Source organism: Balaenoptera acutorostrata, chromosome 1 (genome assembly GCF_949987535.1).
Source record: "Balaenoptera acutorostrata chromosome 1, mBalAcu1.1, whole genome shotgun sequence".
Taxonomy (NCBI): Eukaryota; Metazoa; Chordata; class Mammalia; order Artiodactyla; family Balaenopteridae; genus Balaenoptera; species Balaenoptera acutorostrata.
In genome coordinates, this window is record NC_080064.1 from 68,632,534 (window position 1) to 68,776,712 (window position 144,179).

The 144,179-nt window shown below is 40.0% G+C and overlaps 1 protein-coding gene and 1 non-coding gene across 3 annotated transcripts; one reads left to right on the plus strand and one right to left on the minus strand.

Moving 5' to 3' along the window:
* The first annotated feature begins 24,890 nt into the window (after positions 1 to 24,890).
* Positions 24,891 to 114,532, plus strand: GIPC2 (GIPC PDZ domain containing family member 2). Of its 2 annotated transcripts, XM_007191789.2 has the most exons (6): positions 24,891 to 25,193; positions 53,324 to 53,509; positions 62,893 to 63,073; positions 83,814 to 83,920; positions 90,088 to 90,169; positions 111,108 to 114,531. In XM_007191789.2, exons 1-6 carry the CDS (start codon positions 24,954 to 24,956, stop codon positions 111,251 to 111,253), a joined length of 942 nt encoding a protein of 313 aa, XP_007191851.2. In that variant the 5' UTR covers positions 24,891 to 24,953; the 3' UTR covers positions 111,254 to 114,531. The 2 variants fall into 2 exon arrangements, with proteins under 2 accessions (XP_007191851.2, XP_007191852.2); XM_007191790.3 differs by lacking the exon at positions 53,324 to 53,509 and having other exon boundaries at positions 111,108 to 114,532.
* Positions 57,847 to 57,953, minus strand: LOC114239098 (U6 spliceosomal RNA). Its single transcript, XR_003624286.1, has one exon. It is a non-coding gene; the product is annotated as a U6 spliceosomal RNA (small nuclear RNA).
* Positions 114,533 to 144,179: the final 29,647 nt, after the last annotated feature.

The window sequence follows — 144,179 nt, forward strand, 5'->3', positions numbered from 1 at the left end:
GTATGGTCACCTTATTTTTGATAAAGGATGCAAGAATATACAATGGAGAAAAGACAACTTCTTCAATAAGTCATGCTGGGAAAACTGGACAGCTACATGTAAAAGAATGAAATTAGAACACTCCCTAACACCATACACAAAAATAAACTCAAAATGGATTAAAGATCTAAATGTAAGGCCAGACGCTTTAAAACTCTTAGAGGAAAGCATAGGCAGAACATTCTATGACATAAATCACAGCAAGATCCTTTTTGACCCACCTCCTAGAGAAATGGAAATAAAAACAAAAATAAACAAATGGGACCTAATGAAACTTAGAAGGTTTTGCACAACAAAGGAAACCATAAACAAGATGAATAGACAACTCTCAGAATGGGAGAAAATATTTGCAAACGAAGCAACTGACAAAGGATTAATCTCCAAAGTATACAAGCAGCTCATGCAGTTCAATATCAAAAAATCAACCCAATCCAAAATTGGGCAGAAGACCTAAATAGAGATTTCTCCAAAGAAGATATACAGATAGCCAACAAACACATGCAAGGATGTTCAACATCACTAATCATTAGAGAAATGCAAATCAAAACTACAATGAGGGGGCTTCCCTGGTGGCGCAGTGGTTGAGAATCTGCCTGCCAATGCAGGGGACACGGGTTCGAGCCCTGGTCTGGGGGGATCCCACATGCTGTGGAGCAACTAGGCCCGTGAGCCACAATTGCTGAGCCTGCGCGTCTGGAGCCTGTGCTCCGCAACAAGAGAGGCCGCGATAATGAGAGGCCCGCGCACCGTGATGAAGAGTGGCCCCCACTTGCCACAACTAGAGAAAGCCCTCGCGCAGAAATGAAGACCCAACACAGCCATAAATAAATAAATAAATAAAGTACTTTAAAAAAAAAATTAAAAAAAAAAAAAAAACTACAATGAGGTATCACCTCACACCAGTCAGAATGGCCATCATCAAAAAATCTACAAACAATAAATGCTAGAGAGGGTGTGGAGAAAAGAGAACCCTCTTGCACTGTTGGTGTGAATGTAAATTGATACAGCCACTATGGAGAACACTATGGAGCTTCCTTAAAAAACTAAAAATAGAACTACCATACGACCCAGCAATCCCACTACTGGGCATATACCCAGAGAAAACCATAATTCATAAAGAGTCATGTACCACAATGTTCATTGCAGCTGTATTTACAATAGCCAGGACATGGAAGCAACCTAAGTGTCCATCGACAGATGAATGGATAAAGAAGATGTGGCACATATATACAATGGAATATTACTCAGCCATAAAAAGAAACGAAATTGAGTTATTGTAGTGAGGTGGATGGACCTAGAGTCTGTCATACAGAGTGAAGGAAGTCAGAAAGATAGAAACAAACACTGTATGCTAACACATATATATGGAATCTAAAAAAGAAAAAAAGTGGTCTGAAGAACCTAGGGGCAGGACAGGAATAAAGATGCAGATGTAGAGAATGGACTTGAGGACACGGGGAGGGGGACGGGTAAGTTGGGACAAAGTGAGAGAGTGGCATGGACATATATACACTACCAAATGTAAAATAGATAGCTAGTGGGAAGCAGCCGCCTAGCACAGGGAGATCAGCTCGGTGCTTTGTGACCACCTAGAGGGGTGGGATAGGGAGGGTGGGAGGGAGACTCAAGAGGGAGAAGATATGGGGATATATGTATATGTATAGCTGATTCACTTTGTTATAAAGCAGAAACTAACACACCATTGTAAAGCAATTATACTCCAATAAAGATGTCAAAGAAAAAAAGTTTTAAAGAACCTCAGTATATTATGGTAAAAACAATTTATTTCATAGTCTTGGTTTCAACCTTTCTGTACCAAATTGGCCTTTTATTATATTATTTCCCCCGTTAAATCTTTTCAAATATTTTTGTTCTGCTGAACAGATTGTATTTATTAATAATTTTTTTTGTATCAAACATAATACAGCTGCTGGTCACCTATGGATAAATAGGAAGTAAACAAATAGAAGCAAAAACTTGATTTTTAAAAATTGTCCTCAGTTACCTGTTTGAGGATGTGTGAGTCCCATTAAACGACCTGGGATATCAAACGTAAGTTGACTTACTCCTATTACTTCCAGTGTGATTTCCTTGGACCCTAGAGACCTCAGATTAGGAGTCATTAGCCTTTGTCTTTGATTGTAATTTTGGGGACTGCTTTTAGATGACAATGACGTTAGATGAGGTCTATCCTCCCATAGATGAAACTGCCGTTAGTGTTTGTACTATAAACTTAATTCACTAGTATGTATTTTTTTTAGAAATCATGGGCCAAAAGCTCATTTGTACAGTTAACAACTTTGGAAGGTCCTGCAAGTTTCTTAAAAAAAAAAAAAAAGAACAAATACCGTTAGGATATAAAAAAATAATGTATGCTCTTCACAATTATAATAAATCATACTAAATGATGCCTGGAATTTAAATTAGGTAATGTTACTGTTTAATAGCACTTTGAAATTTAAACTATTTAATAGAAATAATATGGTTTTGGAATATTGGTACGGGAACAATGTTAGAAAATCCGTTTGTCTACCTTTCTTGATTATTCTTCACTTAATCCCCAATTTTTTCCTCAAAGGTGTTACTAGAGATAATGAAAATTAGAGAAGCTTAGAAATTTTACAATATCTATATATATATATGAAGCTTGTTAAAGTTCATTGTCAAATATCAACCTACTTCATAGTAGAATAAAAAGTTAATAAACAACAAAAATTTAATAATTATGAGTAGAACTGCACTGTAATTTAATAGAAATAAAAATTCTTAAATATTAGTCTATTTTCTAAAGCTATGTAATGCATAGCAGTGTTTTGTTTTGTTATGTTTTTTACTCTTTGCAAGTATACATTTTGCAATTGCTTACATTTGTGTGTGAATGTTTGAGTTTGAACCCTAAGAAATTACAGATATTCAACTTTTTTTTTTAAAGAAATACTCTTTTAAAAAAATAAATTTATTTATTTATTTTTGGCTGCATTGGGTCTTTGTTGCTGTGTGCAGGCTTTCTCTAGTTGCAGTGAGCAGGGGCTACTCTTTGTTGCGGAGCACGGGCTCTAGGCCCACGGGCTTCAGTAGTTGTGGCTCACGGACTCTAGAGCACAGGCTCATCAGTTGTGCCACATGGGCTTAATTGCTCCACGGCGTGTGGGATCTTCCCGGACCAGGCCTCAAACCTGTGTCCCCTGCATCGGCAGGCGGATTCTTAACCACTGCGCCACCAGGGAAGCCCTCAACTTTTTTGACCTATAAAAATAGCAATAAGAAATTACCTGGGGGCTTCCCTGGTGGTGCGGTGGTTGAGAATCTGCCTGCCAATGCAGGGGACACGGGTTCAAGCCCTGGTCTGGGAAGATCCCACATGCCGTGGAGCAACTAGGCCCGTGAGCCACAACTACTGAGCCTGCGCGTCTGCAGCCTGTGCTCCGCCACAAGAGAGGCCACGATAGTGAGAGGCCCGCACACCACAATGAAGAGTGGCCCCTGCTTGCCGCAACTAGAGAAAGCCCTCGCACAGAAATGAAGACCCAACGCAGCCAAAAATAAATAAATAAATAATTAATTAATTTAAAAAAAAAGAAAGAAATTACCTGATTTTTTGACCTATGAAAATAATCTTATATACGTATATTTATATGAAATGAAGTTTCATATAATATTAAAGACCCAGAGATTTTCTATTTTACTCTAATTACTCCTTTTCTGATGATATCCCACTACATTTCTTTTATGATTTACATTTGTGGAATAGCTCTACAATTTGAAAAACACTCCTAGGTATTCTTTTTTTTTTTTTTTTTTGGCCACGCAGTGGGGCATGCAGGATATTCCCCAACCAGGGATCGACCCATGCCCCCAGCAGTGGAAGCTAGGAGTCTTAACCAATGGACCACCAGGGAAGTCCCTAGGTATTCTTGTAATGATATAAAAGTAGTAATTGACAAAAATTAAAACTTAACTGTTGTTTAAATTCACTTTTAAGTTATTGATTGGAAGATTTTAACTCATTTTTTAATTGTTGGAACAGCAATAGATATAGCTTTTTCTTGGTCATGAGACAAATTCTAATAAAAGACCATATTTACAGTTAATTTATAGACGGTGTTCATTCCTCTCCCTCCCCCAGAACTTAAGGTAATTATAGATAAGAACGTAAATTTGCATTAAATATACCCACATAAGGGCTCATAACTGTGACAATAACATTAAGATTTCCTTCAAATTCTGTTTATACATTATTTTAGCAAACCAATTAGTGACATTTTTAAAAGTTAAATTTACGCACCAAAAACTTTATGAAGATCCTAGTAAAGAGCTGGTGTTTTAGGGGCTTCCCTGGTGGCGCAGTGGTTGAGAATCTGCCTGCTAATGCAGGGGACACGGGTTCGAGCCCTGGTCTGGGAAGATCCCACATGCCGCAGAGCGGCTGGGCCCGTGAGCCACAATTACTGAGCCTGCGCGTCTGGAGCCTGTGCTCCGCAACAAGAGAGGCCGTGACAGTGAGAGGCCCGCGCACCGTGATGAAGAGTGGCCCCCGCTTGCCACAACTGGAGAAAGCCCTAGCACAGAAACGAAGACCCAACATAGCAATCAATCAATCAATTAATCAATAAAAAAAAATAAATCTTTAAAAAAAAAAAAAAAAAAAAAAGAGCTGGTGTTTTAGTAAGAAACAAAAATGTCTTAAATTTCTCATTAGATTTATTGTGTTTGGAATATTTGGAATGGACTTGAGTGAGCTTAATTCTGCTGTGTTGTTTTACCCCAATTGAGGGAAGATGATTTTTTTTAAATTATTTATTTATTTATTTATTTTTGGCTGCGTTGGGTCTTCGTTGCTGCACATGGACTTTCCCTAGTTGTGGCGAGCAGGGACTATTCTTCATTGCGGTGCGTGGGCTTCTCATTACAGTGGCTTCTCTTGTTGCAGAGCATGGGCTCTAGGCACGCAGGCTTCAGTAGTTGTGGCTTCCGGGCTCTAGAGCGCAGGCTCGGTAGTTGTGGCGCACGGGCTTAGTTGTTCCGCAGCATGTGGGATCTTCCCGGACAGGGATCGAACCCATGGCCCCTGCACTGGCAGCTGGATTCTTAACCACTGCACCACCAGGGAAATCCCAGGAAGATAATTTTTCAAAAAAGCACATTTTTACTTAAATTTTAAAAACTTACTTTAAATTTTAAAGTAAATATTTAAACTTTACTTAAAAAATTTCATTCTGTTTGTCAGCATCACAATAATTTCTCTCAGGATTACATATGAGAAAACAAAATACCATTAAAAGTGATTAAATTCTATTGTCACATTATTTTAAAATTTTATGGTTGTCATTGGTGACCACAAAAATAATGTAGGAAAAAGTATGTTTCCCAAGTTGTTATATTCAGTGGTTTTCATTTGTAAGGATTAAGTGTAATCTTGATGTTTTAAGAGACTGTACATAAAATTTCTGTGTAGCCTGTTGGAATTCATAGACCTTCACATAAGTGTCCTCTTTATTACCACTATTTCAGTATAAGGTGTGCTTCTGGGATAACAATAAATGGGCCACATACATATATCTCTAAGGCAGCAGCCAAGAAATCATCTGTAATAAGTGTTCTTATACAAAATTGGAAATTATTAGAAAATTAATTTGCATTAGGTGCTGTGTGTATATGCATAATTTACAAATTTAGGGACTTCCTTCGTGGTCCAGTGGGTAAGACTCCATGCTCCTAATGCAGGTGGCCTGGGTTTGATCCCTGATCAGGGAACTAGATCCTGTATCCATGCCACAACTACGAAACCACATGCCTCAACTAAGAAGTCCGCAGGCTGCAACTAAGAAGTCTGCATGCCGCAACGAAGAGCCTGCGTACTGCAACTAAGACCAGGTGCAGCCAAAATAAATAAATAATAAATAAATATATAATAAAACAAACAAACAAAAAGACAAAAAATACCACACACCAAATTCATGAAAATACATTTTCGGAAAAACTAAAGCTTCTTCTTTTTCCTAGGAAAAAAAATCAAAGTACTAGTTGGAAGATATTAGCTCTATTAGGTAAATCATAATGCCTAGTGTATGAGTTAGGATTCTCCAGAGAAACAGAACCAATAGGATATATATCTGTATTGGTATAGAGATATATATATATAAGAGGAGATTTATTGTAGGAATTGGCTCATGCAGTTATGGAGACTGAGAAGTCCCACAATCTGCCATACGCAAGCTGGAGAATTAGGAAAGCCAGTGGTATAATTCAGTCCAAGTCCAAAAGCCTGAGACTCAGGGGCCCCTGGAGTAGTCCGGAGTATGAAGGCCCTCGAATGAGGAGCTCCAACGTCCCAGGGTAGGAAAAGATGGATGTGCCAGTCCCAGAAGAGAGAGTGCGATTTGCCCTTCCTTCCCCTTTTAGTTCCCTTGCTGCCCTCAATGATTGGTTAAGATTGGATACGGATAATGCTTGCCCACATTGGTGAGGGCAGATCTCTTTACTCAGTCTATTGAATCAAATGTTAATCTCTTCCAGAAATTCCCTTACAGACACACCCAGGAATAATGTTTTATCAGCTATCTTGGCATCCCTTAGCCCAGTCAAGTGGACGCAAAGTTAACCATCACACATAGTGAACATTTAAGTTATACGTTATTATTGTAAAAAAAGTATAGCCCATGGGGGATTGGTTCCAGGATCCCCATGGATACCAAAATCCGGGGATGCTCAAGTCCCTTATATAAAATGGTGTAGTGTTTGCATATAACCTAAGCATATCCTCCGCTATGCTTTAAATCATCTCTAGATTACTTTTAATACCTAATACAATGTAAATGCTATGCAAATAGTTGTAAATACAATGTAAATGCTATGTAAATAGTTGCCAGAGCTTAGCAAATTCAAGTTTTGATCTTTGGAACTTTCTGGAATTTTTTTTTTGAATATTTTCCATTCGTGGGTGTGGAACCTGTGGGTGCAGAAGGCTTACTGTATGCTTCTTTTTCTTAGTTCCCTCTCAGAACACAAAAGGAAATCATAGTTATTTCATCTATTACATGCATTACTTCATTAAAGAAATAAGCACCTATAATCATGTTTGGTTCAATAATAAATATTAACTATTATTAATCATAGCATCTTTTCAACTGGAAATGAACTTAGAATTCTAGTTTCAGGCCTTAGTGCCAGGATTTATTCATTCAGTAGTAATTAAACATTTAAGAGCAAACTATATGCTAGGTATTGCATTCATGAGAATTTGAGAGTTTCTAGTTCCTGGCTAAGATAGGATAACAGCAGGAGCTGCAAGCTCCCTCTCTGATAATCAACCCTAAAGAAACTATAGAACTAGGTGGAAATAAGAGGAACCCTACAGAGTTTGAACTGTCTTGAACTAGGCTGTCAGGATTGACGGGTGGCAGGCTGGTGAGGCAGCAGTGAAAGGACTAGTTGGAGGAAAGCTTAAGTCTGCACTTATCTTTCTCCTGCATTACCTTGTAATAGATATTACTTGCAGCTTCACTTTTTTAAAAATCTTTTAATACATTTAATTATTTATTTATTTATTTTTTGGGCTGCGTTGGGTCTTCGTTGCTGTGCCTGGGCTTTCTCTAGTTGCGGCGAGCGGGGGCTACTCTTCGTAGCGGTGTGCGGGCTTCTCATTGCAGTGCCTTCTCTTGTTGCGAGCACAGGCTCTAGGCGCATGGGCTTCAGTAGCTGCGGCGCTGGGGCTCAGTAGTTGTGGCTCATGGGCTTAGTTGCTCCGCGGCATGTGGGATCTTCCCAGACCCGGCTCAAACCCGTGTCCCCTGCATTGGCAGGTGGATTCTTAACCACTGCGCCACCAGGGAAGTCCCAGCTTCACTTCTGAAAATGGATGCAACAGTCCAGGTTGCAGATGTAGAGTATTACCAGGGCAATGCAAAGCCTCGTTGTTGAGGTGGTGATGAAAATAAATGTAGACTGACTGGTAGGCCTATTCCTCCTCCACCTTTCCTTTAAAATCCTTGGACTGTTGAATTACTTCTCCCAGTGTGCTTCTCACTAAGGACTTAAAGGTAATACTCTGACAAAGAAGTTGCTTAATGGATAAGCAGCAAACCAGAATGATCAATAGTGCTTAGGCAGTGCCTGGAGTTCTGTGCCCTTGGGCTCCTCACATGACTTTAAACTCACCCATTCCCTTTGTTAATTTACACATCAGCTAGAGTACCTGGGGGAATGTGGCCAAAGTAAATAGATACCGGGGCATTTTTCTTTCCGTGCAAAGTGGACCATCAAGTGAACAGCCCAAAGTTCTGCATATTGGGGGGATTTCCCTTCACCATGTGTTTCAGGGCCACCCCAAGTGGGATGTCATGCAATAGCTTTCCATTCCTGGCTGGTGCCAGCAATACTGTGCAGATCCAGGCCTGTGTTTTTTCCTCCTTTCTAAGTGGTCTTTACTTGGCCCCAGTGTTGCCATATCATTTCTATTTAAGGGAATGCATTATTCTATTATTTCCATTAATAATGGAGTGCATGTTTCAACTGTATGATTTGGTTGACCAAGTAACATTCAATTCATGAGGAGCAGCTCAGCTCGTATAATCACTTGGTGTCCCTCCATCAGGTGATGAGTCTCTACCAGCACCCGTCAGCAAATCAGGAGCTGCTTTTCAAAGGGAGCATTAGAAAGTATGCCCTTACTGCAAAATCCTAGGGCTTTACATTCTAATTCTCTTATTGGGACTTATCAGAAGTTCCATATAACATCTATATCTGCTACAATACTTCAGATACCCTTCAGCAGAATTTTGAAAAGTGAGCAGGGGGCTATCAGGCTGCCATGTTGGGAAAATGCTTTCCAGGAGTACAGTGAGCAAAAGGAAGTATAATAGTATTTAAGGAATGGCCAGATAAAATAATGGCAAGGCTAAAATATAGGGTGTGATTTGGGAGAGAGGCCGGGGAATACCTGAGGAACTGGTGCTGGATGTATCCTAGACTAAGGTACTTTTATTTTATCCTACAAGCCAGTTATTCCCAAATTTAGGGTACATCAGAGTCACCTGGAGAGCTTGTTAAAACATGGACCATAGGTTTGGGGTGGGACCTGAGAACCTGCACTTATAAAAAGTTTGTGAGTGATGCTTATGGTGCTGGTCTGGGGACCACACTTTGAGAACTACTGCTGTAAGCAATTTTAAACAGGGAAGCAACACAATTAGATTTAAGTTTACAAAGATCACTCACAGAAGTATGGCAAATGTAGGAAAGATACAGCACAAGGCAAATGAGACCAATTGCAAGATGATCAAAATGATTGTGTTAAGAAATTTTGAGGTCTTGAGTTAAAGTTAACAATAGAAATAGGAAGGAAAGAGAAAATAATTTCACAGATATTTATTAAATGACAGATACCGTGCCTAAATATTTTGCCTTGAATTTTTATGGCAGTCTGTATTTTTTCAAAGCATTTGAGATCCTGGAAGAGAAGAAAGTGCTATAATGGCAGAAGATGAGATAAACTTTCTTTGGGGGAATTTATTTTATTTATGTATTTATGCCTTCATTTATTTAATTGAGGTATAGTTGATTTACAATGTTGTGTTAGTTTCAAGTGTATAGCAGAGTGATTCAGTTATACATATATATATATATATATATATTTTAAGCTTCTCTTCCCTTGTAGGTTATTACAAAATATTGAGTATAGTTCCCTGTGCTAGAATATATTTTATTTAATTTCCAGAAAGAAAATGTTTATTTGTTATAGATTTAGAACCAGATTTCAGCAAAATTGAATCATCTTTTAACAACCATGAAGATGATATGATTTAAATTTTTCTATTTTCTATTTAAATAGGAATAATCCATCTTCAGCTTGTAAATTATACAGAATGATAAAAAGTTAAAGTAGTCCCATAGTTTTATATTGAATCATAGAATTATATTACTTTTTTTTTTTTGGCTGTGCCTCACTGCTAACGGGATTTCAGTTCCCCAACCAGTGGCCCAGTTTCAGGCCCCATCAGTGAAAGCGCCAAATCCTAACCACTAGACCACCAGGGAACTCGCCAGAATTACATTACTTTTGTATTTAAAGGAATCTTAGATGATTCAGTTCAACTCTCAGTTTTGTTTTTTAACATGCAAGTGAGGTAACTGATGTCCAGAGCTGATGAATGACGTGCACACGAGCTAAGTGGCAGTAGAGCTTGGACCAGGTGTCCTTATTGCTGGTCTGGTGTTCTGCATTAATCACATCATTGGTTATCATCAATTGCTTACAAAATAAAATTCAAACTTCTTCCTAGTATTCACGATCATTTATCATCTAGTATTGACCTGCTTTTTCAGTTTTATATATTTATTCCAAACTTAGGCACATATATAGCATAAGCCATTCACATCTAATGTTTGGCCTGTGCAGAAAGAAATCCCCTCAGGTTTTCTCCTCATGTGGTTCTTATACCATTCTAATCCCATCTTCTGTCAAAATCGAGATCTACCTAAAATGTGAGATATTCCTGACCTCTTTGATCAGAATCAATCTTTCCCTCATTCTGCTTATTTCCTTGTAGAGCTCATTATAATCTGCCTTGTATAATTCACAATTATGTAACTCTCCCTCACTAGATTGGGTCTTCCTGAAAATAGACTTTTCTATCCCAACATTTAGGTCAGGCCTTATACAAAACAATTTCTCAATACATGTTGGACTGAATTTATGCTGAATAATTTAAATAGATATCTTGTGGAATTTATTTGTTAATATTTTTATTTAAGAAAAATGTCCAAGGAGGCAGATAATGCAACATGTCTTTGAAACACAATAAATTGAAATAATTTAGAAATAGACTCTTCTGAATTAAAGAAATATTAAATACAATGAATCATGAAAACAGATTGTTTGATAATTTTCCAGTTTATTTTATAACTCGCAATACTCATTTGCCAAATAAATGTACTTCAGGATTTGATTTAATGAGCAGATAAACATGTAATAATAAGCATAATTAAACTGTTGAAATTTCCTATTATATTTTAAAATGATTGGATTGCAAGTGTTTTCTCTTAAGATTTCTCTTATAATTTATATTCACTATTTAAACCAACTTTTATTCATCCAAAATGTTTGGAATAAAATAGTCTGATTCATTGTTTTGAATAATTAAATATATACCATGTTCAGATAGCCTATTTTCAAAGTTTGAGTACAATGAGATACTCCATATGAAAGCTTATCAAACATAGAACACATACTTGATTCAGAAAATACTATAGGACATTACAGCATGTCATTCACTTTCGTTATGATTATCTATTATGCAATAATAACTAATATTCCTTAATCACTTACTATGTGCTAGGTGTTATGCCACCTGATCTACATGTTATTTCATGTAACCTTCACAGTATCCATAAGAAGTAAATATCTTCAGAGACTTCCCTGGCAGTCCAGTGGTTAAGACTCCGTGCTTCCAATGCAGAGGGAGCGGGTGTGGCAGAACTAAGATCCTGTATGCTGTGAGGCCAAAAAAAAAAAAAAAGTAAATATCTTCAAGTATGAAAAATTAGCCAAGAGATTAAAAGATTTGTTCCAAATCATAGTCAATTACTATTAAATAATGTCTTGATGACTTGAATCAGGTCACTTAATCCAATACTCATGCACTTAATCAGTATCCTGAACAGTCTCCCTGATTTATAAGTTGTGGAAAGTATGGAAAATAATACCATCGCTGTGTAACATTCCCTTATGGCTGATTTTTTTCCTTTTTTAAAATATATAAACTCATCATTTCTATTTGTTTACTTGACTCTTGAAAGTGGAAAGCAGGATGCCCACTTAAAAATTCCATTTGGATTTTGAATTTATATGTATGTCATGTAAATCAACATTCTCAGCATTCTGCTTGGCAGATAAAAACTTCAGCCCTGTCTCTGCTAAAATTACAGCAAAACCTGAATTATGTTACTTTAAATGACGGAGGTTATGTTATACTGATTAGTTTTCAGATCAAATTCTTAGTTTTAAAACTTTCTGGGTAAGTTCAGTATTCTAATTTTAATTATCAAATATGGCAAAATATTTCTGGATAACATTTACTAGTGTAATTTTTCCAATAAAACCGAGGAACAAAATGAAAAATATTTGGCCCTGTTTCAGAACCTATTATTTGCATGTATTTGAAATTAAAAATGGAACAGTTGGAGACAATTATCTCATCACCACTAACGACTATCAGGTGCTGACAATCTGTCACCTTTTCTCCCAGCAAATGGAAGCAACCCCAGATTTCATACTTTTGATATGTAATATAGTTGCTCCAGTATTTCTACTCTTATGTGAGATATTTTTCCTTAGAGAAATTACATGTTTTTTGTCTTTGCTATATCCTGACCTTCAAATCACTATAATGGTTATCTTCAAAGTTTACTTAGTTATCAATTTCATCGAGAATATTTGTTTTACTCTAAATACTATTTTGGATTCTATACAAAGGCAATTATTTGCCCAACTCTGAAGAGTCATCAAGGGCTTATATGCCAACTAATTACTATTTTCAGTTCTGAATACAGTTCTCAAATGATTAAAATATGTGACTTTTGAATGAGACTGCTTTCTAAATCCCATGTAGCTTTTTAATATTTGTATTATTATAGAAGGACTTATGTTAAATTAGTTTACTGTTCACATCTATTATTGTTTCTTTACTGTTTTATTTACCATAACCTTAGAGATGCAGAGTAAGTTGGATTCCAAGCCAGAGGGTTTCCTCCAAGTAATGATGGATGAGACAATGCATGTAACATAGTGAACACTATGCCAGACACACAGTACGTGCTCAGCGAACAACTACATATTATTATCTTTATTGTTTCTACTATATCACTTCACCTCCTTTTCCTCTTCCCATTTTCCAGTTCTTTATTTCCAATTATTCCTAAAAGGATTTATCTGAATTTCAGCTAAATAAGGGTTATTTCCTTGCCTATTTGTCATCTTCAGTTGTTCATTGTTGCCATGCAACTATAAAACATGCTATCTTTAGTTCCAGGGAAAACTGCATATGGTTTAACAAATCCTGTGTTTATTTTCTCCCAAGTATTTGCTTACTGGATACATACATAACTGGTGTGGGGGAGGGAAAGGGTGCTGAGTGGGGTGGGCGGTGTGTGTTTCTTCAGAACTACTAATGTTACATGTAATTAGAGGCTATATTTGCTGGGAAAAACAAGTTAGTAAATTTGTCTTATGATTCATTTGATGACTACATGTTTTCTTACAAACAAGGTAATATTATTGCTTTTGACAGGCATATAAAGTTATATTAATTTAATCCTAGAATTTTTTTTTTATGACTCACTCATACTTGATTTTATAGTTGATACTTTTAGGCTGTAGAAACACAAAATGCTACGGAGTGGAAGTACTGCAGATTGATAACTGGGTTGAACTCTACGCCTAGATGTAAAGCAAAGACAATATATATATTTTTAAAATGATTTATTTATTTATTTATTTTTGGCTGCCTTGGGTCTTCATTGCTGTGTGCAGGCTTTCTCTGGTTGTGGCGAGCAGGGGCTACTCTTTGTTGCAGTGCGTGGGCTTCTCATTGCGGTGGCTTCTCTTGTTGCGGAGCACAGGCTCTAGGTGCGCGGGCTTCAGTAGTTGTGGCTCGCAGGCTCTAGAGCACAGGTTCAGTAGTTGTGGCGCACGGGCTTAGTTGCTCCATGGCATGTGGGATCTTCCCGGACCAGGGCTCGAACCCGTGTCCCCTGCATTGGCAGGCGGATTCTGAACCACTGTGCCACCAGGGAAGCCCCAGACAATATTTTTGATTAATTGTAGTTAATTCATTTGTCTTAGGTAGGAACAAAGATCAGTTTATTTTATCCAATGATACTTACTGATATATATTACATATATAACACTACTTGAGAATCTGGAGAGGGTACCAAAGAGGAATATGAAACATGTTCTCTAACTTCAAGGAACTTGAAGTGGTTGGGCAGACAATTTACCATATGTGAAAAAAGTCAGCATATATGCAAATTCAGAACTCTGTTGCAGAGAAATATTTCTGGTACAATAGATGGGATTAGGTGGGCTGGTATGCCAGCCTCTCTAGACCCAATTTTCATCTTTCCCAATTTTTCCTGGAGACATCTGCAGCCTGGACAATATCAACAGACACTCTCTTCCCTCTGGCATCTGGTTTGGTTCAAGGTTGCATTTGGGCAGGTGACCTGGGGAGGAGAATGAAGTCAGGGTAGGCACATGTGTGAGATGTGGGGCAAGAGTACACATGGAGGCCCAGTTATCATATCTTAACTACTGAAAACTAATTGCTTAAAAACAAACTGTCAAATAATATATGTTCTAGCCTCCTATTTTGACCAATATATTTTAATAATGATCTGAAAGGCCAGGTTCAAAATTTGAGGTCTCCAGATCATCAGAGTTACACAGAGGAATGTAGGGACATGGGGAGAAACAGGTCTCTGCCTGAAGCCTACCTCATTCTTTTCCCACCCAGCTCTGCTCTGTGCTCCCCCCCTTCCCCCCCTTCTTATTGTGGCAAAGAGCTGCTCCTGGGCCACCTGCCAGGCATACGGTTGTGCACATCAGGTGCTGACCTGCCTTGACCCTGGGAAAGCCTATGCAATTTTTGGAACCAGACTTGGGGCCACTTGAGCAGGGAAACTCAGGATCCTGTGTATCCAGAGCATGGTCTAGAAGGGAGGGCATGAGTTCTGGGTGACCATGCCCCTTGACCCTGTGGACTCCATATCTTGTAGGATTTTGTGCAGCTGAAGGAGGACTGGAGTAGGTGCTCCCTTTGCTCAGGTCTAAGGGTAGTATTAGGTCAGGCTATTCATTTCCCTAGCTTTCCTTCTAGATTGCCTTTGGCTACATGTTTCTTTCAAGCAAATGTCACAGCTCCTCTTAAGGTGATTCTCTCTACAGAATTTCCTAATTCCTCATTTCTTTGGACTTGGGAATAGCAAGGGCCTTGGGGTACTATACTCTATGTCATGAGTATACCCTGACCGCTACCTGTCCTTCCTTTTATTAAACCATCACCGTATATTCTTAATTTGAGTGTACCATCTATTTCCTTCTGTTACTATGGCTGATACAGCTGGTCCCTCAAGTGAGATTTTCTTTTCTTCCAGTTTTATTGAGATATAAACGACATATAGCACCCTTAAGTGAGATTTTACAGTAAAGGTGAACTTGATGTAGGCCTTAAGGGAAACTTCCACTCTCTAGGCAAAGAAAAATAGGATTTAGAAATTAAAGGGAATTGAAAGGCTACAGAGGGCTTCCCTGGTGGCACAGTGGTTAAGAATCTGCCTGCCAATGCAGGGGACATGGGTTTGAGCCCTGGTCCAGGAAGATCCCACATGCTGTGGAGCAACTAAGCCCGTGCGCCACAAGTACTGAAGCCGCGTGCGTAGTGCCCGTGCTCCGCAGCAAGAGAAGCCACCGCAATGAGAAGCCTGCGCACCGCAACAAAGAGTGGCCCCCGCTTGCCACAACTAGAGAAAGCCCAAGTGCAGCAACGAAGACCCAACACAGCCAAACTAAATGATAATAAAAAAAAGAAATTAAAAAAAAAAGAAAGAAGGGCTATAGAATTCAAACTTCCCGCCCTATGCCAATATTTTGCCCTGTTTATTTGATACAGCTTAAAGGGATTCTTATCTTTGAAGTTTTTCTTAATTTCACACCCTATTGTGTTCCCTTGTACTAATCCCTCATACATCACATGTAGATATTGATAATGTATCTGCCATATACCCTAAGATGACTCACTTCTCTTCTTACTTTTCTTTAATCAAATTTCAGTAAGCTTTTTACTCATGCAGTATATTGTGACATTATTTCACTTGACGGGAATACATTATTTATAGTACTTACTAGGTTTTCTCTAATCTTTTCTCATTAGCTCAAGACAAGATAATGCTATTTGGTGCTATAACAACCATAAGTACAAAGGTAAGTTCAAGCCTTGAGATCCTGTAGCTATTCCATTTTGAGGGAGTGTGAACCAGACTAGGAATCATAATATGTTTATATTAATTTCTTAAGTTATAGAAATATAAACACAAAAAATGTTAAGTTATCCTAAGGAATTAATAGACTCTCTTCGTCTCCCCCTGTAATTCTGCTAACCTTAATTAGAAAAACATGGATCTTCAGGACCGAATTGATATGAGAGGTGAGGGAAAATAAAAAAGCTTGGTATGATGACTCAAATATGTCTGGTCTGGGCCACTGAGTATGTGATCCTGTTTACTGAAATCAGGAGAAAAAAAAAAGATATTTTTCAGGAGAAAGGATGAACTTGTACAATCTCAATTTTAGCTTCCTACAGTACATTCCCTTTCTGGTAGATGGAGCTGTAGATACAAATTTGGAGGTCAACAACATCTGCTGAAACCAGAAGAATAGATGTGGTCATTCAGGGAGAGCATGTAGGGTAAGAAGACAAGATGGCCAAGGAAAAATGCCTTCCTTGCAGAACAAAGTTCCTGCAGAGTAGCAGTTAGCAAAGATGGGGAGAGTTAAGGAAGTGTCAACTAATGAAGGTTGATTGCCATTCGGCTCTACAAGGATTGAGTTATTAGCCACTGCAGCTGCTGGACTTTAGCATCCTGAAAGGAGGCCAGGGGAGAGATCAGGAGTGAGGTACTCTGTGCTCTGGGAAAACTGGCAGAATAGGCTTTCAGATAGTTAGATATTTTCAGGAGAATTTTCTATGAACCTGGATTCTTGCATCTTCCCATAGTTGGAAAAGCACCAAAACCGTTAATGAAGATATCTGTTCCTCATGACTAGCAGCAACCTTCTACTGAGATGTGTGCTTAATTGCATGTACCCCCTTTGCCAAAATCACATAGATACTGACCTTCCCCATTACCTTTTCTGAGCAGTTACTCAGAGCTTTCCAAGAGGCTGTCTCCTGGGCTGTAGTCCTCAGTAAGTCCCCCAGTAAAACTGAAACTCAGAGCTCTCATTTTGTGTGTTTTTATTTCAGTTGACAGTTTTGGTGACCACTAAGGGACTCAGAGCAGACTTCTCTCCTTTGCCTGAACTTTATGTGGATCTGGATCCTTGGTACCAGAAAGGCCCCTTGTGCTTGTCTGCCTCCTTGGTGAGCCCAGACGAATTTGAGTAAGCCTCTTCTGGTTCTCGGCTCTCCCAATTGTTGGCTGATGAGCCTAAGTTTTGTTTAGTGGTATATAACAGGTACCTGGCTCTCCAGTTGAAAGATACAGGGATTTGCTCAGTTGAAAGACACTGAGTGGTCTGGACTGGGTGATTAGGTGGGAGGCTGGCCTAACACCGTTCCTAAAAGAGGGACATTAGAAAGCCAGCCTCCAGCCAAAGCAATCTTGAGGGAAAAAAACGGAGCTGGAGGAATCAGACTCCCTGACTTCAGACTATGCTACAAAGCTACAGTAATCAAGACAATATGGTACTGGCACAAAAAACAGAAATATAGACCAATGGAACAGGATAGAAAGCCCAGAGATAAACCCACACACCTATGGTCAACTAATCTATGACAAAGGAGGCAAGGATATGGAGAAAAGACAGTCTCTTCAATAAGTGGTGCTGGGAAAACTGGACAGCTGCATGTAAAAGAATGAAATTAGAACACTCCCTAACACCATACACAAAAATAAACTCAAAATGGATTACAGACCTAAATGTAAGACCAGACACTATAAAACTCTTAGAGGAAAACATAGGAAGAACACTCTTTGACATAAATCACAGCAAGATCTTTTTTGACCCACCTCCTAGAGAAATGGAAATAAAAACAAAAATAAACAAATGGGACCTAATGAAACTTAAAAGCTTTTGCACAGCAAAGAAAACAATAAACAAAACAAAAAGACAACCCTCAGAATGGGGGAAAATATTTGCAAACGAATCAACGGACAAAGGATTAATCTCCAAAATATATAAACAGCTCATGCAGCTCAATATTAAAAAAGCAGACAACCCAATCCAAAAATGGGCAGAAGACCTAAATAGACATCTCTTTGAAGAAGACATACAGATGACCAAGAGGCAAATGAAAAGCTTCTCAATGTCACTAATTAATAGAGAAATGCAAATCAAAACTACAATGAGGTATCACCTCACACTGGTTTGAATGGGCATCATCAGAAAATTTACAAACAACAAATGCTAGAGAGGGTGTGGAGAAAAGGGAACCCTCTTGCACTGTTGGTGGGAATGTAAATTGATACAGCCACTATGGAGAACAGTATGGAGGTTCCTTAAAAAAACTAAAAATAGAATTATCATAAGACCCAGCAATCCCACTACTGGGCATATACCCTGAGAAAACCATAATTCAAAAAGACACATGCACTCCAATATTCATTGCAGCACTATTTACAATAGCCAGGTCATGGAAGCAACCTAAATGCCCATCTACAAACGAATGGATAAAGAAGATGTAGTACATATATACAATGGAATATTACTCAGCCTTAAAAAGGAACATAATTGGGTCATTTGTAGAGACGTGGATGGACCTAGAGACTGTCATACAGAGTGAAGTAAGTCAGAAAGAGAAAAACAAATATCATATATTAATGCATATATGTGGAATCTAGAAAAATGATACCGATGAACAGGTTTGCAAGGCAGAAATAGAGACACAGATGTAGAGAACAAACATATGGACACCAAGAGGGGAAAGCAGGGGCAGGGGTGGTGGTGGTGGGATGAACTGGGAGATTGGGATTGACATATATATACTAATATGTATAAAATAGATAACTAAGAAGAACCTGCTGTATAAAATAAATAAATAAAATAAAATTAAAAAAAAAAAAAAAGAAAGCCAGCCTCCAAATAACACCCAAGCCAGGTTATGTACATACAAAACTTATACTTACAAGCACCAACTTAATTGGGAATTAAAGGAAATCTTGCCTCCAAAATGGCCAAGATGGGGCTCTTTCATTGCATATGCAGTTAAGTTCAAGAAAGCCAACTTGATAAAATATCCTTTCAGAATTCTGATCCTAAGGGAAAGTCCTTCTAGGAGAAGCTTGCATTTCTCTCTCTGTGTCTTGAGATGTAAATGTTCTAATAGGGGGCTTAGAAATTCATGTCTTATCTAGACCATCTTCAATTCCTGAGACTGAGAAAAAAAAGGGGGAGAGGGAAAGGCCTTTTTAAACTCAAACGAGTAAACTTAACTTATTCCAGTTGTTACTTTTGAACTAGTGAGTTTTATATTGTAACACGTGATTCATGACTAAGTTTTAAAATCAAACTGTGAGATCTCTCTGTGTCTATACGGATATATGTATGGCTGTGTGTATGTTAGAGATATGATATGTCTCTACCTCCAGATGGTATTACCAAAATTAATTTGCAAATGAGTTCTATTTAATTGACTTAAAGGAACTTAAGTGCTTATATAAATTTTCAGAAATATAAAAGAAACTAACCCAAATGAATTTCAGGTTCATGTGAACTGGGAAATATTCAGTATTAAATTAATATTTGGTATTAAATTTAGTTTAATGAATACAGACATGTCTTTAGAGTCATCAACATTAAGTGTAATAGTATGATTGTACCTAGGTTTACTAGAAGTCAAATAAGATCTTACTATATCTGGTGAAAAGTTTGTCAGCTTTACCAAAGTTTGTCAGCTTTTTTATTTATTTACCAAGAAAAATAACTTGGTATGGTGAAGTTTTTTATAAGTAAATTAAATGTAAATGAGATAAGAACCTTTAGGTAAACTCTTTAGGAATAATTATGTTTTAGGAATGTCTACCTAAAAATAGTCTCTCCAGATTTTGCTAACTTGAAACTTTACAGTTTTGCTAAATTAAGTTAAATGATGGAAGTTTATTGACTATCTAGGTCATTTCCAAATAAAATAAGATACTGAAACATTAATTACTGAACACTGGCTTTCTTTTACAGAGAAACTAAAGATATTTAAGGACTATTAATAAATATGTTTGGTGCCACACTGAGACATTTTCTATAAGAAAGCATGTTTTTAGACATTATAAATAGTGTTTATAAGTTTGCCAATTTACAGAATGGTAATGTAAAATTTCCTAAGTGCTTACTTTGTTTTCACTAGAAATTAAGATTTTTAAGAGTTGAGAATTCTAATTAAATTATGTACTTAAAGCTAATAGAAATAATAAGGGAAACATTTCACTCTGCAAGGAAAGTAAGAGCTGTGTTTTCAGTAAAAGAAGATATGAGGAATGGAAATGCATTTTGTTAAGGGAAAATAAAGTAATTTTGTCTTAAAGCTGGTTATTTCTGAATAAGAAAGAAAATAAGGGACAAATTAATATGGATATAGCCAAGTTGTGGAAGGTTCCTGGGGAAGAAATAAAAACAGAATCCTTAGAAAGGAATCCTATGTGTGGTCAGGACTGACTTAGATTAGAATGAATTTAATTGAGTAGATACATTTTAAGATTAAAGGTAAAGTGGTGCAAAACTTGAATTTGGTTTTCTCTCTCTGTGAAGAAAACAAAGTTCTCTTAGAATGTTGATCTGCTTTCGATAACAGATTGTAAAGTTTCTTTCTCTTTTTATTTATTTATTTATTTTTGGCTGCATTGGGCCTTCGTTGCTGTGCATGAGCTTTCTCTAGTTGCAGCCAGTGGAGGGTACTCTTCGTTGCGGTGCATGGGCTTCTCATTGTGGTGGCTTCTCTTGTCGCGGAGCACAGGCTCTAGGCGTACAGGCTTCAGTAGTTGCAGCACATGGGCTCAGTAGGTGCAGCGCATGGGCTCAGTAGTTGTGGCACACGGGCTTAGCTGCTCTGCAGCATGTGGGATCTTCCTGGACCAGGGCTCGAACCCATGTCCCCGGCATTGGCAGGCAGATTCTTTTTTTTTTTTTAATTTTTTTTTTTTATAGCTACTTTATTTATTTATTTATTTATTTATTTATGGCTGTGTTGGGTCTTCGGTTCGTGCGAGGGCTTTCTCCGGTTACGGCAAGTGGGGGCCACTCTTCATCGCGGTGCGGGGACCGCTCTTCATCGCGGTGCGCGGGCCTCTCACCATCGCGGCCCCTCCCGTCGCGGGGCACAGGCTCCAGACGCGCAGGCTCAGCAGTTGTGGCTCACGGGCCCAGCCGCTCCGTGGCATGTGGGATCCTCCCAGACCAGGGCTCGAACCCGCGTCCCCTGCATTAGCAGGCAGATTCTCAACCACTGGCAGGCAGATTCTTAACCACTGTGCTTCCAGGGAAGTCCCTCTTTACCTTTTAAGTAATGTATTATAACTTTCTGAATTTGCCTTTGAAATCTTTCTTTCTTTCTTTAATTTCAATTTACTAATTAATTTTTTTGGCTGCGCTGCATGGCATGGCAATCTTAGGGATTGAGCCCATGCCCCCTGCAGTGGAAGTGTAGAGGCTTACTGGACTGCCAGGGAAAGCCTGCCTTTTTTTTTTAAAAAAATAATTTTATTTAATTAATTAATTAATTTATCTTTTGGCCTCACCACACAGCATGTGGTATCTTAGTTCCCCGATCAGGGATTGAACCCGTGCCCCCTGCATTGACACTGCAGAGTCTTAACCACTGGACCTCCATGGAAGTCCAAAAAGAGGTATTAAATTAATTAGGTTTATTTGGTATGTTAAATTACATGGGAAGCATTGTTAAATGAGTGATAAACCTTCCTATGTTATATTGTAGGGGTAAATATTATTAATATAGGTGTTCTAGAAATTATATGGAATTCCTAAAAATCTGGTGTGTCCTGGCAAAATGTTATCAGTCATAATTCTAGTTATCTTAAAATGTTGTATGTCACAGCAGTAACCAAGCTTCTTTGTCAATTGCATTGAAATAAGATCTTTAACTATGCCTTTTAAAATCTTTTGTCATTTATAGACAGTTATTGTTGTATTGATGTTTTTCCAAAAAAATAAAGCTTCATCTTCAAGATTCATAGAAAGGACTGTTTGACAAGTACAGGTTTCTGATAAATTTCAGATCATACAGCTGAACTGGGTAAGGAATTAAAGAATTTTAATGGAAACCCTGATGGCTTCATGAAACTGTTAACAAGAGATCAAGGATTAGTTACATAGGACTGAGTGAACTGCTGAATATGGTTATAATTTTTATGTTTTTAAACATTTTTTGTCTGAAATGTTACTGCCTTTTACTCTGTGTTTTCCAGATATAAGGAAACATTTCCCCTTAAGCTAATTATGGCTTACAGCAATTTGGTAAATTATATCCTTGTAAGCAGAATTGAAACTTTTATCTTTTCTCTCTACCTCATCCCTCCAGAAATTGGAAACTCTTAGGTTCCCAGCAGACTTATCAGGTGAATAATGAAGGCCACCTCCTGACAAGTGCAGGAATCTTAAGGTATCTTGGAAGCTTCAAGAAGAGAGGAATTCATTCAAATTTGTTGATATCACAGGTGGAATTGAGTTATTAGCCACTGCAGCTGCTGACATTGAACACACCCTGAAAGGAGTTCAGGACAGAGATTAGGAATAAGACTCTGGGAAAACTGGTAGAACAAAGCTTCAAATAGTTAAATATTTTCAGAAGAAATTTTTTATAAACCTGGATTCTTGTGCCTTCCCATACTTAGAAAAGCACCAAAACCATTTATGAAAATATCTGTTCCTCATGACTAGCAGCAACCTTCTACTGAGATGTGTGCTTGGGTGCATGTACCCCCTTTGCCAAAACCATGTAGATACTGACCTTCCTCTTACCTCTTCTGAGCAGTTCCTCAGAGCTATCTGAGATGTTGTCTCTTGGGCTATAGTCCTCAATAAATCTCCAAATAAAACTGAAACTCAGAACTCTCACGTTGTACGCTTTTATTTCAGTAGAAGCCAAAACAGAGGTGTGATTTAAGAATAAGATGGTCAATGAAGTCAGATATTCCAAAAGGTGAAGTAAGACTGAAAAATGTTAATCATATCTGATGATTAACTGCTGACCATAGTAAGAGCAACTTCAGTGAAGTGTGAGGGCAAAGTCTGATCACAGTGAGTCTAAGAGCAAAGGGGGAATTGAGGAAATGTAGTGAATTCAAGACTGTTTTGCTTTGTTGTGAAAATGCAGGGGTGACTGCAGGGGCCGAGGGGTGGAGGACTTGAAACCAATGTTGAAGATTTGGGCTTTTGACCATCAGTGGATGGTACCAGGTGGCGAGTTGAAAGACAAGAGTCAACAGGTAGCTTAAACATAGAGATCCTCAAGGAATGAAGAGATCAGCTCAAGTGTCAAATAAAAGAAGAGATTTCTTCAGAGTTTGGAGAAGGGAGGTGGGTTGGAATTACAGACAAGGGGTGGGGAATTGAGGGAGTTCAGGAGTCACACTGAGTGGCCTCAATTTCCTCTGTAGAGTAAGAGACAGGGTTTTCTACAGAGACCAAGGAGGGCAGAGGTGGAGCAAATCACCTTGGGGGAGTGCTGAACGTTTGGGAGAGAAAGATGCCCAGGAAAAAGTAAAAAGGATTACTGAGAGTTGCTGAGGGCTTGGCTGAGGGTGTTTAACTATGAATTCAATGTGGCACTAATCTCAAAACTTCTCCTTCCAATTCTGCCTTGCAGGGTGTAAGGTACAGAGAAGAAAGACGGAGATTGACTTCCACTTAAATTCCTATTCCCAATGGCCCAGACATACAGTTACGAAGGCATGTGGCCCAGTCGTCTGTGAGTACCTACCAAACGTTTATGACCATCACCAGAAGGGCCAGCATGTTTGTATTCTAAGATGTGTTGTTCTGTAGAATCAGAATCCTAAGGCTTTTATAGAAATTGAGTCATTTAAAAACAAAATTTATTTATTTAGTATTTATTTTTGGCTGTGTTGGGTCTTCGTTGCTGCGCGCAGGCTTTCTCTAGCGGGGGCCATGCTTCATTGCAGTGCAAAGGCCTCTCATTGTGGTGGCTTCTATAGTTGCAGAGCACAGGCTCCAGGGGTGCGGGCTTCAGTAGTCGTGGCACGTGGGTTCAGTAGTTGTGGCCTGCGAGCTCTAGAGCGCAGTCTCAGTAGTTGTGGCGCAAGGGCTTAGTTGCTCCACAGCATGTGGGATCCTCCCAGACCAGGGCTCGAACCCGTGTCCCCTGCATTGGCAGGCGGATTCCTAACCACCGCGCCGCCAGGGAAATCCTTAGAAACTGAGCCATTTTTAAAGGAGGGGAAAGAAGCCAGGAGATGAGAGGAGGGAGTGGGTTATCGACGGAAGAACATGCACAACCTAAAAGTTTTGAGTTAAGTTTCATTCGGGGACCTTACTGAGGACTGTAGCGGAGGAGAGCCTCTCAGATAGCTCCGAGGAACTGCTCAGAAGAGGTAAGGGAGAAGCCAGGATATATGAGTGTTTTTGTCGGATAAAAACGTGTTATGGAACATGAAAAGATGACTGCTAATCACAAAGGACAGACATCTCAAGTTAATGATTGTAGTGCTTTTCTATGTAGGGGAAGATGCAAGAGTCTGAGTTCACTGAAATGATTCCTTAGATATGCATCTTAACTATCTAGGGCCAGTATCCAAATCACAGAATGCTTTCTTGTTTTCTCCATCCTGAATTCCCCTCAGGGCACACCATCCGGGGCAGCTGCGATGGTTGATGGCTTGATCCTTGTAGAACTGGAATGGCAGGCAACATTCCCCTTCCTCAGGGTCCAACTTTTCTTCTCCCTGATCCATCCGGAGGGCAGGTGGCTGCTCGGCCGGTTGCAGGTGCGACTCCTCTCGGTGGAGGAGGGCCCTGAGCAGGCGGGGCCAGGCGGGAGCGCCTCTGCCATTGGTCCAGCCCAGGCTGCACCTGCCCGGAGCCGGCAGGCCCTTAGCACAAAGTCCGGGGGCCCAGGCCAAGGAGGCAGCAGTCCGTGGCAGCGCAGGTGGGTCCCCGCCCTCGGCCAGGCAAGATGCCCCTGGGGCTGCGGAGAAAAAAGAAATTCACTACCAAGGAGACCTCCCGGCTGGTGGAGGGCGAGCAGACGAATGCGGCAGGCGCCAGCCTCCCCAGCCTCCCGGCGCCCACCTGCAAGCTGGTTTTCCACACGCAGCTGGCCCACGGCAGCGCCACGGGCAGAGTGGAGAACTTCTCCAGCATCCAGGAGCTCTACGCCAAGATCGCGGGCGTGTTTGAGATTTCGCCGTCGGAGGTAAGCGCCGGGTGCTGGGGCTCAGCCTCTCGCTGCCTCTCGCCGCTTCTCCCACCGCCCCGCGCAGGCTTAAATTGGCTCCGGCTGGTTGAGCTGCGCTTCCCGGATCCCGACGTTCGAAGCGGGGTGGGGTCCGCGGCTGCGAGCGCCCCAGGGGGAGCGAGAGGGCCTTACAGGGAAGGGAAGAGGTAAGTCCCAGGACTGGGAAAAGGTTAGTCCCAGGACTGGAGAAAGTCACATTCTCCAGGCTCGATCTGGCCTCTGGGAAACCCGGGACGACCTTTCTTCCTCTTGCAAATGAGCATGCTCTAGTAACCCGAGATCCAGCAGCTTCTGCGCCTTCCCAGCGTCGAGATCTGGCTCGGCAAATTAACACCCTTCACTTTGTCTGGACTTTGCCCTCCTGCTTCCTCTGCAGGGGTGAGAGGGCCACGCTGAGCATCTCCGGGATTGGCGGGCTAGGGGGTGCCTTCCGGGTGATACCAAACCAAGCCCCATTTTGACCCGCATATGTCATGTCACATGTCATCAACACTTTGGTATTTCCGGGAAGCTTATTATTCCAAGGGCGGATAACTAAGACAGTTATACTAAACTACGCAGGACTAGTTGACAAAAATTTCAGAGGGGAAAGCCCCTCTAAATTTTACCCCATATCCTTGAAAAGGGACTGAAATTTGCTTTTATTAGATCGATAGCATGTGTGCCAGGAACTGGAGTTTGTTATGGGGTGATTTCCAAAGCCCTAGTTTAGGCGGACATTTATGTGACCACTTTTATTTATACTTACCCAAGCTAACTGCAAATGCAGGTGTGAGAAAACAGTCCAAGAAAGTATTTTGTCCATATTTCAAGGAAAAGCACAAGATCTTGTTGCCCTGGACTCCTGGGAGTGCAGAGAGCTGCCTTTGAGTGGCACAGAGCAGCATTTGGCTATCTATTCTTTCATGTTGTTTATCAGGTCAGTTCAAGCGAAATTGAGGTCAAGACAAAATTCCAAGAGGAGATGAAAGAGATCTTGAAGCTAACCTTTTGTTCTTTCAGGGTTTCCAGGCACTGAGGGGGCAAATCACAGACCCATTCTATGAATTATTTAGATTGATATAGAGTATTAACGATAGTACTTCATGTTTGTATAGGACGTTTCAATTCAAAAAGCGCTCTTGCAGGAAAAATGTTATTTGATCTTCTCTAAGAGAGGTAGGTGGCAGACAGTTCATTGGGTAGTTTAGGACAGGATTTGGAGACTGATAAACCTCACTGTGGATCCAGGCTCTACCACTTACTAGCTGGGTGGCCTTGAACAAGTTTAACTTCTCTCAGTTTCAGCCATTTGTAAAATAGAGATAAGGACATCTACCTTGAAGGGTTATCCTAAAGACTGGAGTGCATGTGTAAACTTATCAGATTGCACTGGTGTATGGTCAGTGCTTTACAAATTGTAACTAATATCATTAATACCTAATATCATTAATACCTAACAGTTAAATGAGTGGGCTGAGGTACAATGTGTCTGGCCTTTGGCCAAGGTCACATAGCTAGCAACAAAAAAGCTGGGCCATTATTTTAAACTTGGATCTTCTTGTTTCTAAGCTAAGTGAGCTTGTTAGCATTCTTAACTGACAACTTTAAATATCTGTCCTGTAACCAGGGACTCCAGATTTATTTACTTTGCATTAAGTCTTCCTCATCATAATGTGATACTATTTTGAGTTCTAGATGCATGACTTTACTCAATCCACTTAATCCCTGAGAAGTATTATTATTCCTACTTCACAGATAGGAAACTAATGCTTTGAGGTTCAGAAAATTTTCAAAATTACATATAGTAAGTGGCAGAGTCTGTGTTTATTTAATTAATTAATTTATTTGGCCACGCTGTGCGGCATGTGATATCTTAGTTCCCCGACCAGGGATCAAACCCATGCCCCCTGCATTGGAAGTGCAGAGTCTTAACCACTGGACTACTAGGGAAGTCCCAGAGCCTGGGTTTAAACCCAGGTTTTTTCTTTCTGGCTCCAAATTCCATGAAGTTATATTGCTTCCCAAGTTTTACAGGGTGTCTCAGCAATAACTTGGCAACCATGTTCAGCACTTTAAGTTTGCAATGCGCTGACTTGCATTAAAATTTCAAGATAAACATTAGGTATTTTGATGTGCTTTATCAAAGTTCATAAATTTTTATAACCCTAGATATATATATTAGTATGTTTATGCATATAATCAACATTAATGCAGGTTTTCCATCTAGACTAAAAAGAGTTAAGTATATTCAGGATAAAGTATTGATCATCATAGTATATGTCAAAGTATCTCAATAGTTAACTTTTTTAATGAATGAATTTATTTTTTGGCTGTGTTTGGTCTTCGTTGCTGCACGTGGGCTTTCTCTAGTTGTGGCGAGCGGGGGCTACTCTTCGTTGCAGGGCGCGGGCTTCTCATTGCAGTGGCTTCTCTTGTTGCAGAGCATGAGCTCTAGGCGCACGGGCTTCAGTAGTTGTGGCACGTGGGCTCAGTGGTTGTGGCTCGCGGGCTCTATAGCGCGGGCTCAGTATTTGTGGCGCACGGGCTCAGTTGCTCCGCTGCATGTGGGATCTTCCTGGACCAGGGATTGAACCTGTGTCCCCTGCATTGGCAGGTGGATTCTTAACCACTGTGCCACCAGGGAAGTCCTCCATAGTTACTTTTGAAACGAGTAATTTATTAAAATAAAATGCACACTAGTGAGATCCCATTTCTCATCTCATTCCCCCAGCAAGAGGAACAGTGGTATAAACTTTTGAGATGTCAGTGGAGAAAAAACAGAAAGTTTCCCCCCTTTATATGACTATATCAGAAGTCCTGCCTTTTCTCTAGAGAGGTGGCTATGAGGATACAAATGGCACTGTATGAAGAGCTGTACTCTCTCTGCTAAGGAAAAGAGGGAAGGAGTTGGCCTGACCCGATGGCCGGGAGTCTGTAATGTGCCCCTGGCTGTGCGAGGCGTTTAAGGCTACAGGGTGGTCATTCCATCCTCACCATAGCACTGAGGCAAAGAGTCTCTCATTTTGCAGTTGAGCTACATGAGGCTCTGAGAAGTCAAGTAGCTTGCCCAGAGTCGCTGGACTCGTGTGGGGCGGAGTTGGGATTCGAATCAAGGTTTCCTGGTTCCAAGTTCATTACGTAGCAGCTGTGGGATTCTTGGTAACTGTATTCAGATTCCAAATACAAACCCGGCAAAACTTCTTTTTTAAACAAATGATCTTTTCAAGTAAAGCCTCAGACTCAACCACCAAAATACTTACTACCTCAAAAAGATGCTGTAGTGAAACTGATAATTATGGATTTCACCTATTTCCTGGTTCCTGAAGGAGGAAGTTAATGAAACCTATGAATCACTTGCAGGGTGCAGTCTGTAATCATTACCTTGAAACAGATGGCCAATTATGCAAAAATCCCTTACAGCTGATATCATTTTTCTAAACAGCTAAATGAGCAATTCAGCAAAAAGAAAAAAAGTAAATCTCATCTAAAAGAACAGTTAAGTCATAAATGCTGGGACACTTTTACAAAACATTTGATACCATCTTTTAAAATATTCAGGATTCAGGGACTTCCCTGGCGGTCAAGTGGTTAGCACTCCGCCCTTCCACTGCAGGGGGCATGGGTTGGATCCCTGGTCAGGGAACTAAACTCCCGCATGCCGTGCGCAGCGAAAAGAAAAATTTCAGGATTCATGTATGAGTTGATTACTAAACTCTTGAGCTGTAGTCATAAAATTTGTTGAAGGGGCCTTTTGAATATTTGACTACTGTAATTGTTTGACAAGTAGTTTGTGTCGTGACATATTTTCTTAATTCTCTATTATGTGGAAAGATAGTGGGGAAAGAGTGAATTTGAAAGAGTTTATTAAGAAATCACTTTTGTAGTTAGATACTTGTCCAGAAGCTGAAAACTCTTTATAGATTTCAGAAATTATTAACTTTGATTTGGTTACATTAGTTTGTATATGATGTAATACTAAGTATTCATTGAATGAATGGATCAAGCAAATACAGCCCCTTCTCAATACATAGAGCAGTCAAATAAAGCAGTGTACTGGGGAAGCAGAAGAGTCAATAATTGTGATTTTAATTTCAATCCATATGTTCAACATGCAATTATGCTATTTTTCTTAAAAACAAAACAAAACAACAAACCGTCTCTTGTCACCTGCCCCCATCTCTTATGCTATTACCCCATTTCTCCTTTATAGCAAAACTCAAAAGTTTCTGTCTCCAATGAGATATATTCTGCATCTCATCTCTCTGCTCAAGACTGATAGCTCCTCACCTCACTTAGAGTAAAAGCCAAAGTCCAATGATGCTTATAGGCCCTGTGGCCTCTCTAACATGCTTCAGCTAATTTGGCCTCCAGGCTGTTCCTTGAACTCTGGAGCCTTAGGGCTTTTGCACTGGCTGTCGCCTCTACCAGAACCTCTCCTTGGCAAAACGCTCTTTTTTTTTTTTTTTGGTTACGCCTTGTGGCTTTCAGGATCCTAGTTCCACGACCAGGTATTGAGCCTGTGCCCTCAGCAGTGAAAGCGCGAGTCCTAACCACTGGACCGCCAGGGAATTCCCAGAATGCTCTTCCTGAAGTTTGGTCTAATGTCACCTTCTCAGCGAGGCTGGTACTGATCATCCCATTTAAAATTACAGCACCCCCTAAAAACAAAACAAACAAACAAACAAACAACGAAAAGAAAAAACAAAACCCCCCAAATTATAGCACTCCCTATTCCCTTTTTATAAAAAATAAATTGATTTATTTATTTATTTTTGGCTGTGTTGGGTCTTCGTTGCTGCTTGGGGCTTTTCTCTAGTTACAGTGAGCCAGGGCTACTCTTTGTTGCGGTGCGTGGGCTTCTTATTGTGGTGGCTTCTCTTGTTGCTGAGCATGGGCTCTAGGCACGTGGGCTTCAGTAGTTGTGGCACGCGGGCTCAGTAGTTGTGGCTTGTGGGCTCTAGAGCGCAGGCTCAGTAGCTGTGGTGCATGGGCTCAGTTGCTTTGCGGCGTGTGGGATCTTCCCGGCCCAGGGCTCGAACCCGTGTCCCCTGTATTGGCAGGCGGATTCTTAACCACTGTGCTACCAGGGAAGTTCTTATCTCCCTGTCTTGATATAAATGACTGCTGCTCCTTTTACCAACCACAGTTTTAGCTTTGACAGTTTTCCCCACCTTGTAGATAGTTTTATTAAGATACTGAGTCATAGACTTGTCCCCACGTCCTGATAGCAAACCTGTGCTGTCCTAACATCACCTAACGCAAGCCCAAATCTTTTCTAATGCCCTATTACTCAGACCCTCCCCCACGGTTCTCCATGGTGTGCTGCCTCCCTTGTTGCAAGGAGCAGTTAACTAGAAATGAGAATTCCTGGTGGTTTTTGGCTGGAAGGCATTGACAGTTGTCACTGCTGGATTTTTACAATGCAGATTCTAAATGGTACCCTGAATATGGTTTCCCTGATTCCACCCATCCTCTATTTTTAAAAATAATTAATTAATTTATTTATTTTTGGCTCTGTTGGGTCTTCATTGCTGTGCACAGGCTTTCTCTAGTTGCCGCGAGCAAGGGCTACTCTTCATTGTGGTGCATGGCCTTTTCATTGCAGTGGCTTCTTTTGTTGTGGAGCATGGGCTGTAGGCATGCAGGCTTCAGTAATTGTGGCACGCAGGCTCAGTAGTTGTGGCTCGCAGGCTCTAGGGCGTAGTCTCAGTAGTTGTGGCTCACGGGCTTAGTTGTTCTGCGGCATGTGGGATCTTCCCGGACCAGGGATCAAACCTGTGTCCCCTGCATCGGCAGGCGGATTCTTAACCACTGCGCCACCAGGGAAGTCCCGCATCCTCTATTTTAATATTGATTCCCTGATCATACCAATCTCAAAAACCTACAAGGCTCCCTGTTACTTACTGTCATATTCCTTTTGGGCTATTAAAAAAATACCACCAACTTGGTAGCTTATAAACAAGAAAAACTTATTACTCACAGTTCTGGAGGCTGGGAAGTCCAAGATCAATGTGTCAGCATGGTTACCTCTGGTGAAGGCTCATTTCCTAGTCCATAGCTGGCACTTCTTTCTCTGTCCTCACCTGGTGGAAGGGACTAATGGTCTTTCTGGAGCCTCTATGATAAGGCACTAATCCCGTTTATGAGGTCTCCACCCTCATAATTTGAGCAATTCCCAAAGGCCCCACCCATTAACACTAGCATTTCAACATTTGAATTTTGGGGGAGGGGACATAAACATTCAGACCATAGCACTTACAAATAACCCCCACCAGCCAGACAACGTCTCCTAGTCCTGCCTGCCTCTTTAGTCCTGCCCCGTGCCTACTACTCCAGTCTCATCTCCTAACAATCCCCTTTTTATTCCAGAATGTTTAACTGTTTCATTCCTCTATGCCTTTTCTCATGATGTTCTCACTTCTTTGTTCTGATAGCTCCTACCCACCTCTCCAGTCTCAACTGTCACCTCCTCCAAGAAGCCTTCCTTGTGAATCTGCCAATCTAGATATGTTTAATACCCAGTACTGCATGATCTTAACATAACATTAGCACACTGAATTGAATTTAGTTACTTATCTCTTGCTGAGGGCTGGGAGGGTTTTTTCCCTTAAAAATCTCATTTCCAGGCTTGCTAGATGGCTTAGTTGCACCATAAAATTTTAATAAATAAAAGTAGATGGTGGATCCGGTAGGAGATGAAGCTGAAGATGTACGCAGTAGTGAGAATACAAATGTCCTTGAAGCTATATGGGTTCTATTCTGTAGGCAGTAAGAGTAACCCAAGTATTTTTCAGCAGAGGAATGACCCCTGACTGGTGTTTTATAAAGTTGAAACACAATCGACCATTCATTTGCTATGCTTCCTTTATAAAGTTTAGTTTAAGTTAAATAGGATGGTATTTTCTGGAATTGCGCGGTACCATCTGAGAAGTTCTAAATATACTACGATCATTATGTGTGCTTACTATCCCTCATGAGCATCAGCCTCTGTTTTCTATGAAAAGCTCAAGTAAAAAACAAAACAAAACAGCAAAACATCCCCCCTAGAACCGTGACTCATTTTGAGAAGTGGGAGGATAGTCTCACCAGCTGCCTTATAGACCTCATTGCTCTCAGGAAGATAAGAAATGGGTAAGAATGTTGATTTGTGTGCTGGAGATCCCCCAAAGTAGGTGTGTGAACAACTCTAGAATCAAGTCTGAACCCCTCCCCAAGCCTCTGCTACCTCATAGACAGATGGTGGCCCCTTTGCCGTCCCTCACCTACTCCCACCCCTCCAGCCATCCTGAGTGGACATGGGAGGCTCTTGCAGGTTGTAAGAGATGGAGACACTCAGGTTACCTTGGACAACGTGTATGTATGTATTTGTTAGGATGTACGGGGAGGTGAGGAAGCCCAGGATCGCCTCTGTAGCTGGGCAGTCAGGTTCCGTGGGCAGCTGGAACATCACTCATGCTGTCTGGGTGAAAGCAGTAACTTCAGACTCTGGAGAACCAAGAGCAAGTCCAGTTGCCCTTCACCTTCCCTCGCTACCTGTCTCCCTACTTCTTACTGTGTTCTTGACTGATTCCTTCCTTTTATCCTTTGACTTTGCTCCTTTAAGGCCCCTATTGCCTCCTCTCTGTCTTTTAGTTCTTTGCTTCTGTACTTTCTGTGCGCCCACTCTGTCTCAAACTTGAACTCCCTGAGAGTGAGTCTCTGTTGGTGAGTCAGGGTACAGGACAGGTGGGGCAGGCCCCTTTGGCCTGTGGGTCAGGGCTCGTCTCTGGTCCAGTGTGTAGATGGTACTAAGGCAGATGAACAGTGGATAAGGAGTCCTGTTGGAGAGGACAGTGGGCAGGACAGATAGTCTGAGACTTCTTGAATTAGGGATGTGGCAGACATCTTCCACGGCCTGTACAGAGCATGAAACTATTCTTGGTTCTCTGACATTTATCTATTGTTCTTCTCTTTACCTGGAAATCTTTCCCCTGTTCTTTCCTTGTTAATTCTTTTAAAGGATAAACTGAGGCATATTTAAATTGAGTATATTTGAGCAAAAATCGATTTGGGCAGTGGCAAACCAGAAGGGGTTAGGAGTGCTCAGCAGACAGGAGTTAGAGGCAAGGTTTTTATAGACGAGATGTGGAGGCAAAGCAAGGAAGTTATTTGATTGGCTCCAGCTTAAGTGGTTGCCTTATTTGGGAAAACCTACTTGGCTGTTTGTGATTGGTTGTCCTTTAGGTTTCTTAACTTTGAGACATTTGCTGGCCTAGGTTTTGGTTTGCTTACCTAGGCTGCCAAGTTCATTAGAACCCTCTCAGTCTAATGGCCTCCTTTTAAAATTAACAACTCCTACTCATGCTCAGGACTTGTGAGTCAGTACTCCCAAGAATGCAGGTTTCTGGGCCCCACTTCTACAGATTTGGGCTAGGGCCTGAAAAATGTGGTAATTTAACTTTTCCCTGGTGTCCCTAGGCAGCTGGTCTGTCATCTGTTGGCAGATATGTTTTTGGGAACCACTGGATTAAATGAGAAGTTCCAAGGTCTTTTCCAGTATGAACGGTCTTGAGAGCTTGTGCACTCAATTAAAAATATTGGAGTGTCATTTTTATGTAAAAAGTATTGAAATACATACAAATGTTACTAACTGCCTATCTCTTGGAGCTTACAATGTATAGGAGTGGTGGTAAGAGTAAACTAAGACATATGAGTAAACAAGTATGTATATGCTGATAATAAAAGGTGGAATATGAAGGATGCTGCCAGAGATACCAAATATGCAGGTAGGGATATGGTAGGCAGAGATCAAAGAAGAGTGAGATGGAATTTGATTGAGAAGATTGTGGCAGAGCCCCAAAAGTATTGAGCCATGTGTACCTTTACTGCTCAGTGTACATACCTAGCATGTAATTTTGATTCCACAAATGCAAAAACTAATTATACAGGAAAGTGTGGTAACAAACCAGAATAAAGAGAATGACTTCAAATCAAAGACTGTTTTTTAAAAAAAAAAATATTTATTTATTTATAAATATTTATTTATTTATTTGGTTGTGCTGGGTCTCAGTTGCGGCAGGCAGGCTCCTTAGTTGTGGCTCGAGGGCTCCTTAGTTGTGGCACGCATGTGGGATCTAGTTCCCTGACCAGGAATCGAACCCTGGCCCCCTGCATTGGGAGCGCAGAGTCCTAACCATTGTGCCACCAGGGAAGTCCCATATATATATTTTTTTTAATATTAATATTTATTTATTTATTTGGCTGTACTGGGTCTTAGTTGCGGTATCTGTTCTTTACAGTTGGTAGTAGCAGAAGCAAAGAAGTGGACCTAAGAAAAAAACACTGAAGCCTGGGGATGACAGAGTCACTGGGGTCCTTTCAGGATCACAGAGGGCCATCAGAATGTCCTTCATGCTAGGAGAGCTGATACTGTGTCTTTAATGGCAACGAGCCAATTTTTAGTAATTTCTAAGAAGTCTGTCTTCTGAGAAGGTTTCCTGTGCTTTTTTTGTTTCCCTGTGTTTCCTTATAATAAATTCCCATCACCTAAGGTAACCAAAGGTGTTCATTTTTTTATTGATGTATAGTTAATGTACAGGATTATGTTTCAGGTGTATAACATAGTGATGCACAATTTTTAAGTTATATTCCACTTATAGTTATTGTAAAATATTGGCTATATTCCTGATGTTGTACAATGTATCCTTGTAGATTATTTATTTTATATCTGGTAGTTTGTACCTCTTAGTTCCCTGTCCCACTCTTCCCCTCCCTCTTTCCCTCTCTCTACTGGTAACCACTAGTTTTTTCTCTATATCTGTGAGTCTGTTCATTTTTGTTATATTAACTAGTTTGTTGTACTTTTTTTAGAGTCCACATATAAGTGATATCATACAGTATTTGTCTTTTTCTGTCTGATTTATTTCACTTAGCTTAATACCCTCCAGGTCCATCCAGGTTGCTATAAGTGGCAAAATTTCATTTTTTATGGCTGAGTAGTATTCCATTGTGTGACTATACCACATCTTCCTTATCCATTCACCAGTTAATGGACACTTAGGTTGTTTCCATTTCTTGGCAGTTATAAATTATGTTGCTGTGAACATTGGGGTGCATCTAAAGCTGTTTCTTGAAACTATGTGTTCAGATAAAGTAACTAACTAATACCTTTGGGCTGGATACTTGCTGAGATAAAGAAAAGAGGAAGCCAACAAAGAGTGGATGACTGTCACTGTTTCTCTGGATTGGGATCTAAAAACTGCTTTTTTCTCACTGTCTTAGAAACTCTAGCCTTTCTGTTTGGGGTATGCTGAGTATTTTGAAGTTTTGGTGATTAAAATGTGGAGTGGGAAGTTGAAGCTTTGACATGACTAATACCAGGGAGGTCCTATGGCTTCTACAGATAAGTGAAAGGGAAGAAGGGACCTTAGACCTTGTCAGTGATAGAATATTTGCCTTTTAGGAACATATCTGACCCCCAGTTAGTAGTGGCTAACAGGCCCAAGATCCAGCATTCAGAAAGTGTATTTGCTATTGTATAAAAATCTCCCTGGAGATAATCAAACCACGTGTAGAGGAAGAGTTCCAACTTAAAAAAAGAAAGGCTAAAATCCAGGATCTACAGGTTTTTAAGTTACAGTGTTAACTTTAAGTGGTCTTAAAGGGATACACAGTAACAAGGTTGAGGAAATGATAATTCTGTATCCATTCCTGGAACAATTTACATATCCATATATTGCATTAAGTAGTAGTGTTTGTAGTAGTGTATGTGTGATTGGCATTAACAACATGTTCTTCATGATCCAGGGCCAGAATGTAACTTGAACCTCCTGAACCTTTTCACATTTGATACTAACAGTGTGTTCTGGGTGTAGTTAGGTATTAGGTACTGATGATGATTTGTTACTCCCTTCCTCCTTCTGTATTCTTTTTTTAAAATTCATTTACTTTTGGCTGTGCCGGGTCTTCGTTGCGGCATATGGGATCTTCAGTTGCGGCATGAGAACTCTTAGTTGCGGCATGCATGTGGGATCTCGTTCCCTGACCAGGGATCAAACCCGGGCCCCCTGCATTGGGAGCGTGGAGTCTTACCCACTGAACCACTAGGGAAGTCCCTCCTTCTGTATTCTTCATACTTACCCCTTCCTATCTTAATTTTCCTGCCTTCTGTAAAGGTAAGTGGGGGAGGGAAGCATAGCTTGAGCATTGAGAAGGGAATTATTGTTGAATACCTATCATTACCGCTTAACCTGTGCTACCTTGTTTGAAATAGCAATTCTTAACAGAACCCCCAGAAATGGCTGTGATCGATAGATGAGGCAGTTGGAGCTCAGAACAAAAATAAACTACTCTGGCTTTCCTGGTGGCACAGTGGTTAAGAATCCGCCTGCCAATGCAGGGGAGACGGGTTCGAGCCCTGGTCCGGGAAGATCCCACATGCTGCGGAGCAACTAAGCCAGTGTGCCACAACTACTGAGCCCGTGAGCCACAACTGCTGAGCCCGGGCACCACAACTACTGAAGCCCGCATGCCTAGAGCCCGTGCTCTGCAACAAGAGAAGCCACCGCAATGAGAAGCCTGTGCACCACAATGAAGAGTAGCCCCCGCTCGCCACAACTAGAGAAAGCCCACGCATAGCAACGAAGACCCAATGCAGCCAAAAGTAAATAAAATAAAATAAATTAATTAAAAAAAAAAAAAGTAAACTACTCAAGGGACTTCCCTGGCGGTCCAGTGCTTAAGGCTTCACCTTCCAATGCAGGGGGTGTGGGTTCGATCCCTGGTCGGGGAACTAAGATCCCACCTGCCTTGGGGCCAAAAAACCAAAACATAAAATAGAAGCAATATTGTAACAAATTCCATAAAGACTTTTTTTTTTAAAAAAAAAAGTAAACTACGCAAATCATGCAGTCCAAAGAGATGTCTTCTATCTTAGGTTTGTCTGACTCCAAAGCCCATGTTCTTTCCTTTACACGAGTGGTTCTTAACCTTATTGGACCCAAAGTTCCCCTGTAATAACAAATATTTTGTGGCACCACTTTTACTTATCCTGAAATAAAAATTTAAACAATAATACCTACCTATACACATAATTTTAAAAACTATTAGAAACAAACATGGATTTCAATGCAAATACTTGGGAAAACTATCTCAGAAGACATAATGAAGCAGTCAGTTGCTTGTATTTACTTACTTACAGTGAATAAGTTTGGATTTAAAAAGAATAAGAAAACAAACAAACAACAAAAAAAGAGAATAAGACAATAGTCACCTGAGTGTTGTTGACTCCTTTCTGTTACCTTTTGTTATCTAAATATTTGTAGGTATTCATAGAACTATATAATGTAATGATAATAGGAGCAAGTGATATAAATGTTTCATGTTAAATTCAAATAACATGGACAATAGTGCTGTCAGTGACTTAATTTTCTGAAATGATGAACAACTCTTGATAAGGTTCTACACAAACAAGAGAATATATATATTCCCTTCCCAACATGAATCTCTAGTAGGACATTTGAAAATCATCAGAATTAGGCGCACCAAGCTGAGCCTCTCTGAGCACTAGAGTTCAGACCGTATCCCTACCTCATCCCCTATCTCTCCCAGCGCCAGTGGTGTACATAATCATTGTAACAACCAAAAAGGTCCCCACAAGATTTCAAACAGTTTTCCAGTATCACCCTACCTGCTGGCAACATTGCTTTATGCCAGTTTGCTTGAGGTTAAGCACTTGCTCTAAGCTGTGAAGTTAGGAGGTAAAGGGGGGCAAAATGGGAAAGCAACAAGAAGGGAAAAGCAGTAGAAGGACCTCCTGTTTCATACTTACAGTTTTAGGATCAGTATTATAGGATTGTAATTATACAAAGTGAAACATGGCTGGTTACATTTGTGAGATTCCAAGCTTTTGCAATATCTCAAAGCTACACATGTTGCTGTGGCTATTTCACAGGCTTATAGGGTCCTATGATAGATGGAGAGTCAGGGTGGCATGACAGCAATGCTTTAGGTCAGTCTGATGGGGAGGTGAGTTTCAGGGTAGCGTGGTGTGCCCTGAGTTTGATGCTTGGAGATGCCACCGAGTGGCTTCAGTTTTCTCACCTGGAAAATTGAACAATGGAATTGAACCTGGAAAATGTACAAATAATACCTGCCTTATAGGAGTGTAGCGAGAACTGAATGAAATAGCATATTAGGTATCTAGAACAACGGTTCAATAAATGTTAGTTCTCGTTCCCTCTTTTCCTCAAAAAAGATGCTTTTTAGGCAATTTCTGAGTAATTTTTTGGTAATTTTTTCCTTTTAGTTTTTCTATTCTAGACCTGTACAATTTCAGTCTCCTACTTTTTGCCTAATCCCAGAAAATAAGGAAAGCAAATTTAAAAGTTTATCTCTATACATGATCCTCAAACTAAGCTATCTCAGTGTGGAATTCTATGTTACAGTAACTAATGTGGACTCTTCTGACAAGGGCTTCTTCAATAAAGTTTAGTATAAACCTAATAAACTATTTCAGTCAACACAGTCAAAGATCTCAAACTTGAAATATTAAATATACCAATTTATTCAGAATTATTTTACATTGCATTTATCAATGCTTATTTCCCTTGAACTCTTATTCAAAAGAGTAATTTCAAAAATAACTCTTTAGGAATACCCATGTTTCTTTGTGTCATATCTCTAGACATACCTGTGACAGAATTTTTCTCAGCATGGAATTCTATTATTCTACTCCATTCTTCCACTGAACATTTAGAGCTCATTTTCAACTCTCCCCACACTTGTTAAATCTCCTAGAATCTTTTTTTTAAAGTTAGTTGGAAATTAAAAAAAATTTTTATTTTTACATTTTTTATTTTTAAAATGTATTTATTATTATTTTTACAGTAAGTCCTTGTTGGTTATTTATTTTAAATATAACAGTGTGTACATGAGTCTCCTAGATTCTTTTTTTTTATATAATGAAATATTTTCTTTTTAAAAAAAATTTATTTATTTATTTATTTTTGGCTGCGTTGGGTCTTCATTGCTTCACCCTGACTCTCTCTAGTTGCGGTGAGCGGGGGCTACTCCTCATTGCAGTGCACGGGCTTCTCATTGAGGTGGCCTCTCTTGTGGTGGAGCACAGGCTCCAGGCACGCAGGCTTCAGTAGTTGTGGCTTACGGGCTCCAGAGCACAGGCTCAGTAGTTGTGGTGCACAGGCTTAGTTGCTCCGCGGCATGTGGAATCCTCCCGGACCAGGTCTCGAACCCGTGTCCCCTGCACTGGCAGGCGGATTCCCAACCACTGCGCCACCAGGGAAGTCCCTCCTAGATTCTTAATCGTGCTCAAGTCACGGACACTGACTTCCAAGAAGCTTCTGGAGAAGATTACTTACATGCTAAGGGATAGAGGAAGAACTCTACCACTGCCTTTCCTCAACATGCAAATCATGTTTTTCCTTTTATCCCATGTTGTCTAGTCTTATCATCCTGAAAAGGGAACATGCTTATTTGATCTGCTTCATAGAAGAAGCATTATAAATAGATGGCCATGTAACTTATATTTTCCTACCCAGACACTTCACAGAGTGAAAAGGAAGGTTGTAATAATTACTCTGGGACAGCAGCGGTAAACTAGGACCCAGAGTCCCTCTAATTATAGAAAAGGAGAAAAAAAAAATGCGATGTGAGAAAGTTTATCATACATTTGCTAATTAAGCACCCACCACACACAAGTCAGTTTCCTAGGCAGTAAGGAAGGTTGTGAATGGTAGGCATTTAGGGAGGGGGTGGGGAGAGGAGGCGGCTGTGGGCATAAAAATAGAAGCAGGTAGTGAAGGCACATTGTCAGCTCTAAGCTTGGAGCCAGGAGATGCTGGTACTCCTCGTCCTGGCTCTGGCTTGGTGACACATTCTTGGGAGTTGAGGATGGAGCCCTGCCAGCTTCTTCGGGAAGCTTCCTGACACTGCTGGGTCCTCCTCCCCTCTTCTCTAACTGCTCTGTCTGCTCCAGTCACAGGAGTCCTACAGGCAGGAAGGGCAGGAATGTTGGCAAGCAGAGGGTGGGAAGAAGCTGCTTTGTGAGAGTGGGGGGCGGGAGCTGGTCATGAACACCTGGGAGCAAAGGTGAGAGGCTCTCAGCCAGGGCTGTGACCAAGTGTCTCCGAGTCTGTGACAGGATTCTATTCCTGGCAGCTCCTCTCCGTGTCTTCCTGGGCTCTGTTCTTGGAGCTGTCTATCCCTGGGGTGGGAGGTGGCTTGAAATTGAGCAACCTGAACCTAGAAGAATCTTCACAGTCTCCAGACTCACGGCTAACCTCCCTTGTGTCACGCCAGCCCCACCCATGGGTGAACTTTTCTATGCTTCTCAGACTTTCTAATCAGTAAGGGTCTAAGGTGGTCACTGAGTTTGCCTCCAGTCCCTCACCCCAACCCTTTGTCACCTCTCATCTAGGGAACGCTGTAGTACATTTTCCTTTGTCCCCTCTTGCCCTGTCACTCTGCAGTATGTTTTTCTAACGTCTTTCAGGTGTCCTAGTTTAGAATAAAAATCAATTGCAATCTTTCACTCCCTCAAGTTGTTGATAGTTTCTTGCATGACCCATTTTCTTCATAAAGTGCTCATCTCTTTCTGTCAGAATTTCTGTTCTGGGGAATAGTAAGGAATAGACCACCCTCCTGCATCACTCCCGTCTTGACCCCTGAGTGGCTCCCCATGCTTGCTTTCCAATTTTTCGTGATTTATTTGGGTAGCTTTTAGTTAGTTAGTTATTGAAATATAATTCATTTACAATGTTGTGCCATTTGGGTGGATTTTAAATATCACATACCTTGTAGACATTTCATTGTAAGAGTTATAATAAGTCTGCTTCCTCGTTAATATGAACAGGGTGCTTGCTACATGAGCATTCTGCCAAACAAATTTTTAAATTTTGTTTAAGGACCCTTTGGGGATCTAACGGCTTTTTTTTTTTTTATAATTTGTATATTTGGTAAACTGGAAAGTTTAATCACAGGTCTCTTTATTAATAATTATAATTTATAATGTTATGTCTCACAAACCACTCTACTGCATTCTCGGATGTAAAACGTCTCCTGTTATATCAAGAGTTTCTCCTTCCCTTTTGAGGTTCTCTTCCAACTTAAGTGTCAAACAGGAGGAGGCATTTAAGAAGATAAGTGGTTTAAAAAAAAAGAAAAAAGAAGATAAGTGGTTTAGAAACCTGGAAAATTTGCGACAGCACCTGACAAGGGGAACAGCAGTGATTTATGATGTCTTTCAAATTGGCATGTAACCTTGCAGCATTATTAGACCAGGCTAAAGCTCAGATATCTCCTCTGACCTGAAGTATAGTTTGGAAGAGGATGGATATATATAGCTATACACATTTGATTTATCTTACTCCTTGGTTAGTGTCGGTGTAATGTCCGCAAAAGCAAGACTAAAACCTATCTCTATTCTTTTAACCTTTTTGTGTTTCAAGAATTGCTTTGTGATTGCCTTTCTTTGATACATAGTTGCTTTGATTAGATTTCATTAACAAAGGAAAATGTTCTTTCTGTTACTCTGGGAAGTCATTTGGCAGATTAAAAAATGTGATTTGATTTTCTTTTTGGGGGAGGAGATAAAATTATTTTTGTCACATTATTTTGCCCATTAAAAACACTGGGAAAAAATGTGGTTGTACCAGAGAAGGAACAGTACAAAGGATGATTCACCTTTTATTTAAGACTTGCCACTGCTGACCCAGGACAGCTAATTTAGAAGTGAATCATTTATAGAAAGTTCTACATAGTTCCGAGGCAGGGCTTTGTACAATATCCTCATGAAGGTCTAAATAGAGCATACAGTATCAGGTTTCTAAGTATCTGTCTTGTTGCCAATTTTATATCTTTTCCAACCTGAAACTTTTTTTCTAGATGACTGTAGCCATTGACAAGGTGAAGGCAAAGGCACTGGATTTATAAAATAATGTGTATTTAAAAAAACAAATCTTAGAAATTTGTTACATGTGTTATAGTGGGAAAATAATAGGCATGAGATCTTAAATGTCTGTGTTTAGTTACATTCATTTCTTTGGGTTATGGTCAGTTTTAAAATTAACTGGAAGAAATCATTTAAAATTACTTATTTACAGTAAATCAAATTAAACAATGTATTAATATTTTGATATTTACTAATCACCTAATACACTTGACTTTAAAAAATTTTTTATTTTAAATTTATTTTTTTATTTAATTTTTGGCTGCATTGGGTCTTTGTTGCTGTGCGCGGGCTTTCTCTAGTTGCGGCGAGCGGGGTCTACTCTTCGTTGTGCAGGCTTCTCATTGCGGTGACTTCTCTAGGTGTGCGGGCTTCAGTAGTTGTGGTGCACGGGCTCAGGAGTTGTGGCTCGCGGGCTCTAGAGCTCAGGCTCAGTAGTTGTGGTGCATGGGCTTAGTTGCTCTGTGGCATGTGGGATCTTCCTGGACCAGGGCTCGAACCCATGTCCCCTGCATTGGCAGGTGGATTCTTAACCACTGCAACCACTGCACCACCAGAGAAGTCTTACATCTGACTTTTCAAGTCCAATTACAAATAGCTCCTTTTTGTAAGCTGTCTTCACTCCTTTTAAGAAGTGGGTGGTTTAATAAATAAACAGTGTATTTGGCTCCGCATAGAGCAAAAACTTTGTAGTCTCTGCCTTCTAGGAGTTTTAAGTTTAAAGCCAAGTTTATATTTACATCACAGCTATGGTATCATGGGGTTAGAGAAAGTACAGAAGTCTGAATTCCAGTTTTGACTCTGTCATTCACTAGCTCTGTGACCTTAGACAAATCGTGTAAGGGGGTTTGAGCTGGTTTTCTCTTCTACACAGCATGAAGTGATGCTTGTCCTCATGACCTGACGCACATGGATTAGCTGAGCTAATGCTTTAGGAGGTGATCAGCAACTTGGATGTCTCTATGTAGATATGAGGTGTCAGAGAGGCAACATTGTAGGGGAAAGAGCTTGGAACTGGACAACCAGGGTTGGAGTTATATTAGCACCAAATACTACTTAATCACAAACTATTTTATCTCTTTAAATCTTTATGTTCTAATCTGTATAGTATATGGGTATAGTAATAACTGTCACATAGAATTGTTGTAGGATTAAATGAGGTAGTATGTGAAAATGCCTGGTGCACATAAGTGATCAATTAATGTTTATGAGACCTCAATTTTTATTTTATTTTTGTTCTTCCAGACCTTTATCTCCCCAGTTCCTTCACTTTTACAGTGCTCTACTAGAAGTGGGACCCAGTCTCCAAACTGTGTAGAGCTGAGAGGGATGAGCAGGTGTCTCATTCCATGAATGTCATTGAAGAATTGTTTGAGTTCTAGAATTTCCTTTATACAGCACATCTACCATATATTTTGCGGAATCATGTAGGATAAGACTCTCAGCTTTTGGGAAGAGTTTTGAGTAACGTAATCCTGTCACTCTGGCTTGCCTAGAATTACTTCCTTCTGTTCAAGCACTCAGGGTAAGTGGGTGATCTTTTCTCCTCAATAATTATCCTTAGTTTCAGGTTGTTCTTAATTCCTGCTATTTTAAGGGCAATTAACTAGACGGAAGTAAAATCTTTTTTCTCTTTTTGAGAAACAGTCTGTGAGGCTTAGATAATAAGAATAACCCAGATAGGGCCTTGGTCATTAACAAAGAAAACATAATCCAAGTGGTATTCTCGTGTATAAAGATGGTGGTATTAACTCCTGATGAAAGTATGGTTTAGTTAATTACTATGTTTATTATTATCCACTTTCTCTTCTTTATTTTCTATAATGACATTGACTGATATTTCTATAATGCTTATTTTAGAAAAATATAAAGAGTTAGCAAGGTTCTTGGTAGATTGAGATGTAGGAAAGTAGTTGTATTAAAATATTTAGTAACACTGTTATTTTAGATAACCACAGGAGATAACTGTTCTAGTTGCTTATATTTATTTTTTAAGATTAATTAATTAATTAATTTTTGGCTGCGTTGGGTCTTTGTTGCTGCGTGTGGGCTTTCTCTAGTTGCGGCGAGCTGGGGCTACTCTTTGATGTGGTGCATGGGCTTCTCATTGTGGTGGCTTCTCTTGTTGTGGAGCACGGGCTTTTGGCACACGGGCTTCAGTAGTTGTGGCACGCGAGCTCAGTGGTTGTGGCTCATGGGCTCTAGAGCGCAGGCTCAGTAGTTGTGGCACATGGGCTTAGTTGCTCCGAGGCATGTGGGATCTTCCTGGACCAGGGCTTGAACCCGTGTCACCTGCATTGGTAGGTGGATTCTTAACCACTGCGCCACCAGCGAAGTCCCTAGTTGCTTATATTTAAAATCACATTCCAAATACTGTAATGCGAGCCACACAAGCCCATAATTTCTTCCAGAGATCTTTGGGACATGTGGAATGTTGGGCCAACTCAGTTCCTGTTTAAGGAAAGCATTAAACAAAAGGTTGGAAATGGACTTCCTGGAGTTTTAAAAGTGAATTTGATGTGTTTTTGGAGAGATTTGCAACCTGTTTGTGGGCTAGAATATCTTTTGAAGCACTAATGACAAATGATTTATTTAACCCTATTCACCTAGCACACTCGTGGTATATATAATGGTGCCATCAGAGAAAAGGTAATATTAATCTATATTAATGGCTCTATACAGTAGTTCAGACTCTTATCATCCTAGCCATATTGAGTTTCTAGGGTGAATAATCATAACCATGTGATAAGAACTGAAAAATAGCTATTGAAATATAAATGCATGGTAAGAATATGGTCATGAGTTATACTCAACAAAAAAAGTTGAAGGATAATGTAATTTATGGGGGAACATGAAATCCATCCTGGTTATGACATCAAAAAGGAGCAAATCTAATTTTCAGGAAAAGTAATGCAATTTAAGCTGTCAAGCATAGGTGTAAATATTATTCAAGAAGCACCTGTATTCCAGGAATAATACTAATAATAACCTTTAGAGCTTTTTAGTTTAAAAAGCACTTTTATGTATAGTCTCTTATTGAGTTTTAGTAACAGCTGTGTGATGTAGACCAAGCTTTACTAATGCCGGGATGTACATGAAGACCAAGGAGGTCAAATGGCTGAGCTCACTGAGAGTACAGAGTTGGGACTAGATCCAGGTCTCTTACCTCTTAACCCATTGTTTCCTTCTTTCCTTTACTTCTATTTTTCTTTCTTTTTCACAACCATTACAAGTATACCATAGCTCCTCTCTAGATATCCATTTTGCTGATACTGGAAGTTAGGGGAGCTTTACTTTATTCTTGAGATTTTTGATAGGTATGAAATTAGGATAAGAATGCATATCACTTCAGTGCATTAAAGGAAACACAATTCACCATAGACCTCAGAGTTGTCTTTTTCTTTTTTTTTTAAGGATAAAATGAGACAGTAGGTAGAAAGAACTTTTCAACTGTGAATTATGGGGAGTTCCCTGGTGGTCTAGTGGTTAGGATTTGGCGCTTTCCCTGCCGTGGCCTGGGTTTAGTCCCTGGTCTGGGAACTGAGGTCCCTCAAGCTGTGGGGTGTGGCCAAAATCAAAACAAAACCCCCCTGTGAACTATGAAGATACAAATGATAATGATTCTATCAGTTAGAAATCTGTTGGTTGAAAGCAACAGAAAATCCAGCCCACAATGGGTTGGTGAAATTATTGGCTTGTGTAACTAAACATTCTGGGATAGGGCTGTGTATCAGATAGGATGTTTTCAGCTGCAAGCAGCACAGAGCTAGTTCAACTGCCTAAGACAAATAACTTTCTATTTTACATAAAAGAGGCATAGTGGGTTCCAGAGCTGGTTAACAGAGCAACTCACCAATGTCAAGGACCTAGGTTCACTTGAAATCTTTGCGTTCTTGGCATTGATCTCTTCCTGCATTGATAGTAAGGTGGTGGTGGAAGTTTCTAGGTCACATTCAGGTAAGGGAACATCCAGGGGAAGAGGGGATTGTCTTTTACTGTGTTTGTTTCTTAGGAATGAAAAAATACTTCCCTGAGGCTTCCTGGACATCTTCCTCCCATATCTTGTTGGCCAGGACCGGGCCACATGCTTACTCCTAAAATCACCACTTCTACTAGTCTAAGCCTTATGCCTGTAACACAGGAGGTGAATCATTTTCCTCCAAAGCACACACGAAGTATAGCTACCTGATATCGGAAGATTACCTTAGGAGATGAAAGGGGTGGACAACTTCCAATGTCCATTACTGACTGTCTTTAGGTGAGGCTGGATCTAGAGTCTCTGCCCTTCTCCATGTGCCAGCTTTGTCCCCAGGGTCAGTCTTCTAATGTTGAAGTGACAGCTGCAGTAGTTAGATTTCACATCAGAGGGATAGAGACACCTTTCTAGGAGCTTCTGTGGAAAAGAAGATTCCTTCCCCAGAAACCCCAACAAATTCTTTCTTGTATGTTATTGGCCTAAGTTGGATTATGAATTAGTCATTAACTGATTTAAACCTAACTACGATTCATTTCTGATGGAACTGAGGATGGGTCACTCCTACCCAAGCTACCATATGGCTTAAAATGAGGAATGAAACTTGAGGGGGAAGGGGAATGGGTACTGTAGATATTGATGTCCAGCACAATAACAAATCTGGCCCCAAAGGGCAGTAGCTTTCTCCTTTCATTAAGCCACATCTCCTATAAATCATGGTGACAGGCACGCAATAAGACAAATGTGACAATAAGATGAATCCTTACCTGCTAAAAGTTTACAAAGCAGCACATGGTAAGTTCCACAACAAATGTATGAAATTTAATAGGTATATAGAAGGTGAAGGAATAACATTAGCTTAGGGTGTTATTAGAAAATGTAGTTTAGTTAGACTTTATTGGATGGGGAAGATTTTGACAGATATGACTGGGTTTAGAAGTTGAGTTTAAGCTATGGCATTTTTTTTTTTTTAATGTTTTGCCATTAGACTGGTCACATCCACAATTAAAGTTTTCTTTAAACTTTAAACTTTTCTTTTTCTTTAAACTTTTTTTTTTTTTAAAGGAACTCCTTTATTTATTTATTTATGGCTGTGTTGGGTCTTCATTTCTGTGTGAGGGCTTTCTCTAGTTGCAGCAAGCGGGGGCCACTCTTCATTGCGGTGCGCGGGCCTCTCACTATCGCGGCCTCTCTTGTTGCGGAGCACAGGCTCCAGACGCGCAGGCTCAGTAGTTGTGGCTCACGGGCCTAGTTGCTCCGCGGCATGTGGGATCTTCCCAGACCAGGGCTCGAACCCGTGTCCCCTGCATTGGCAGGCAGATTCTCAACCACTGTGCCACCAGGGAAGCCCTAAGCTATGGCATTTTTGGCTGAGGGAGTGACATGTATAGTTATATGGAGATGGGAAAAATACAAAGTATAAAATTGTTAAAGACATGGGATTCTAGAACAGAGCTGCCTAATATGGTAGCTGCTAGCCAAATATAGATATTGAGCACTTTAAGTGTCGCTAGTCCAAATTGAGATAAAATGCAAGGGTAAATATACACCAGATCTTAAAAACAACAACAAATGCTGGAGAGGGTGTGGAGAAAAGGGAACCCTCTTGCACCGTTGGTGGGAATGTAAACTGATACAGCCACTAAGGAGAACAGTATGGAGTTTCCTTAAAAAACTAAAAATAGAATTACCGTATGACCCAGCAATCCCTCTACCGGGCATATACCCAGAGAAAACCATAATTCAAAAAGACACATGCACCCCAGTGTTCATTGCAGCACTATTTACAATAGCCAGGTCATGGAAGCAACCTAAATGCCCATCGACAGATGAATGGATAAAGAAGATGTGGTACATATATACAATGGAATATTACTCAGCCATAAAAAGGAACGAAATTGGGTCATTTGTAGAGACGTGGATGGATCTAGAGACTGTCATACAGAGTGAAGTAAGTCAGAAAGAGAAAAACACATATCGTATATTAACGCATATATGTGGAACCTAGAAAAATGGTACAAATGAACCGGTTTGCAGGACAGAAATTGAGACACAGATGTAGAGAACAAACGTATGGACACCAAGGGGGGGAAAGCGGCGGTGGGTGGGGATGGTGGTGTGATGAATTGGGCGATTGGGAAAAAAAATCTTAATAAAAATGTAAACTCTCAATTTCATTTTAAAAATAATTGATTATATGTTGAAATGATATTTTGGATATATGGGATTATATGAGGAAATTAGTTTCACCTATATCTTTTGTTAATGTGATTTTTAGAAAATTTAAAATTATGTAGCTTCTGTTACATTTATATTGAGTAGTACTGCTCTAGAAAGTGGAATAGTCATGAGAACCCCATCAATCTTATGAAAATTGGGAATGATGGTGGTAAAGCATCAAATATAGATACCCCAGAAGATGTTAAGGATTTCATTTTACAATGAAAAAACATCAGAAAGGTATATCTAATGGATGGATAATTTTCCTTATATGGTACCTTACCCTGAGTTTACTTTCTTTTGATTTAGTTTGTGCACCAGAGAGTATAAAAAATGACGTTAAGTACTATGTCGTACTACTTTTATCTAGTATATCTTTTCTCTAGTATATCTCTGTAACCAAGTATTTGTTAGAGGAACATTGATTATATAACCACTTCAGTGTTTCTTTTCTTGTATTGTTTTTTCTTTCTTTTAACATTAAACATTTATCAGCTGTGCTAATTGGATGAAGTCATAATTTTCTCATCCACAAAATGAGGTTAATAAAACCTAGTACACAGGTAGGTTTTATTAAATGAGGTAAGTGAATGTGCAGTGACATTCGGATATAAACTGAGCAGTGCACTGTGTTAGACATCGTAGGAGAAAGATGACTGAGATCTCGCCTCTCTGAGTGAGGGTGACAGATACGTGTTACACCAATTGGAGTTGAAGGCAAGGTGACTCAGACACTCGAATGAGGTGCTAGATTTAAACGTTGTGAGTGAAGTGGAAAGAGTGATTCCACCCGGGCAGTCACATTCCTACAGAGTCTCAATAGACAAGAGCATGGGGGTAGAGTTGGGGGTGGGCGGGCAGGCCTTTTAGATTTTGGATTGAAGAAAATGTATGAGTGGAGGTAGGAAGCTTCATGATATGTATTTGCGGTTCCTTTTTGGTTTAAATATCCAGGACTGTTATATTACAATTGGGTTATGTTGCCCCACTGTACCTCAGTGGAGCATCTACCAGCCTGGGAGTTCCTTGTGTATGAGGACTGGTCCTAGTCATCTTTGTACACCCAGCGTGCAGCACAGAACCTGACAAAAAGCACGTGTCCAATAGATGATTGTGAGTAGATGAATGAGCATGAACTTTGCAGCATTTAGAAAGCATTTCTTATTTTTCAGTTCAAAATGCAGTATCTACGAGGAGTATTTGAATCTCTAGACTTTATGACATACAGATGTATTTGCTGATGGCTGGGCATTGAGATCGTGTGAGTGATAGGTTTTTATCCTCCCTTGAGGAACTGATCTGAAGTCGTGGAGCTTTAGTTACCTGCTGCTACAGAGGGCTCTTACTCCACCTCCCAGGGACCATTACATTTCTGCCGGTTTTCAACACAACTTTCTGTGGAACTCTATTCCATGGCTCTACTCCTTCCAGGAAAGAAAACCCCGATGCCTTGGCTGCCAACTTCTGGCTGCCCGGAGTGGAACGTTATTCTGCAGGGGAGGAAGCACAGTGGGAAAGGGTTATATCTACAGGAAATCTAATATTTGCTCTGTAGTGAAGCATGTGAAAAGATTGAAAGAAAGGAAGTAGCTTAGTAGCTAGAAGTTCAGTTTGTGTGGGATTTCCTGTTTGGGGCTTTTTCCCCTACCCTGTTTTATCATCATTATGTTTTAATGTTTTATTTCCTGTCTACTTGGTAAGTTGCTTTTTTATAAATTAATTTTTATTGGAGTATAGTTGCTTTACAATGTTGTGTTAGTTTCTACTGTACAGCAAAGTGAATTGGCTATACGTATACATACATATCCCCTCTTTTTTGGATTTCCTTCCCATTTAGGTCACCACAGAGCATTGAGTAGAGTTCCCTGTGCTATACAGTAGGTTCTCATTAGTTATCTATTTTATACATAGTATCAATAGTGTATATATGTCAATCCCAGTCTCCCAATTCATCCCCCCGCCTTCCCCGTTGGTATCCATACGTTTGATCTCTACGTCTGTGTCTCTATTTCTGCTTTGCAAATAAGATCATCGGTCTACTTGGTAAGTTGCTTATTAGTGGTGGTTGGGATCCACTATGAGCACCATTAACAGATTTTCATGGGAAAAAACGACAAGGAGAAAACTGTTCTACTCACTTTCCATCATTTTGAGAAAGGAAGCCAGAAAAGCTGTTTTCTATGCATACTACCTCCCCCTGACTAACCATGATTAATGATTTTTGTTAGTGGACTAATTATACCACTGACTTCACAACTGGAATAAGAAATAGGAGCCATTATTGGCTTAAATGACTCACCGCCCCCCATGAATAATAAAAATTTAACACCAGTGAGTATTTGCAAAGAGTAACTATAAAGCCGAATATATTATGTCTTCATCGGGACACAAAGGTTAACAACCCTTTGTGTTAAAGGCCCACCAGTTAGAACAGCTCACTACAGACCTGGGTGAAAAGAGGAAAGGGCGGCGGCAGTAGTTCTTCCCCGTGGGCGTTAATTCTTCTGTACCTTTGGCCTCTTCCTCGTCCTTATCACTAGTACCTTTCATATACCTCTGGGATTTGATAGGGGCTTTGCCAACCATGCTGGACCTGTAACTGTAGAGCAGGGAGAGCTGTTCCAATTCAGACATATTTTGATAGGGCTTAAAAAGCCATTTAACAAATAGTAATTGCACAGTTTCTGGGCTTCCAGAGGCTTATGGATGCATTAAAGCTCAAGGTTCCAGGGGAATCAGGAATGGTGTGAAACTCAGGGAGGTTGGGAGAGGGTTGGAAGTGAGGGCTGAAGCAAGTCTCAGGGATGGAGGAAAGGATGAGTGTATCTTTGGCAAACGTCACTTGATAACAAAAGGTAAAAATTTTCATTTAGCCATTTTGATATAAAAAACCTGTATTAGGGATTTCCCTGGCGGTCCAGTGGTTAGGATTCTGTGCTTTCACTGCCGAGGGCCCCCACCACCAAAAGAAAGTTTTGTTTGGTATGTAGAAGGTACTCAATAAATATTTATTTATTGAACTTAATCTTTTTTTTTTTTTTTAAGATTTTATTTATTTTTGGCTGCATTGGGCCTTCTCTTCTGCATGCAGGCTTTCTCTAGTTGCGGTGAGCGGGAGCTACTCTTCATTGCAGTGCGCAGGCTTCTCCTTGCAGTGGCTTCTCTTGTTGAGGAGCGCGGGCTCTAGGCGCATGGACTTCAGTAGTTGTGGCACTTGGGCTCAGTAGTTGTGGTGCATGGGCTTAGTTGCTTCGCTTGGCATGTGGGGTCTTCCTGGACCAGGAATTAGACCCATGTCCCCTGCATTGGCAGGCAGATTCCTATCCACTGTGCCATCCAGGAAGTCCCGAACTTAATCTTGAAACCAATGGCATGTTCTTAACCCTCCTTCTCCTCTTCCATTTTGTATCTGGGCCTCACAAATTACCCAAATTATGGTTGGCAAACTTAAGAGTAGCACTGCAGATTTTAGTAAAATGAATTGTATTTTTGAAGGAAAATGAGGTCAAATAAAGACTGGGTAAATGTAAGAAGTCCCTTTAAAACCTCCACACAACTTCTCACCATTTCAGTCTTTCTGTTTCTACCATTAAGTGAATTTGATCAAGTTGCATTAGCCTCTCCAGACCTCAGTTCCCCGTTTCTTTTTTGTTTTTTTTAATTCTAACTTTACTTCTTTAATTTTATCTCATCAATCTTTACTTTTTATTTTTGGCTGTGTTGGGTCTTCGTTTCTGTGCAAGGGCTTTCTCCAGTTGCAGCGAGCAGGGGCCACTCTTCATCGCAGTGCGCGGGCCTCTCACTGTCGCGGCCTCTCCCGTTGCGGAGCACAGGCTCCAGACGCGCAGGCTCAGTAATTGTGGCTCACGGGCCTAGTTGCTCCGCGGCATGTGGGATCCTCCCAGACCAGGGCTTGAACCCGCGTCCCCTGCATTGGCAGGCGGATTCCTAACCACTGCGCCACCAGGGAAGCCCAGTTCCCCGTTTCTTAAAGCCAAGGGATTGGGACTTCCCTGGTGGCTCAGTGGTTAAGAATCTGCCTGCCAACACAGGCAACACGGGTTCGAGCCCTGGTCCGGGAAGATCCCACATGCCGCGGAGCAACTAAGCCTGTGCGCCACAGCTACTGAGTCTGTGCTCTAGAGCCCGCGAGCCACAGCTACTGAGCCCACATGCCACAACTACTGAAGCCCACGTGCCTAGAGCCCGTGCTCTGCAACAAGAGAAGCCACTGGATTGAGAAACCTGTGCACCACAACAAAGAGTAGCCCCTGCTTGCTGCAACTAGAGAAAGCCCGTGTACAGCAGTGAAGACCCAATGCAGCCAAAAATGAATAAATAAATAAATTGATTTGTTAAAAAAAAAAAAGCCAAGGGATTGGACTAGTCAAGGTCCATTTTAGACATGTTTTAGACATTTTTGTTTTACTACCTCATTCATTAATTACTTTCTTAAGCACAGAAATGCAAAATGAATAAAAATTTCCTCATTTAAAAAAGCAAATTTTCCAAAATAGTCTTGCCTATGTTTTCATTGTGGTATACATATCACGACCTCACTTTTGGGAACACAACCTTCAATGTCAGCATTGTAAATGGCAAGTAACATAGGAGTGTAAACCGCTACAAAGTTGGTGAGACCTGAGCTTGAATCCTGGCTCTGACAAGTACTATCTTTGTGACCTTAGACAAATTGCTTACTCTCATTAAGTCTCGATTTTCTTATTGGTAATATGGAGATGATAATGTATTTATAAAGCTATTGTGAGGATTAAATATGATAATGGATATAAATTGCTTAACACAGAGCTTGGCCTATAGGAAACAGCTCATATCACCTAATGTTAATGATATAACTACTTACATCATAAATTGAGGACTATTTCACTCAAGTATTTATTAAATAAACTAATGATCAGAATGTTTTCCTGGTAGAAACTGACCTAAAATATTTCTTTCTCTTTGCAGATCTTATATTGCACTTTAAATACACCTAAAGTTGACATGGGAAAACTCTTAGGAGCACAGATAGGTCTTGAAGATTTCATATTTGCCCATGTGAAAGGGATCAAAAAAGAAGTGAATGTGTATAAATCTGAGGATTCACTTGGTCTCACCATTACAGATAATGGTGCTGGCTATGCTTTTATAAAGGTAAGTCTTAAAAAATAACTGTATGACTTAACTAAGGGTAACATATAATCTATATTATATGAAAATCTACCAGGTCAAAGAAAGTTTGAAATGATCTTTGGAGGGAGAGCTGACTCGACAGCGATGGATAGATTGGTAATGTTTCCTTTAAAAAATGTTTCAAAGACACTATTCTTTTTTTTTTAAATTAATTTATTTTATTTAATTTATTTTTGCTGGGTTGGGTCTTCGTTGCTGCGCGCGGGCTTTCTCTGGTTGTGGTGAGCGGGGGCTACTCTTTGTTGCGGTGCACGGACTTCTCATTGCGGTGGCTTTTCTGTTGCGGCGAGCGGGGGCTTCAGGAGTTGCCGTGTGCGGGCTTAGTTGCTCTGCGGCATGTGAGATCTCCCCGGACCAGGGCTCGAACCGCGTCCCCTGCATTGGCAGGTGTATTCTTAACCACTGCGCCACCAGGGAAGTCCCAACACCTTTCTTTGGTTTACTCTTTCCTTGAATTTTTTTTTTTTTTTGATTTTTTTTCCTTCAGATTAAACTTCCTCTAGAATTTAGCATTTACTGAAAAGGAAAGCCTGGCTCTGGTGCCTACTTATCCTCATGGGCTCTTGTAGGTCTGTTGCTCCTCAACGTGTGGTGACTTCCATGCTGATTTCCATTGATTTTGTGTTATTTCCAAGTGCACATATTTTTGACCACCTTATTTACTTTAAAAAAATGCTCCTCAAAAATATCTGAACTATATACAGTTGACTGTTTAACCACACAGGTTTGAATTGTATGGGTCCACTCAGATTTTTTTCAGTAGTAAATATTACAGTGTAATGCAGTCCAGGGTTGGTTGAATCTGTGGATGCGGAACTGTGAATACCGGGAACTGTTCACACGGTGGGATTTTTTACCAGGACTTTCCATTGCGTGGAGGATCAGCACCCTTAACCCCTGCATTGTTCAAGGGTCAACGGTAATTACTTTATCTAAATACAGAGAGCAATATAGAGCTGCAAAGGCAAAAGAAGGAAGTTTGAAATGGTATGAAAAACTGTTAAGAACTGAGGAATGGTGAAAAGATTCATCTCTTAAATAACAATTCTATTATTGTAATAAGTAGTTGTGTTTTTTTGTTTTTTTGGGTGTTTTTTTGGCCGTGCATTACAGCTTGTGGGATCTTAGTTCCTTGAAATCCCTGGCCCTCGGCAGTGAAAGAGCCGAGTCCTAACCATTGGACCACCAGGGAATTCCCTGTAATAAGTAGTTGTAATAACACTGACTTATATTGAATGCTTGTCAGGTACTAGACACTTTGCATACGTTTTCTCATTTTAATGCTCACAACAATTCCATTTGGTATCATGTTTTCTTTTTAATTACTTTTTTGTTGAGCTGTAACAGATGTACACCTTTAACGAATGTTTACAGATCTGTGTAAACACCACCCAGAGTAAGGGAAATTTCATTTCCATCACCCAGAAGGCTCCCCTGTGCTCCTTCTCGGTCAATACCCTTCCCCCACAAAGGTAGCCACTATTTTGACCTCTATCACCATAGTTTTGCTTGTTCTTGTACTTCATGAAAGTGGAATCACATATTATGTACTCTGCTGTTTCTGGCTTTTGCTCACATGTCTGTGAGGTTCATCTCTGGGTAGGCACTATTATCAACTCTTATAGATGTAGAAACAGGTTTGGGAAGGTTAAGCAGCTTGCCCAATGTTATGCAGCTGGACAAATTCAGGATTTGAATCCAAGCGATCTGACTCCAGAGCTGGCAATCCTACCCACTGAGCTTAGAATTAGTGATAAAGTTTCATGCCTTTTTTTGGTCCAAATCCTTGATTTGCTGATGCATTGTCATCATTGAAAAAAATAGCCTTCGGGAAGTTATCTTCTTAACTGTAAATAGTACTTTATTTAACTTCCCACTTGATAGAACGGCTATTTTTAGCTCTGCAAAAGATATGACTCTGCTGAAGGTTGAGTGGGTGACCCAATGGAAAATCCGTGAGTTGGGAAAGTCATGTGGGATTATCTGGGGGAAGCTCAGGACATGAGGTACATGGAGCAATGCCATTCTAATGTCAGCAGGGAAGGGCTTGGAAGTTTTGCAAACACGCATGAATTTTTTAGACCTTAGCCTCTGATGTCCAGGGCTTGTGTTTCTATTTTTTTATGCCCCTTCAAACATGTGCCTGCCTCAGATTACTAGTCACTAGGCCTGTGGGGACAGAGAACATGGTGTCAAAGAGAAAGTGGAGCCTAAGCCAAACCTCCAATTTACAGTTCAACTTAGAAGAGAAATGAATATCATACTGTGTACAAGGTTGATATGATTTTTTTAAATTGTGGAGGGCATGATTTCAGACTTATTGAAAGAGTGTAATAACACAAAGAACTCACATGATACCCTTTACTCAAAAAACTTTTACCATTTGCCACATTTGCTTTATTCTCTTAAACACAACACGTATGTGTGTGTATATGTACACACACATATACATATATGTAATTTTTCCTGAGCCATTGGAAAAAGTGGAATGCATATATTATGTCTCTTTATCCAGTAATACTTCAGAATGTAGTTTCTAAGAACAAAGATATTCTCTTTAATATACCTACAGTACAATTATGAAATTCAGAAAACCTAACAGCGATACAATACTGTCAATCTAGTGTCCATATTGCAATTTTATCAGTTGTCCTAGTAATGCATTTTTTTCCTGGTATAAGTCCAGTACAGGATCATGTATTTCATTTAGTTATCATGTCTTTTTAGTCATCTTTACTCTAGAATAGTTCCTCAGCCTTTTACAGGATATCCCTCAATTTGGACTTTTCTGATGTCTCTTCATGTTGTGAAACAGGTTATTATGCATTTTTGGCAGGAAAATTAGATAAGTGATGTTGTGTCCTTCTCAGTGTATTACCTCAGAAGGTGCATTTTATTGGTTTGTCTCATTATTCATGATGTTAATTTTTTCCCTTGTGTAAGGTAGTATCTGCCAGTCTTATTCACTGCAAAGTTATATTTTCCTTCGTAATTAATAATTTATGGGGAGATACTTTGAGATTATGTATATATCTTGTTCTCTTACTTGCACCCCACAAATTTAGCATCTATTGATGAGTCTTGCCTGACTTGGTCTTTAATGGTTGCAAAATGGCAGTCTTTCTAATTCCATCATTTCCTATATATTTTTAAAAAATATTCTATTGTAATAAAGCACTCCACTTATTTATTATCTATTAGCAATGGACACATGATTTTTAAATTAATTTTTATTGGAGTATAGTTGATTATACAATGTTGTGTTAGTTTCTGCTGTACAGCAAAGTGAATCAGTTATACATATACATAAATCCACTCTTTTTTAGATTCTTTTCCCATGTAGGTCATTACAGAGTATTGAGTAGAGTTCCCTGTGCTATACAGTAGGTCCTTATTTGTTGTCAGTTTCTTATTCAGCGGGTCCATTACCATCATTTATTTTGATGCTCCAATTTCCTGAGATTTGTCTTGCAGGAGTCCTTTTCAGCTGGATCCTGTATCCTTTTGACCTGCCTCCCATTATTTTATTGAGGAATTCCTTCCTTCTGGTACAACAAGATGTTCTACGATCATCTTTTATCTTCTTTTCCCCAGGCTTGGAATCAACCATTCTTCAAGGAGCTCTCTTTTTTAGTGAGGATGGGTATTTCAAAATCAAGATCTGAAGCTGGTTGCATGCATTCATTGCTACCTGAGTGTCAGTGTTTCTAGGTCCTTTCAGTTACCACAGAAAGGGTTAGAAAACATGTATTTTAGGAATTATGATTTCATAATTATGCCTCCAATTCCAGTCCTGCCCCACAAGGTTCTACCTTGGCTTCCCCACTAAAATATTTGCTCTCAAAATTATTGAAATATTTACTTATTTCCTTAGTTCTACAATATACATAAAATAGTTTCAGAATTGCTGTATTCGTACTCTGAAAAATCTATTAAGAGTTCAAGATTTATATGCATTTTTTTGTCTTTAAATGTATGTACACAAAGTATTCTCTTCAGGAGTTAACTTGGAATAGGTTCTCACTTGCCCCTCCTTCCCCCACCCCATGATTTTTATTCATTTGAAATACTGTTGAATCCATTTGCTTCTCTTCAAATTGAGTTTGAGTTTTTCCTCTCATGTTGATTTAATTTTCTGAGTATGTAAAATGGTTTCAAAAGTTAAAACTATAATAAAAGATGTATTCAGAGATGTCGCTCCTTCTGTGATCCCCATTACTCATTTTCCCCACTCCTTAAAGTAATCAATTTTGTTAATTTCTGGCTCACTCTTCCAGTGTTTTTTGCCAAGATAAGCAGAAAAAGTGTAATATTCCAAGAGTTCGCATGTCATCCTTGTTTGGGGACTATGCTAATCTTCTCTGTATGGTTCCAATTTTAGTGTATGTGCTGCTGAAATGAGTACTTGATATGCTTTTAGCAGTGGCTGGAAGTCAGTGAAGGTTGATGTAAGAGGACAGTGTAGTGGGGATTCAGACAAGGGTGAGGAGGAAGGAGTCCATGATTAGGAAGGCAGTGCAGTGTGGTGCATAGGACCACGGGCTTTAGAATCAGGCCTGCTTTTGGTCTTGCTTCAACCATTTATTTACTTGCTGTGTGACCTTGAGCAAGTCATTAAAGTCATTTCTGTGCCTTCTCTCAAATGGAATATTAGCACTTTATAGGATTATTTGGGTATAAACTGATGACACCTCTGAAATGTTTGATAGTACTTATAATTGATAGCTAATACCTTAATAATAGCAACAACAACAGATCATCACATAATTAGGAGATGGGATCGACGGCAGAGAAATGTATTTACTAGTACCGCATGGTTCTCACCGATAAGCCTCTTCAGGTGGAAAGACAGCAGACTTAAACATTTATAACTTTTGTACGCAAGTCTTAAGATTTCCCAGGAAAATGTATGTAAATAACTTAATCAGAAAAATCAGAGTATACTTACAACAAACTCTACAAATTCCTAAAATAGTTCAAGACCAGAGTTGGCGTACATTTTCTATAAAGGGCCAGGTAGTGAATATTTTAGGCTTCATTAAATTTTAGGGTCATACAGTCTTTGTTGCAACTACTCAACTCAACGTTGTAGCACAGAATTTATATACAATACTTAAACTATGAGCATAGGTGTCTTTTAGTAAAATCTTATTTATGGACACTGTAATTTGAATTTTGTATAATTTTCACATGTCACAGATATTCTTTTATTTTTTCCCAACCATTAAAAAAGGTAAAACCATTCATAACTCATGGGTCGTATAAAAACAAGTGGTAGGCCAGATTTGACCTATGAACCGTTGTTTGCTGATCCCTAGTTTAACAGAAGAGAATACTTTTAGATTCAAAATAAAAATAAGGGCTTATAGTATGCAATTAAGAAACGAAAACCTAAGTTGATTTAGAATTGAAGTAACTTATAAATAACCACAGAACTGTCATTTTCAGAATATCTTCTTATAGAAATCTGTATGATTTGGGATACTTTTACTTTACTAGAACTAAATCACATTTTAGCATGATCCTTTGAGAAATACGGTACTCGTATATTTCTAATATTTTGATTATTTAATTATCCAGAACTAATAATTGTACAAGGTCAAGGGACTTGGGGGGCGGGTGCGGGGGCAGTTCCGGGACGGAAGGTAGGATCTCTGAGAAGAGGCATGTAAAGCAAGAATAGAAGTGGTGATCTGAGAAAAGAGGTAATATTTGAGATCTGGAGGCCATGATATAGATGAAGAACAGCTTTAGTAGAGGTAAGAAAAAGTAAAGTAGGAGGGAGGGGTTTGTAAAAAAAAAAAAATAGTTCAAAGGTGATAGGTCACCTTTTTTCAGTTTTATTGAGGTATAGTTGACATATAACATGGTGTAAATTTAAGGTGTACAATGTATTGATTTGATACACTTACGTATCATAAAATGATTATCAAGGTGATAGATCATCTTGGATAACTACAACCCCAAACTCTGGTCTTGAGTCAGAAGATCTTGAATTCTTCATGTGACTTTCTTTCTTTCTTAACCAGACATTTGTGTTAGTTAGATCTGTTTAATTGGGAGTGTTTTGAGGAAAGAGCATGATGTCTCATAATTATACCACCTCTGTTTGAAAAGCAGTTCTCTTATTTATTAGCTGTGTTATTTTGGTTAAGCCATGTCATCACTGTGCTTTGATTTCCTCATTCACTAAAGGAATATTAAATATTTCCCCTCCCAGGCTTGTTAGGACTAAATGAAATAGCTATTTACAGTTGTTAATCTGCATGTTTATTATTATGAACAAGGTTTGAGGACAGTGTTTGGAGGGTCAGCAGCAGAGACTCAGAGTTGCTCACCATGTGGGCAGGGTCGGCTCAAACAACCTCGAGTCAATGCTTAAGACTTTGAGGATGGTGGGATGCCACCCTAGAGTTCTGCTGATCTGTGATGAGAAGATAGAATTTTGTAACTATATGGGATGAATTAATAGAAGTTAATATAATAACGGTCTGAAATGTTTGGGAACCTCTAAGTTTAATAATATTGTAAATCCTACCTTCCAAAAATATTTAATGTTGTCTTCACATTTTGCAGCATCAAGCTCCAAAGCCAGATGAGAGAAAGTTCTAAGTATTGAAGAGAATGATATTAAGTAACTCAGTAAATATAAATATAGAATTAATGCCTCTTTTTTCTTCCTGGTCCTTTGTGCCTGAGTAGCACTTTTAGCAATATTATTAATCTCTGTCAAGTTATGGTATGATTATTAAAATATATTAAATTGCAGAAACCTGTCTCAGTTGCTACCTCATTCTTTATTCTATCTATTTAGGAAGCTAAGGCTCAGGTCACCCACAAAATATATCATCAGTGTCTCCCACTTTGCCTCTATATCTGGTTCACCTTATGGTGCCCTTCTCCAAGTTTCTTATGTTGATTTTCCTCTCTCTTCATCCCAGATTCTTATCCACTGGCCCTGATGATTACATATGCTTTGACTTTCCTCTTGCCCACCTGGATTCTCACCTTGCTACCTGCTGACTTCTGGTAACCGCCTTTCCTCCCTCTCTCTGGGCACCTTTCTTGTGACCTGTGGCTACTCATAGGCCCTGCTGACCCTAGATTTCTGTTACTCTGCCCTTTAATTTACTGGTAAGATTCATACATGTCTTTAAAGTCTTTCATTTAGTTTTATATAGTGCTTATTTTTAATAAAATTACAACAGTAAGTCTTAAACTAAAAATATGTGGAACTGAAATTTGTATGGTATAGTTGATCAAAGGAAAAAATAGGTTCAGAATGTATCAAGAAACAAATTAGAATAAAAATTAAGAAAGTCAGAGTTATAGATTTTCATATTCTCTAGTGACTTAAGAAAGGTTAGATGACAGAATATTAGATTTTTTTGCTTTGTTTCTTTAAACTGTAGTCTTTTGTTTAATCTCACTTATGTTTCTATGACAGTTTAGAAACTCCAGTTGTACTGAGTGGTTTGTTGTGGTTACCCTTGTTTGTTTCTCTAGTTTATGTGTCAAATATGGACTTACTAAAAAAACATTGTCAGTTAGATTATGAAATTTCTGGGTTTTTTCCTTTAAAATTAACTGCCTGTAATGACAATAATCTCCTTGTGAATAAGCATTATTGTGTCATTTGCATAAAGCCTATTAACAGTTATTACAATGAACATAGCATGGTTCTTAAAATTGGGGGGTAAAAAAGAAACCCACTGTAAGTTTTGGTATATTGTAATACAATTTAAAAATTAAAAATGCCCAACCTTTCTAGGTTAGTCTTCTACAACTTGTTTTTTCTTATGACAGTATTATGGAGATGTTGGGGTACTTGAGATCGGTTTGTCTCTCAACTCGTGGACGCAATAATCAATCCCCTGCTGACTCAGAAGATGTTGTTACTCCACCTGGCAAGAGTGGGGAATACACACACTTCAGTTACACAATAGCAGCAGCCCCTAATATTTCCAGCCTGTCATTCTCACAAAGGATTTGTGATGCCTGAGGCAGACGGTGGCCTGCATTTTGCCATGTTCCTCACTGCTGCTGAAGAATTTGTACATCCTCTGTGGGGCTGTTACCTGTGCAGAGTTTTCTGGAGCTTCTGTCCCTAAAATCCTTTCAGAAATTCTTAGGATTATGTTAGGGAGTCTTACACCTCATCTTGAAACTCTGCACTACTGATGTATTGTACATACGTATGATAGAGTTAGGAAAGACCAATTTGATGTTTCTCCTTGGGTCCTAAGTTCTCCTCACCTAAAATACATGAATGAACAGTGATGGTATAACATCCTTCTCATTGGCTCCCCAACTGGTAACCACACCTGTCTCTTAAGTATCAATATTCTTAACTAAGGTTGTACCAATTCTTGTCTTGCGTTTGTAACTAAGGTTTAAAAAACTGTAGCTGGGGGCTTCCCTGGTGGCGCAGTGGTTGAGAATCTGCCTGCCAATGCAGGTGACACGGGTTCGAGCCCTGGTCTGGGAAGATCCCACGTGCCGCGGAGCAACTGGGCCCGTGAGCCACAATTACTGAGCCTGCGCATCTGGAGCCTGTGATCCGCAACAAGAGAGGCCGCCATAGTGAGAGGCCCGTGCACCGCAATGAAGAGTGGCCCCCGCTTGCTGCAACTAGAGAAAGCCCTCGCACAGAAACGAAGACCCAACACAGCTAAAAAAATAAATAAATACATTTATTAAAAAAAAAAAACCAAAACAAAAAACTGTAGCTGGTAGAAAAAGCTCAAGCTTTATTCTGATGTAATGGGCCTCATGTTGAAATGATTCAACAGTCATTTATGGAGGGACTTTTCTGTGCAGACATTGTGCTAGGCACAGGGCAGTGGTGAAGAAGACCATCTCTGTCCCCAAGGATATTACAGTTCAGTAGTGGAGACTGAGAGATAAATGAGCAATTGCAGTATGGTTTGTTGAACTTGGCAAATTCCTTGATCTTCTGATCAAGACACGAGGCTCTCATAAAGGTTGTTAAAATTAATTGAGATGGCGAATGTAAAGTACCTAGCTTAGAGCTCAACTTATGTAGCAGAAAGTACTACAGAGACATGAGAGTGGCACCTTACCTAGTCTTGGAGTGGGCTGGGAGGTGTCAGGAAAAGCTGCTCAGAGGAGCTGGTGACTGTGATGGAAGCTGAATTCTGAATGTTAAAGAAGAATGGTTGGGAGTAGGATGGTTGTCTTTGTTGTTTGGGCTTCTGTCTTTAACTGAACATTAAACTGCCTTGTTGATATGTCAGTATATTGTATGTAATGTCTCAACAGCATGATAAGTAATGTTACACAGTGCTATTTTATATTAAGTATTACCCTTCATTTTCTTTCAGAGAATTAAAGATGGCAGCATAGTTGACTCAGTTAAAACAATCTGTGTGGGGGATCACATTGAAGCCATCAATGGAGAAACTATCGTTGGGTGGCGTCACTTTGATGTTGCTAAGAAGTTAAAGGAATTAAAAAAAGAGGAGCTCTTTACCTTGAAGTTAATAGAACCTAAGAGGGCCTTTGGTAAGTCGGTTTGGCTTATCTTTCTCAGGGAAATGAGTACTGCGATATGGTGCTATGTGCTTTTGTATACCAGTTAAGAACATAGGAAGTGATAGATAAGCTCTACTTATAAGGAAAACAACCATTGAAGGAGAAAAAAATTACCTAGAATGACATTTTCTTAAAAAGACATTTTGGAGTTATAAAGTGTCATGTATAGTGACTCAATTTGTTCCAAGCTCGAAGAACAGCACCTTGTATTGCGTCCATCTGGCCGAGCAGGGAGATTTTTGACTGAGCTCTCTGAACAGTGGTAACTGTCACTCATGGACCTCAACAGCAAAAATTTTAGTTACACACAGAATTGATATTTAAAGTAGTTATTTGGTCTATTTTAAAGACTTCCTTCAATACGTTTCCTCCATTGGCATTTTGAACTTGGCAGTGTGGAATGGTATGAAATTGCTTCCACTTTGGTGTGACATCTGTACTTGCTTGGTTTTAGCCATGGCAGCTGTGTTGCAACTGCTGTTCAAACCCCCAGGGCTATCTCATCTACAGGAAAATGTGCCAGCTTCTTTCTCACTACCCAGAACTATTTTAATAAGCCAAATGATGGCCTAGTGTTCATCAGTGTTAAAATATCTTCAGCAGAATCATTCTCAGCCTGCCCTTGCTCATCTGTGACTCCACCCACCTTATGTTCTTTCCTTTGCTCACAAAATATAAATATTCCTTATAGTTTGTCTCTAATGGCTTTTCTCAGGGCAGTTAATGACAATGATGGGTGAATGCAGTGGGTCTGGGTAATTACATTTCCCCACCCTAAGCAAGTAAGGGGCAGATCCTAGCCATACGAAACTGAAACATTTTCTCTGCTTCCAAGCGATTCTGTGCCATTTAATAGAAATGCAGTGTAGGTGGTATTGCTTGTGGGTGACAGAGTTCCAAGAAGATGTAAGAAAAGGATGCCTTATGCCAGTAGTGCTCCTGGAGGGACCATTCTAGGAACCACTGACGCAGATACTGTCGTCCTGCATGGTACATTACAGCATCTGAGCTCACTTCCCACAGAGGAAGGTGGGCCAGCCCGCAGAGTTCTATCCAGCAGCCCCTTTTGAAATGGCTTTGTTTGGTAACCAACTTCCCAGGTATCACAGCATATAAACTGATAGGATGTAGGCAGTTTGAGATAAACAGTATCTGATTTAGGCTCTTTGTAAATCAAAGTTATTCTCTTAGTACAGCTTAAGAAATATAATTTCTTTCTACATTTATTTCTACCATAGAATCTGTTTTCCAGAGTCGATCTTTTCCTGTTTTTCCTTGTCTGCATATAAATTGTGTGGACCCTGTGTTGTTTTTTTTTTTTTTTTAAATAAGTTGCCTGTAATTTGAAACACTCCCTTACTTTTTTTTTTTTTAATAAATTTATTTATTTATTTATTTTTGGGTGTGTTGGGTCTTCGTTTCTGTGCGAGGGCTTTCTCTAGTTGCGGCAAGCGGGGGCCACTCTTCATCGCGGTGTGCGGGCCTCTCACTATCGCGGCCTCTCTTGTTGCGGAGCACAGGCTCCAGACGCGCAGGCTCAGTAATTGTGGCTCACGGGCCTAATTGCTCCGCGGCATGTGGGATCTTCCCAGACCAGGGCTCGAACCCGTGTCTCCTGCATTGGCAGGCAGATTCTCAACCACTGCGCCACCAGGGAAGCCCCCTGTGTTTTTTGTAGAAAGTTGCTGGTACACCTTAACTTGGATGTTAGGTTGGTAATAGTCTTGGATGTTATAGAGGTCATTGTATTTAGCTATTATTGCTCCATGATTAGATTTTTTCCTTCAATATTTGAGATACATGTATGGACGGTTGGTGTACTTCACTGCCTTATGTGTCTGCGATGGCTGAACTTGCTCTTTTGCTTCATATGAATTCCATGGACAAATTTGAAAAGGATTTTCCTAATGGGGGTATATTATTTCAGGCAGCTCACATTCTGGTGGTATCAGTTAGGATACCTGGAGATTGATTTTGGGGCAGTGACAAGTTTTTATTTTCCATGGTTTCAATGGCAGCTTAACTCAATGTAACCCCTGCTGGTCTATATGAATTTTTCACTCTGTGGATCAATGTTTGCCTCTGGGCCCTAGCCTGGGGATTTCTCTTAGAAGTAGGCCTTGCTTCTCTGCCCACCCTTCAGCCCTTAATTTTGGTGCCTATCTTTTTGACTCTAGGATAAAGGCAATGCTAGCTTGTTCCTTACCCTGTGGCCTTATTCCAGCACTTAGCTCTTTGCCAGGGAGGGAATATATATCAGGAGGTACTTGGGGGACCAGGCTTGGCCCCATTCTCTCCATCCCAATCTTATCTTTCGCTATGTTTCCTTCCTTCCTGTGTTTTTCTAGCATTTTCATTGATGCATTGATTCAAATTTAAAGTCCTTCATGATCTGAGTCTGTCATCGTGGATTCCTACCAGGAGAAAGGGCCAGTCTACATGAGGCAGAATTCTCTTCTTTGCGTTAAGATAGCTTCAGCCAAGATGGCCTAAGTCATTTCTGGGACTTTACCAAAAGCTGTCAGAAATAGCCACACACTCCAGTATCTTGAGATTTTCCTATCAACTTCCCAAAGATTTAGGCTGGGGAGGCATGTGGACTGTGTCCCAAAATATAGGAGGGAATAATGTAGTTGGCTGCTTTGTGCTGGCATAGCAGGTATGATGAACACAACTTCTTAACCACTGATGAAGGAATCCTTACTGCCTGTTTTATTTCCATATTTTACATCCACCACTACCCACACCCCACTTCTAGGGGCCACTATATGTGTCAAGATTCTTTGAGAGCTACAGAATAAGCTCTATCTAATTGAAGGAAAAGACATTTTTGGGAAAGACTATCAAGTAGGTCTCAGAAAAAAAGACAGTTCAATAAAGTCTTGGAAAGGTAGGAACTGAGGCTGTTTCAGGGATGTGTGAACCAGGAACCCTTCATGGTACTGGCTTAATTGACTCCCTGAAGTTATTTCCTGTCTTCATGTTACCCCACTTAGGATTCAAATTCCTGGGAGGGGGGTACTTATTAGGTCGTGTGTCTGTCTTGATAGTGGGGAAGGCAGGCTACATAATTGACAGGCCCACCAAAATCACACAGAACAGTGAAGGGGAGGAAGTTTCCTTTTGGGTAGGAAAAGGCAGATGTCCATTTAACCATTTCTCTAAGCTTTTACATCTTGTTCTTTAGGTGGAGAAGTGTTTGTTTTCTCTTGACTTTGAATCTGACTCTATCCATGCATGATGCTGTCAGTCTGGTGTATCAGAATGAGTCTGGAGGGAGGAGGGTATTGTCAACTGGCTTTGGGTGTCTAGTCTTAAGGATTTTATTATTCTACTAAGTTTTGGGTGCTATATAGATGGCTGTTTGGCAGTGGGCTATCTGGAGACCATGACAGTATCGTTAACTTTCTTTCAGGGAAAGGCTAAAGCCATATTCTTCTTGGTGCTGGCCACCACATTTGGAAGGGACCTCACTCCATAGATTTGGACTACACTCCTGGAAGGTCCTTCATTTATGTATCCCACAAATAATTTGAGAATCTGCTGTGTTCCAGGTACTCTGCTATGCCTAGCAGATACTAAGAAAAAAAGCCTAAGTTATAGCTCCTGCCTTTTGAGAAGCTCACAGTGTAGTAGGAAGCTGTTATGGACTGAATTGTGTCCCCCTAAAATTTGTGTGTTGAAGTCCTAATCTCCAGTACCTCAGAATGTGACAATATTTGGAGATAGGATCTTTAAAGAGGTAACTAAGTTAAAATGAGGTCATTAGGGTGGCCCCCTGGTCCAATATGACTGGTGTATTTACAAGAAGAGAAAAATTGGACATGGAGACATGTAGGGGACGAATGCCTTGTGAACATGAAGACAGCCAACTGCAAGCCAAGGAGAGAGGCCTCAGAAGAAAGTAACCCTGGTAACAGACTTCTAGCCCCCATACCTGTAAGAAAATAAGTTTTTGTTGTTTAAGCCATGTGGTCCTTTGTTATGGCAGCCCCAGGAAACTAATACAGAGGCCAATAAGCAAAAAAAGAAAATATAGTGCAAGTTCTTTGACTATGGCAGTAGATCTAGGACTTTCTGACAATATAGAAGGTATAGGTTGGGTGTCTTAGCAGTCCTTTGGCCTTGGGCAGATGGCAAGAACGTACCAATATGTTTTCATTCAATGAATAGTTGAGTAATTAGTATATACTGGTCTTAGGGTGCTAGTTGCTGGGATAATAGTCACTGTTTATCGAGAACCTACTGTGCTCCATCACCGTACTACATACTTGGTATTCCATAAATAAGATCCAGTTCTTGCCTTCAAGAAATGCATGTCTAGGGACTTCCCTGGTGGCACAGTGGTTAAGAGTCCGCCTGCCAGTGCAGGAGACACGGGTTCAATCCCTGGTCCGGGAAGATCCCACATGCCGCGGAGCAACTAAGCCCGTGTGCCACAACTACTGAGCTTGCCCTCTAGAGCCTGCAAGCCACAACTACTGAAGCCTGCGTGCCACAACTACTGAAGCCCGTGCTCTGCAACAAGAGAAGCCACCACAATGAGAAGCCCGCACACCGCAATGAAGAGTAGCCCCCGCTCGCTGCAACTAGAGAAAGCCCGCTCAGCAACGAAGACCCAACACAACCAAAAAAAAAAAAAAGAAGAAGAAAAGAAAAGAAAAAAAAAAAAAGAAACTCATGTCTAGTGAGAAGAGATGGATATGAAAAAATTTCAATAGAGGGTGTTAGAGGTGATAGAATGTACTGGAGGTCTAAAAGTGGGATACATCAAACCAACCAAGGAGTTTAGGAAAAGCTTCCTGGAGAAGGAATTTGAGCTGAATCTTAAGAGACTTACTCAATGAACAAATCAGGGAAGGTTGTCCTAGGGAGTAGGAATAGAATAAACAAAGGTGCAGAAGCATGCAGCAGTATCATATACCTTAGAATATGATGTATGTGGGTGTGATTGGAATAGAGGTTATAGGTGGTGGTGTGGCAAGAGACAAAGCCCAAGAGTAAGTGGGCACCAAATTATCAAGGGCCTTATGTATATAGATAAAGAGTGGACAGTGGAGAACCACTGAAGGGGTTTAGGCAGGGGAGAAGCATAATGAGACCTGGATTTTAGAGAGGTATTTTGGAGACTATGTCAGAGAGGTAGGGTATGAGTAAAAGGTCAGGAAGTCAATAAAGACTCTATTGTGTTGAGGAGAAGCAAGATGAAATCCGGAGTCAGTGCCACTAGGCATGGAGATAAGAAATGGTTCTGAGGATTAGATGGTGGTGCGCTGGAGCCATTAGTGCTCATCTCTTTTCAATTCCATGTTCAGTGGCATCAAGTCGGTTGCTTGAAATTGGCTCTGGTGAGGTATTTGCGTCACAGAAATAGACAAGTGCTGCAAGTCAGGGCTTTTTTTTTTTTTTTTAACCTGGAAAGGTGACTGTTAAACATTTACCTGCATACCACTGAATATTAAGAAGGTAAAATTGGTAACGCATTGGATGTTGAGGTATAGGAAAAGAAGTTGCAAATGATGACCCACGGATTTGTGGATTGTGTGTGGTGCTATTCCTTGAGAGGAGGAAAACTAGAAAAGAAAAATTTGGGTGAGGAGACAGGGAAGAGAGATTGCACTTACAGTACAATTTTGGGCCTTAAGAGTTTGAAATCTGTGGGACAGTTCAGTTGGAAATGTGTTAGATGTAGACGGGCATTTAGAATTGGGGCCTAGGGAATGGGATTTCTGAGTAACTTGAAGCCATGGAAGTAGATCCAGTTACTCAGAGTAATAAGAGAAAAAGGCCAAAAACAGAGCCCTGGGGGAACCCCAGATTTCAAGGGATAGAAAGAGAAGGAGTCGGCACAGTGAGGAATGGCTGGACTTGGAAGAGCCAGCTTTTGGGTGGCCTTTACCCAAGCGCTCAAGGAACAAGTCACTTGTCCCAAGAGCAGATGCGCCGTTGCAGCTTTCCTAAGTTGCCTGTGGGACTCTGAGGGAGGAATAAAGACTAGCATAAAACATACCCTCAGAATCTCCTCTGCTGGTTTAAATAACTGTTTTTCAGCCAGTAGGTCTCAGCCAGTGTGTTTAGAACACAAAGTAGAATAGAACTGAAAATTTCATAGTGCTTTGTGCCTGGTAAGGGTAAGCATTGTTTCAGTTTCAATGTTTCCGTATATGCATGTGGGTGTTTCAGATATATAATATATGTCATGATATAATGTATTACATATATTTCTCACTGTGTGTCACAGCAAAAGAACCACAGAAAACAAAAAAACAAAAACATTTGAAAGCGACTGGTTTAAATGATCCCCTTGTTGAAAACTTGTAATTTAATGGGAAATCTTGTTCATACCTAACATGGTTTCTCCTGGTCAGCTGCGTTCCGATCCAAATTTTCCATCTTCTAGCCATGAATTGATGGCAGCCTTCCCAATCCTTATCAAGTATCGGCTGGAATGTCTCTAGGGGTAATTTTTTTAGGGCATGGCTCACTTCCTTTTCTCTTTTGCCAGTGAAAAGGAACATGTCTCCACAATGAGCTCAACCCTTCAGAGTTTGCCCTGTAAACCTAGATTTTCCCAAGGCTGTGAAAATTAATTCTTCCATTTCACTGGCTGAAGGATCAGACTAGTTTAACTGGTTTGTTTTCTTATGAGGCCTTTTAATTATTAAATGTTATGAGGCTTTGATTCAGTTTTATTTAGATAAGTCTCCACTTAACTTATCCTGGAGAATTTCTTTAATTTGTAATTGTTCCACTTTATGGAAAGAGGTTTGTGGAAGGAGGTATGAAATGTATCTGTAAAGTGTTTTGAAAACAGAAAGGGAGTTGAAAGAATGTTGGCCTCCTAAAGCATCGATAGTCTTTGTTTTGGGGTTAGATTTTGTTACAGATCTCTGGGCTATGTCTTCTTTTAGAGACCTCATTTCTGTGCTATGTGCCCATCAGAATAGGATGTTCAGTATGTGAAGTACGTCCGATTCCCTTGAGTCATTCACAGCTGGAAAACTTGTACCTCATCTTCGTGATTCAGCTTAACTGATGTGCTCATTTTCAAAGACTAAGTCTATTTGCTATTAAGAGAAACTTTGGCTTTTAAGTTTTATGACTTTTTAGATAGACACATCAAACATTTAAAAAATACTCTCTACTATTCATGCTATTTCGAGTGAACATTTTTCAAGCAACAGTGCTTTTGGTACTTTTTTTTTTCTTTTTAAATTAATTAATTAATTAATTATTTTTGGCTGCGTTGGGTCTTCGTTGCTGCGCGGGCTTTCTCTAGTTGCGGTGAGCGGGGGCTACTGTTCGTTGCGGTGTGCGAGCTTCTCATTGCGGTGGCTTCTCTTGTTGCGGAGCATGGGCTCTAGGCACACGGGTTTCAGTAGTTGTGGCGCGTGGGCTCTAGAGCACAGGCTCAGTAGCTGTGGTGCACAGGCTTAGTTGCTCTGCGGCATGTGGGATCTTCGCGGACCAGGGTTCGAACCCGTGTCCCCTGCGTTGGCAGGCGGATTCTTAACCACTGCACCACCAGGGAAGTTCGGTACTTTTATATATACTGAATTCTACTAAATATCCTGTGGAATACGAAAAAAGTTACAAAAGGGACAACAAAGTGTAAGTAGTTAAGTACGTAGACTCTGCCACATATGGGCTGTGTGTTAATGTGACATTGGGTGAATTAACCTTTCTGTGCTTTGGTTTCCTCACACAAAAAGTAAAGATAATAGTATCGACCACATTGGGCCGTTGTGAGGATTAAATGATTAAACACGCAAAAACAATCATAGAACAGTCCCTGGTGCATATAAGTCTTTGGTAGAAGTTAGCTGCTACTATTACTATTGATACTATCTTGAAGGTGTAGCCCTTCCTTTAAGGAGTAATTTTAGAAACAAGATGAACCCCACATGAAGCAAGACAAACAATGTGGGTGAGTTGGTGATTAGCAAATATTTGTTGAGAACCCTGGCACTCTTCCGGATCCTGGAAAGACAAATGGTAAATCACATCTCATATCAAATAATGAAATATATCAGTATGTCATTGTCATAGCCGCCGTTCACTTTTCTAAGTACTTTCTAAGTTGGAAATAATTTAATCCTTACACCCATTCTAAAAAGTTAAGCAATCTGTCCAAGATTTTAGAGTTAGCTCGTGAACGAGGGAGGTAGGCTTCTAACCCCTGCTGTGAGCGTCCAGAGCCAGCTCCCTAACAGCTGTTATGGATGAGTCAGCATGTTTACTGTCCTCAAGGAGCTTGCAATTTACATAAGGAGGCAGATACATTAAGAATCAGGTAGTTTATCAATAGCCGTAATAGCTACCATTTGAAACAATTGCTTATTAGAAGCAATATGGTATAACGGTTAAAAGCATAGATTCTGAGCCAAAGTGCTTGGGTTGAATTCCTACCTCTGCTGCTTACTTCCTATGTGATCTTGGACTACTTACTTACTCCCTTCTATGCCTGTTTACTTATCCATAAAGTGTTGTGGGGATTGAATGTGTTAATATACGTAAAGCACTTAGAATAGTGCTTGGCACACAGTGCTACATAAATGTAAGTCGTTGCTACTAGGACTTCTATTCTGGCCTGATTCAATCCTTGTGTCATTCCTATGAAGGTTTTCTAGATAAGTAAACTGAGGCTTTGGGCAGTTAAATACCTCCCTGAGGTCATTCAGTGCAAGTATAGTACTCCATTCCTGTTTGCTTCTGAGGCTTCTGTGCTTAACAGTATGTGTTACTGCCTCTTAGACTATAATGCAGACCATATGATACGTGCTGTAATGCAGATTTAAACGAAGGGCAGTTCAGCTGAGAGCTGATTTGTCCATGATGGGGAAGGGTCCTGAAGCTGAGAGTGAGGGAGGCTGGGAGCAGTGGTAAGATTGCGAAAGGATTTTCCCAAAGCGATAAGCCATGGGACAGATGGCTTATCTAGCATGTCCCACCAGTATCAAGGACCAGTGTCCCATTCCCATGTAACTTCCCATGAGAAGTGATAGGACTCCTGATAGAGTTGCAAAGTGATATCAGGGCTGTGAGAGCTGTGACCTTGCCATCTGAGGTGAAAGAGGCCCTGTGCCCTGGGCTTGGACACACTGACTTGGAGGTCGAGCTTCAGGGTAGGATCTGTGTTGGACTGAGCACCACATCAGCCCTCTGGATCCCGAGAAGGGGAGACTCCCAAAGCAAAAACCAAGACTCAGTTTCTCACCAAACCTGTGGAGTGAGGGGCTCCCAGTCAGATTCAACCTGACATTTCTTTTCTCCAGAACTGTGGAGCAAAAATTTAAATCCACTACAGACATTTAAGTGGGTGTTTAAAGAGGGGAAAGATACGAGTAGGTGAGAAAGATTCCTGAAGAAGATTGCACTTGAACTTGGCCTTGCAGGATGGCAGAGGAAGTACAGACAAGGAAGGAGGGTTTCCTGTGGAGAAGAGTCTTGGAGGGACTGCAGCAAATCAGGCTGCAAAAACAGCTCCAGGCCATGTTAAGAAGATCTCTGAAAACTAGGTGGGGAACCTGAGCTTGTTGGAGGGGATAATAGGGAATCATTGAGATATTAGAACTGAAGAATGAATGATGAAATAGACTTTGGGGAGTTAAGCCCGGAGGAGGAATGTTGGCTGTATTTGATTAGAGGAGAAACCACGTCAGAAGCTGCTGCAGTATTCCAGGAGGAAATAATAAGGGCTGGTATCGGAGGCAGCAGCGGGAATTCGCATGAAAGAAGAAAGCCTGAGTAATACTGCAGAGGCACAAATAGAGGTTAGAGATGGGTTGATGCACTTTAGCTAAAAGAGGGAGAGATAAGGTTTGGAAGAAGCAAATGTAACCCTAGGTTTCTATCGTTGGAGCCTGTGATAAAAGTGATCATTGGAAATGCGGCCATTGGATGTAGTAGTGGTTTGGGAGAAAGTCAGGGAGAGAAGTTTAATTTTAGATGTATTGCATTTTATGTGACAGTGGCACTCTCTTTCATGTATTTTTTGGCAAAGGTTTAAAGCACTCACAGTGACAAATTTGGGGGCTAGAACATGCCAATTAATCATCTTTTCATGTCATAGAGTTTGTTCTGCCTTTCTTATATCTAGCTAGACATTGGTTTGGCATTTACCACAAAGATACTATGGAAGAAGATAAATGAAGAGCCACGTTCTCTTTTGTGGGGTGTGGCAGATGTGTTAGATGAGTGCTGGGTGTAACCGACAAATGTGTTTTCAGTGTAAAGACTCAGCTGGATAAAGACCCAGGCTAAATATTCACTCTTTTCTACTCTAGCTATAAACTCTCACTAAGGGAAAACTTATTAAATGCTCATGTTTTGAATCTAAGAAAGGTGAAATTATTATAATCTATAATACTGAAAACTTTGTAATCTGTATTTCCCATGTCACTTAACCCTAAACAGTGATTGATTTCTTAGAACTACGATGTTTAAGGAGTCTTTGGAATTAATAACAACCATGAGTGGAAGGTAGATAATAGTTCTTAGCTGTTTGTAAGCTTAGTAATTAAAATAGCCGGGTAGGATGAAGGGGTCAAAACTGATGCTAACATGGCAGTGGCTTCCTTAAGATGGTAGAACAGTGTGAAGATAATATCACTTATTGGTGTAATTGCTCTTTTTCTAATAATACACATTCTTCCCATTGTATAATGGGAAGTGTCATGTAATTGTAAGAAAATGGATCTGACAAATTATACTCAAAATTGTCCGAGTATGTCTTCAGAAAAAGTTAAGCAGATAAACAGTTCCCTTTGTGTACGGGCAAATGTTTGATATATTAAGTGAAAAGACAGATTACAAAACAATGTATAGTAAAATCCCCTTTTTTGTAAAAAAGTATCTTTACATGTAGAAGAAAAGTGACTTGCGGTATATGTATATTGAAATGTTAACAGTTATCTCTGGTGGTATGTTTATGAATGACTTGTTTCTTTAGGTTTCTTGTGTTTCTCACGTTTTAAATACAAAATATTAACTTTTATAACCAGAAAACAATTATTTAAAAAAGAAATGTCTAGCATTCCTAGTCTAGGAAGTAGGGAAACGGAATCATTCCACTTTTAGTAGCTTTATAATTTTTAATTTTATGATCATACTCATTTTAAACAGCTTTCTTTAACATTATCTTAAATGGTTCCATGTTAGAAATGTGGTAGATTACATTGTATCAACTTTTAAAATCGACAGGATTGTGGTTTTTTTTTTATATGAACCAGACATTTTATTTTATTTATTTATTTATGTTTATTTTTGGCTGCGTTGGGTCTTTGTTGCTGCGCGTGGGCTTTTCTCTAATTGCGGTGAGCGGGGGCTACTCTTTGTTGTGGTGCTCGGGCTTCTCATTGGGTGGCTTCTCTTATTGTGGAGCACGGGCTCTAGGCATGCGGGCTTCAGTAGTTGTGGCACTCGGGCTCAGTAGTTGTGGCTTGTGGGCTCTAGAACACAGGCTGAGTAGTTGTGGCGCACGGGCTTAGTTGCTCCGCGGCACGTGGGATCTTCCCTGAGCAGGGCTCGAACCCGTGTCTCCTGCATTGGCAGGTGGATTCTTAACCACTGCGCCACCAGGGAAGGCCGGCAGGATTGTTTTTGTAACTACTAAACTTTTTAAAAGGTAGAGGAAAATATGTGTAATAAACCATGAATAAAAGTGAACAATTTTTGATTTTTGAATTCCCATAAGATCATGCTATGGAATAAAATAAGTATAAAAGGATAAAAATACTTTAGCCATCCTTTTTTCCTCGTGTTAGAGTCCTGAGGTTTGTAATATTTTTGGTGACACAATCCCCTCTGGATTAAAACTATCCCAGAGATGCACATTAACTTTTGCCTGTAATTTCAGGGAGTTATGAAACTAGGGTTGAGTTTTTCTCAAATGACACCTTACCTAAAGAACAAGATGATTTTGGGCATAGTTATTTCCCTTCTGACACTTGTCATGCACTGTTCAGTCTCATCAAAGGAACAGTTAAGAGCAGCTTTGTGTAGCCTTTTTTTTTTTGGGTGGATTGGGTCATGCGTTGCCAGCCCTTTTGATCCGATAGCCACCTTGTGTATGTGGCATCCACTTATCTCCTTTTCCTTCTTATCCGCCCCAGCACCCTACCAGCTCGATCAAAACAAAAACAACACCATAGCTATTCTAAAAAAGTCTGAAGAATGTTGGAGAGAGGAAGGAGACATAGAAAAAGGGAATGAATAGTTAAAGTTTTAAATTCTGGGGCAAAGCTAGATTTTATGTCAGCTACTCTGAGAAAGAGGCGGGGGGGGAGAGAGAGAGAGAGACAGAGAGAGAGACAGAGAGAGAGAGAGAGAGACAGAGAGAGACAGAGAGAGAGACAGAGGCAGAGAGACAGAAAGAGAGAGAGACAGAGAGAGAGAGAGACACAGAGAGAGAGAGAGACACACAGAGAGAGAGAGAGACAGAGAGACAGAGACAGAGAGACAGAGAGAGAGAGAGAGACAGAGAGAGAGAGACAGAGAGAGAGAGACAGAGAGACAGAGACAGAGAGACAGAGACAGAGAGACACAGAGAGAGACACAGAGAGAGAGAGACAGAGAGACAGAGAGAGAGAGACAGAGAGAGACAGAGAGAGAGAGACAGAGAGAGACAGAGAGAGAGAGAGAGAGAGACAGAGAGAGAGAGACAGAGAGAGAGAGAGAGACAGAGAGAGAGAGACAGGGAGAGAGAGACACAGAGAGAGAGAGACAGAGAGAGAGAGAGACAGAGAGACAGAGAGAGAGAGAGAGACAGAGAGAGAGAGAGACAGAGAGAGAGACAGAGAGAGAGAGACAGAGACAGAGAGAGACAGAGACAGAGAGAGAGACAGAGAGACAGAGACAGAGAGACAGAGAGAGAGAGAGAGAGTCGGGGGTGGAGGTAGGGAAGGGAGCACACCAGCTGTTTATGGACAGTGCCATTCATGTATGTCCAAGCATTGGAAGGTCTCTTTAGAAGGGTTGCTTCATTGCTCAGACATGATTCTGTATCTGTGAGGTATTGGAAACAGTGGAAAACCTTGCGACCCTGGCTAATGCAGAAAAGGGAAGCTTATAAATCAACCGTCCGTGAGTGACGCCGGCATTAGCAAAGCTCTATGTAGGGCCCGTACAATGTGATCAGGACCCCGTTTCTTGCCCTTCCTTTCTGCTCTGCTGCCTGAGGCATCAGCTTCGTCATCCATATGTCCTTGACGTACCCCAAGATGGTGATCAGCAATGGCTGGGACCATGTGCTTCCTTATTTACATAGAACAGAAAAAGAGAGTGTCCTTGCCTCAGAATTTCGAGCAAAAGTCCTTAGATTTTTTTCTGACTTACCTTTGTTCACATGTCCACCCCTGAAACAATCACTGTGATGAAGGGGATCAGTTAGCTTGGCCCATTCGTGTGTCCCATCCCTGAAGCTGGGAGCAATCAGCTTCCCCTGAACCACAGTGATCCTCATGACCACTGGGTATTGAGAAGACAGCCAACTAATGTCTGTTACCAATGGCAACTCATAATCTTTAATAGAATATAAAATCAGGCAGTGGCTCTGGGGTAGCCCAGCTCTACCATTTACCAGTTGTCTATGACCTTGGTGAAATCATCTTACTACCCCAAGCCTCAACTGTAAGTTTAATTGTAAAATTAGAGTAATACCTACCTTGTAATAGTGTTGTGAAGATTAAATAAGAGAACTTATCAAGAATTTCTAGTACCTGGGACATATTAAATGATCAGTTAAAAAAGTTACCTTTAATTTTCCCAGATGATCTATGTTTTTGCCCCTAGATGAATTATAGTGTAGATGTATGTGTGTATATTTATTCCTTTGAAATAAGACTGCACTCGAAGAATAACACTAGTATATGAAACAGCATATAACGCTTTATAGCCATATGTAGTGAGAAATTCTATACCTTGAGAGATTGTCTGAAAATGAGGGCAGAGAGCTGCAAACCCCAAAGTAAAGTTGTCGACCCTAATTATTATTGTTTTGTAGGCATGCGTCAGTCTCCAAGAGAAAGTTAAAATTTGAATTTTGATGAGAAATCACCCAACTTTTAAAAGTTGGCAACTAATTAAAAAAATCTGATAACGTTGCACACTTCACAAACATGTCTGTGGACCACATGTCACTGAACTACCTGTTTGCAGCCTTGGACTGTGAGAATTATCCTTTGTGCCCAAGTCCTTTTCTATGGTATCATCCATGCACACTAAGCTTCTCAAGTACCCAATGGGAAGAAAGTTTCAAGTGAATTATTCCTAAGAGGGGTAGAGGCCTGGTAAACTGAGAGTCACCCAGTTGGGAGGGACTCTAAAACATCAACTCTCCACTCCTTGCTTTTGGAGTCTTGGAACTCATGGCCCGGGGCATGATCCCTCCCCTTTTCCCACTTAGCCTTGCTGTCTTAGACCTTCATGGCTGGGTCTCTGCTTGGACATTTTCCCCAGGAAGTTTTGGGTTCCTGAGAATGAAGCATGGCAGCCCACTTGGACCTTTGATACCATCCCTCCCTATGATTAATACATTGATGTATGACATCTGTTCTTGTGAATTTGGTTAGTGTGAATCAATCCCTAAGACTCAGGTCAGTTCTGGGAACACTGGAAAAAAACATTTCTGGGCCTGCAGTGCTGAAGGTCATTGGTATACACATCCTGCAAAGTCCTGCCTGAGTTGCCATCTGGCCACCATGTTTGATGCTGTCGAACTCCAGAGGTGGAAATTATAGAAATGGATTAGTGAATTTGGTGAAGTGGCTTAGTTCACCTACATGGCTGGTTAGGGGAGGGGACTCTAAGTTTCCAGGTTGGAGTGTTGGTGTGTCTGCCCTCTTGCCCTCATGGTGTCATGTAACTCTAACAGGACGTTTTGAATGGGGGTCAGAGGTCCAATGAGATGGACACTGGAGGGCCCCCTCTGCTGAGTGCCCCCCGAGGGGCTGGGCTTCAACTCAGCCACTTTGGTGACTCTGAGTAATGGGTCATCTGTTGTTTCTACTCCCCTGTAAATGGAAGGGGGAAAAAAATCACAGTTCTATAGAAGATAGAATAAAAAGGAGACCTTTGTATTTGAAGTGACAGTTTTCTGAACATTTGAAGAGAGACTTCTGCGTGTTTCTCATCCTGGGAAAACCAGTGCAAATGGTTTTGTTGGGGAGGGCACGGGAAAAGCAGATGGCTGTCTATCCAGGGTGGACCGTGTCAGCAGAAGCCAGTCCAACAGCAGTAGCAGCTCTCTGTGTACGAGCCAGACCTCTGGGCAAGGCACCTTTCATACGGCAGCCGTTTGAATGCTTCAGACAACATCCTATGCAGGCAGTGTTACCGAGAGATCAGCCTCTCCGTACACGGGTGCCGAATCAAATCTGGGAGACAAGAGTTCTGGGTGAAGTAGAAAAGGATAGCTTTATTACTTTGCCAGGCAAAGGGAGACACACGGGGCTTCTGCCTTGAAAAACTATGTGTCCCAACCCGGGAGGATTTGATGAGGGTTTTAGAACAGTGGTTCAAAGGTGGGGTCTCTGACAAGATTAGGGTTGAGCAGGGCCTGCACTCCTTTAGTCTCAGCTCAGGTGGTCTCCTAATCTTGATGAGCTTCTCTGGTCCCTTTAATCTTTTTTTTTTTTTTTTTTTAAATCATTTTGCAATTTTATTTTTATTTTTTTGGCTGTGTTGGGTCTTCGTTTCTGTGCGAGAGCTTTCTCTAGTTGTGGCGAGTGGGGGCCACTCTTCATCGCGGTGCGCAGGCCTCTCACTATGGTGGCCTCCCTTGTTGCGGAGCACAGGCTCCAGACGCGCAGGCTCAGTAATTGTGGCTCACGGGCCTTGTTGCTCCGCGGCATGTGAGATCTTCCCAGACCAGGGCTCGAACCCGTGTCCCCTGCATTGGTAGGCAGATTCTCAACCACTGCACCACCAGGGAAGCCCTGGTCCCTTTAATCTTGCCTCAGGTGGTTTCATGGCTGCTCCTCCCTTGATTAGCAACTGTTGGAATCTGCCCTTTGGAACTCAGGGAAGGTCATGGAGGCTAGAGCCTTGCCTACAAGAACCGGGACAAAAGGGCCTTTGTGCTTGGGAGCCCCACAGGGCCTCACTTGGTTTCAGTAGTGTTCTTGTACAGATAAGGACTTATTCCTTAAGTTCTCACAATTTGTAAATGGTGGAGCTGGGTTTTAACTCAGGTTCTCTGATTCTGAAGTCTGTCTCTCGCTGGACACAGAGGTGTCCGTATGTGCCTCCCTCTCGTGGAAATCAAGGCTCTGCCCCTGCTATGAATTGTACTCCATGCCAACTGGGGCCCTTGTGGGACCAGAACAAGATCTTGTTCTGTGCAGAAGCAGGAGAATGCCCACCCTCCTCACTGTCACCCTGTGTCCCTTGGGGATCTAAACCACTTGCATGTGTTCCGCCTGAAGATAGGGCCTTGGCTGCTGTCAGCGCTCTTCTTCCCCTGGGGCTCAGGGTGGGACTAGAGACAGACATCTTGCTGTCTTCTCCATTTCCCCATCTCTCCCCTGACCTTCACGATGTAGCAGGGACTGGGGGTTGTTCTGTTTATTGAAAATGCCAGTTAAAATGGTATCATAAAGAATGACACAAGTGGATATAAACATTTTATTTTAAAACATATAAATATGCATTCTTTTACTACTCTTTAGATGTAAAAAGCTCTTTGAGTAGAGGACACAAATTGGAGTTCTATGAAATCTTGCTTTAGTAATCAGAACCTGAATGCACATCTATGGGTTCTGTTTGATATCTAAAAGCCAGATATGTGAAATGCTGGATGTTTAAAGATATTTTTCCTAATCTCCTAGCATCATTTTGCCCACACCTTTTTTTTTTTTTTGCAACTCGCCCTTATGGAATCTTTTCAAAGCAGTTAACCTAGTTTTCCTAGTAATAATAACTCAGTGTTTCACACTTACTTCATCAGCTCACGTAGTTTTAAATTCAATTATGTAATTAGAGTAACAGATACAGTTGCCACAAAAGGGTTTGGAACTAAGATGACTGCTTCTTGGCGACATCCCACTCAGCTGTGGGAGCAGCTGTGTACCCCCGAGCTGTGAGTGTCCTGTGCCCTAAGTGACACAGGAGGGGAGCCCTGAGTCTAGTGAATCCTTCGAGCTGCAGGCCGACTACCAGCATCTCCTGTGTGAACTGCATCCCTCTCATCATTCAGCCCCAAGAGAGGCCTCATGCAAACCCGTTCATGAGAAGTGAAGTGACTGATCTAGGGCTTGGCCTGGTTGGTTCGACAAGCTTAGACCGGCCAGCGCCCTAAAAGTAGGCCAGACTAGCAACCTTTGCAAACATTAAAAAAGCAAAACATATTTTTCCCCCTGAGGCTGAACAGGGCCATCCTGCCTGTTTTCCTGTATAAACCGGTTGATTTACTTCCCTGAATCAGGATTGTGGAGAAACATGGCTTCTATTTCTTTAGCCACAAGAACCGCCTTTCTGGAGGCTGGTCTAAGCCAGAAGTGAAATTTTAACTTTTGTTTTGGTGCCACCGAGTGGTTAGTTTTGAGATAACACTTTCGAGGAGAAGATGACAAACATGTAATGATTTAAAAAAAAATCTGGGGTGCACAAGCAGAGCACAGAGGGTTTTTAGGGCAATGAAACCACTCTGGATGATACTTGATGGTGGATACATGTCATTATTCATTCTTCCAAACCCACAGAATGTACAACACCAGGAGTGAACCCTAACGTAACTATGAACTTTAGGTGATATGATGTGTCCATGTAGGTTCATTGATTATACCGAATGTAGCCCTGTGGTGAGGGGTATTGATCATGGGGGAGGTGATGCATGTGTGGAGGCAAGAGGTGTATGGGACAGCTCTGTCTTCTCAATTTGTTATGAACTTAAAACTGCTTAAAAAAATAAAGCCTAGGGGCTTCCCTGGTAGCGCAGTGGTTAAGAATCCGCCTGCCAATTCAGGGGACACGGGTTCGAGCCCTGGTCCGGGAAGATCCCACGTGCCGTGGAGCAACTAAGCCCGTGCGCCACAACTACTGAGCCTGCGCTCTAGAGCCCACGCGCCACAACTACTGAAGCCTGCATGCCTAGAGCCTGTGCTCCACAACAAGAGAAGCCACCACGACGAGAAGCATGCACACCGCAACTAGAGAAAGCCCGCGCGCAGCAACGAAGACCCAACGCAGCCAAAAATAAATTAACTAACGAATTAAAAATATAAATAAATTAAAAATTAAAAAAAAAAAAGCCTAGTAAAAAAAATTCCATTCTACATTTCACTCTCCCTTTTAGCTACTGGTGTTGCAGGTAAGAGCCAGGTAAGCAGAGACATCATCTAGGGCGGCTGGCCGACTTCTCAAGCCTGGATGACAATCTCTCCTTGAAGTTCCCACGTTCCAGAGTCTGGGTCCTTAGCTTCGTACATCCCAGGAACCTTTAACTTCTTCAGTGTATCCAGAACCTGTGCAATTTTCCAGGGTTATATCTTGCTTACCAAACTTACAAAAGACTTGTTGTTAAGTCAGGATGCCAGCGTATTACTTTACAGTTCGAAATGTATATGTAGTTGTAAACCAAACACGTGTGTTAGCTGAGTGCTTCATTTGCCACCCTGTAGGAAATTTATATGGGAAGACAAATTATACAGGGCAGGTTGCTTGGTGAAATGGCGCTGGGTAGAGTGTGTGATAGGGGGAGTGCGGGTGTAAGGTTGTTTATCTTGGAGGTTAGCATCATTAAGGTGAGGCTGTCTTGACCACTGTAGGTCTGTACGTGACTCCAGACTGGGGAGTATAGAATCCTGGACAGTGCTGGTGGCAGGCTGACCTCATCTTTTTCGCTGGGCATTCTTTTGGAAACGCTGTGCTGAGTGAGCGTCTCCTGTTAATCTGTTCTTCCCTCGGACGGGACACAGTGTGACTGGCAAGGCAAATGCTGCAGACGTGCTGACACAGCTCTGGTCTCCTGAGCACCTCTCTGGTCAACGTGGTCAGTGTGATCACTGTCAGCCACCGTTTAGAGGTTTAGGCTTCGGGGAACCACCCTATTTATTGCATGATTATTTTGAATAATTTCACTCTCAGAGGAAAACTTATGTGTTTTATGTTTTGGTGGCTCTGTCCTCAAATGCAGGTGAAAATTTACATGTAAAATCCTTAGTCACCTTGGAATACATCCCCAATAGTGAAACAGGACTTGCTGAAGATGGGAATTATCCTAGATTCTAAGGAAGGATGTGTCTGTGCAGGCCACTTGACGCCCATGTTTTGAGAGCTTTGTATAGACCTCACCACCTGCTCGTACACTGCGGCCTGCCCTGTGACTCCGCATTGGAGCTCAGTTACCTCCCAGGCTTGGTGCTGCGTCTCCTCACCCCCGCCTCCATCCTTGCCCCAAACTGCTGCCAGAGTCCTCAGTCAAGAGGACTCGGGATACCTGCAGAAGTTGTAAATTGGTGGCCTATGATTAGAATCTGATCCACAAATTTTTTAGTTTTGCCATTACGTTGTTTTTATTTTTATTTTTAATTTATTATTAATTTATTTTTGGCTGTGTTGGGTCATCCTCGCTGCGCGCGGGCTTTCTCTAGTTGTGGCGAGCAGAGGCTACTCTTCGTTGCGGCACGCAGTCTTCTCCTTGCGGTGGCTTCTCTTGTTGCGGAGCACATTATGTCGTTTTTAAAAGTTTGATTTCGTTGCCAAAAGTTAAAAATCAGGAGGTTGGCACAAAACTGAGTGTTCATCTTCTTTGCAAACGAATAGAAGATCTGGCTGTGCAGGGCCTACCTTCCCACAGAGCAGTCAGTTACTGGAGTGGCCTGCATAGGGTGCCTCCTGGGAGTTATCCTCAGTTCCCACCCTCCCCTTTCACTCATTTTTGTTACTGTCTGGTAGCGGGGGTGACTCTTGGTATGCTGGAAAACCAAAACCAAAACCAAACACACACGTAGAAAACCAGCGCGAGGAAGGAGCGGCTTCTTGTGGACTCTTGCTCCCTGCTCTTGCCTGCCTTTCGAGGGGAACTCCTTCCTTGGAACCTGTTCCCAGCCTCTTGAGGACCCTGCTTCTCTCAGTCCGTTCCCTCTGAATTAATCCCTTGTGCTTCCAAGAGGTGTGGTGGTGAAGTGTTGTTGAGACTTTGGGGTCACAAGGCCTGGATTTGAATACCAGCTCTGATCCTTACTGAGTTCAGTTTCCTTTTCTGTAAAATGACGGCTCTAACTTGCCTCATAGGTTGGCCCAAGAATTAAATGGGATTTTGTATTGAAAGCATCAAGCAGAAGGTAGGTCCTCCAATAATAGTGCCTCCATCTCTGTCTTCTATCAAGACATGACTCCTTCCCTTCTTTACGACCTTAATGAAGTCCAGCTACACACCTACCTCTGTTTTCCTGCCACATATGCCTCTTTACTCTTACAAAAAACCCGACTGTTTTATTTTTTATTCCTTATAACTTCCGGTCTTTCCGATCAGCACATTTCACGTATTCCCTTTTCTTGTTGTAGGCAGACCTCATAGAGACTCTCATATGAGAATAATGGATGACAGGTGAATTTATTTTGTGTTGGGAAATTTTATCAGAAGGCATAGCTTTTATCAAATCTCTGCAATAACTGTACAAAAATTTGTGATGGAAACTCATTAGCTTTTATAGCAACTGGTTGGAATTCTTAATATATGTACGTTTCCCCATCCGTTGTATGTTTATAGACATGGAGCCCAGGTCAAAAGCTGGAAAGTCGTCAACAGGAAGGATTGGTACTGGAAGGGAGACACTTCGCCTGAGATCAAAAGGTCCTGCCACTGTGGAAGAAGTGGTATGTTATGTTCATTTAATCCCTATATGTCTTGGAAATGGATGGACATTCGTGTTTGTCAGAGCTGGAAATAAAGGCCCTCTTCCCCTCTGCTCACTCAGCAGCCAGAGTTATCCTTTAGAAACGCAAATGAGATGGAACAATCTGTTCAAAGCCCTCCAGTGGCTTCCCACGTCACTCGGAGTAAAAGCTAAAGTCCGCAGAGTGACCAACACGATCTGACTCTGCGTCTCTTCTCTGCTCTCATTTCCACCCCTCTCCTCCTGGCTCCCTCTGCTTCAGCTACTTGAGTCTCTTCGCTGTCCGCAAGCACTCCAGATATATCCCCGCCCCAGGACCTTTGCATGAGCCCTTACCTCTAGCTGGATGCGCTGCCCGTTTACGGGCACCGCTCACTCCCTTGCCGCCTTGAGTTTCCGTCCACATCCCACCCTGTTTAACCTCTGAGCAGCTGGTATAATAGCAGTTCCCACCACCCTGCCCCCTGCCCAATCTTCCTTGCCCTTCATTTTTTTTAAGGCGCTGAACACAGTGGGACTCATATCCTTGTCACCTTTCAGTCCCTTGTCTTGTTCTCACATGTCCTGTTCACAGCTGTATCCCCAGCACCTAGAACGGTACCTGACACTTCAGACGAGCTCAGATCTTTGAATTTAATGAATTAGTGAGTGATTCACTTACGCTTGACTGGAGGAAGGGATTTGCTGATTGACTGTGTCTATGTAAAGGTCAGTATTTGAGTGAAAAACACGAGGAGAAGAGACACATGGAGGGAAGGAGGGTGGAAGAAGAGGGTGGCAGTGGTAAGGATTCAAAGTGACAAGTGGCAGGTCCGCTCACAGCAGGAAGACAGCGGTGATGAAGCCCTCCTTTGGGGAGGTCAGGCAGACCTCTGAGCTCCGGAGCTCCTTGGCGGGGGGCTGGGTGGGGGGGAAGGCATGTCTGTGTGCGCATACCGTCCTAGGGCTCCCAGCTGTTTGAAGAGCAAAAGAGTGAGACAGATGAACGGTTAGGAGGCCGTTTTCATAGGATCCAGAGCTTTTGGGGGACGATGTCAGGGTCAGTCACGGGTGTGGTTTGTCGGAGCAGACCCTCCAGGAACCACGAGGCCAAGGTTGTCCTCTTGAATGTTTGAGTCACCCAGGATGTTGTCTGTTTTGGGGAATCCAGAGGGAGACTCCGAGTCGAGTGCCTTGGTCCTGGGTGAATGAAAAGATTGATCTGGAGGCAAGTGACAACGGAGAGGCCTGGGAGAGCTGAAAGCATTTTGAAAGTGAGATATGACAAGATTTGTGAAAAAACCCAGGGCAGTGACATCTGGTTGTTCTGAGTCTTTACTTTTCCAGTGCCCAGCACACTGCCAGACATATTGCTGAAGTCCAGTAAATGTTTATTGAACCAATGAACAAACCTCAGTGGAAGAAAGGAATCTGTAAGAGGATGGAAGGACAGTGGGAAGGAGCAAGGGGTTGCCAACCGTGCTTTAAAGCGGAGGAGAAAAGGACAGACCTTCAAGCTTGCAAAGGAAGTGGGGTCGGCAGGAAAAACTCCATGTCACTTCAGGAGGAGCGCCCTCTTCTAACAGTTAAAGTGGGTAATACATATCTGTTTATTTATGAGCAGCTGCTATATAGAAGGTGCTGGAATGAAAAAGAATAACTGCAGATCTGCCTGAGGAGGTGGGAAAGATTCATTCCAAGACAAACATCTAAAACTTCCTTCCTATTGGCATAGCCTGCTTCATTAAATAGGGCAATTAAAATAGCTCATAATAAAGGGGAAGAAAAAAACTAGTTTGGTGCTAATATTAAATTTGATACAAATGACCTACCATTTAATTTCCAACACCAAAGGATTTACAGATTTGAAACAAATCAGCCCCTCATAATCTAGCACAATTTCTGAAAACTGAACTATACTCTACCTGCATACCTCACAATTTATTCACTATGTGTTTGTTGAGACAGGTACAGTCCAGGTGCTGGTGATACAAAGATGGATAAAGACGTTGTTTTTTCCTTTAAAGGGAGAGAGGCAGGAAAAGAAGCTATGACAAATCAGAAGGGCAAGGTTAATGGCACAAAGGAGGGGCTGGCTGATCAGCTGCAGTCAGGGATTGGAAGAAGGAAATCAGGGAGAGTTCCCTCCTGAAGGAATGGTTGAGTTGGTCAGAGATGGGGAGAAGAGTGTTCTAGGCATGAAATGGAAATGTCCGCGGGACTGGAGTGTGCTGCAAGTACCTGGTGGGGGGTGAGGAGGCTGGAGGTAGAGGCCTGGGTCAGGGCGTCAAGGGCCTGTGGATAATGGAGGGGGGCGCTATTTAAAAATTGCAAGGGGAACAGCAAATCAGTTTTGTGTTTTAGAAAAACCCCTTGGTTCTGGGGGATGGGATATTGAGCAGGGTGGATTTGAGAGTGTGAAGATTTTTCTTTTTCTTTTTAATTTTTATTTTATTTTTGGCTGCTTTGGGTCTTCATTGCTGTGCGCAGGGTTTCTCTAGATGCGGTGAGTGGGGGCTACTTTTCATTGCGGTGCACAGGCTTCTCACTGCGGTGGCTTCTCTTTTTTTTTTTTTAATTTTATTTATTTATCTATTTATTTATTTATTTTTTTGGCTGCATTGGGTCCTTGTCGCTGTGTGCAGGCCCCCTCCAGCTGCGGCGAGTGGGGGCCACTCCTCCCTGCGGTGCGCGGGCCTCTCACTGCAGTGGCCTCCCCCGCTGCGGAGCATGGGCTCTAGGCGCACGGGCTTCAGCAGCCGTGGCACGTGGGCTCAGTAGTTGTGGCTCGTGGGCTCTAGAGCGCAGGCTCAGTAGTTGTGGTGCACGGGCTTAGTTGCTCCGCGGCATGTGGGATCTTCCCAGAGCAGTGCTCGAACCCGTGTCCCCTGCATTGGCAGGCGGATTCTTAACCACTGTGCCACCAGGGAAGCCCTGGTGGCTTCTCTTGTTGCGGAGCACAGGCTCTAGGCGCACGGGCTCAGTAGTTGTGGCGCATGGGCTTAGTTGCTCCGTGACATGTGGGATCTTCCCAGACCAGGGCTCGAACCCGTGTCCCCTGCATTGGCAGGCGGATTCTTAACCACTGTGCCACCAGGGAAGCCCCGAGCATGAAGATTTCAGGCAGGGAGACCAATTAGGAGACTTCTGCAAATAAGAAAAGATGAGGGGAGTATTATTCAGCCATAAAAAAGAAGAAAATCCTGCCATTTGTAACAACATGGATGGACCTTGAGGGTATTAAGCTAAGTGAAATAAGTCAGATAGAGAAAGACAAATATTGAATGACCTCAGTTATATACTCCTCTCACCCACCCCCCCCCCCCAAAAAAAAACCCCACCTCATACAGAAACGGAGCAGATTGGTTGTTGCCAAAGGCAGGGGTTTGGGGGTGGGTGGGTGAAGTGGGTGAAGAGGGTCAAGGTACAAACTTCTACTTATAAACAAGTCCTGAGGATAGACTGCACAGCATGGTGACTATAGTTAACAATACTGTATTATATGTTTGAAAGTCACTAAGAGACTAGATCTTAAAAGTTCTCATCACAAGGAAAAAAAAATTAAAACTATGTGTGGTTATGGATGTTAACTAGACTTATTGTGGTGATGATTTTACAGTATATACACATATCAAATCTTTATGTTGTATACCTGAAACTAAGATAATGTTATACGTCAATTATATCTCAATTAGAAAAAGTCAGGACTGAACACAGGCAATCAGAATGTGAATGGAAGAGGGGATGATGAGATCAAGAGCTATTTAGAATAGTAAGATCTTGGGGGCCATTTTTGTATGAGAAGTACGGATACTTGTTACAATTACTTATAATATGGCTGGTTAGATGCAAAGGTAAACACCTAAGTTACTTTGCATAGCCTGTCACTTCACACAGACCATTCAAAATACATTGTAAAGAAGGCAAGAGTGATATATCATGTCTCTTGTCTCATTGTTTTAAAGGCTAAGTTAATATAAATAAAAGTACAAGAAAGTTGTAATAATATCCTCAAGGAAATAAAAATAAAATTTTATTTGCAATAAAATGCGTATTTTTTTAAAGATTTTTTTTTTACCATCTTTATTGGAGTATAATTGCTTTATAATGGTGGGTTACTTTCTGCTTTATAACAAAGTGAATCAGCTATACATATACATATATCCCTATATCTCCTCCCTCTTGCGTCTCCCTCCCACCCTCCCTATCCCACCCCTAAAGATTTTTTTTTTTTGATGTGGACCATTTTTAAAGTCTTTATTGAATTTGTTACAATATTGTTTCTGTTTTACGTTTTGGTTTTTTGGCTGCGAGGCATGTGGGATCTTAGTTCATCAACCAGGGATCGAACCCTCACCTTCTGCACTGGAAGACAAAGTCTTAACCACTGGACTGCCAGGGAATTCCCTAAAATCCATATTTTCAATAAGTTTTGAGAATACAAAGCAACCTATATTTATGACAGTATTTAAAGTATTATGAAATTTTTGCAGTGTAATCTTGAATTCAACATTTGTACCCGTAGTTGAGTATTTAACATCTTTGGGTAAATTTTATTTCAGCTATGAAGCCATTTAAAACCAAGTATTGAAATAAACAGAACCAGACTTCACCAAATATTAAACCAAGATTTTAAAAGAGTAATAAAATATATCCAATCATGTTTTTCATAGAAACTTTTAGGAAGAACAAAAATATTTTGGTACCATTAATACATAAAACAACAATTATTTAAAAATATTATTTCATCATCTCCTTATAAAATTTCTATTTTTATAGCATACTCAATACATTAATGTGGTAACACATGTGTGTAATTGGCAAAAATTGCATACAGTTGTCCCCTCTTATCCACAGTGGACATGTTCCAAAACCCCCAGTGGATGTCTGAAACTGTGGATAGTACTGAACCCTATATATACTATGTTTTTTCCTATACATACATACCTATGATAAAGTTTGAGTTATAAATTGGGCACAGTAAAAGATGATAATAACTAATAGTAAAATGGAACTATTATAAAGTACACTATAATAAAAGTTGTGTGAACGTGATCTCTCCAAATGTCTTATTTTACTGTACTCACCCTTCTTGTGATGATGTGAGATGATAAAATGCCAGTGTGATGGGATGGAGTGAGGTAAATGACATAGGCATTGTGACATAGCGTTAGGCTACCACTGACCTTCTGACTCTAAGTCAGGAGTATCATCTGCTTGGGTGATCCTGGATCATCTAGCCATGATGATGGTGAAGGTTGGATCTCAGGAGCAGGTGATGTCTGTGGTTGGGGATTCTGGGATGGAGCAGGTGGTGTGAGATTTTATCATACTATTCAGAATGGCACACAATGTAAAACTTGTGAACTGTTTGTTTCTGGAATTTTCCATATAATATTTTTGGACCTCAATTGACTGAGGTAACTGAAACTGAGGAAAGCAAGACCACAGATAAGGGGGGACTTCTGTCCAATAAAATTAATAAAAAAATAAACAATAGGGGTATGTGTTCAGAGTGTTTTACTCTTGGGGTGAGCTGGTAATGCATGTGGCCTGCATGATAAAGACCAAAGCCCTATTCAAGGCATACAGGACTCCTTAAGATCTAGTCATGTCTGGCACTGTGATTCCCATCACATGGGACTTCTTGCAGTCCTTTAGCCCACTGTACTCTTTTATCAGACTCTGCAGCCTCACATAGACTTTGGGTATATAGTGCCTTCTACTTTCGGTGCCTGCCTCTGCTTATCTGACGCCAGTTCATTTTGAAAACACTTCTAAGTCACCTTTCTGAAGTCTTCCTGGACACTTAGAGATTTAAACTTACTTCCCCTGTGATGCCTCTTTGCTTTTGACATCCTTTAGAAATTGTCCTTATTATTGTTAAATAGCTATTTTCACATTTGTCTCCCTTCTAGACTGCTAGCTGCTTGGAGACTGTTCTGGCTTTTCTTCTTTGAATCTATAATACTTAACACAAACACCAAAAATATTTACTATATTGATTTGTGTTGAGTTGCAGTGCACATTCTAGATATATTTCCATTCAAATTAGCTGAAGTACACAACCAAGAACTGGCTCCACCTCAGATTTCCCCCTATGTATGCCTCGACATTCAAGAGATTATACATAAAAATATGATTTTATTTCTCTTTTCTTTGATAAAGCCCTCTGAAACCAAAGCAAAGGCGATTGAAAAGGTTGATGATCTTCTTGAATTGTACATGGGAATTCGGGATATCGATTTAGGTAAGATTATACTATTTAAAAAAGTCTTATGTGTTAATTTGATGGAACTTAATGCTTATTTGTGTCTTGCTTGCATTTATTGTCAATTATATTTTTCAAGATAAACAGTATCTGTGGAGTGATGGAAAGCATAATGAAAATAAAGATAAATAAAAATGAAAAGAACACCTGGCCCTTACCCCTTATTAGTTGTGAGGCCTCAAAGCCAAGTCAACTTTTCTTAACTTCAGGGTTTTTTTTTTTACAGGAAAATGTTCATTTTATCTATTTTTTTAAATCGAAGTATAGTTGATTTACAATATTGTGTTAGTTTCAGGTGTACAGCAAAGTGATTCAGTTATATATATTTATATATATATATATTTTCAGATTCTTTTCCATTATAGGTTATTATAAGATATTGAATATAGTTCCCTGTGCTATACAGTAAATCCTTGTTGTTTATCTATTTTATGTATAGTAGTGTGTATCTATAAATCCCAAACTCCTAATTTATCCTGCCCCCCCTTTTTCCTTTTGGTAACTGTAAGTTTGTTTTCTATGTCTGAGAGTCTGTTTCTGTTTTGTAAATTAGTTCATTTGTATTTTTTTTAGATTCTACATATAAGTGATATCATATTTTTCTTTATCTTACTTCCACCCATGTTGTTGCAAATGGCAATATTTCATTCTTTTTTTATGGCTGAGTAGTAATATATCTATACCGATCACATCTTCTTTATCCATTCATCTGCCAGTGGACACTTACATTGCTTCCATGTCTTGGCTATTGTAAATAGTGCTGCTATGAACATTGGTGTGCATGTATTTTTTGAATTAGAGTTTTCATCTTTTCCAGTATATGCCCAGTAGTGGGATTGCAGGATCATATGGTAGCTCTATATTTAGTTTTTTAAGGAACCTCCATACTGTTTTCCAAGTGGCTGCACCAATTTACATTCCCACCAACAATGTAGGAGGGTTCCTTTTTCTCCACACCCTCTCCAGCATTTATTATTTGTAGACTTTTTTTTTGGCTGTGCTGTGCAGCATGCGGAATCTTAGTTCCCTGACCAGGGATTGAAACCATGCCCCTTGCATTGGGAGCACAGAGTCTTAACCACTGGACTGCCAGGGAAGTTCCCTATTAGTTGTAGACTTTTTGATGATGGCCATTTTGACCAGTGTGAGGTGATAACTCATTGTAATTTTGATTTGCATTTCTCTAATAATTAGTGATGTTGAGCATCTCTTCATGTGCCTGTTGACCATCTTTATGTCTTCTTTGGAGAAATGCCTATTTAGGTTCTCTGCTCATTTTTTGATTGGGTTGTTTGTTTCTTTGGTATTGAGTTGTATAGGCTGTTTTAAACTTCAGTTTTTAACCTATAAATAATATTTCCTACATAAGCAGTTTTATGGCTTTAAAAAATATATATGATGATAGATGTTAACTAGACTTACTGTGGTGATGATTTCATATATACATATATTAAAATATATATGAAAAATTTTTGTAAATGATACATATGAAAAGTATTTAATACATCAGATTTAATGGGCAAATTGTGTATTTATTACAATATTAAAGTTGTGCCCCATTTAATAAGATTACTGAAACCTTGTGAACAACGAATCAAATATGAAGAAAGCAGACACACTTGGCATGTGATGAACAAGGGCATTTGAGCAGTTGATTCTCTGTGTATTTCTTTATTTTATTTTATTTTATTTTATGTTTTAAAAATTTTATTTATTTTATTTTTGGCTGCGTTGGGTCTTTGTTGCTGCACGCGGGCTTTCTCTAGTTGCAGTGAGCGGGGCTACTTTTCGTTGCAGTGCGCAGGTGTCTCATTGCAGTGGCTTCTCTTGTTGTGGAGCATGGGCTCTAGGCGTGCGGGCTTCAGTAGTTGTGGCTCACGGGCTCTAGAGCACAGGCTCAGTAGTTGTGGCGCATGGGCTTAGTTGCTCCACAGCATGTGGGATCTTCCCGGACCCGGGCTCGAACCCATGTCCCCTGCATTAGCAGGCGGATTCTTAACCACTGCGCCACCAGGGAAGCCCTCTGTGTATTTCTTATGTCATCATTAGGATGTCAGTATCTTGATCTCTCAGTTAAGACTCTATCAGTTGCAAATAACAAATGAAACAAAACAAAACTCAACAAATCTAATTCCAACTGGCTTAAGGGAAGAAAGGCAGGGAAATGTTCTGGTTCTTATAGCTGAAAATTCCAGAGGTAGATCTTCGCTTCAAAAATGGTTAGAACTGGAGTTCTCATGCTGTCATCAGGATGTGGTTTCTCTTCTCTCAATTCTGGCTTCATTTCAGGTCCCCATGGTATCCCCTGGCAGCTTCAGGCCCTCCCTCATAGAGCCCAAATGACAGCCATGGCTCCACTCTCTACATCTTCTTGGTGGCAAGCACAGTGGGAGAGAGGGAGGGCCTTTTCCAAGTCATTCAAACAAAATGCTCAGGATCGTCTCTCAAGTGAACTAGTCACAGAGGCCAGGGAGGTGGCTAGGTCTGGGTCAAATGCTCTACCTCTGCAACAGAGAGTGACTCTGAAATACAAGGGCTGAGATTGTGAAGGGCCTGGTCCCTCCAGTGCAGAAGCAAGATGATAAATGTTCCCTTAAGAAGGGCAGGTGGATGCTGGGTGGGGAAAGAGTGAATGAGCATGCTAGTGGTGGGGTGTGTGCCTGCATGCATTTGTGTGTGTGGGCATGGGTGAATTTGTATCAGGTACTTAATAAATTTTTTAAAGTCAAAGACTGGGACTATTTTGTTTACTTGCTACCAGGGAAGGTATTTTACTTTACATTAGCTAGAAGTATTTAAAACTCATTCTTCCTTTTCTACTTCTACTCATCTTCCTTTTCCTTACAGAGTTTATTCTTATTTTTTTCTAGCCTATCTGAACTTTAAAAATACAATTTTTATGTTGGCTGTCCAGATGATGTCTGTAATTGAAAGAAGTGACACTCTTTTCTAGCTCCTTTAAGAGAAATATACAATTTGGATATAATAGATCCTTGCTACACATGACACGAAGTTAAAGCTGAGATGATCCTATAGAAAGCAAGTGTTTTAAAATGTTTCTCCCAACCTGTTTGTATTTGGAAAAATAAAGAGATTTGCGTAAATGATGTGGGCCTGTGACAGTTATGCAAATGAACTTGCAAATGAGAGTAAAGGGGATTTAGAGATGCTAGTGCTCTTAAACTCAGGTAGTATTTGTTAGGAAAGTAATATGAAATATCTCTATTCAATTGAGAAGTTTTTAAATTGTGTACTGTATAAATATTATAAGATTCAGGAACTAGGGTATCAGTTGCTGGATCTTGAGCTTTAGGAGAATCATACTTTTCGAAGGTGAGAACTTAAAGCAGTGCTCAACTTTAGAACTTAATTTTGGGCATAGGTCTGTCTTACAGCTACTTAAGTATAAATTGGGCATAATTAAATAAATCATATTTAATAATAAATCTTTTGTTATTAAAATATACAAATATACAGGGAAGAGTGTTGGGCAATGGTACAAGTAATTATAAATGAATTAAGAAAGTTCTTTTTTTATAGATTTATTTATTTAATTAATTTTTTGGCTGCGTTGGGTCTTCGTTGCTGTGCGCAGGCTTTTTCTAGTTGTGGCGAGCGGGGGGCTACTCTTTGTTGCGGTGCGCAGGCTTCTCATTGAGATGGCTTCTCTTGTTGCGGGGCACAGGTTCTAGGCGTTCAGGCTTCAGTAGTTGTGGCACGTGGGCTTCAGTAGTTGTGGCTCATGGGCTGTAGAGTGCAGGCTCAGTAGTTGTGGCGCATGGGCTTAGCTGCTTCGCGGTATGTGGGATCTTCTGGGACCAGGGCTTGAACCCGTGTGCCCTGCATTGGCAGGCAGATTCTTAACCACTGCGACACCAGGGAAGCCCAAGAAAGTTCTTTAAAGATCAATTTTCTTTCACTGTGACAAATTCAGAGCACTAAACATTCCTCACAAATTCCTTGTAAATTAGCTAGTAATCCCTTTATAAAGTTAATTAATCAAATTCCTCCAATGACATAAAAATCATTATTATTATACATGATTAGCAATGTGATTAGTCACCTAGGGAGGTAAAGTCTAAGGAAAGTAATTATTTGGAGAATGTGAACCATTGCTGAACTAGGAATTTCTCTCATTGTTCAGATCTGATTAGCATGAAATATGACTCACAAATATGACACTGATTCAACAGACAAATGAATATATTTACTTGTTTGTATTCCAAGCATTTCTTAGCTTTCAAAAATGTTGTCTTAATGCAAATTACATTGATATCACGTTATTTTTGAGTTAATATGTTTTTGTTAGAAAACTTAAAAAGTAATATGGCAATAAAATGACTAAAACCCAAAACACTATCCTCAAAAAAGGACTGGGATGTATTTACCATTTGAAAATGGAAAACAATTCAAATGGGTTTATGTAGAAGTAACCCTGAAGGGGATAGTGCTTCATTTGATTGTAAAGTTGTGAACTATTTCACAACCAACCCAATGCCAGCCAACGTGGCTTGCCTTGGAATGTTACCCATGGGGGAAAATGGTTTCTGGAAGATTTTGAGTCCTGTAAGACCCTAGATGGGATTGACCTAACTTAAAGCAATGTTGTGTCATATAAGTTTCTTCATGAATATTTAAGGCCATTGTGTAAATTGTATACGGAACTACACTATTTTCTGATGATACCAACTTAGGAGTTTGGAGAGCATCCCAGCAACTTCAGAATTTTAGGATTTCTAATTTATAAAGAGATCCAGAGTGGGGGGGGGCCTTCAAGATGGCAGAGGAGTAAGACTTGGAGATCACCTTCCTCCCCAAAAATACATCAAAAATACATCTACATGTGGAACAACTCCTACAGAACACCTACTGAATGCTGGCAGAAGACTTCAGACTTCCCAAAAGGCAAGAAACTCCCCATGTACCTGGGTAGGGCAAAAGAAAAAAGAAAAAACAGAGACAAAAGAATAGGGATGGGACCTACACCTCTGGGAGGGAGCTGTGAAGGAGGAAAAGTTTCCACACACTAGGAAGACCCTTCACTGGTGGAGACAGGGGGTGGTGGGTGGGGGGGGAAGCTTCGGAGCCATGGAGGAGAGCACAGCAACAGGGGTGCAGAGGGCAAAGTGGAGAGATTCCTGCACAGAGGATCAGTGCCGACCAGGACTCACCAGCCTGAGAGGCTTGTCTGCTTACACGCTGGGGTGGATGGGGGCTGGGAGCTGAGGCTCAGGCTCTGGAGGTCAGATCCCAGGGAGAGGACTGGGGTTGGCTGCGTGAACACAGCCTGAAGGGGGCTAGTGCGCCACAGCTAGCAGGAAGGGAGTCTGGGAAAAAGTCTGGAGCTGCCGAAGAGGCAAGAGACCATTGTTTCGGTGTGTGCGAGGAGAGGGGATTCCTTCCCTGTCTGCCCACAGAAGGCAGAGCACTGCCTAAATGAGCTCCAGAGATGGGTGCAAGCCACGGCTCTCAGCGTGGACCCCAGAGATGGGCATGAAACGCTAAGGCTGCTGCTGCAGCCACCAAGAATCCTATGTGCAAACACAGGTCTCTATCCACATTGCCCCGGGAGCCTGTGCAGCCTGCTACTGCCAGGGTCCCGTGATCCAGGGACAACTTCCCTGGGAGAATGCACAGTGCACCTCAGGCTGTTGCAACATCATGGTGGCCTCTGCTGCCGCAGGCTTGCCCTACATTCCAATTATAACTACTGTACCCGTCCCTCCCCCAAGCCTGAGTGAACCAGAGACCCCTAATCAGCCGCTTCTTTAACCCCCTCCTGTCTGGGTGGAAACCGAAGGCTGAGGGCGACCTACATCCAGAGGCGGGGCCAAATCCAAAGCTGAACCCCAGGAGCTGTGCGAACAAAGAAGAGAAAGGGAAATCTCTCCCAGCAGCCTCAGGAGCAGTGGATTAAATCGCCACAATCAACTTGAGGTACCCTGCATCTGTGGAATACCTGAATAGACAATGAATCAACCCAAAACTGAGGCAGTGGACTTTGGGAGCAGCTGTAGACTTGGGGTTTGCTGTCTGCGACTGACTTGTTTCTGATTTTTATGTTTATCTTAGTATAGTTTTTGGCGCTTGTTATCATTGGTGGATTTGTTTATTGGTTTGGTTGCTCTCTTCTTTTTTAATTACTTTTTAATTTTTTTATTTTAATTTTTAAATTTTAATTATTTTATTTTATTTTTATTTATTTTCTTTCTTTTTTTCTCCCTTTTCTTCTGAGTCATGTGGCTGACAGGGTCTTGGTGCTCCGGCCTGGTGTCAGGCCTGAGCCTGTGAGGTGGGAGAGCCGAGTTGGGGACATTGAATCACCAGAGACCTCCCAGCCCCACATAATATCAGTTGGCGAGAGCTCTCCCAGAGATCTCCGTCTCAACACTAAGACCTAATTCCACCCAACGGCCAGCAAGCTCCAGTGCTGGATGACCCATGCCAAACAACTAGCAAGACAGCAACACAACCCCACCCATTAGCAGAGAGGCTACCTAAAATCATACTAAGTTCAAGACACCCCAAAACACACCACTGGATGCAACCCTGCCCAAAAGAAAGACAAGATCCAGCCCCACCCACCAGAATACAGGCACCAGTCCCTCCATCAGGAAGCCTACACAAGCCACTGAACCAACCTTACCCACTGGGTGCAGACACCAAAAACAATGGGAACTACGAACCTGCAGCCTGTGAAAAGGAGACCCCAAACACAGTAAGTTAAGCAAAATGGGAAGAGAGAGAAATATGCAGCAGATGAAGGAGCAAGGTAAAAACCCACCAAACCAAATGAAGAGGAAATAGGCAGTCTACCTGAAAAAGAATTCAGAGTAATGATAGTAAAGACAATCCAAAATCTTGGAAATAGACTGGAGAAAATACAAGAAACATTTAACAAGGACCTAGAAGAACTAAAGAGAAAAGAAACAGTGATGAACAACACAATAAATGAAATTAAAAATTCACTAGAAGGAATCAGTAGCAGAATAACTGAGGCAGAAGAACGGATAAGCGACCTGGAAGATAAAATAGTGGAAATAACAACTGCAGAGCAGAATAAAGAAAAAATAATGAAAAGAATTGACGACAGTCTCAGAGACCTCTGGGACAACATTAAATGCACCAACATTCGAATTATAGGTGTCCCAGAAGAAGAAGAGGAAAAGAAAGGGTCTGAGAAAATATTTGAAGAGATTATAGTTGAAAACTTCCCTAACATGGGAAAGGAGATAGTCAATCAAGTCCAGGAAGCACAGAGAGTCCCATACAGGATAAATCCAAGGAGAAACACACCAAGACACATATTAATCAAACTATCAAAAATTAAATACAAAGAAAAATATTAAAAGCAGCAAGGGAAAAGCAGCAAATAACATACAAGGAAATCCCCATAAGGTTAACAGCTGATCTTTCAGCAGAAACTCTGCAAGCCAGAAGGAAATAGCAGGACATATTTAAAGTGATGAAAGGGAAAAACCTATACCTAAGATTACTCTACCCAGCAAGGATCTCATTCAGATTGGATGGAGAAATTAAAACCTTTACAGACAAGCAAAAGCTAAGAGAATTCAGCACCACCAAACCAGCTATACAACAAATGCTAAAGGAACTTCTCTAGGCAGGAAACACAAGAGAAGGAAAAGACCTGCAAAAACAAACCCAAAACAATGAACAAAAGGGTAATAGGAACATACATATTGATAATTACCTTAAATGTGAGTGGATTAAATGCTCCAGCCAAAAGACATAGACTGGCTGAATGGATACAAAAACAAGACCCAGATATATGCTGTCTACACGAGACCCACTTCAGACCTAGGGACACATACAGACTGAAAGTGAGGGGATGGAAAAAGATATTCAATGCAAATGGAAATCAAAAGAAAGCTGGAGTAGCAATTCTCATATCAGACAAAATAGACTTTAAAATAAAGACTATTACAAGAGACAAAGAAGGACAGTACATAATGATCAAGGGATCAATCCAAGAAGAAGATATAGCAATTGTAAATATTTATGCATCCAACATAGGAGCACCTGAATACATAAGACAAATGCTAACAGCCATAAAAGGGGAAATTGACAGTAACACAATCAGAGTAGGGGACTTTAACACCCCACTTTCACCAATGGACAGATCATCCAAAAGGACAATAAATAAGGAAACACAGGCTTTAAATGACACATTAAAGAAGATGGACTTAATTGATATTTGTAGGACATTTCATCCAAAAACAACAGAATACACTTTCTTCTCAAGTGCTCATGGAACATTCTCCAGGATCATATCTTGGGTCACAAATCAAGCCTTGATAAATTTAAGAAAATTGAAATTGTATCAAGTATCTTTTCTGACAGCAATGCTATGAGACTAGATATCAATTACAGGAAAAAACTGTAAAAAATACAAACACATGGAGGCTAAACAATATGCTACTAAATAACCAAAAGGTCACTGAAGATATCAAAGAGGAAATAAAAAAATACCTAGAAAAAATTACAGTGAAAACACGATGACCCAAAGCCTATGGGATGTAAGAAAAGCAGTTCTAAAAGGGAAGTTTATAGCAATACAATCCTACCTCAAGAAATATCTCAAATAAACAACCTAACCTTACACCTAAAGCAATTAGAGAAAGAAGAACAATTAGAGAAAGAAGAACAAAAATACCCCAAAGGTAGCAGAAGGAAAGAAATCATAAAGATCAGAAAAGAAAGAAATGAAAAAGAAATGAAAGAAACAGTATCAAAGATCAGTAAAGCTAAAAGCTGGTTCTTTGAGAAGATAAACAAAATTGATAAACCATTAGCCAGACTCATCAAGAAAAAAAGGCAGAAGACTCAAATCAACAGGATTAGAAATGAAAAAGGAGAAGTAACAACTGACACTGCAGAAATACAAAGGATCATAAGGGATTACTAGAAGCAACTATATGCCAATAAAATGGGCAACCTGGAAGAAATGGACAAATTCTTAGAAAAGCACAACCTTCTGAGACTGAACCAAGAAGATATAGAAAATATAAACAGACCAATCACAAGCACTGAAATTGAAACTGTGATTAAAACTCTTCAAACAAACAAAAGGCCAGGACCAGATGGCTTCACAGGGGAATTCTTTCAAATATTTAGAGAAGAGCTAACACCTATCCTTCTCAAACTCTTCCAAAATATAGCAGAGGGAGGAACACTCCCAAACTCATTCTACGAGGCCACCATCACCCTGATACCAAAACCAGACAAAGATGTCACAAAGAAAGAAAACTACAGGCCAATATCACTGATGAACATAGATGCAAAACTCCTCAACAAAATACTAGCAAACAGAATCCAACAGCACATTAAAAGGATCATACACCATGATCAAGTGGGGTTTATCCCAGGAATGCAAGGATTCTTCAATATACCCAAATCAATCAATGTGATATACCATATTAACAAACTGAAGGATAAAAACCATATGATCATCTAACTAGATGCATAAAAAGCTTTTGACAAAATTCAACAGCTGTTTATGATAAAAACCCTCCAGAAAGTAGGCATAGAGGGAACTTACCTGAACATAATAAAGACCATATATGAGAAACCCACAGCCAACATCGTTCTCAGTGGTGAAAACCTGAAACCATTTCCTCTAAAATCAGGAACAAGACAAGGTTGCCCACTCTCACCACTGTTATTCAACATAGTTTTGGAAGTTTTAGCCACAGCAATCAGAAAAGAAAAAGAAATAAAAGGAATTCAAATCGGAAAAGAATTAAAGCTGTCAGTGTTTGAAGATGACATGATACTATACATAGAGAATCCTAAAGACTCTACCAGAAAACTACTAGAGCTAATCAATGAATTTGGTAAAGTAGCAGGATACAGAATTAATGCACAGAAATCTCATGCATTCCTATACACTAATGAGGAAAAATCTGAAAGAGAAATTAAGGAAACACTCCCATTTACCATTGCAACAAAAAGAATAAAATACCTAGGAATAAACCTACCTAAGGAGACAAAAGACCTGTATGCAGAAAACTATGAGACACTGATGAAAGAAATTAAAGATGATACCAACAGATGGAGAGATATACCATGTTCTTGGATTGGAAGTATCAACATTGTGAAAATGACTATACTACCCAAAGCAATCTACAGATTCACTGCAATCCCTATCAAACTACCAATGGCATTTTTCACAGAACTAAAACAAAAAATTTCACAATTTGTGTGGAAACACAAAAGACCTCGAATAGCCAAAGCAATCTTGAGAAAGAAAAACGGAGCTGGAGGAATTAGGCTCCTGGACTTCAGACTATACTAGAAGGCTACAGTAATCAAGACAGTATGGTACTTGCACCGAAACAGAAATATAGATCAATGGAACAGGGTAGAAAGCACAGAGATAAACCCACACACACATGGTCACCTTATTTTTGATAAAGGAGGCGAGAATATACAACGGAGAAAAGACAGCCTCTTAAGTGGTGCTGGGAAAACTGGACAGGTACATGTAAAAGAATGAGATTAGAACCCTCCCTAACACCATACACAAAAATAAACTCAAAATGGATTAAAGACCTAAATGTAAGGCCAGACACTATAAAACTCTTAGAGGAAAACGTAGGCAGAATGCTCTATGACATAAGTCACAGCAAGGTCCTTTTTGACCCACCTCCTAGAGAAATGGAAATAAAAACAAAAATAAATAAATGCAACCTAATGAAACTTAAAAGCTTTTGCACAGCAAAGTAAACCATAAGCAAGACGAAAAGACAACCCTCAGAATGGGGAAAATATTTGCAAATGAAGCAACTGACAAAGGATTAATCTCCAAAATATACAGGAAGCTCATGCAGCTCAATATCGAAATAACAAACCAATCCGAAAATGGGCAGAAGATGTAGACATTTCTCCAAAGAAGATATACAGATTGCCAACTAACACATGAAAGGATGCTCAACATCACTAATCATTAGAGAAATGAAAATCAAAACTACAATGAGGTATCACCTCACACCAGTCAGAATGGCCATCATGAAAAAATCTACAAACAATAACTGCTGGAGAGGGTGTGGAGAAAAGGGAACCAACCCTCTTGCACTGTTGGTGGTAATGTAAATTGATACAGTCACTATGGAGAACGGTATGGAGATTCCTTAAAAAACTAAAAATAGAACTACCCTATGACCCAGCAATCCCACTACTGGGCATATACCCTGAGAAAACCATAATTCAAAAAGAGTCATGTACCACAATGTTCATTGCAGCACTATTTAGAATAACCGGGACATGGAAGCAACCTTAGTGTTCATCAACAGATGAATGGATAAAGAAGATGTGGCACATATATACAATGGAATATTACTCAGCCATAAAAAGAAATGAAATTGAGTTATTAGTAGTGAGGTGGATGGACCTAGAGTCTGTCATACAGAGTGAAGTTAAGCCAGAAGGAGAAAATACCGTATGCTTACATGTATATATGGAATCTAAAAAAAAAGAAAAAGGTTCTGAAGAACCTAGGGACAGGACAGGAATAAAGATGCAGACGTGGAGAATGGACTTGAGGGCACGGGGAGGGGGAAGGGTAAGCTGGGACCAAGAGAGATAGTAGCATCGACATATATACACTACCAAATGTAAAATTGATAGGTAGTGGGAAGTAGCTACATAGCACAGGGAGATCAGCTCGGTGCTTTGTGACCACCTAGAGGGGTGGGATAGGGAGAGTGGGAGGGAGGCATAAAAGGGAGGGGATATGGGGATATATGTATACATATAGCTGATTCACTTTGTTGTACAGCAGAAACTAACACAACATTGTAAAGCAATTATACTCCAATAAAGATGTTAAAAAATTAATGTTATTGCTAATGAAGTTTGTCATTATAAAAGTAAAAATGAAAATCCTTAAAAAAAAAAGAGATCCTGAAATATGTGGAAAGGAAATTTGAATGATAGTTTCTCAGTAATGTTTTCCTGGAAAATCTTTTATAGGTCTTTTAAACGTATATGATAATGTTATTTAGAGATAATTACATTTTTTCCTAGGATGATTTCTTTTTTCACTGAATTCAAAACATTGAACACTATGGAAAGTCATCCTTCTCAGATAAAGCCAATGAAATTTTGGAAATAGATTTTTCTTAAACATTCTGTATTGCCTGTATTTTTTGATGTTTGACTAATGTGTGAGTTGCTTGAAATGGGTCGATATTTATGAAAAGTCTTAGGGAAAGTAGGTGCTAAAGACTTTACATAGAAAGAGGTACAGTTACAGATTTAATGGTTAAATTAACAATGGTGGTCACTAACCTTTATCTAAACCCTGCTATGTGCCATTTTATAGATTTGAGAACAAACAGATTCAGAGATGTTTGGTAACTTGTCCAAAGTCAGCTAACAAGGACTGAGATTTAATTCTGGGACTTTGATACCAAGATTTTTCACCTTCAGTAGTGTCTTATAGCTAAAAGTTATGTTTAAGTATTTAAAAACTTAGTGGAAAATACAGATTGACCTGTATCACCAATATAAGTTTGTCATTAATAATGATGTGAAAGTTGTTTAGTAGTGGTAATAATATAAAGATATTCTCAGTATGGCCACTAGATGTCAGCACTTAGCTGCTATATGTGGTGCAACAATTCTACATTTTAGTGGAATATTTTTTGCCAGGTTGTATTCAGGTGCTAAATATTATTGCGGCATATTGCAAATCTATTATAGTTAACATATTAAAAGCATTTTAGTGGCTGTCACTATGTTAATGTAATAAAACTTAAAAAAATATTTCCTTTTGCTAAAGTTTCTTTTGCTTTTCTCTTTTTTTTCATAAATTTATTTATTATTTTTGGCTGCGTTGGGTCTTTGTTGCTGCGCACGGACTTTCTCTAGTTGCGGTGAGCAGGGGCTACTCTTCCTTGTGGTCCGTGGGCTTCTCATTGCCGTGGCTTCTCTTGTTGCGGAGCACGGGCTCTGAGCGTGCGGGTTTCAGTAGCTGTGGCATACGGGCTCAGTAGTTGTGGCTCGTGGGCTCTAGAGCACAGGCTCAGTAGTTGTGGCACACGGGCTTAGTTGCTCTGTGGCATGTGGGATCTTCCCGGACCAGGGCTTGAACCTGTGTCCCCTGCAATGGCAGGCGGATTCTTAACCACTGAGCCACCAGGGAAGCCCTCTTTTGCTTTTCTCTTAAATCAGAGATTCAGTCTTTTACCAAAACGGATAAAATAATACCATTTATTTCTCCTGTAAAAAATATTTAAAATCTATGTTTATACTTTATGAGTTAGCAGTTCATAACATGGTCAGAGCATGCTCCATTCTTAATTTCTTTTAAAATACATAAGCAAATTATGGGTTTTGGAAAGATCTCTGGAGCACTGTATTACATACAGTATTTCCAGCAGAACTCTGAAGCTGCCTAATTGGTACTTCTGTTGCTTCTACAAGACCGGTGGTTCCTTGAAGGGAGATAACTTACTCAGCTTTTAATCCCAGCTCCTACCACAGTGCCTCTCCCAGAGTAAATCCTTGGTAAATGTTTATTGACCGAATGTCTGTTAAGAGGCACAAAAATAGTGACTTCACAGGCAGTATGGAGTCCCAATATCATTTTTGAAGCTTTAGCCCTTGGACAAATTATTTAACTTTGAGTCATAATTTCTGTATCTTTGTAAAAGGGTATGATAAAAAGCAACCTTACTGGGTTGGCAAGGCATTAAATTAAATATGTATAAAGTTTCTATCACATCATAAATAATAGGTATAGCTATTATCATTCTTAGCAATGATTACTAACAATTATTGCCCGTAATAATGGTAGTGGTGTAGTAGAGGTAGAAACATATAGGAGGTCTGAGCAGTTCTGGGGCTGTGTTTAGTGTATGGGAGGTTTTCTTCTCTGCTGTGCCAGCATGAGTGAGATTATATAGTTTGGACTGTAAGGTTATTGTCTGGGCATCTTAAGCCATCATTTTTCTCATTTTGTGACTAAGCAACCCAAACCAGAGATGGCGAGTCAGAGTCGGCCAGGTCCAGGATATGTTGTTCCTGGGCTCAGGGCGCTAGCCAGTACTGCTGAGCTTCCTGAGGTGCCAAAAAACATGCACCAAGTTGTTTCTTTCAGCCAATGTGTGTGTGTGTGTGTGTGTGAGAGAGAGAGAGAGAGAAAGAGAGAGGGAGGGAGGGAGGGAGGTTGGTTGATTCAGTGTCCATCAGTGAACATCTGATCCTGGTCATCGTTTCCTCCAGCATTTAAGAGCGTCAGTCATCTGCACTGTTAATTTCTGCTTCTGAAGGGTCTGTAGATTTTCTTATATCTTTTATCTGTGTGCATCTTATTTCTTCCTCAAAGAGATTGTATGTCACCCTCATGTCAGTATGATCTTTAGGTAACTGTCTCAGTAAATGCTGTCTGTAAGCCCTATGAGAAATATTTAGAATTGTAGTCTAAGCAAAATTCTGAACTTGAGTCCTACTTTTGCTCTTCTTTCACATCCTGGCTACAGGATCAGAGTTCTGGGCTTCACTTTCGTGAGTGCATGCTAACTGTGTGGGTACAAAAATTATTTAAGTGTAATTACAAGGACTCTTCCTGTACCTACCCAGCTACCAGCATTTACTGTACATAAGACACTGAACTAGTTTTCCCTGGGCATAAAAGACTGAGTAAGCTATTCAAGATCTGTTGGGAGTTTATTCTCTGATAGAGGCAATATGTAGATGAAAATAATGACAGCACAGAACAATGTTAAATGTACACTGTAAGTCCTTATTCCTCAAAGTGTGGTCTGGGGACTGGCATTACCTGGGGGTTGTTGGAAATGCAGAATCTCAGGCATTGCTGCAGAGCTACTGAACCAGAATCTGCACTTTGCCAAGATCTCAGCCAATATGTTTGCATACTCAAGTCTGAAGAGCACGGGTAGAAGGCTTTAGGGAATGCAGATGTCACTTCCAGCTGGGGACACAGGATTTCATGGAGGGAGGAGCCTTGAAGGAGAGAAAGGATTTTGATGGTGGAGCTGGTGATTAGGAGGAGGCTATCCTGGGCGAAGGTAGGAAGGAGGAAAGACGGCTTTTTGAGTTGTCAGATTTCTAAGGGTACAGCGTTAGTGCAGGAGTAAGCCATATGGGAACCAGGGGTACTTCGGATCAGAATGCCAGACAGGGTTTAGAGTTTTTAAGATATGCGTTGGCAATCAAAGGAATATTTTCATATATGCGAGTGACACAGACAGTCTCAGAGGTGGAAAGGAGCTTCCTGGTCCTTTTGTCTTATTACCTAATAGGATCAGAGCTGTGCTTTAGGAAGAGAAATCTAACGTCCCTATGGGAGATGGTTTGCTGACTAGACTTGGAGATTAAGGAAGTAGCATGGTGGCAGTGTGAGTGAAATGAAGGCTAGAGAGGTTTCAGGGGTAGAATCAAGGGGAGGCAGTGTTTGGTACACAGGCAAGAAGAGAAAGTAACAGGGACAATGATTGCACTACTAATGACAGTGGTGGCAACGGGAGAAGGAGTAGCGGTTTTTTCGGAAGGGGAGATGATGTTTGGTTTCTGGACATGCTGGTTGAGATGCTAACGGGATACAAGCTGGGAGACGTGTGCACCCCTTGTTCAGAAAGGGGTATTTGGAACTCGTGAGAGAAGTCAGGGATGGAAGTGAAGGTTTGGGACTTCTCTGCAGCAAGCCATGGTTAAGCTGGGGTTGTGGCTAAGACCTCCAAGGCAAGACCACCTAAGGACAGGAGGGACACAGAACATCGGTTCCTGAACACTTGGTTTCTTATCTCACTGTGTGGAAATGCGCTTTGAGGGCCTCTTTCCTCCTTTCTTGACTATGATACTATGGCTGTTGAAAGAGAGGCATTACTTATAGACATTAGAGTGTTTCTCAATGGCTTAGGAAATAATTTCCAAAATATAGCTGGTACCCATGAGGGCACAGAGTTTGTAAGTCAGCCGTAGTTTTACTGCATTGAACAGGCCCTAGCTAAAAAAACCAGAACAAAAACTTTCTCTCCAATTTGAATGTATCTACTGTATTTAAAATTTTCTTTCATTGTCTGTGTAGAAGTTTCTCTCCCTAATATTTTATTATGGTGATTTTCAAACATACAGTATGGTTGAAAGACTTTTTAGTACTTCATACCTGTCACCTAGATTCTACCGTTAATATTTGATTATAATTGCTTTAACATACACTCCCTTTACCCATCCTATGTAGAGATTTTTGTAAAAACATAGTGTGATTGTAATATAAAATTTATGTACTGCTTTTTCAGTAAATATTGAAAAGATTTTCTCAAGTTATTACAAAGTTATAAACATTGTTTAAAATTACTTCAAAATATTTCATCAAATATTTCATCTAATATATTTCATCACACTAGAGGTGACTTAATGATCCTGTGCCTTATTAAATAAAAAAAATGATCCTGCATCTTAGGTTTTTTTAAAATAAAAATGTTCTCCTAAATTCTTTTCTGTTTTTAAGATTTTAAAAAAAAGTGTAGATTCTCTTGTGTGAAGGAAAGAAGACACTATGTTGAAGAGATATCTGCACCCCTGTGTTCATAGCAGCATATTCACAATAGCCTAAGAAAATAGACTTAAGAAATCACCTAAGTATCTACTGGCAGATGAATGAATACAGAAGTTGAGATATATATACAATGGAATATTATTCAGCCATAAAAAGGAAATCCTGCCATTTGTGAAAACATGGATGAGACTTGAGGGCATTATGCTAAGTGAAATAAAGTCTGAGAAAGACAAATACGGTATGATCTCACTTATATGTGGAATCTAAGAATAGAACACCAAAAAACCCAACTCATAGAAAAAGATCAGATTTGTGGTTACCAGAAGTAGGGGGTGAGAGGGAGGGGAATTGGATTAGGGTGGTCAAAAGATACAAACTTTCAGTTATAAGATAAATAAGTACTAGGGATGTAATGTACACATGATGACTCTAGCTAACACTGCCATATGGTGTATATGAAAGTTAAGAGAGTAAATTCTAAGAGCTCATTACAAGGAAAAAAAATATTTTTTGGTGTCTATGTGAATGAGGTATGTTCACTAAACTTATTGTGGTAATCATTTCATGATGTATATAAGTCAAATCATTATGCTGTGTACCTTAAACCTATGCAGTGATGTATATCAATTTTATCTTAATAAAGCTGGGAGAAAAAAATGTATAGATTCACAGAAGTGGAAATATTAGTAGATCAAAGGATGTGAACATTTTTAAAGATTGGTACTTGTTGCCAAATTGTTTTTCAAAAGCCAAATTTACAAAGTCCACACCAGTATATTTGAGTGTTTGCTTCACTATATCCTGGCCAGCCTTGGCATATCATTAAAAAAAAATATATATATATATAGAAGTTTTAGTAAACTTGGCAGACCCTTGGGCTGGAGAAGGTCCAGCTGCAGCTGGACCTTCCTTGCTTTTGAAGTGTTTGCTTCTAGGTTAATGGTAAATCGAGAAGCTTTTGGGTCATGGCTGAAGCCTGGGGCAACGTGGGAGACAGGGAGATGATAATGAAGAGTTTCAATTTTCCTCACTTTTTAACTGCTTAAAATATTTTTTTTAGGCAATCTCTAACTTAGAGAAAAGTTATACAGTACAAAATTTTTTTCTCTTGAACCATTTGAGAATAAATTAATGATATACAATTGCCCCCAAATACTTTAGTACATATTTCCTATAAACAAAGGTATTCTCTTGTGTAGCCCTAATATAACCATCCAAATCATGAAATCAACATTGATACATTACTAACATCTAATCATATCCTGTTTTCATTTCACCAAGTGCCTTAATATCCATTACAGCAAAAGAGCATGTTCAAAATCATGTGTTACTTTTACTTGTGTCAATTTGGAGCATTTTCCACTCCTGATTTTCATGACCTTGACACTTTTGGAGGGTACAAGCCAGTTATTTTGCAGAATGTTCCTCATTTTTGGATTATTTTTCCATAATAACATTCAGGTTACACCTCTGGCAGAGATATCACAAATGTGGTGCTGTGTTCTTTTCATTACATCTTATCTGGAGGCACGGGATTTTGATTTGTTCTGTTTATGATATTGTTTATTGATGACTTGTATAGGTGGTATTTACTAAGCTTCTCCACTGTAAAGTTATTCTCTTCATAATAAGTATTTGGTGAGGAGATATTTTGAAGCTATGTAAATATCCTGTTCCTCATGAATCAACCAACCAACCTTTCATCCATCTGTTTGTCAATCAACCAATCATTTCATTATGGATTCATGGTTTGCTGTTTTGTTCAATAGGATTATAATCTATGACCATCACTACTTATTCTGATGCTCAAATTATCCCTCATTGGGTCAGTGGGCATTGTTCCACTCTGACTTCTATGTCTTTTCACATGTTCCCACCTTTTTTTTTTTTTTTTTTTTGAGACTTTCTTACTTTCTGGCAGAAGTTATTCTTAGTTCATATTGTACTTTTCCTGCTCCAGCCCTGGAATCAGCCATTTCTCAGAGGAACTCTGATTCTTTTTAGTGGAAAATAATATTTGGGAACCAAGACCTGGGTGTTTTGTGTGCTCATTGCTATTTGGGTGTCACTGCTCCCAGGTCCCCACAGTGGATTGAGGAATGTGTGTATTCATGTCTTTTTATTTTATTTTATTATTTTATTATTTATTTTTGGCTGCGTTGAGTCTTTGTTGCTGCATGCGGGCTTTCTCTAGTTGCGACGAGTGGGGGCTACTCCTCATTGTGGTGCGCAGGCTTCTCATGGCGGTGGCTTCTCTTGTTGTGGAGCATGGGCTCTAGGCGCGCGGGCTTCAGTAGTTGCAGCTCAGTACACGGGCTCAGTAGTTGTGGTGCACTGGCTCAGTTGTTCCACAGCATGTGGGATCTTCCTGGACCAGGGCTTGAACCTGTGTCCCCTGCATTGACAGGCAGATTCTTAACCACTGTGCCACCACGGAAGCCCTGTGTTCATGTCTTTACCTCTACAGTTTTTAATCTCTCTTTTGAAAAAAAAAAAAATTTCACTGATCTCTACAATGCTAATTTAGCAGCAATCATTCTAGTTTTCTCCCTTTTCCTATTTATCTTTCTCTGACAGTGACAAAACGTGGTTCCCATTATTCAGTGTACATACATGTATGTGATGCGTGCCCTTGTGTGTAACCAATCTCTCATCAGTGTGGCTGCTGTCCTCTTCTCCCCCACCGCCATGCCCTCCTTACTACACCTGGACTCTCCACCCTACACCAACCTGTCCGGCCACGTGGAAGCCCTCCTCACCTTAACTAGGGCTTTGACCCCTGCCCCAGGTCACCCCATCCACATCCCACTTCTGCTCTGATTGTGGTGCCCTTCTATTGGCCACATCTCCTCCCTTCCCCCCAGCCTAGCTGTGTTAGTACTGAGCTGCTCGAGGTGAGGAACAGTTCTTAAATGCCCTCCAGAGCCCTAGTGGATTTTAGCTGGAAAGACCAGACCTCTCGGCTCATTCAGAGAAATCATACAACCTTTGATTTGTTTAACTTTAACTTGGGAGGGAAAAAGAGGCTGGGCTTTGGTGTTCCCCTTTTACCCGGGGGTTTTTCACCCAAGTCCCAGATCACATCCACACTGTCTCTTCCTGGTAGCTAGTGCTTATAGGGGGCTGAGAAAAAACCCAGCTGAGCCTTATGGGCTCCCAGCCAGGAGGGACAAGTCCCATGGGAATGTGTACTCCTGAAGATGCTGCTTCCCCAGACATAAAATATGGGATCCAGGCAACTTATTAGAAGAACAGAACAAGGGCACCATCTTTGCTTTCTATCCCAAACTGGAAAGGGGGATAAAAGTTTCCTTGATTCTACGAGGAGACACATTTCCTCCCCTTCTCCCTGCCTTGATTGCCCCGTTGCAAACTGTTATCCTTTGTCTTTTTTATAGTTGGGGGTGGGGGAGTGGCAGAGGGGACGGAGAAAGCTAGTGACTATGGGGAGGTGGGGAGCGGATGTACTCTGGGTCTCCCGCCAGGCTTAGCCACAGGAGCTCTTGCTCCACCCACAGGGACACCAGAGGCTCCCACCTGATGGGCTCCAAGATGGAGGAGAAGGCAGGGGTAGAAGATGCAAACCAGGGTGCCGAAGACAGATTGTTTGAAACATCTTTGCTACCTTGATGTGTAATGATAGAGAGTATCTTATTTTAATTTGTACTAGAAGTATGTATCTATGCATGTTCCATTTATTAAAAATTTTTTTGAATGAATGAATGACTTTTATTATTTAAACTCTTTAATGCTAAATACACATGCATACAGAAAAATGAACAAGTTATAAGTATACAACACAAAATTCTCACAATGTGAACACTTATTTAACCGCCACTCATGTCAAGAAATAAAACTCTGCCAGTACTCAAAAGCCCTCTTTATGCTTTCTCCCAATTATTGCCTGTTCCCTCCTCTCCAAAAGTAACTGCTTTCCCAACTTAGCCATAAGTTTGTTTTGCCAGTTTTTTTATCTTTATGTAAATGGAATAATATAGTATGATTCCTTTGTGTCTGGCTTCTTTTGCTTAATGTCACATTTGGGAGATTTGAGAATGTTCTGGTATATTAGCTGTGGTTTGTTCATTTTCATTGCTGTGTATAAGTTCATTGTATGATTATACTATGTTTATTCAGTTTCCTACTGATAGATCACTGGGGTCTTCCTGGGTTCGGGCTGTTGTGAATAATACTGCCTATGAACCTTATTGCCCATGGATTTTGGTGCACATAGACATGCATTTCCTTCTAGAATATCTATGGGAATAGACTTATGCATGTTACTTTTAGAAAGTACTTTGCCTTGGTGTCATTTTTCTCAGTCTTCTGATGCTGTTTCATGTATCACTAATCTTTAAAAATTATTTTTGATAGCTACTACAATGTTTGAAGCTGGAAAGGACAAAGGTAATCCAGATAAATTTGCTGTGGCACTTGATGAAACCCTTGGAGACTTTGCGTTCCCAGATGAATTTGTCTTTGATGTTTGGAGAGTCATTGGTGATGCCAAACAAGGATGATTATGATGTGAAAGATCGTCTCTGGAGGAATGAACCATTGTTCCTTAAAAAAAAAAAAAAGTTAAAATCTTCTTTTAGACACTGTTATGGACTCTGGCTTGTTTTATATATATGAATACATTCTTTTGAAATATAATTTTGATTTCTGGGCACTTTTTAATGCAGTTGCATATGTAGTATGCTTAAGATAAATTACCTAAAACGTGATCAATTTTAATACTCATTTAAAAGCTTTTTAAAGTTAGTTTTAGAGAGTATTTCTAGATAGGTTATTTTGTTCCCCATTGACAGCCATGTTTTGTTTTCCACGTGTAAGTAGTTGATTGCAATCGCCTTGTAGTTCTTTTGCAAAATCTTAATGCAGTGAAAACGAGGATTGGAGTATAATTTGCCTCATAACATCTTCATTTTGTTATACTAGCTTGAACAGGATATGTTCGTGACATGAAATACTAATTATGCCTACTAGAGGTCTAGAAACATTTTTTAAAAAAAATCCACTGAATAAGGGGAGGAAGATTCCTATAGCCTGTTGATGTCTATGGCTTACTTACTCTCTTTGTAAAACAAGGATTGATTGACTTTTATTTTTTGCTTCTTTGTAATTGCTTCCTTGCTTCTTAAACTTGTTGAAATCTATTGTGTTGTGTATGTATTTGCACGTGTAGAAGAAGGTGAAAAAGAGGCAGATACGGTAGAAACCACTTACATTTGATTGTTCTTTTTTTAGCAGTTCTTACAACACTATTTCTTTTCCATCCATACCTACTGTTATGTTACCCTTTATAAGCATTCCAGGGAAAGTTTTTATAATCTTTGTAGAACTTTTCTTTTGAAAGATGTTTACTCAGAAAATAACTATGTTTGAGAACATTTTTGGGGGTTAAAGAGCAACAGTTTTAAGCCTCCTGAACTTAAAAGGAGATACTATCAGCAGTCGATTTCCCCCTAGTGAAAATGCAGGAGGAAGGGAAAATTGAGAAAATATATTAGCTTATTATTTTAGAGCTCTAATGCACTCTCTCTGAAACCTTACATGATTGAGAAAATTGAGGGTAAATGACTCTTTTATCACTCTTACTTGACATTTTACAGATGTAAGAGAAATGGAAATGAATGGTTTCAACATAGATCGTTTAATAAGGCAGAGCATGGTGTGACCAAGCGTTCTTCTAAAGTGTTAGATGGAAAATGCTGCATGCTGCCGTGGTAATCAGAAATAATAACCTGTGAGGGGTGTATTCTAGGAAATCAGAAGTAGTTCCCTTTTCATGCTGGGTTGATGCTTAGATAACTCTTGTTTTCTGGTGCAACTTCACTTTTACTGCTTTCCACTCTCTTTTTTTCAATAAATTTAATGCTATGAATCTTGGTATTCTTTGTCTCATTAATCTGAAACCTGCACAGAAACTGTTGCAGTCATTAACATGTAACAAAAGCAGTTTATAGAATGTGGATTGTCTTATTGCCCTTGCCCATCATTTGGAAATAGCATTCAGCCCAGGCTGTAGTAATTTGTTGCTACTTGTTTAGTGAATTCCTTTCAGAGGTCCCCAAATACATACTAATTCTTAATATCACTTCTCATAGGATAGGAAAGTTATTGGATGACTTAAGAGGCCCACAGAAATATTTCGGTTTAAGCAAAACATAAATTTGTTGGCACTAGATGTTAGATTTGAAATGATGAGTCATTGTTTATTATTGATGGCTGTCTGATTCTCCTTTCCTTTTGGATATGGATAAACACTGACACTTGGTGCAAATTCCCTGTGATTTGTGGAATCTCATATTCACAAAGTGGTTACCATGGTCTTTCTAGAATTTTGATGTGTAAGGTACCCACGACCATGTACAGCTGCAACTGTAACTTCCTTGTTAGCATCAAATGAGCATTAAGGGTGCCAGCTGGGCACAGGTGTTTTAGTACTAACAGTTTTTTTTTTCTTGAAATGTCTTTCTCTGTTACCTCTACTGATAAACTGATAACAAGGTCAGTTTCTTCATTTTTTTCTCTTACCTGAAAATATATCTCTTTGTGAACTTTGTGCCTTTTGGTAAAACTCTCAGTGCACAAAAGGAACAGGGTTTCTTTTTAGATGTCACAGTCTACAAGTGGGAGCTACCCTTCTACTGCTACAATGAGACGAAGTCATTTTTTTTTTTAACTGTGCCATTTTATTGGCACCACTAAACATTTTCAGAAGGCCTCTGTTGTTTTCTCTTGTTCTCTAAGAACTTTTTTTTTCCCCAAGTGGAGGATGATTGTTTCATTCTTTTTAAGATTTTGATTATTTTATTCCTGATTTCCTTTCATGCAAAACAGCATCCTTCAGTGGCCACTAAGAGGACACTCTGTTTTCTTTGTGGAAAGAATGCAAAGGATGACTGAAGGTTGGGTTCAATGGGGTCTTGAACACAGCTTGGCTCCCAGCAGGTCTACACATTCTGATGACTACAAATGGGTACATTTTGGGTTTCTGTGATGTTTCAAAAGTACAATTACATAATTCTATGATGCGAAACTCTTTAAGAATTCAACTGATAGGGCTTCCCTGGTGGTGCAGTGGTTAAGAATCCACCTGCCAATGCAGGGGACACGGGTTCGAGCCCTGGTCCAGGAAGATCCCACATGCTGCGGAGTAACTAAACCTGTGCGCCACAACTACTGAGCCTGCATGCCTAGAGCCCGTGCTCCACAAGAGAAGCCACTGCAATGGGAAGCCCACACACTGCAACAAAGAGTAGCCCCTGCTCACCGCAACTAGAGAAAGCCCGCGCGCAGCAACGAAGACCCAACACAGCCAAAAATAAATAAATAATTAATGAAAAGAATTCAGCTATAAAAGCTGTAATCAGTTAACCTCTGCTTGGGGCTGCTATAGCCAATAGTATAATGTGACAGATAATTAGCTAAATAGAGATAATTTTTCCAAACGATGTTTAATTTGCAGTATTTTCCCCCGTAACTTTAACAAATAGACATTTTCCAAGTAAAGTGCACTTTATTTGGGTCCATGTTGCTAGACCTCCATCAAGTCCAGAGAGCGCCTTCCTGGTTCCTTCAGTTACCATTGCCTTCCTAGCATAGTAGCAAAATGAATTTCACCTGCAAATGGTGTTTTCAAAGTAATGATTTTTTCTAAATAGAGTACAGTTATCTGCCAGAGATGTAAAAGAGTGACCATATAATTACCATTTCACTCTGTGATACGTCTAAAACATATGGATACCAATAGCATGCTGTTACTCTGGAGGAGGACAGTTGAGTGTTTTCCTCAAGCTGTGAGTGAATAGAGAGATAGGAGATGCTATTCAACTCACAGTCCCACGTATTAGTCCTCTGTGTAAAATGCACATTTATTATCTTCTTGACACAGACTGAAAGAGATATCAGAGTAATGTATCATGGTTATAAGATGTTTCTAAGATTGTGAAGTGTACCACTGGCACAGCCTGTCCCTACCTATTACCTGAAAACCCAGTTCTAAGAAATGATTCATGGTTATTATCTGCTAGGAGGGTGAGCAAAAGTTGAGTATGACATCTTTATTTCATTGGAGACATTACATCTCTATGAGACTTATGTATAGCCATAGATATTTTCAAGCTATAGGAAGAAAAAGAAATTAAAAATTTCTGATAGTTTTAAGTAAACATTTTGTATTTTGAACTGTTTGTGCCATGCATATAGCATTGACTATATACAGGTAAAATACTCTACTTTTTCATAAAGAAAAGTTTTTTTCTCTTTTATAAAAATCATAGCTTATACTTTAAAATGTATTTTTGAGATTGAATTTGGAAATGTATTGATATGTGAAATTACAAATTATATTTTGATACATTGTTTAAAAATGTAATATTTACTGTATTTCTACTGATAATGTATACATCTTCATGTATTGATCAAAAAGTAAATTATTTGTAAAGCTATCATAACTTTGTATTTCTTATATTTAAAATAGAACTCTTCAAATAAAAAATCGTTTTCATGGAAAAAAAGTGATGAATGTTTTTATCGTGAAAACAATAAAAATTTGGGGTTTTAAATGGCAGACTTTTTAGTTTTGTGTAAATAAATAATGGGAATAACACATGTGATTGTCCAGGCCTTTGTGTTTCTAACATACCTTGGTGTATTTTTTTCTCAACATATTTTGTAACAAGGTATAACCTCAAGGTCTCTTAGTTTTAAAATCCTCAAATTATTTGCTTTGATTCAGTAAAAGTACATGAGATAGGCACTGCTACAATACTCTAAGACAAAACACTCAGAAGCTGTTTCTGTTATAAGATGGAGGTTTACCCAGGGTGACACTTTCTCCTTTATTCAACCAATTTTTATGGCAGTAATTTCCAAACAATAGTGTAAGTAAAAGAAATATCAGCCCCTAGCTCTTCGGTAGTTATGCCTTTTGGGTTCATTATCTCCTTGATAGTTTGAAGGCCCTATCAGAGCTGTTAGAAATCCTTACAAATGTGCTAATTCCATGTACTGGTGGTGGGGCCCAGGAATCTGCATTTTGACACCTCTTCCAAATGGTTCTAAATGGAAATGAATCAAGGACCTTTACTGTGAGCTCTTTGAAGGTGCTGGCCTAGTCTAGGGTGGAACAATAGATACACTCGAGCACTCAGGATCTATCAAGGTAAACAGAGGCATAAAAGAGATCTCTAGGGGCTTCCCTGGTGGCGCAGTGGTTGAGAATCTGCCTGCCAATGCAGGGGACACGGGTTCGAGCCCTGGTCTGGGAAGATCCCACATACCGCAGAGCAACTGGGCCCGTGAGCCACAATTGCTGAGCCTGCGCATCTGGAGCCTGTGCTCTGCAACAAGAGAGGCCGCGATAATGAGAGGCCCGCGCACCGCGATGAAGAGTGGCCCCCGCTTGCCACAACTAGAGAAAGCCCTCGCACAGAAATGAAAACCAACACAGACATAAATAAATAAATAATAAATTTAAAAAAAAAAATTAAAAAAAAAAAAAAAAAGAGATCTCTAATGCAATCAGATAACTGCTCAAATGCATGTGATGTAGTATGCGAAAAAGCCGTAAATGACAGTAGGCATTTTGTTAAGTGGGCAATTTTCTAAACGTTACTTGGCGTGGTAGAAGAATTTGTTATCTTAGAGAAATAAACTCCCCAAGTGGCACACTATGGGTTAACCCATGTGATGGTTTTGCCTCAGTTTACATGCAGTGTTTGATGCTTACTGTTGATACAAGTAAATATTGGCTATTTATATTACCCTTATTAGGTTTTTTATCCTCTTCTAGTTTTGTAGATAAAGATCCTCTGAAACAATGGCTTCTAAACATTTTCGCTTTTAGGAGAATGGAATTGACATGTGTGATAAGAAGACTGACCTCTCTCAATTAGAGTAACTTCAGTGGATGCTGTGGTTTTGATTATGGAAAAGCTAAGCTTGTAAAAATGCTGCTTGAATTCTCCTGGTATAGATTTTTCTCTTATTGAGGTCCCTTTATGCAGAGGGTAGAATGCAGAACGTAATTCATGCTTCCTTATCTTATGTGTCATCTAAAAATATGTGGGAAATAATATTTATGATTAAAAAAGTTATAGATCCAATGAATTAATTTAGTTTTGAAAAATTGTTTTCTCTAGAAGTTAGAATTTCTAACCCCTTGTTCAGATAAGTTCTTGTAAAAATAATTTGATTCGTTTTATTTATTTAAAAAAATTTTTATTTATATTTTTATTGCATATATATAATATACAATACTTATGTTATATATACTTATAGTGTGTATATATATATATATATATATATATATATATATATAAAACAAAATTTACTATTTTAACCATTTTTAAGTGTGGCATTAGATACATTCACAATGTTGTGCAATCATTACCTCTATCTATTTCCAGAACTTTTTCATCATCCAAACAGAAGCTCTATATCCATTAAACAACAACTCCCCATTCCTCTCTCTGCCCAGCCCCTGGAAACTTCTATTCTACGTTCTGTCTCTATGAATTTGCATCTTCTAAGTATCTCATATAAATGGAGTTATACAATATTTATCCTTTTATGTCTGGATTATCTCAGGAAAATGTTTTCAAGATTCAACCATGTTGCAACACATATCAGAATTTCATCTTATTTTAACAGAAAAGTAAACAAATATAAAAATGAGATAAACCAAAGATTTTCTTCCCCATAAAACAAGAGGAAAACATCCTCTTTTGCAAGGCGCTGGAGAAAAATGAAGAAATAAAATCTTAAACTTAAGGAATGGAGTCAAAATCATGGGAAACTTTAGGATAACAGGGTAATGGGAATGTCGTAGTCATCTTCCTGCAATGTCCTTCCCTCTTCACGCTCCTTCCATTCCTGGCTCTTTCTTCTCTACCTAACCTCCATCCATGGTGTTCCTCAGGCCTCGGGCCTGGGTTCCTATCCCCTATTCTACCCTCTTCTTAGGAGACTCATCTGATCCTGTATCTTTAAACATCTTTATATTTTCAACCCCCAAATCTGTATCACCAGTTTGGGCCTCTCTTCTGAGCTCTGTACTCAGATATTCAACTGCTTCCTTGACATCTCCACTTGGTGTGTCAAAACCTTAACATGTCTAGCATGAAACATTAGATTTTTCTTAGAAGTCTTATTTTCCTTAATTTCTGTGACAGGGAGTGGCTCATAATTCACCTCACTGCCCTTTTACCTACTGTGTCTAATTCAGCAGCAAGTCCTTTTTTGTTTTATTTCCTAAAATGCCTCCTGAATACATCCACTTCTTTCCAGTTTCACTGTCACCTATTTCATCCACATGTCATTTCTCCTGTGGCTGCTCCAACAGGCTCTGCGCTGCCCGGTAACAAGAGTGCTCTGAAAACGTTTACTGCAGCACACGAGTGTTCAGCATGCTTTAAAATGAAAGTATCGGTGCTTCCCTGGTGGCGCAGTGGTTGAGAGTCTGCCTGCCAGTGCAGGGGACACGGGTTCGAGCCCTGGTCTGGGAAGATCCCACATGCCGCGGAGCAACTAGGCCCATGAGCCACAATTACTGAGCCTGCGCGTCTGGAGCCTGTGCTCCACAACAAGAGAGGCCGCGATAGTAAGAGGCCCGCGCACCGCGATGAAGAGTGGACCCCACTTGCCACAACTAGAGAAAGCCCTCGCACAGAACGAAGACCCAACATAGCCATAAATAAATTAAAAAAATTAAACTTAAAAAAAAAAAGAGAAAGTGTCAGCGCCTCATTTTTTCTTCTCTGGAAGGGTTTGACATTAAGCTCTTTTCTGTCTTTGAGGGAAGGGACACTACTTTTTGGATGATTCAGCTTCTACTAAAAGGCCCACAGAGTCTACTATGAAAGAAATAGGAGGAAGGAGGCAAGATGAAGAAATCTCTTAGGTGTAGACTAAAGGCTGTGAAGGCTAAACTGTGTGTGTGTGTGTGTAGGAAGGGCAGAGAGAGAGAGAGAGAAATGTCTTTAAAGGCCCAAACAGAGGAGATTGGTACCTTGTTTTCCTTCAGGCACATCATGGTTAGATGGAGTGTTTAGACCAACAGGAACAAAAGTCTTCAAAAGATTCCTGATCTTTCCTCATGGCACAGAGGGAGTAAGACCCATAGTGAGGGGTGGTGTTTGAACACCCAAGACCTGTGAGGAAGCTTGAGTCGTTGACCAGAGAGCACCAGCCTTCATAGAAGCAGCTCTTCCCATCCCCTATTTGTTTCTGTCATCAATGTTCGGTGAGGATATTGTTTGTCAGCAGTCTTGCCTGTTGTTGTCTAGCAGGAATGTCACCCCATCGGCTAGAACCTCTGGCTTATTCCTGTGCCTGCCCTATTCCCAGGCATAGTATTTTATTTTATTTTTTTCATTTCATTTCATTTCATGCCATACCACGTGGCATGCTGGATATTAGTTCTCCGACCAGGGATCGAACCCATGCCCCCTTCAGTGGAAGCACGGAGTCTTAACCACTGGACTGCCAGGGAAGTCCTCCCAGGCTCTTTTTTAAAAAGGACACATAAGCTTTAGAAAAGAGAGATGGTCTCTTGAACAGCTGGTGATGCGTGGGGGAATCCTTGCTTCTGTACTTGGGAGGCTGACCTGAACTAGCATGTGACCCCTGGCTGGGACACTGGCAAATGACATGTTAATGGGATCACATCACTCCCTTTCAAGCTCCATACGGTGGCCTCCTAAGCCCTGCCCACCCCATTGCCATACTCCTCCTAGTTCTGTGCTCTGGTTACCTTAAACTTTCTTTTGACTTCCAAGCTCTTACCTTTCTCAGATCTTTTTCACTTGCTATTTTCTCTGCCTTGAACACCCTTCTTCCTATTTGCACGGCTATGTCCTTGTCATCTTTCTGTTGTTTGTTTAAATGTCACTTCTTTGGAAAAGGCTTTTTTGACCTTCTCCCTCCCCTTATTCTCTGTATTCTTGATCTCAGCCCTTGTTTGTTTCCATCACAACACATCATTATTTGTGATTATTTTATTAGGTTGTTTTTATTCTATATTCCCCACTTTAATGTCAGCTTCTTGGGGGTGGGGTTGTTAACGTCTCTCTCATAGTTGTATCCCCAGCACTTATCATGGAGTCTCATATATATCAAGCACTAAAAAAGTAATTATTGATGAGGAATTTCAACAAATGTGTGTTGAGTGCCTACTGTGTGTCCAGCCGCAGGAAACAGATCACCTCACCTAATCCTCAGCAACCCCCCAAGGTAGGTAAAGATTATGCCCATTTTAAAGATGAAGAAACAGGTCTAAAGCAATTAAATAACTTGCTCTAGGACATATATTTGGTTAGTGGCAGGATTTGAACCTAGTTTTGAGTTTAAGTCCTGAGCTCTCTATAAAATTGATCCTGTTAATACTTTACCAGAGCAATGTTCTGAGTCACTCAACTGAAGAAAGATGTAGAGGGGATCAAAACTTGGGGAACAAGGTTATAGATCCAGTTAACTGCTCTCGTCAGCCTGAGTAAGGGTGCAACTATGCAGAGGTCAGGCTAAGAAGTACTTAAATGGCTAAGTGACAGATTTTTAGGCTAGAAACCATATGCTGAAGGATTTTAATGGTTCTTTAGGTTAAAAATTATAATTAGTAATAAGTCTGGATTTTTTTATAGTCACTGGCATAATAATTTCTTGCTAGTTTGACTGAAAAAAAAAAAAAAAGATTAAGGAAAGAAAGGTCCTGACCATTTTTTGGAGAATAAAGACTGGCCTTAGAAATCCTTCAAAGCTTCTTCTAGTTAAAGTGATTTCATGGTTTAGTTGTTTTGACTTGGGCTGTGGTATTTTGCTTCTGGAGTCATTATTGTTTATGTTTCAGTAAACTATTAAGGGGTGATTGCTGTGTTCTTCAAGCTTGTTTTTAATAGGATGAAACAAATTAAAAAAAAAAGTAGCAGCTTGTTATCAAATGCTCTGCATGCCACTTACTGTTTGAAAATGTCATTAGCATTTGAGGTTTCATGGAGCATGGAATCTTATCATTAACCATTTTTAAGACTCTAAGATACTTCAGTTCTGAGAAATGAATTGGTAAGTTATATGGCTTCAGAAGGCTTATTTCTGGACTAAAACTCAATTTATATGCCAAAGGGGTGAGTTTATACAGATGATTATAAATTCCCTGAACGTATTCCCTACTCAATTCTTTTCTATACATGAGTGGTCAATTTCAACATATTAACTTATGAGTTGATGAGTAGGAAATATCTGTGAGGCTTCCCTCAATATTAAACTGAAAGTAAGACTATTTGTAACTGTGGTGATTTAAAAAATTAAATCAATCATGTTCCTTCCAGGGGATTACAGATTCATGTGTAATTTAGATATGTTTATTGAATTTTTATTGAAATGAGGTCCAAGGAAATTCTGAAGTAGGAAGGTATACTGACTGAAATAGAGACAGGTGGCATTTTCAAGAGTGATTATTCTAAAATTCCAAAGAGTATGTCTGTGGCTATCCTTTTTGATTTTCTTAATAAACATTGTTAATAACCTTGGCTTAATCTTTAAATATAAATTCATTAGCTTCCAGAAAGATTGCTCCAGGTAATCTAATGCTTATTTCACTGATAAAAACTCTCCACTATCTCCTTGTCCTATATGGCAGAATTCACTAGGCAACTTAAAAAATTTATCTTGGCTGTTCAGTATGCGGCATTGCCTCCCTTGGTTGCTACCTCGAGTCTATCTTCCTCTTATGTGAACCTGAATAGCAAATCAGGTATTTGTTATATTTTTGTTGTATCCATTCTGACTTGTCCACGGTCTGATTTTTGAGCTCGTCTGTGATCCGAATAAGCATAGCCCCTTGACAGCTAAAGTGTCTTTGATAGCCAGATAGCTTCTCCTCTGACTCTTGGGGATTACATCATGCGGTTTCAGAGAATATTCAGAGTGAATGACTAATTCTACAAAACCAACCAATGGTCCTCTAGACCCGAGAGGCAAAGAAATGACTGAGCACTGAAATGCTGCAGAGGTAATTATGGTTAATATCCTGTGAAAGTCATAGATGACTTCATACCAAGCATAAAATTAAATAGGTACATTAAAAACTTTAAAAACCTCATTCATGCTTCAAAATTTTTAAATAAGTTTCAAGCAAACCGTTAATTGTGAATTTATTTGTTCTTTGCATGAATAAATAAAACAAGTTGAGCCTCTTTGGACTTAGTACTTAATATGTGGATGATTCACATCATTGAAAACCTTGTTTCCATTGAGATAGAATTCTGGCTAGACATTGATTCATATGTTACTGTTTCAACAGCTATCACTTGAACTAACTTTTCTTCTCTCTGATTTTTTCACATTTAAATAATTTACCAATACTTTTGAGGTAAATCAAGTCCTTTGGTCTTATCATAGGATATTTCCTTCTTACTTATTATATATTAGCTCTATTATCACCTGATATTCTTGAAAGACTCATTAACTATAGTTAAGTGACATTTGTTAGAAATAAGAGTTTTTAAAGTTGGAATTGAAATAGTTTCATATCATTATAATAAGATAGAATTGCTTTCTTATCAATCATACCTGTCAATTCAGGTCCAGGGTATATATGAATGATTTCCTGCTGCTGTATGAGGTAGAGCTGCCCATGAGAGAAGCAGCTGAATCACAAATCAACACCCTCAATTCAAAATGTTTTCTCTGGGCTTTATAACTGGTCATGGTATAACAGAGGCTCACAGGGAATAGCAGAGATATAAAAGCAAATGGGAAGTTGAAAGAAATCAGGGTCTTCTAGAAAATTTCCCTTTACTAGACCTACTGAAAAGCCCTGCTGTAAGCATTGATCTTATTTTAAATGTCCAAATTCTTTTTTTAAAATTTATTTTATTTATTTTATTTTTGGCTGCGTTGGGTCTTCGTTGCGGTGCACAGGCTTCTCATTGCGGTGGCTTCTCTTGTTGCGGAGCACGGGCTCTAGGTGCGCGGGCTTCAGTAGTTGTGGCTTGTGGGCTCTAGAGCGCAGGCTCAGTAGTTGTGGCACACGGGCTTAGTTGCTCCGCGGCATGTGGGATCTTCCTGGACCAGGGATGGCAGCTATGTCCCCTGCATTGGCAGGCAGATTCTTAACCACTGAGCCACCAGGGAAGTCCCCTAAATGTCCAAATTCTTCATGTTGTTTTGATAATAAGGATTTCATAATCTCTAGAGATTAGTAATTGGTTCCAGGAATAGCATGGGTGCTTAATTAGGTGGTAAATGATGGACAGTAAACTATTGTTAGATTCCTTAACATAGCTGATTTGTGGCTTATTTTTGCATCACTGTTTGTTTTCTGTGTTCACAGTGTTTTGTTAGGTATGGCATGTTCCTCCTTGTTGGAACCAAATATCCCAACCAAATGCTGGACTTGAATTTCAGTAGCCTGTGAGAGACCATGTCTCCTGTTTGACGGTCACAGGAGTCAGCATCCTGTGCCTCATTTTCTGGGATCAGGAGGGTTATGGCTCATCTCCTTGAGGGCATAAACAATCTCCATTTCGAGCATCAGTCTCAATTGTTCCGGAGGGAATATGCTTCTCCTGATTGATGATCTGGGACCTCATTGTCCCTGGGCCCCTCTAAGCTGAATTTTCTGTAAATCATCCTATTAGGATTCATTTATAGAGAACAGACTCTGATGTATCTGCTTTAAGCAGAAAGGGATTATTATATATTATTAAACAGGCCCCAGAATTGTTAGAAGGATTGGAGAGAAGACTCTGAGCTGAGTAGGCAGACACTAGGATAAATTCCCAAAGCCTTGCTGCCCAGTTGGTTTGCTAAAGGAGCTGCTGCCATGGTCAGAAAGCTGCTTCTGATAAAATAGTACCAACTCTGGGGCCATACCACTTCTGCTATATCTGCATCGGCACAAATGATGCCACATGCCTTGCCTCTCTCACAGTTAACTTGGTTCTGAATTCAAGTCTTAAGTGCATGCGATTGGCAGACCTTAAATCATATCCAGAACCCGTAGCCTCTAGGGAACTTGGGGAAAATAAAAGCTTTTTGGCTAATGCAGTATCAGAAGGATAACACAAGGTTATTGGAATAGATGTTGAGCATGCCAATCCAAAATATTTGCCACCACCAATAAACTATTTAAGTCAGGTCAACCCAACCTACTTCCCTAATTGGTAAAAATCTGTCCAGCCTTTTTTGGCATGATGCATAGTAAGCAGATAGCCAGAATGTATTTACATAGCTTGGTAAACTGTTTTTCCTTTATCTATGCTTCCATGCTTCTGCTTTTAAATAAAATCAGTAGTTTAGTGAATAAGAAATAGTTAACATCTTTTGTAGAGGTTTACATGAAAGTTGGTGAAATATTGGACACAGGATAAAAGAGTACCATCCAAGCACATTTCATTGCTTTAAGACAAAATCATCTACATTAGAGGGTTTATTCTTGAAGGTATGAAGCAAAAGTGAGCTTCATAGATTAATTGTTGAGGTGTGTGGTAGAAGGCAGCTTACTGGTATACTCCTTTTTCTGCATTTCTCTTTGGTGATATAGGACATATCAGGGCTGTTTTTAGTTTGGGACTCAGTGGGCAGCCATCCACTGTGTTTTTGTTTCAATTGTAGTTTACTTGTTGGGCGATTGAAATGTTCCAATTTTCTTTAAAAAAAATCCTTTGTTCCTATATAAAAGGTGGACTTTTATTAGGCTTACTTCATTATTATAGAGGATCTCAGTGCAAAGGATATAGACAAATCATATTAAGGAACTAATAGGCTCCTAATTCATCTAAATGAGCAAATGGCTTTCTTGCCTCCCTGTTGTTCATGCTAAAGCATCTTCTCAATGAATTACATATTTACTTTCCAAATTGGATTTTACAAGCAATGCTAAATGCTAGTGATATTTTCCTTTATTTGTGCTAAGAACGGATCTAAGTGTATACTTATTCTCTTTTAATTATTTTAGTCACTGACTCTTGGATAGTATAATTCCATCCCTGATTGCTTGATTGTTGAGGTACTAGTTCAGCCATTCTCATAATAGGTATTTTGACTTTTTAAAAAAAAAATAAATTTATTTATTTATTTATTTTTTATTTTTGGCTGTGTTGGGTCTTCGTTTCTGTGTGAGGGCTTTCTCTAGTTGCGGTGAGTGGGGGCCACTCTTCATCGCGGTGCACGGACCTCTCACTACCGCGACCTCTCTTGTTGCGGAGCACAGGCTCCAGACGCGCAGGCTCAGTAGTTGTGGCTCAAGGGCCCAGTTGCTCTGCAGCATGTGGAATCTTCCCAGACCAGGGCTTGAACCCGTGTCCCCTGCATTGGCAGGCAGATTCTCAACCACTGCGCCACCAGGGAAGCCCGGTATTTTGACTTTTGCTTTAAAAAATTGTAGATAATTTATGTTTTAAATGTCCCATACACTAAGAAATTCATGCTGCTGCAAATCTCTTGGATCTAAGATATAAAGGTGAGTGATAATATCATTGCTATATAATTTAATGTACTACAGAACAAGCATTGCCCTTAGAATTCCATTTTGCAGGCGGAGTCAAGGTGGCATACTAGGAGGACGGGGAATTTGTGTCTCTGCACAACTAGGGCACCTACCAGGCACTGGTGGGGGACCATGGACACCTAAGGGGATGGGAGGAACCCCCAGCGACTGGGTAGGACGTGGGGTGTGGGGGGAGTGAAGGGGAAGGAGAAGTGGAGGTGGGACAGCACTGGTGCCCCTGAGGGACCACTGGGGGAGGGGAAGGGATCCCACCCCCGAAGGGGGGAATTGGAGGACCACTGGGAGGGCAGAGGATCAAAAGGGGGCGTGGCCAGGTTTCCCCTGCCCACTTGGGCCCCCAGGACCCTGCTGAGATCCCAGGTCTGATCCTCTGCCCACCGAGGCCCCCTCCAGCCTCGTGGGTTCTGAAGGAGTTGGAGGGAGGGAAGGGGGAGCAAAGTAAAGGCCAGACCTCCAGGACCAACACCCTGAGGGATGGCTGGGGGAGGGGAGGAGTTCCTACACCCAGTGGGACCCACCCACGGTTAGGAGTCCAGTGGGGATGGGAGACCCTGGAGGAGATGGTGGGGGAGGGGCACGAAGGAACGAACGGAACGTGGCCAGTGCGTTTCCTGTCTACTTAGGCACCAGGGAGCCCGTTGGGCTCCTAGGCCTAATCCTCTGCCCTCGGAGCCTCCCTCCTGACGTGCAGAGCCCAAGCCCCGCCCCTACACCCCCACCCAGGGCCCCACCTCTACACTAGGAGACCCCCCTCCAACGCCCTGGGCCTAAACCCCACCCACACACCCTCCCTCAGGGCCTTATCTCCAAACTCCGGAACCCCACACTTCAGAGGCCCTCCTTTCCACATGCTGCCTCTCCCCTTGGGCACAGGTCCTAAGTAGAGGCTCCGCCCCACACTTGAACGTTGCCCTGCCCTGGGCCTGCCCCCAGGGAATTTTCGGACTCTGTGGATCCTGAGCCTAGGCCCCACCCCATGCTCAAACGTCACCCCCACACCCGCCTAGGTCCCGCCCCACCCTAAACCCCGCCCCTGCCTAAGTTCCACCCCCACCTAAACTCTGTCCCCATAGCTAAGATTTTTTTATTTTGTTTTCCTCTTTTAGATTGGGGCTCTGTTTTACCTTGTTGATTCATTGTTGTTGATTCTTTTATATTTTTATTTTTCCTAATAAATCTTTATTTTTCTAATTTTCTTTTATTCTTTATACTTTGTTATTGTTCTCTCCTTTTGGCTTGTTCCCCCCCCCCCCACACCCTTTTTTTCTTTTTTCTGTTGTGGTTTTATTTTACCTTGTTGCAGTTGTTCCAATTATAGTTTTATTTTTCCTAATATATTTTTTATCTTTCTAATTTTATTTTGTGTTTTATTCTTTGATATTGTACTGCTCCTTTTTTTCTTTCTTTCTTCTTCTTTTTTTTTAAACTGCACCACGAAGCTTGTGGGATCTTGTTTCCCAGGCCGGAGGTCGGGCTTGAGGTCCTGTGGTGGGAGCTCCGAGTCCAAACTGCTGGACTAACAGAGAACCTCAGACCCCAGGGAATATTAATTGGAGTGAGGCCTCCCAGAGGTCCTTACCTCAGCACGAAGACCTGTCTCTATCCAGCTGCCTGCAAACTCCAGTGCTGGATGTCTCAGGCTAAACAACCAGTAAGACAGGAATACAGCACCACCCATTAAAAAAAAAAAAAAAATAGAAAGGACATAAAAATATGTTACAGACAAAGGAGCAAGGTAAAAACCTACAAGACCAAATAAATGAAGACGAAATAGTCAATGTACCTGAAAAAGAATTCAGAGTAATGATAGTAAAGATGATCCAAAATCTCAGAAACAGAATGGAGAAAATAAAAGAAACATTTAACAAGGATCTAGAAGAACTAAAGCAAACAAACAGTGATGAACAACACACTTACTGAAATTAAAAATACTCTAGAAGGAATCAATAGCAGAATAACTGAGGCAGAAGAACAGATAAGTGAGCTGGAAGATAAAATGGTGGAAATAACTGCCAGGGGGCAGAATAAAGAAAAAAGAATGAAAAGAATTGACGACAGTCTCAGAGACCTCTGGGACAATATTAAAGGCACCAACATTCGAATTATAGGGGTCCCAGAAGAAGAAGAGAAAAAGAAAGGAACTGTGAAAATATTTGAAGAGATTATAGTTGAATACTTCCCTAACATGGGAAAGGAAATAGTCAAGTCCAGGAAGCACAGAGTACCATACAGGATAAACCCAAGGAGAAACAGGCCAAGACACATATTAATCAAACTATCAAAAATTAAATACAAAGAAAAAGTATTAAAAGCAACAAGGGAAAAGCAACAAATAACATACAAGGGAATCCCCATAAGGTTAACAGCTGATCTTTCAGCAGAAACTCTGCAAACCAGAAGGGAGTGGCAGGACATATTTAAAGTGATGAAAGGGAAAAACCTACAACCAAGATCACTCTACGCTTGAAAGGATCTCATGCAAATGCAATGGAGAAATTAAAACATTTACAGACAAGCAAAAGCTAAGAGAATTCAGCACCACCAAACCAGCTTTACAACAAATGCTAAAGGAACGTCTCCAGGCAGGACACATAAAAGAAGGAAAAGACCTACAAAAACAAACCCAAAACAATGAAGAAAATGGTAATAGGAACATACATATCGATAATTACCTTAAATGTGAATGGATTAAATGCTCCAACCAAAAGACATAGACTGGCTGAATGCTGAATGGATACAAAAACAGGACCCATATATATGCTGTCTACAAGAGACCCACTTCAGACCCAGGGACACATACAGACTGAAAGGGGATGGAAAAAGATATTCCATGCAAATGGAAATCAAAAGAAAGCTGGAGTAGCAATTCTCATATCAGACAAAATAGACTAAAATAAAGACTATTACAAGAGACAAAGAAGGACACTACATAATGATCAAGGGATCAATCCAAGAAGAAGATATAACAATTGTAAATATTTATGCACCCGACATAGGAGCACCTCAGTACATAAGGCAAATGCTAACAGCCATAAAAGGGGAAATCGACAGTAACACAATAAGAGTAGGGGACTTTAACACCCCACTTTCACCAATGGACAGATCATCCAAAATGAAAATACATAAGGAACCACAAGCTTTAAATGACCAATTAAACAAGATGGTCTTAATTGATATTTATAGGACCTTCCATCCAAAACAAGAGCTTACACTTTCTTCTCAAGTGATCATGGAACATTCTCCAGGATAGACCATATCTTGGGTCACAAATAAAGGCTTGGTAAATTTAAGAAAATTGAAATTGTATCAAGTATCTTTTCTGACCACAACACTATGAGACCAGATATCAATTACAGGAAAAAAACTGTAAAAAATACAAACACATGGAGGCTAAACAATATGCTACTAAATAACCAAGAGATCACTGAAGAAATCAAAGAGGAAATAAAAAATTACCTAAAAACAAATGACAATGAAAAAACGATGGCCCAAAACTTATGGGATACAGTAAAAGCAGTTCTAAGAGGGAAGTTTATAGCAATACAAGCCTACCTCAAACAACAAGAAAAAATCTCAAATAAACAACCTAACCTTACACCTAAAGCAATTAGAGAAAGAAGAACAAACAAAAAAAAACACCCCCAAAGTTAGCAGAAGGAAAGAAATCATAAAGATCAGGTCAGAAATAAATGAAAAAGAAATGAAGGAAACAATAGCAAAGATCAATAAAACTAAAAGCTGGTTCTTTGAGAAGATGATAAACAAAATTGTTAAACCAATAGCCAGACCCATCAAGAAAAAAAGGGAGAAGTCTCAAATCAACAGAATTAGAAATGAAAAAGGAGAAGTAACAACTGACACTGCAGAAATACAGTGGATCATGAGAGATAACTACAAGCAACTATATGCCAATAAAATGGACAACGTGGGAGAAATGGACAAATTCTTAGGAAAGCACAACCTTCCAAGACTGAACCAGGAAGAAATAGAAAATATAAACAGACCAATCACAGCACTGAAATTGAGACTGTGATTAAAAATCTTCCAACAAACAAAAGCCCAGGGCTTCCCTGGTGGTGCAGTGGTTGAGAATCTGCCTGCCAATGCAGGAGACACGGGTTCGAGCCCTGGTCTGGGAGGATCCCACATGCCGCGGAGCAACTGAGCCCGTGAGCCACAACTACTGAGCCTGCGCGTCTGGAGCTTGTGCTCCACAAGAGAGGCTGCGACAGTGAGAGGCCCGCGCACCGTGATGAAGAGTGGCCTCCGCTTGCCGCAACTGGAGAAAGCCCTGGCACAGAAACGAAGACCCAACACAGCCAAAAATAAATAAATTAATAAAAAAATTAAAAAAAATTTGGGGCACAAACTTTAAAAAAAAAAAAAAAAAGCCCAGGATCAGATGGCTTCACAGGCAAATTCTTTCAAACATTTAAAGAAGAGGTAACACCTACCTTCTCAAACTCTTCCAAAATATAGCAGAGGGAGGAACACTCACAAACTCATTCTATGAGGCCACCATCACCCTGATACTAAACCCAGACAATGATGTCACAAAGAAAGAAAACTACAGGCCAATATCACTGATGAACATAAATGCAAAACTCCTCAACAAAATAATAGCAAACAGAATCCAACGGCACTTTAAAAGGATCATACCTCATGATCAAGTGGGGTTTATCCCAGGAATGCAAGGATTTTTCAATATATGCAAATCAATCAATGTGATACACCATATTTACAAATTGAAGGAGAAACCATATGATCATCTCAATAGATGCAGAAAAAGCTTTTGACAAAATTTGACACCAATTTATGATAAAAACTCTCCAGAAAGTAGGCATAGAGGGAACCTACCTCAACATAATAAAGACCATATATGGCAAACACACAGCCAACATTGTTCTCAATGGTGAAACACTGAAACCATTTTCTCTAAGATCAGGAACAAGACAAGGGTGTCCACTCTCACCACTATTATTCAACATAATTTTAGGAAGTTTTAGCCACAGCAGTCAGAGAAGAAAAAGAAATAAAAGGAATCCAAATTAGAAAAGAAGAAGTAAAGCTTTCACTGTTTGCAGATGACGTGATACTATACATAGAGAATCCTAAAGATGCTACCAGAAAACTACTAGAGCTAATCAGTGAATTTGGTAGAGTAGCAGGATACAAAATTAATGCACAGAAATCTCTTGCATTCCTATACACTAATGATGAAAAATCTGAAAGAGAAATTAAGGAAATACTCCCATTTACCACTGCAACAAAAAGAATAAAATACCTAGGAATAAACCTACCTAAAGAGACAGAAGACCTGTATGCAGTAAACTATAAGACACTGATGAAAGAAATTAAAGATGATACAAACAGATGGAGAGATATACCATGTTCTTGGATTGGAAGAATCAACATTGTGAAAATGACTATACTAGCCAAAACAATCTACAGACTCCTCAGTGCAATCCCTTTCAAGCTACTAATGGCATTTTTCACAGAACTAGAACAAAAAAATTCACAATTTGTATGGAAGCACAAAAGACCCCACAAGCCAAAGCAATCTTGAGATAGAAAAACGGAGCTGGAGGAACCAGGCTCCCTGACTTCAGACTATACTACAAAGCCACAGTAATCAAGACAGTATGGTACTAGCACAGAAACAGAAATATAGATCAATGGAATAGGATAGAAACCCCAGAGATAAACCCATGCACATATGGTCACCTTTTCTTTGATAAAGGAGGCAGGAATATACAATGGAGAAAAGACAGCCTCTTCCATAAGTGGTGCTGGGAAAACTGGACAAGTACGTGTAAGAGAATGAAATTAGAACGCTTCCTAACACCATACAAAAAAATAAACTCAAAATGGATTAAAGACCTAAATATAAGGCCACACACTATAAAACTCTTAGAGGAAAACATAGGCAGAACACTCTATGACATAAATCACAGCAAGATCCTCTTTGACCCACCTCCTAGAGAAATGGAAATAAAAACAAAAATAAACAAATGGAACCTAATAAAACTTAAAAGCTTTTGCAGAGTGAAGGAAACCATAAACAAGATGAAAAGACAACCCTCACAATGGGAGAAAATATTTGCAAACTAATCAATGGACAAAGGATTTATCTTCAAAATATATAAGCAGCTCATGCAGCTCAATATCAAAAAAGTAACCCAATCCAAAAATGGGCAGAAGACCTAAATAGACATTTCTCCAAAGAAGATATACAGATTGCCAACAAACACATGAAAGGATACTCAACATCACTAATCATTAGAGAAATGCAAATCAAAACTACAATGTGGTATCACCTCACACCAGTCAGAATGGCCATCATCAAAAAATCTACAAACAATAAATGCTGGAGGGGGTGTGAAGAAAAGGGAACCCTCCTGCTCTGTTGGTGGGAATGTAAACTGATACAGCCACTATGGAGAACAGTATGGAGGTTCCTTAAAAAACTAAAAATAGAAGTACCATATGACCCAGCAATCCCAGTACTAGGCCTATACCCTGAGAAAACCATAATTCAAAAACTGTCATGTACCACAATGTTCATTGCAGCACTATTTAGAATAGCCAGGACATGGAAGCAACCTAAGTGTCCATCAACAGATGAATGGATAAAGAAGATGTGGCACATATGTACAATGGAATCTTACTCAGCCATAAAAAGAAACGAAATTGAGTTATTTGTAGTGAGGTGGATGGACCTAGAGTCTGTCATAGAAAGTGAAGTAAGTCAGTAAGAGAAAAACAAATACTGTATGCTAACACATATATATGGAATCTAAAAAAAAAAAATTGTTCTGATGAACCTAGGGGCAGGACAGGAATAAAGACACAGATGTAGAGAATGCACTTGAGGACCTGGGGAGCGGGAAGGGGAAGCTGGGACAAAATAAGAGAGTGGCTTGGACATATATACACTACCAAATGTAAGATAGATAGCTAGTGGCAAGCAGCTGCATGGCACAGGGAGATCAGTTTGGTGCTTTATGACGACCTAGAGGGATGGGATAAGGAGGATGGGAGGGAGACACAAGAGGGAGGGTATATGGGGATATATGTATATGTATAGCTGATTCACTTTGTTATGCAGCAGAAACTAACACGACACTGTAAAGCAAATATATGCCAATAAAGATGTTAAAAAAAAAAAAGAAATGAGCTATCAATCCATGAAAAGACATAGAGGAATCTGAACTATATATTGCTAAATGAGAGAAGCCAGGCTACATACTATGTGACTCTAACTCTACGACATTCTGTAAAAGGGAAAACTATGGAGACAGTAAAAAATGATCAGTGGTTGCCAGGGGTTAGGAGGAGGGATGGATGTATAGACAGAACACAGGATTTTTAGGGCAGTGAGACTGCTCTGCATGATATTATAGTAGTGTACTCATCATTATATAAATGTCAAAATCCATAAACTGTACAACCCAGTGTATAACACAAATTTGGACCTTTATGTAAACTATGGACTTTAATTAATAAAAATATATTAATATTGGTTCATTCATTGTAACCACACTAAAAGAAGATGTTAATAATAGTAGAAACTGTGTGAGGGGCTACAGGGGTGGGGGGATGGGTGTATGGAACTCTATGTACTATCTGCCCAATTCTGTTAATCTAAAACTGTACTAAAAAATAGTCTGTTAATCATTTTTTAAAAAATAGGAATCATAGGTACCATAATGATGTCAACATAATGAGGTTACCATAATAAAGAGAAAATATTTTCAAAAAAAATTCTGTTTTGGCAAGAAAATATCTTAGAATGTATAAATTTTCAATTTTTGGAAAAGTCTGGGATTTTCTATGCCTATCCCTCTTACCACATGGTGGTAAAGTCTTTTATATTTAATAGCGTTAAATTCCTTTTCCTTGTTTTTCAGTTAGATTCTTTCATCTGCAGTGGGTGAGAGAAATAGTTAATATGTGTAAACATATCAAAATAAGTAATACATTAATGAACAACAGAGAAAAATGGCTCACAATGGGAGAGAATATTGCAAAATCGTTAAGGAAATGAGTTGGAGTCACATAGACTTGAGTGCTAGACTAGTTCCACCACCTACAGATTAGATAAATTACTTCTCCAATAGTCCATTTCCTCATCTCTTAAATGGGAATAATAATACCTACTTGTTGTGAGGTTGTTGTAAGGATTATATACCTAAAGCACTTAGCATATTATCTGGAACATAGTAAATATTTAATAAATTTATGTATTATTATTGTTGATAAACTTCCAGGTAGACATTGAGTTTTTAAAAAAATTTTTTGAAGTATAGTTGATTTACAATGTTGTATTGATTTCTGCTGGACAGCAAAGTGATTCAGTTGTACATATATATATTCTTTTCCATTATAGTTTATTACAGGAATTTTTAAAAATAAATTTATTTATTTAATTTATTTATTATTTTTGGCTACATTGGGTCTTTGTTGCTGCGCGCGGGCTTTATCTCGTTGAGGCGAGCTGGAGCTACTCTTCCTTGCGGTGCGCTGGTTTCTAATTGCAGTGGCTTCTCTTGTTGTGGAGCATGGGCTCTAGGCGCATGGACTTCAGTAGTTGTGGCTCGCCGGGCTTCAGCAGTTGTGGCTTGCGGGCTCTAGAGCACAGGCTCAGTAGTTGTGGTGCATGGGCTTAGTTGCTCCGTTGCATGTGGGATCTTCCCGGACCAGGGCTCGAACCCGTGTCCCCTGCATTGGCAGGTGGATTCTTAACCACTGCCCTACCAGGGAAGTCCAAGGTGAGTTTTTTAAGTTTTGTAAAAAGATAACTCCTATTTTATAGAAACTGTTGCAGAGCATAAAGACATCATGCTAACATTTTATCAATGAATTTAGAAGAGTAGCATAATATTGATATAAAACTTGATAAAATTTTTGAATACTTGAACAGAGCATTGGATACAAAGATCATCACCATGATGGAATGTCATTAAAATACTTTATTCAGAGACATTTAATATCATGAGAAAATGTATAATGTTCCGTGAAAAGAAAAGGCACATTATATTCAGGATCCGTTTTGGTAGCAAAAAATATGAAAGAAAGGTAATAATATAAATATTAACAATGGTAAAATCTGGGTAGAACAATTGTGGGTGACTTCTGTTTTCTTCCCTGTGCCTTTGTCTATTGTCCAAATTCTCTACAATGATTATATATTATTTCTGTACTTAGAAAATGAATGTTATTCTAAAAGAAGACTGACTACATAAAAATACAGTCATGTAGGATATAATAAAATTGATAATGTTTATGAAAGAATATTTGTTAGATACTTTCACATGACCAACTTTGTCCTTGCAAAGCTTTGGGAGATTTCTCCTGTAATTTTTCTTTTCTTCATTTTCTATTTTGTCCCGTAAAAATTAAAAAAAAAATTTTTTTTAAGCAGATGAATTTTATCTGCCAGAATCTTTGGAGGATCCTAATTTGGAATATAGCAGTATTCTCTAGGTGATGTTTTAATGTTGAGGGGCTTTCTCTTTTAATTTTTTTTCTGCTTTCCATAATGTGACAAAAATGAAAAAAGGCTGTTTTACCGAAAATTCAATAGCAAATAACTTTTATCAAAAGTTTGTTTTACAGATAAATTCAATAAATTAATTAGAAAATACTGTTAGATACATAAAAATGATTTAATATAGCAAACAAGAAAAATTTATATGCTAACTTGGATTTTATGTTTCCAAACTAATTGAATTTAAAGCCATAGAAGTATCTCCCTGCACATAATAGATTCTCAAATAGTACATGAAAAAAAGAATAAATTTCTTTGAAAACTTTATTATACTCCACTCATCTCATTCTCCAAAGAGATTTTATCTGGAAGGATCCTAGAGTATTCATTCTCCCTCTTGTTTTTAGTCTTAACATAATATTCTCTTACTATGTAAGATCATTGTAACTTTCTGAATGTCTACATCTTTTAAAATCCATTTATATTACTTGAATTTCAAAACTGTTTGGTACTATAAGGATTTTTTTAAAGATTCCACTAGAAATTTGTGGATAATATTGGTCACATGTATAAATTAAATATAAGCAATAAATATATTAATTCTAGATATTGCTTTGTTGAGAGGAAAGAAGAAAACACTTATTATTTATAAATAATAAACATTTAATAAATATAATAATAATGTATTAATAAAATATTCAGATTCTGTAAGTATTGTGAAGGGGGAAAAAACACTTGAGATTTTAATACCCAGAGATAAATACTGTTAATATTTTGGTGTGCATACTTCCAGTAGTATTCCTGTTTGTTTACTTGTATATTTTAACAAATAGTGATCATACTCTATATATTGCTTTAGATCTTGATTTTTTAAAAATTTAACAATATACGTGTTTCTGAAGTTCTAAATGTTCTTCTACCACATGATTTCAATGATTAAATATTATTCCCTCTGATGACCGTATCATAGTTTACATATAGTGAAAATTTAGATTTTTAAAATAGCTTGCTGGTATTATAAATAACGTGGTGATAGAGTTTTTCTATTTCCCATTAAAGGAATACAAAATCCCTTAAAGACATACACATACCAAAAAATCCATCAATTTATCATCAGAAAAATATGATTTTAAAATTATTTAGTTTATCTAAAAACTTAAAGGGTAAAACAGAAAACTTGACCTTTGTTACTTATTTTTATAAACTTATAGACTGTGAAGGAAGAGAGTTGAGGGATAGAAAAGAGAACTGATTCAAAGGTATAGCAGAGAAATCACAGAAAGACTAATTGGAAAGGATGATGTGGTAGGCAGACTTCTTGGATGGTACCCAGTGTTCCCACCTGTTGGTATTCGTGCCCTGGTGCAATCTTCTCCCCTTGAGTGTGGGCTGGACTTAATGACTAAATTCTAGACAGTAGACTATGGCTGGGACTTCTGTGATTGAGTTAAAAAATACTGTGACTTCCGTGTTAAGAGCAGATCCTGTCTGTCGTCTTCTTAGCTTGCATGCTTTGGTGAAGCAAGCTGCTGATGGGAGAGGCACACGTGGCAAGGAGATGAGAGAAACCTCTGGCCCACAGCCAGCAAGGAATTGAGGTCTTTAGCCCAACAGCCTGTGAGAAACTGAATGCTGCCAACAACCACGGAGTGAGCTTGGGAAGTCGATCCTTACCGAGCTGAAACTGTAGATCCTGGACTAACTCCTTGACTGAGAGACCATGAAGCAGAGGGTCCGGATAAGCTGTGCCCAGACTCATGACCTACGGAGACTGTGAGATAAAATTGTGCGTTGTTTTCAGTTGCTGAGTTTTGGGGTAAATTGTCTTACAGAAATAGGAAGTAATACATTTGACTAGAAAGAAGGGGCAAGAATGAGTTCAAAGACCATGGAAAAGAGGCTTATACTGAAGATAATAGGAAACATAGCAACTTTTACTTTTTTAGGTATCTTTTGCTAAATGTATGATAGCGACTGTGTTTTCCTTTTACAATTATTTTAAATCTTTTTAAACACTTCTATAGAAAAATTAGCAAATGGAAAAGTTCAAAGAAAAAATAAAAATCATGTATAACCTTACCACCCAAATATAACTACAATTATTATTTTGATACACATTTTTCAGTCCTTTCTCTTTCTCTACAAAATCGGGATTATTCTCTAATAGTATTTTATAACTTGGCTTCTAACCTAAACACATACTACATCTTACATTTCATATTCTTCTACCCATCTTTTAAATGGCTGTATAGTTGCCCCTTGTGTAATATATTACAATTTATTTAACAAAATGTCTATTGTTTAACACTTAATACTATATTTTAATGCATGAAATTTGGACTATCCCAGAAAATCAAGGTTACCTGGATGGCATTTGTGTTTTGTTTCACGCTTTGCTTTATCTCACAGACATAAGTGATAAATTTTCAGAGCTAAAGGAGGACATAATTAAAAAAATTATTTATTTATTTTTGGCTGCATTGGGTCTTAGTTGCAGCATGCGGGATCTTTTGTTGTGGCGCGTGGACTCTTTGTTGCGGTGCGCGGGCTTCTCTCTAGTTGTGGCACGTGGGCTCTGTAGTTGTGGCACATGGGCTTAGTTGCCCGACCAGGGATAAAATCTGCACCCCCTGCATTGGAAGGTGGATTCTTAACCGCTGGACTGCCGGGGAAGTCCCCAAGGAGGACATAATTTTTAAAGCCAGTTTTCCCAGGCAAAGAGCACATTATTCTCTGGAAAATCTCATCAGGGCCGTATCTGTCCAGTGTTAAATGAAAGGGCTTAGATGGTAACCAAGTAACTGACTAGTGGAAATAAGCTTGGGAAGTATTAAAGTGCAAAGCATCTATGACTTCCTTCTTTAAGCAAAGTCTTGGACTCCAGGGAAAAAGTAAGTCATCTTTTGAAATGTAGCTGATACAAAGAAATAGAGAACTGTTATAATAAAATACCTGCCTCTGTTGGCGTTAGTAGACCTTGAGGGATCAGGCAGCTGCCCTATGACAGTGGGACAGAGATCCCATTGTGGGCACCAGAACCAGCAGAGACATGTGTTGTGACATGGTGTTCACATTTGATAGAGAAGTAGTATCCATGTGTCCATAGGATCTTTTTCAGCCTTCTTTCTCCTGATTTTTTTTTTAGCTGCGAGTGCGCCCCGCAGCTTGTGGGATCTTAGTCCCCCAATCAGGGATTGAACCCGCACTCTAGGCGGTGAAAGCGCAGAGTCCTAACCACTGGACCGCCAGGGAATTTTCCCTTCCTCCTGATTTTTAATCCTGTCTTTTTCTCTATTGTCTAAAAGCAGTCTCAAAATACATGCCTAAACATTAAAAAACACTTAACAGAAGTTTCCAAATAACTATCTTCCTAAATGTTTCATACTGTACTTCATTGGTTTTTGTTGTTTTTGTTTTTTTCTGTCAAACTGGAAGTAAAATTGCCAGTAACTTTAAAAATGCTAACTTCAGGCTCTTTCCCCCTGCTTTCTCCCAAATACATTTTATTAAACATGAGAAATGAATTAACAAAATATGGATAGTCCTGTGTCTGATGCAGTGTTTTGCTCTAGAATCTTGATATGTTAACACTTCCTTCAAGCCTAAGAGTCTATGACTTTGTGATTTCACTAGTGAGAGTGGTTAGAAAATTACTAGGTGAGTTCTAACCCTGTGGTTAATGATTTCCATTCTTCCCTGACCACATCTCAATCCTAATGAAATCTCTCCTTCTATATGTGCTTTCTAGTGAGTTGACTGTGTGTCCACACAATTGTCTGTGTTTATTCTTGCAGACGGGATATTGGAATTTGAAGGATCTCAAGGTACTTTTCTCAGATGTAAGGGTCTGGACCCCAAGTCCTAGGCCAGAAGTTCTGCTCTTGCTCTGAAAGCTTTGAAATGATAGCTTTATTTAATTGGTGCTTTACGTATATTGATTATAAAACTTTGGGTTTCTTCCTAGAAAAAATGTACCCTATGAAGTGTAAAGGTGTCTGGTTTGCTGTATATATATTTGTATATATGCTATATATATATATCTGTGGGAGAATTCTTATGGCTTTGAAGGAGTGTCAGACTTCTCATTGCATCAGAATTCCCATAATGCTACACATGAAGTGGAGCTGACCTTGCATTTCTAATCGGCACTGAGATTAGATATGCGTGTTTCAAAAAAGACTTTTCAAGCTGTAAAACAGAGTGCAAATATTTGAAGGTGGTAGAAAGAAAGATTAGAAAAGAAAAATTGGAAATGAACATTCTCCTTAATTAACCTAGAAAAGTTACTAGCTTTTCAGAAAAAAAGAAAAAAAGCCAAGTGGGTGGATGAGGCAGTGGGGTTCTTAAATAACTAATTTTTTAAAAAATATCTTTTTTCTTTTTTTAAAATTAATTAATTAATTTATTTATTTTTGGCTGTGTTGGGTCTTCGTTTCTGTGCGAGGGCTTCCTCAAGCTGCGGCAAGCGGGGGCCACTCTTCATCGCGGTGCGTGGGCCTCTCACCATCGCGGCCTCTCTTGTTGGGGAGCACAGGCTCCAGACGCGCAGGCTCAGCAGTTGTGGCTCACGGGCCCAGCTGCTCCGCGGCACGTGGGATCCTCCCAGACCAGGGCTCGAACCCGTGTCCCTTGCATTAGCAGGCAGACTCTCAACCACTGCACCACCAGGGAAGCCCACTAATTTTTTTTTTAAACATCTTTATTGGAGTATAATTGCTTTACAATGGTGTGTTAGTTTCTGCTTTATAACAAAGTGAATCAGCTATACATATACATATGTTCCCATATCTCTTCCCTCTTGCGTCTCCCTCCCTCCCACTAAATAACTAATTTTTGATATGTTCTATTGCCATAGGGAAGAAAGTATCTCTTGGACTGAGCAAGCATATTAGGCCTTGGAACTTGTCTTCAGGTAAACACTACCCTTTTGATGATCCATAGAGGTCTTGGAGTCTCAGCCTCTGTACCTAATAGGGCTGTAACCGAGCCATATCACATGCCTTTCTTTTTTCTTCTGTTCCCTTCTGCCAGATTACTTTTCTCCAAATATCCATTTTTTTAACTTAAAAAAATTATTGAACACCTATTATGTAAGGCCTGTATTATACCACATGTTGGGGACATAAAGATGTGATTCCTGCCCTCAGGGATATCTAGTCCTAACTCTTACACTAACTCTTCTCTCTAGACAGGAGGGTAGGACCTCATTGTCTATTCTAGATATCATTCTCATAGCTCTAAGATTTGCTTTCTTTTTCACCAGACATTCTATTAACTGCTGTTTGTAATTTTGTTAATATTTCTTGCCACCTGATTTAAGTTGTTCTTTCTGCCTCCTCAGTACTCATTTCCCTGACTCAGACATTTTTTTCTTGTCTTTATTTATATGGTAAATGTGAAAAACAATACACTTTACTTAAGTAAAATTTTTATCAGATAGGAGCTTAATCCTGAAAGTGTTAATTTCAAATTTATCTCTTAGTACGTTTACGAGTTCCCTGAGGACACAGTAATTGAAAATCTTCATTTAAAATCTAATTTAAAGTTTAAAAATAAGAGATACAAATGTAAATGATATCCCTAATTGCTATAAAGGGAATTGTGGGTTCTTAAGTATTTGAGACTGAAAAGTACTTGTATGAAATCCCAGACTAGTGAAGTATATAAATTATAAAGTTACTGTAAGAAAGGGTTGAGAGAGAGACTCATTTTAAATGTAATTGTGATGGTTAATTTTATGTGTCAACTTGACTGGGCCATAGGGTGCCCAAATATTTGGTCAAACATTATTTTGGGCATTTCCGCGAGGGTGTTTTTGGATGAGATTAACATTTTAATGGGTTGAGTGAAGCATATTGCCCTCTGTAATGTGAGTGGGCATCATCCAATCAGTGGAAGGCATGAACAGAACAAAAAGACCAACCCTTAACCAAGTAAGAGGAAAAGTCAGCAGCAGACTGTCTTCGGACTTCACCTGTACCATCAGCTTTCCTGGGCCTGTGCTTGCTGGTCTTCAGACTAGAGCTGCAGCATCATTTCTCCTGGGTCTCAAGCCTGCCAGTCTACACTGCAGATTTGGACTTACCAGCCTCCATACTCATGTGAGCAACTCCTATAATAAATCTCTTTATATACATACACACACACACACACACACACACACACATCCTATTGGTTCTGTTTCTTTGGAGAATGCTGACTGATACAATAATGTATGTAACATTTGCTAACAATACACTTATTTTAATCTTTGCACAGTGTAGATGCTCAAAAAGTAGTTGATTAATTGATTTATTAATCATTATGCGCATAGGCTTCACAGTCAAATAAATAGTTTTGGACTCTGCCTCTGCTATTTACTAGCTGTGTGAACTTGGTCAGTTCTGTGGCTCAGTTTCTCCATATTTAATATCAAGATAATATTAACTTCCATGTAGGGTTGTTGTGAGGATTAAATGAGACAAAGGCAGAAAAGGAAAGCAGAAGCTTTGATGAAAGCTCTGATCATTTATATCTATTCAGGGACTTCCTTGTGACCAATATTTCTATTTGTCCATAGCGCATGGGGCCGGCATGTGGTCAGTCTGTACATGCTTTCAGAAAAGACCATGGCCTCCGTGGCATTTCACAGTCTGCAGTGGATCCAGTTCAGCCTTTCCTCTCTCATGAAGCTAACAAATTCATGTTCAAGTTGCCACCAGTCATAACTGCTCTGAAAATAGTGGTTCTGAACTCTTGTAGTATGAAGATCGATTTTTTTTTAATATAAAACTTTTTTTCCCCTGCATTATTCCATTAATTGAAACTCACAATGACAAAAAGCTTCTAAGTATTCAGGAACACTTTTAAGTGAATTTATATAAGAAACTCAGATACTGCCCAAGGTCCCCTGAAGATCAGATTAAATTAGGCTTGAGCTCCATTTCCAGGGCCTTTAACAGGCAAAGTGCTACTCATGTTTCCTTTTTTTGGGGGCTGCATTGGGTCTTCATTGCTGCACGCGGGCTTTCTCTCTAGATGCGGCGAGCGGGGGCTACTCTTCATTGCAGTGCACGGGCTTCTCGTTGCGGTGGCTTCTCTTGTTGTGGAGTATGGGCTCTAGGCAGGCGGGCTTCACCAGTTGAGGTGTGTGGGCTCAGTAGTTGTGGTGCGTGGGCTCTAGGGCGAGTGGGATTCAGTAGTTGTGTCTCGCAGGCTCTAGAGGGCAAGCTCAGTAGTTGTGGCACATGGGCTTAGTTGCTCCACAGCGTGTGGGATCTTCCCAGACCAGTGATCAAACCTGTGAGCCCTGCATTGGCACACGGATTCTTAACCACTGTGCCACCAGGGAAGTCCCAGTACTCGTGTTTCCTTGAGTTTCCCACTCTTTAATTCGTCACGCTTCCCTTTACTCCCACTTTTGTTTTTTTTTTTTTTTTTGCTGTTTCAGATGAGCCCTGGGCCAAATCTAGAAGCTCAGCCCCTTAACCATTTCCCACAAAAAATTAACCGTACACAGCATTTTATGAATGTGGTAATTTTCTGAAGATCTGAGAGGTCCCATTGTTCACCATGCGGCCTATGCCAGCATGCTGACTCTATCCACCTCTCTTTTCTGCTCAGGGCTTTTCAAAGCCCATGCTCCTGCCATGATCCCTCCCATTGATCATGTGCACCCCCGATGAGGAGAGTCCTCTCTGTCCTTCTGACAGCTCTTCCCATGCGAGAAGCTAGATCAGCCTGCCTGGCTTCTCCAACCTGTCTTATATTCTGTTACTCATCAGCAAAATATCTACGTGTTTGTGTCAGATGGTAGTATGTATGTGTTAGGCATATCCACAAGCAAGGTCTTTAAGTCAAGGGGCTCCAGAACCCAGCAGATTGGGGACTGCTTCCACAAAAATCTCTCTACTATTAATTTACTTTGTGGAAGTGTTATCCACGGATTTATTTATATTTTCATTCTTGTCTGCTCTTGTTAACAAAAACCTAAAGTTTACCCCAGTTAAAAAAACTTCTTTACATACATATTTCCCTTTATCTTAAATTGGTCCCCACTTAAACTTTAAGCATACATCTCCTTTATTATATTCCAGATCTTAGTAAACACATTCAGTATACGTCAATATTTTATACATATTGATCTTTTCTACTTTTGGCTTTGACCATGCCATACTGAATAACACTGATTTGGCCCCATGTTTTAGCTTCCAGCTCTCTTATGCCACCAATGTGGGAAGCTTATAGTCAATATTTTCTCCTCACCCACCTGCCCTCACATCAATATCATTTGCTAATGGTACTGATATTACCAAGGGAGGCGGCTGCCCATTTTCTCCTTTCTGATTGCTTGAGGGCAAATGCTGAACATGATATATATATATATATATTTTTAACATCTTTACTGGAGTATAATTGCTTTACAATGATGTGTTAGTTTCTGCTTTATAACAAACTGAATCAGTTATACATATACATATATCCCCATATCTCTTCCCTCTTGCGTCTCCCTCCATCCCACCCTCCCTATCCCACCCCTCTAGGTGGTCACAAAGCACCGATATGATCTCCCTGTGCTATGCGGCTGCTTCCCACTAGCTATCGGTTTTACATTTGTTAGTGTATATATGTCCATGCCACTCTCTCAGTTCGTCCCAGCTTACCCTTCCCCCTCCCTTTGCCCTCAAGTCCATTCTCTAGTAGGTCTGCGTCTTTGTTCCCATCTTGCCCCTAGGTTCTTCATGACCAATTTCTTTTTTTTTTTTTTAGATTCCATATATATGTGTTAGCATACGGTATTTGTTTTTCTCTTTCTGACTTACTTCACTCTGTATGACAGACTCTAGGTCCATCCACGTCACTACAAATAACTCAATTTCGTTTCTTTTTATGGCTGAGTAATATTCCATTGTATATATGTGCCACATCTTCTTTATCTATTCATCTGTCATTGGACACTTAGGTTGCTTCCATGTCCTGGCTATTGTAAATAGAGCTGCTATGAACATTTTGCTACATGACTCTTTTTGAATTATGGTTTTCTCAGGGTATATGCCCAGTAGTGGGATTGCTGGGTCATATGGTAGTTCTATTTTTAGTTTTTCAAGGAACCTCCATACTGTTCTGCATAGTGGCTGTATCAATTTACATTCCCACCAACAGTGCAAGAGGGTTTCCTTTTCTCCACACCCTCTCCAGCATTTATTGTTTGTAAATGTTTGATTTTTTGATTGTTTCAAAAAATCAAAAAATTGTTTGATTTTTTGATGGTGGCCATTCTGACTGGTGTGAGATGATATCTCATTGTAGTTTTGATTTGCATTTCTCTAATGATTAATGATGTTGAGCATTCTTTCATGTATTTGTTGGCAATCTGTATATCTTCTTTGGAGAAATGTCTGTTTAGGTCTTCTGCCCATTTTTGGATTGGGTTGTTTGTTTTTATGATATTGAGCTGCAT

Excerpts from the sequence above, each read along its gene's own strand:
- GIPC2 (XM_007191789.2), top strand. The coding sequence starts at position 24,954 with ATGCCCCTGGGGCTGCGGAGAAAAAAGAAATTCACTACCAAGGAGACC. Across the intron at positions 63,074-83,813 it reads AGAACCTAAGAGGGCCTTTG|ACATGGAGCCCAGGTCAAAA; the intron begins GTAAGTCGGTTT and ends GTATGTTTATAG. Across the intron at positions 90,170-111,107 it reads AATTCGGGATATCGATTTAG|CTACTACAATGTTTGAAGCT; the intron begins GTAAGATTATAC and ends TATTTTTGATAG.